The 102,255-nt window shown below is 34.0% G+C and overlaps 3 protein-coding genes across 11 annotated transcripts; all 3 read right to left on the minus strand.

Annotated features, from left to right (window-relative positions):
- Window positions 1-391: 391 nt before the first annotated feature.
- Window positions 392-47,982, minus strand: LOC143244735 (serine/threonine-protein phosphatase 4 catalytic subunit-like). 9 transcript variants are annotated; one of them, XM_076489928.1, is made up of 9 exons: window positions 47,418-47,607; window positions 45,374-45,459; window positions 37,248-37,440; window positions 36,201-36,353; window positions 31,260-31,433; window positions 30,140-30,266; window positions 18,900-19,089; window positions 4,757-4,835; window positions 392-826 (listed from the first exon to the last, which is right to left on the minus strand). In XM_076489928.1, exons 3-9 carry the CDS (start codon window positions 37,395-37,397, stop codon window positions 776-778), a joined length of 924 nt encoding a protein of 307 aa, XP_076346043.1. In that variant the 5' UTR covers window positions 37,398-37,440; window positions 45,374-45,459; window positions 47,418-47,607; the 3' UTR covers window positions 392-775. The 9 variants fall into 9 exon arrangements, with proteins under 9 accessions (XP_076346043.1, XP_076346042.1, XP_076346039.1 ...); XM_076489927.1 differs by having other exon boundaries at window positions 47,334-47,607; XM_076489924.1 differs by having other exon boundaries at window positions 45,368-45,459; window positions 47,334-47,606.
- A 10,589-nt stretch (window positions 47,983-58,571) lies between these two features.
- Window positions 58,572-75,135, minus strand: LOC143244731 (leucine-rich repeat-containing protein 47-like). Its single transcript, XM_076489921.1, has 6 exons — window positions 74,299-75,135; window positions 73,887-74,054; window positions 72,680-72,796; window positions 68,207-68,325; window positions 63,112-63,214; window positions 58,572-61,072 (listed from the first exon to the last, which is right to left on the minus strand). Exons 1-6 carry the CDS (start codon window positions 75,106-75,108, stop codon window positions 60,782-60,784), a joined length of 1,608 nt encoding a protein of 535 aa, XP_076346036.1. The 5' UTR covers window positions 75,109-75,135; the 3' UTR covers window positions 58,572-60,781.
- On the minus strand, window positions 70,265-71,254 carry LOC143244734 (uncharacterized). The gene is made up of 2 exons (XM_076489922.1): window positions 70,997-71,254; window positions 70,265-70,782 (listed from the first exon to the last, which is right to left on the minus strand). Exons 1-2 carry the CDS (start codon window positions 71,091-71,093, stop codon window positions 70,397-70,399), a joined length of 483 nt encoding a protein of 160 aa, XP_076346037.1. The 5' UTR covers window positions 71,094-71,254; the 3' UTR covers window positions 70,265-70,396.
- Window positions 75,136-102,255: the final 27,120 nt, after the last annotated feature.

Consider the following 102,255-nt stretch of genomic DNA (forward strand, 5'->3'; position numbering starts at 1 on the left):
AACTTTTGACATTATCAATATAAATAACACTTATATCTAAGATTATTCAGTCACAGATTATATTTTCTCAAAATGTTCTGAACTGCACAAGAAACATTTGTTTTAAATACTTAATCTAAAGAACGACAAACCCCAACTTGATGTTCTAGTTTAAATTAATATCTTTGCAACTGATGTGAAGAGTTTTGAGATGGTTGGTCTACATAACTCCTTTTTACTATTACAGATCTACCATTAGGAATAATAAATTTTAAAGGATATACATTCGATTACTAACTCGACTTTGAAAACAGCCTTTCCTTAGAACATATACTAGTTTAATAAACTGAGTTTCAAGTTCTACTCTAAATGCTCATAAGATTAACTAAGGAACTATTTTCAACACACACAAGTACAGGAAACTTTAGTTTATTTCCAGACTATACATTTAAAAGTTTACATCTGCCTAGTTTGACAAGAGATCAAGAATGAGTTTTAGACATGTTCAGTTTTTTTGACATACTGAACTACAATCCAATTTGACACAGTATGAAATGGTAGACAATGAACGTGAACAGTCTGGAAGTCAACCCCTTCTGACTCATTAAAAAAACTTTCTGATTTATCCTAGTTGTTAAGCTTTTTCTCAGAAGTGGATCAGGTGACCTTAGTAAAACATATGTGGTAAGGCATCAAGACAGTTTCCATTTGGCAGATCTTTCACTATGATCAGAAGTACACTAAGAGAACAATGCCATGATTCATTTACTACACCACCATTTTTTTCATGTTTAAATTAAAGAAAATAATCAGGTTGTGGCTTTTTTGTTGGAATTCCTCGACTTTCCTACAAAAAAGAAAGGTCAAATTAATGAAACATGATTTAACATACTACTCATTATATTTAAAGTAGAAGATGAGAATTCAATGCTAATATTTTTTCTATTTGTTACAAACTATCATATATCTACTAAATAACTAAGAAAATATTTTGAAGCATCTCCAAAGAATTGTGAAATTATAACACTTGAAAAAAAACAGTATTATGATAAATAAATGTAGTTTTTAATTTTGAAACTGATAAATCTGTTTCAGGATTTTCCGTCTTTTATTTCAACATCTTTTGTGATTTACTTAAATTCATAATTTTTTGCAAGCCTACAAAAGAACTACTTTTACATAGCTATATCCCAGTTTGAACTGAGAGGTTAAATGGAAGACAACTAATCAATAACAACTCTTGCCTGACTGAATAATGACATGAAGTGTGGAGCAAAACGTTTTCTTTTTTGCTGTAACATGAACAATAGACCCACAAGCTGACCAAAGTGGTCATGCATACTTTTTTTTTTTTGAGACAGTGGTATGTATAACTGCATACAAATAATGCATTTTGTAGTTCAATTGTTGTTAACTGGCACTTGTATTTTTGCATCATGCTATGGAACCCTTTACTTTTTCTCATTTTGTTTAAGTGTTATTACATGATAACATCTTGTTTTGTGTGGAATATTCTTGGCCTCTTTTAGGCTATATACACCCTTGTGCAAATTAATTGAAAGCAAAACGGAAAATCAAGTTTTTTTCAATTGTTTGCATTTTATTTCTGAGAATCCAAAAATTACTCGCAAATTAATACACGATATGACCACCTTTATTTTTCAGAAGATCATTAATCCTCTTTGGCATCGAGTCCACAAGCAATCTTTACTAATTTTTGGATTGCAGTACCACACCTCAATTAGCTTATCTTTCATAGTACAGTCTTTTCCCTGAAGTCTTTCTTTACGAATCGCCAAAAATTTTCAATAGGATTTAAGTCCAGAGAGTGTCCAGGCCAGTCCATCACCTTTATTCGCGTTGTAGTCATAAAATTCTTCACAAGTTTTGATGAGTGGCACAGAGCCAGATCTTGCTGAAAAATGCCAAATCCGTCTGGAAATCTCTTTTTCAATTTTGGAATGACTCTTCTCTGCAAAACATCAATGTACTGTGGTCCTCGCATCATACCTTCTACAACATGTAAGCCTCTGTCGCCATAGTAGCTGAAAAAGCTCCAAAACATCTTCTTCAAGGGATGTTTTACGAAATGATTGATGTGAGATTCTCGAAGTTTCTCACCTGGAGATCTGCAAACATGCAGACTTCTTTGACCCTGTATGAAGAAATGAGTCTTGTCACTGAATAACACCTTCCTCCATTGTTCTTGCATTCAGTTCTTGTATTTCAGACCCTACTGATACAGTTTTTTCTTCAATGAGTTGGTAAAAGTTTTTGATTGGTCTCCTTGCCCTTCTAATGCAATTTCGAATGATGTAATATTCCTCAAAATTTCTTCATTTATCCAAAAAATAGATCGACTGTACTGCAAAACACAGCTAATGATGCCATCTGTGTGAAAAAATGACTATTAAAAGAAATCAGCGGGTCCTGCAAGCCTGCACAGGCCACCATGCTGAAAATATTGTAAAATGACCATTTGTTTCAATTAATTTGCACAAGGGTGTATACATGTCCAAAATGTAGTTCAACTTAGTTATATAGTTATAGAGACTGATCTAGATTGTGTGATTGGGAGTTTAGCCATAAAGATCATATAATTGGCAATCCAAGAATAACCAGTCAAAGTCAAAACTATGGATGGCAAGATGCCACCAAGGGTGACAAGAAGTCAACAGATAAAAGGAAGAAGTGATGCTACGCTTGTTACAAAATGATGCACATTTCACATAAATGCAAGTATGTCAACGACAAGCAACAGCAGAAATTTCAATATTATGTAGTTGGAGTTACCTACAAAAATAGTGTTAACATGAAAAACAGTGATTGTTACCATGGATAATTTTATGAGAAGAGAAAAATAGATACAACTTGTTTTACTCACCACAAGAAATGCTATCACCATGATTAAACAGTGCATAATTGATGGTCAGCTCAAGTTAGCAAATGAGTCAACAGTACCAGTGAAGATCAGAGTATATGACATACATATCAAGGTGCTAACAAACCCACACAGTGCCAGGAGGTGATGGTATTTAACACTCCTACGAAAAGTGGGGCCTAATAGGCCCCAGAGCAACTTGAGAGGTTATTAATATTAGGCTAATAATTTTGTATTTAAATGAAATTGCCATTTAAATCCATTAATGAATGGATTAACAAGATTCCCACTGTCCCTATCTACTATCTAGCGAAACCACAGCCAGGGGAACGGGCTTGGAGAAATCAGGACTAGAAACGTCTTTTCGTAGGAGTGTTAAGGGAAAAAAGTGAAAGCCATATGAGACACTGAGTGCAGCATTGGGAAGCAGTCTAACATCTGATGAACAGAAGACAGGCAAGGCACATCTGTGTGTACTAATTGATGGGACAGTGAGGAAGTTTTCTATAGCAAGAATAAAAGACAGACACTCATACAACATGGGAGACCTTGCAGCCACATGTATGAAGGCATTCATTTATAACTTGGTTATTGGCAACATACCAAGCAGTAGAAGCTTGGATGAATCAGACTAAAAGGAGATTGATGAAGCATCTGCAGTCACTACAAGAGCTCAAGAAAAGAAAAGCATGCAAGACATCAAAGCTCCTGAAAGTCTCAAAAAAGTGACATTCTGAATGTAAGTTTATGGGAACTGAAGGAAGCACAGACAAGACTCTTTGCTGCAGAAACTTTCAGACAGTGCATGGAAGAAAGTCAAGCATAAGAACATGGGAAAAGGGACTTCTAGAACAGAGAGCCACAGAAGGAAGTGCTGTATTGAATCTATCAAGGCAATTCTCTGGGGAAAGTCAAACAGATCATAGGAATAACAGAATACCAGACTCAACTATGATCTATCTCAGAAGTCAATTGTGGGAGGGCACGTAGGAGTGAAGATAGTGGCAGACAGAATCACCAACAACTTTGAGTGGCTGGGAGTTATTGGAGATATGACCAGATTCTGTATATCATGTGACATCTGCCAAAGGACAGTACCGAGAGGGAAGGTAGCTAAAGTGCTACTAGATAAACACTTTTCATAGAAGAGTCATTCAGCACAGTAACTGTGGATGCAATTGAACCACTAATACCTATATTTGACAAGAGTAATTAGTATGCACTGACAATAGTTGGCTATGTGACACATTATCCAGGAGCCATAGAAGTGGGCCAAATTCTTTTCCTATGATTAACCTCAGTAAAGGTTATTGCCAGGTTCTGACAAAGACAGAATCTAAAGAGAAGACATTTCTTTGTGACACCCGATGGATGCTAACAGTTCAAGAGAATGCTGTTTGGGTTAGTCAACTCAGCCACAATATTCAACTGCATAATGAGAAAGATGTTTCATAAAACCATCAAATATCAAGAATTATGTGGACAGCATTCCGACTCACATAGCAAGACTGGAAGACGTTTCGAAGAAACTTAGAGCTGCAAATGAGGGCAGCAAGTCTGACCATCTTAGTGCTACATCAATTATTCTGTGTTGGACTTTGTTGGACACAAGATGGGCAACCAACATATAGCCATTGGAAGAGGAGAAACTAACCTGTAAGCAGCCATTGGAAGAATTCAGTTCATACTAATGAAGTGTACATTCAGCCATCACAAGAATGTATTTCATACCAATAAAAAAGTACATCCTTCTATCACAAGAATATGTTTCATACTATTAAAAAGTAATCCAACCATTGTAGACTGGTACAGTGATTTTTGAGTTCTTTATTTCTACAAGTAAAGTAAAACATCCTTTATCTTAAAACAAATTTAATTTTTATATAACTAAATTACCTGAGGTGCTGCTTCAAATATTGTAAATTCCCTTTGAAGATTTTCATCTAATTCTAAAATTGCTGCAACATTTCCACACCTAAAATAAAAAAACTTTATTCTAAGACAAAAGTTAACAGTTTTATAAAGAAAATCTGACCTTACCTTCATATATATTATACTTACACTTAATATCTCTTCTGTAAACACATAATTAAAATTTAAATCATTTTGTGTTAATTTTTTCCAAACAGTTTTTGCTTACACCCTATAAATCAGATGTGTGTTGTCTAAAATTAATTTGATGTTTATGTCCATTTTAAAATAGATTTTACCTGTTCTACTGTTTTAAAAGTAAAAACAAGTTTATCAAAATTAAATAAGTTTCTGAAAGGTATGCTTCTATATTATTAGTTATTTAATAGCAAAATATATTATAAATTTAATTTCTTGTAGAACACAAAGATACACAATGCACCACCTGTTCTCTCCCCATTATGGGTATCAAAATGCACTTTTTAGCATTATAAACCCACTAATCCACAAGATATTTAACCAATATAAACCTAAGAATATTAAAAACCACCTATAAGACAAATCTTGACTTGTTAATAACATTATTGAGGTAATGGTATATAATGAGTCCTAGTTTTAAAAAGAACAACTACATATATATTACACTTTGATGTGCCTATAAAAATAATCAGGTAATGATAATAAGTATTCTAGATTTAAAAATAATAAACAGAATGAAACTGTCAAAAGAAAAAACATTGATAAACTAATAACAATAAATAGAAAGTAATAATAAAAGTTTTAACAATATCAGAGTAAGAAAACCTGTCCACAGAACAAAGTTTAATGTGCCAATAAATAAATAAATATATATCAACAAAACACTGTATACACTCCTAATAGAACAATACAAGTAATGAAATTCGAGCTGAGTGGGTCCCAACACAAGTGGTTAATTTCACTCATACACAAATAGCGTACCTGAAGATTTTTAATATAGTAATCATTTACTCCTAAAACAATATATTGATATTTGCAAAGAGACATTCATTTTTTGTGTGTATAGTCAACATACCTACATGATTCAATGTAGACCAGTTTGTTCCATTCTTTGGCATACAAATGGTTCATTCAATAAAATCTTCTGTAAAATTAATACAGTGCAATTACCAAGGAAAGTATTGTATTTTCTGGTATCAAAGATGCTACTTTTTCCCCAGAATAAGTCTAAAAAATTCACCCTGCATATTCCAGGCCAAAGGTTATGTTGCTCATAGGTCTAAACCTAAGTTTAGAGGAAGTGTTTCAATACTAGACAGTAATCCAACCCCTCTATACAACCCAGAATGAAAATGTACAAGTTATTTAGTATTAAATAACAAATAAATAAACAAGAACAGGAGGTCACCGTACATATGGTGCTGTAATACCAGCACTATTTTTAACTCCTCAGGTTTAAAATAATGTTATTACTGATAATAACACAGATATTCTAATGGTAATACAAGGTATACACTTTCAAAGGTAGATATGACAAGCATATAGCTCACAAAAAATGAGAAGTGGGCAAGAGGATTTATGTACCACATGTTACTAAACAATCCATAAGACATCTTGGTAAGACTGGTGGAAGTGTTGTGACCTTATTCTTATGTTTATCTTTTTTTTTCAAAATTTAGGTAATCAAAATGGGGATGAGTCTTCTGAAAACAAATGGAATTAAACAAATTTTCCAACTGTTACAATTTCGAAAGATAGGTTTGCTTTGAAAATGTTTAGAAGTTTGATAGGTACTTGCCTCTTCTCACAAATGCCATCTTATATTGTTGATTGCCCTTTAGCTTTGCTAAATAATTTTTGTAATCAACTAACTAGTGTTGATACCTCATCAGTTTTGCTCCATTTCTAAATATAATGCAACTACTTTCCATCATTAGTATTGCACCACCTATAACAGCATGATTAGCTTCCTCTGCTATTTTTATTCAATTCTAGCTTTTAAGAATTGCCAGTTAATAGAATAAAAACATCAGCTTTAGTTAGTGTGTGCATGCACGCACAAGTGGGAGGAGGTAACTGTCCATCAGAAATATATGTTTTCAGTGTATGAAAATGTTAAATTCTAAAACATACTTATTTCACAGAAAGGGTAGAATCCCACATTACAAAAGTGGAGGAATAGAATATGTGCAAGTCAAGGGGAATATAACCACCCAGAATGAATGGGTGTGCTTAGACAAAAATGAAGCACACCTATGAGGTACTGCAATACTTCTGGAACAGGTATGCATTTCACCTAGGTAAGTAACATAAAATGAGCAGAAAAGGTAATGCTTACAAAACTGTAAGAGCATTAAGAAGGTGCAAACCATATCAACATATAATGAAAAACAAATGTAATAACAACAGATGGCTAGGGCATGTGGACCATGTTATCAGTACTCAACAACCACAACTCTGTAATTTACAGAAGCAAGCAACAAGAACTGTGAAGAGGAAGTGATCAAATAGTCATAACTAATCAAACTCCCTAAACCATCATGGGAGAAAGAAGTACGACAAACCAAACCCACCATTAAGGGATCTTAGCATTGCCTTGACTCGTTTGTAAGAACAGGAAAAGCTGTAACTGGTATTATGGGCTAAATCATACCTCAGTCAACAATAAATGCAGGGTAGATATATTATATTCAGAATTATGAAGAGGACAAACAGCATTTGCTCAACTATAAGAATAGAGTATTAATATTACACAACAGATGAAGTCTTTTGAACCCAACTGTAGAAGCAGCAAAAAAGCTTTTGCAACCAGAATTAACCAGAAGAAAGGCATCTACTTCACACAACCACATGAACAGGGCATTGTCATCCTGAACTCAGGATTACAAGGAGGATCCCCACATAGGCTGGCTTCAAATAATATTTCATCTTTAGTTTTGTTGAGTGCAGTCTGACCAGTCAGAAAACATCCAGGGAATATGCTAGTAGGGAACCAGCTTTGCCTGCTTCACGAGTGGATAAATAAGCATAAGTATAGTAACATCCAGGTCCACCACACCAGCAACTGGGAACAGAGTGGTTAGGACTCTCATGCCACACACGAAAAAGTGTTCAGGGAGGCAGCAAGAAACAGCACAATGGGTTAATGCATTTCTCCATTTTGAAAAACCAGATGAAACCCAAGGGTCAAAAAGGATAAGCAGAACTCCCCTTCAGCTATACTCATGAAGTCCCTGAGTGATGGCCCACTAAAAATATAATTACATTACATATACATACACCACTAGGAAAGTACTCAATGGTCTTACATACACACCCAACCAACCTGCAAGCATTATATAATTATTTAGTGTAGATTTTATACACAGCATACCTGACCAAACAACACCCCCTACTAGGTGATATTTGTAAAGAAGCTTAGGGAAGCTGAAAACATAAAAGAAAGGAAATTAGCAGACTTACCCCAGTTAAAAGTGAATGGGCATATGCAGAATCATCATGGGATGAAAACAGTATTCACCAGAGAAGAAGAAGAAGAAGAAAAAAAAAAAAAAAAAAAAAACCAGCCAGATTGTGCAGATAATGAGTGAAGGTACTGAAAGTTGTCCACATACTAGCCTGGACGATTTGTTTCAAGGGGAGGCAAAGACAACCAGCTAAACAGGATAATATGATGAATTTTGTATAACAAGACACTGTAGTGATAGTGACCTTCCACAGACAAGTCCAAATACACTATCTTGAAAAATTGATGAGCTAAACCCAATGAGAGTTATTGGACACAGATGATGTGTAACAGAAGGGTCCCAAGGAATTAACAGTTGGGATCATGAGCCCCAACAAAAGGCAGTATGAGCCTCATAACACCACAAGGATCAAACCAGATAAAGAAGCCTACTTGGAAGAGAACAGGAGTAAAAGTGGATAATTGAAGGTTAGGAAAGGAGTGCAAAAGAATTTTCCCAGTGTGCAAGTCTTAGTTAGGAAGAACCAATCAGGTTAGAGAATTATGCAAGAAGAATGGAAAAGGATAAGAGAAACATTATTGGCATAACTGTTGGAATGAAGAGATGGAACTAGATCTTAAGGGGCATATGGTACAAGGAACACATAGCAAGTAATTCTGAGAAAAGAATAATGAAGTGCATAAAGCACCACATTAAGATGCCAGTCTTGTATAACAAAGGAACATGCAATACAAAAAAAACTGAAGAGGAGGAAAATGACAAGTGGGAGGGAAGAGAAAGAAAATGTTATGGAACTGAGAAAACAGAAGGTGTTTGATAGAGCCACCAAATAATGAAAAAGTTGAAATGAACAAGTCCTGGACAAGTAACCACTTGAACAACTGGAAAAGCTGAGGAACATACGAACAGGAGGAAAGGAACCAATAGCAAAGTGATCAATTTTGTTGGTAAATGGTTAAGGAAGGTCTGATGGTTTGGAAAAGAAAAGATGCTACAAGTAGCCAGTCTCTAGACTGAGACATGGAGTCGACCACCCAAATGTGAAGTTTGGTGATGTTGGTTTGAATTATGTTTGATCAAGGTTGATGAAAGAGACACTGCGATAAAGGTAAAGGCAAAGAATGTTGCACAAGTGAAAGCCAAAGAAGAAAGAACCAAGGCTATGCAGGCCAGTGTGGAACAACCAGCAGGATGAGACAAGAAGCATCCTGGATGAGGTATAAAACTAAGGATAGAAGTTGGATTAAAAGATAAACATAAATGTGAAGACACATTCATTTCTGACTGAATGTGTTTACATCCAGAGCTCATAAGTATTTCTGGAAGACCAAAGGAAACAGGTCAAAGTTTCACTATGTTGATATGGGGTACAGACTCTTCTACAAACCACAGACTCCAACTCTCTCGAGAGTAGAGTTAGGGAAAGCACCACTTCACCAAAGATGAATCCATGAACAAATGTAACTTTGGTGGAGGAAAGGGATAACCCACTGTGGTCTGATAATAGGTTTGTCCTGATCATGAATTAAGGGTAAAAGGATGATTCAATGGATCGAGGGAAAAATTCCATTGATTAAAAATTGTATGCATTTGAACTCCAGAGAAGCCCACTTCCCCAAGAGGGATAAAATCTCTTCAGCTGTGAAAGAAGAAGAGGAAAAGGTCTTTGTAACTACCTACACTATATCCCCTATATGAAAAGGAGAAGGCTGGGCCTGACATAAGTGTGAAAAATAGAGAATCTCAAAATGAACCAGGTATTGAGTGGGGTTAAGAATAGACTTCTCCAACTTCATTAGAAACCCACCCATGCTGCTTGATGTAGATGCAAACATGTGTGATTCACTGATTGCAAAAAATAAATGAGAAGTAGCCAGTCATACACATAATGATGGGTTGGAAGACCCAGAAAGTGAAGGTGATAAGCAAATTGCTCAAGAAAACACATAAGGAGCTGAAGAGTCGAAATGGTACTTTTCTGAACTAGAGCACTTGATTTTCAGGGTTGAACTGAAAAAAAAACAACAGACATGACTCTGGAGTAATGTGAATGTGAAATCAAGGAGAATCAAATCTCTGATTTTAACACTGTAAATCTATAGACTTACTGCTGTATTAGCAGGGGACCCAACTGAAGTGAGAGATAAAAGCTCCACAGTGATGCGAGGGGGGATACAGAAAAATATTCACCTGGGACAGATTTATAATTGGTCTCCAATAACTCATCTTTTTTGGGGATAACAAAGAGAAAGGAATAAACACTCATTGTTGAGAACAACCTGCTAGATATCTCCTTTGGAAGAGGTCTTGAATGGCCTCAGCAAGACCTCTAAGAAAAGAAGGATTCTTAGGAGTAGGAAATTAAATTATGGATAGGGAGTGGGAACTGGAACCAAAAGCAGTTCCCATAAGGGAATCATTCTTCCAATAATCAGTCAACACATGCTTTTTTTACATGTGGCACAAGTGTTGCAACAAAAAGAAGAAAAGAAAGAAGGATTTCCTTCCAAGAAATCTTCCAATTTCTTACTTTGTGAAGTAGAAGGAGTGTTACTTTCACTTTCTTCACAATTCAAAGATTTACAAAACTCATAATATGTTTGTTTCTCACACAATATGACTCATTATACATTGATCAAATATAGCAGTAAAAAATAAGTTAATTTCTTCAGATTCATCTATGAGCCTAAATTGATCTGCGAGTCCAGCATTGTTACTATCAAATGAATGAATAAATGGATTAAAATTGTGACACCTTACCCACTGAGAACCAATTGATTTTAATTCACTTATGGATTTTGATTCATTACCTAAATCACATCCACAACTTGAAAGAGTTGAATCTGATAATGATGAAAAATAACTGGAATAATTATCACTTTGAAGTTTGGCAGAAGATGCAAGCACTGGAAAAACTTGGGAAAGATGTGTGAGAAGAAGGAAGTAGATTTTCATTCAGAAAAATTAAAACTTTCAATATGGTACTCCTCCCTCTTCTCAGAAGACTAGTTTGACTCCCACATTGCAACTGAGGAGAGATGGGTGTGAGGAAAACTCTGGTGTGTTTTCTGTGTTGGACCAGTAAGGAATAATCAGAAGGACCCTGCATGGAGTGGCAAGGGTAAGGGAGACTATCTGATGAAATAACTGAATAGAAGAAGAAACAGATAATCCATCACAAGATTGAATGCACATGGAATACGACATGCCATCAAATAATTGTGATGGAATGGACAAATAGATAATATCTAAAGTGCAAAACACAGATCTCAACCAGGTGTTGCCTTGGTGATTGGTATAAGCTACCACTGTAGAATTTTCAGAATGGATCATAAACAGATAGCAGCTGATGGAAAGAAAATGAAACAATGCCTGATGGACAGTCAGTAGTTCCAGGGCATTAATATGATCAACTCATGCACCCCATTTCTGAAGGAAGGCATCCATGAACAGATGTAACTCTGGCCATGAAGGAGGAAGCAGAACACCTGCTAAAATATGGACCTTGTTCAACTGTGAATGGAAATCATACATCAGTGAGAAGGGAATGTGAATAGAATGTTGCATAATATCATTCATCTTAAATGAGTCTGATTTTTTATGTTATGCATGATAAGAATTATGATTTTTAATAGTTGGAAATTTTAATTTTATCTTAGAAGTTAATTGAATGTCAATAGGTATTAAATTTATGTTATTTGCCAACAAGATTGATACACACGATTTTCTTTCTTAATACAATTATATTTTAATATACAAACAATACAAGTTATAATGATGGTTATTACAAATAATTATTTATTTACAAGAGTTTTATAAACTTACAAACAATACTGAGTCTTATATCTGGTCTGGAACTGAATCTTCTTATTGATGTTAATGGAGCGCAAATTAATTCTTTGTTAATATACCTCTACACTTCTTTCCATAACTAGCTAGCTTGAAGCACACTAGTTTTTCAGATGACAATTATAAAATGTCCTCAGAAATACTACCATCTGAAATTAATCCACTGATGTTAAACGGTTTATAATGTTTGACATCTATAAATGTATCTGGTCAAATATCTGTAGTTTTCCAATTAATAAGCATTTATCACAATTATAGTTTCTAGAGTTTATAGTATACTGACTATAGTGACCAACAATATTCTATTATGGTCTCTCAGTGTGTTGATTTATAAACTTTAAGGGGACATTCTCAAAAGTTCACTTGGCAACAATATTTGAAGATATGTTAGTGCTTTTATAAAACATTGTTGATTCTTACTCTTGAGAATCTTTTACAAAGAACGATACATAATTAACAAAACAAGTTACATACATTTCTAAATATACATTAAACTGAAACAAACATAGATATTAAAATATTAAATCTCTTTCAAGGAGCATCCAAAGGATCCTGTGAAAAGCCCCACTAAAGCAAACATATATGAGCCCTGCAAGAGAAGACCATTTCCCAAAAAGGAATAAAACCTTGCCAGTAGTAAGTAAAGAAGCATACAGAGCTGTCTGAACAGCCAGTTCTATAGAATGGAAGTAAAGATGAGAAAAATGAGCCCAACCAAGATAAATGTTGAACAAAACACTCAGAAGTAAAAGGTATTGAGGAAGACAAAGGAATGACCCCTCCAATGCAATCAACCATCACACTTGCAAAGCTTCAAGAAAGAGCTCATGAGTAGAACAGGCTGACTTGTGTTTTAAATGAGCAAGACACCAGTCATCATTGTACTTGTGGAAACACAAATCCAGTGTATGAATATGTCAAGCAATGGGGTAAACCACTCAATCAAAACATACAACACATAAGGCAGACTGAAGGGCTAGGTGCTAAAAATCAATACCACTCCAACAATGGGCAAACTGGTGGGAGTAAAACATGTGACCGGCAGGGAACAGGTACAAAAAGCTGTTGGGTAAGGAGGTAGAGTATTGCCTTGGATAGAAACTGGTGTAACCAGGGATCCCAAGGAAAAAGGAGGAAATGGCAGAGCAGAAAAAAAGGACAAGATGAAATCTTCTACTAGAACATCATGAACCCAAATTTTGGAGTTGAAAAGGCTGCTCTGATGGCCAAAATTCTTCAAATGAGATACCACCATTCCCAAATTCATTAAATTGTTGCCTGTATACCATGCATCACTACAGGAAACAGTGAACTGTGGTTCACAGGGAAGCTGGGATAAACTGTCAAATGTAAGTTTGGCAGACAAGACTTGAAGCCATGTCCAGCTCTGATGTGGGCCAGCAGATTGAGATGAAATAACAATCTAACAGATTGTTAGAGGATGACCAAAGTGGGAAAATGGGGCATAGGTAAGATGAACAGGAAATTTGGAACCCATCCACCAAAACAGAAAAAACTAAACCCACAACTGGTGTTCCAGAATATTGGAGCCCACTTTAAAAGTTGCAAAGACAGGCCAACTTCAAGTTTATGGTGGACTGGGCATACCAATGCCATCACCCAACAGGAGGCAAAAACAAAGTATAAATCCAAACTTAAGGGGATGGGGAAAAAAAAGGAAGAGAAGTAGATACAATAAGGAAGGTTAAAATAACTATGGTAAGAAATTTAAAACATACATACCTAAAAAGTGATCTCCAAGGAAGCCAATGAGGGCTGAACAGAATCCTCAGGAAAGTATAGAAAGGAACACAAACTTGGGAAGATAAGAATTTTGTAAACCTACACTTGTAAAAGGCTAAAAAAATAATAAATAAAGAGCACAAAGAAGAGACAACATGCATGTCATATAATTCTCTATCTACCACCCAAATAAAGGCCAATAAATCCCAGAAGGGTCACTTGTGCCTGTGGCTGAAAGTTCAGTAAGGGATGAGTAACATGCACCAGAAGTGGTAAAAGCAACTTCATCATTCAGGCTAGATATCAAAACCAGTGAAAAATGAATGTGAGCAATTTTGAAAGAAAAATCCAAAAACATCTGACGCATGAGCAATTTCAAGATGAGAGTGTTGACTGGAAACAATTTTTGTATTCTGCCATATTTGAAATTAAGAAAAGTAAATAAACTGCTTTCAAATAGATCACAGTTCAATTAATTAAGTTTAAACTTTGTAAAATTTGAGCTTGAGATTTTGGGACTGATAGACATCCTACAGACTCATAAAGAAAACAGAATTTTGCAACTTATTGTTTTATTTGCTCTGTTTAACAAAATCCTTATACCAGGAGCGTAGATCATGGGGGGATGGAGGGTATACACCTCCCTTCATTTTAGGTAAGGGGATATATGGTGCATACAATCATCCCCCCCTACAGTTTGGTCTGTTGAATTGTTTTATTGCATCACAGGCCTACAAATTGTGTGTTTGTTCTTGTGATTCTCGTGTTCTTACCAATCGAATTACATTATTAGGCCTAGATATAGCTTTTTCAAAAGCCAAAATTTACATCTTTAATATAGGCATGCTTCTAAGCTTTTTGATCTAAGTTATAGTTCGTAACAGGGGCGTAGATCCTGGGGGATGGGTGGGATACATCCCCCCCTTCATTTCAGGTGGGGGGGGTATGGTGCATACAATCATCCCCCCTACAATGTGGTCTGTTGAATTGTTTTATTGCATCACAGGCCTACAAATTGTGTTGTTCTTGGGATTCTCGTGTTATTACCAATCGAATTACATAATTAGGGCAAGATGTAGGCTTTTTCAGTAGCCGAAATGTACATCTTTAATATAGAGGTGCTTCTAAGCTTTTTGATCTAAGCGATAGTTCGAAAGTATCAGTCAGTAGGCCTAAGTATACATGCAAGGCTTGTAAGCACTATCACAGAATCTACCTACATCTTGTACGTAGTGTAAGATTAAGTAAAATTTTCATCGCAACAGATTGAACAGAGCATGAAATTTGAAAATATTATTCCCAAGCGTAAACTCCTATGATCTAGATCTGGCAGGCCATTTGTACCTTGTAGCTGCATCAATCTTGTGTGTATGTTGTGCAGTTTTCCTACGCCATTTGTTCTTATGCATGTCTAGCTGGTTTTACTGCCAAATGCCTTACTCTCCTTAGCTGCCGAAGCCGCTGACCATAATGTACATTTAGTGTACAGTTAATGACAGGTTTGGGCCGCTCGGATCCAGAACATGCCCTACATCACCCCCCTCCGCTCCCTTTAGTCTGAGCCTTGATTTTACAACAGGGCTCATTAGACCTGTGTTTGTGGCCCTCATTAATCCATGAAATTTCAGATTATCACTGCTCTCTAATAAAGTGCCGGTGTTTTATAGTAAAAGAACAATATATTCTCTTATCATAGATAGGAAAAATATTGTATTTTCTTGTATAATTAGAACACAAAAGGAGTGATTTCAAAATCCTGAAGCCTCCTGATAGACATTATATCACATGTTTGCCTTTTGATGAACTTTAACAAGAATGTAATATATTTGTGATTGTTTAAGCATTTTTTGAGAAACTTGCAATTTCTTGTGTTGTAACTAGCGCACATTATTGTCCTAGCGATGCTCAGGCGGTGAGTCGGCTCGGTAGCCACTGTGAGGTTCGAGCATTCGACTTAAATACATTGTAAGATCAGTCCTACTTCCATTCTGTTCTATCTTCATTCGTTGTACGTTAGTTTTTCAATAAAGACTGTATTTTAGACTGTTGAGTCATCTGGGAAACAGATTCCAATTATGACAAGCAAGTGTCTGAAACTTTCCGATATTAGACAGTTCTGCAAGCCAGTTACTGGTACTACAAGTGACAATGCAGATGCAGATAATCCAACAACCTCAAGCAAAGGAATAGAAACTTGCCATGCAGAGGAAATACCATGTTCATCAGAGGACAAGTCTGAAAATGCTTGTGCAACTATTGCATATCATGAAACACCAGATAGTTGTGAAACAACTTTGTGCAGTAATGAAAAATCTGACACTCCACAGATACAGTGTGGAAAGCCATATCATTCAGATGCACAACTGATACCACGACAGAAAGCAAAATCTCAACTTCCAGGGCAAGTGGTTTCCCACAGCTGCACTTCGACAATCAGACTCAAAAAGTCACATGCTTTCATTGTGCCAAGGTTGATAATTGAGGCCATTTTACAGGGAAATTGGAGAGGCCTGGATTATACCTTTATATCCACCAGTTTTTGGAATTGGAAAAAGGCAAAACAAAAATTCAACAAACACCAATCCTCCTCTCAGCACAGATTCGTTATATCTCCAGAAGGTTCACTTGATGCAACTCCAGTGACTGTCCAGCTACATGATGGAAAAATGAAGCAGCAGGAAGAATGCAAAAGAAGTCTAGCCAAAATATTCAGAAGCTCATGTGTGTTACTGCATCAAGGCTTAGCATCACGTGGACATACTGATATGGAGGGGAACTTCCTGCAGTTAATGAAGCTCCTGGAAGAGGAAGATCCTGATTGACGGCCTACTTGTCAAAGAAAACCACATTCACATCACCCCAGGATCAAAATAAAACAGTGGAGATGTTCAGCCATCAAATAGGGAACATAGCACACAAAGTGCAGCAAAGTAAAATATTTTCATTAATGGTTGATGGCACTCAAGATGTTACAGGTACCAAACAGGAAGCAATATGTGTACGATACATAGATGAGAACCTTGACATCCATGAGACATTTTTTGGTTTGTACAGTGTTTTCAATACAACTGGTGAAACAATATCCTCCACTATACTTGATGTACTGACTAGACTCAATTTACCACTGTCAGGATTAAGAGCACAAACTTATGATGGAGCCGCTAACATGAGTAGTGTGTACAGTGGATGACAGGCAAAAATAAAAGAGAAGCAACCATCACAGTGCACACAAGGCTAATCTAATAATGTAACATGCAGTTGAAGCTTGTGAATGTGTTCAAGATTCTATCCAGTGAGTACATGAACTTGGTATCTTGCTTCAGAGCAAATACAGGCAAATACAAGACAATCTTTAAAAATATTGTATGATCAGACAGCCACAATGGTTGAGTTAAATACATCTGCCCACTATGTCCAATATGCTGGTTGTGCTGTCTATCTACAATTACATGTGCTAATGATCACTACAGTGACATTGTTGATTTTTTGTCTGAATTAGCAAATGTAAAATCAGATGTAGCAGTGAAAGCACGAGGTCTGCTGGACAGATTTGACAAAGACAGTTTTGGGATTGTTGATAGCTCAGCATTCATTAGCTGCATGAGAGGAACTAAACTGTGCATTCCAAGCAAAATCAAAGACAGTACCTGGCATGATTGAAGCATCTGCAATGACAGTTGAACAACTGTGGGTGCTGCAAACAGAGGAAAATTACAAGATATTTGATGAAGGTGAGAAAAAGGTAACTTCCCTAGATCTGGTGCCTATTGAACTACCACGCATTCACAAAACTCCCCAGAAGGATCACAGATGACAGCTAGAGATTACTACAGAAGCCAATATTTTGAATTTGTGGACACAGTCATAGAACATCTGACTAGATTCAATGCAGACAACAATGACTTGAGGCAATATCTGGCACTTGAGAACATGATCACATCTGGCAAGATTGAAAACTCGGTTATAAACTTCTATCCAGAAATCTCTGCACAATGGCTCGAGTTTCAGTTACCCATGTTCAATGGAACAACAAAAGCAGTATCTCTGATAGGTGCGAAGGATGCTTACTGTAAAATGCATGAGACAAGCCAACAGATGTTTTTGAAGTGTTTCTTCTCATGAAAATTTTGCTTGTATGTTCAGTATCCAGCTGCAAATGTGAACGCAGCTTTTCATCATTAAGACGGTTGAAGACGTGGTTAAGGTCAACTATGTCTCAATGCCGCCTCAACCATGTGTAAGTTTGTCACACTCACAAAGATGGGTTCGACAAGATAAATATAGAAGAGCTTATGAAAGAATTCATAAACAGATCATCACAAAGGAGGTCTACGTTTAGGAACACGTAGACTGGATGACTAAATGAATCTTACTTTAATGAAGAGTATGAATAATTGTGTGCTACATTGTATTGATGTGTAATTTTCAAGAGTTCGCAAAGACATTTTAATTATTTTTATCAAACAACATGAACAGTTTTTCAGTAGATATAAACTTATCAAGGGTAATTACTAATTTTATTAATATTTGAAAATGTAATTCATGCAATGAAAGTTATTAGTAACCTTGTCAAGTATAATGGCCATCTTTTATACTGTGCAGTGTGCAGAAATAAATTCATGTGGCAGTTAATTTGTGACACATTTGTCTTTATTCTATTAACATTCTGTTCACAACACCTCACTTATATAAACCTACATGGAAACCTTGAAGTATCGTGGCAACAAGATTACTCTGTGACTGCATTTTTACAGCTTTCAGGTTCATGTAATCAGAGATTACCAATTTGCAAATTGAACAATCCACATAAGTGGTTGCAAAAATCATCCCCCCCATCGGGTGTAAAAAATCTACGCCCCTGCCTTATATGCTTGAGAGTTTCATATGTATACACTGAAGCTACCAAGCCTAATTCACTAAGAATAAATGAATATTACTCATTTATGTTAATTGCATTCTATACAAATCCTCTATGAATTTCGATCTATTCTTCAACATGGATCATTATGGCATAAATGTTTATCCATGTTAACATTTAATATGGTTGCTGCAAATCAACAACAAACAGGCTGAAGAACTGAATAACATACCTGTAGCAATAGTTAGGTGCTGACCAAACAGTAAGGACAGTTTCATTAAAGTGCCATTTATATCCTTCCATTACTAACTGATGCGCCCGACATATCATATCAATGTTGTTGTTGGCATTAAACTGATTAACAACATCACTCCCAAATAAGTAGCCTGCACCTCGAGGACTTACACCCCAGCCCTGTGTATCTGGAAAAAAAAGTTTAATAATTATTATACATGTTGTTAATTTGGACATAAAAACTAATTATTGTAGGTTTCAAAGAAACAGTGATTTTTTCATTGAAAAAACTGAAATTCATTTTTCCACATTTTGAGTTAATGCCAACTTTAAAATATTATGCATAACAGACTTTTTACCATGTTTTATTTAATTGCATTTTACAATTTAATTATTTGTTAGCTGCCCTGGGAAATTAAACTAATATTTGAAAATCTCAATTTGCTAATATAACAGATTAGAAATGTTTAGTTTGTAACTTTGAGTAATAAATATATTAACATTTCAAGTGAAAGATCTTTGTTAAAAAGCTTTTTATTATGCAAATAAAAATTAAACAAAATTGATCCACATGGTCTCAAAGGATTTGTTGTTTAACTGGATCATAATCACAATTTGTTACTGAACTGTAGTTATTGAAGACAAAGGTTACTGAAATAAAGATGTTAAGAGATTACTAATTATAGTTTTTAATCAACTGAGTTTAGCAACATGACAAATTTACAAAAACGAATTGGTGCAGATAGAAGCTTATTGGATAATTACCAGACTATTTTATTAGTCAAATAACAAAATATATACATCTAAAAAAGGGTTAATTTTTCTTATATGCTGAAACCCTTTCAAAGAATCAACACAAAAAGGAATTCAATCACAAACTAGCCTAATGACTTGTTGTTATACTAACACCTTGGTAATTCATCTGTAAAATAATTTTATAATAACCATATTGAGTAGCAATTATGAATAAATGTTGCTTTAAAGTGGATAAACAAGTCAATAAAACAAAATCATTTGAGAAACTCTAGAAAATAATGTTTGTAGTTATCACAGAAATAATACTTGTGGCCAAGAGAAATGTCTTAAGATTACTGTCCATTCACAATGAAACATTATGTACAAAAATATATGACAACAAAAGCAAACCACAGATATGCAATCTGTCCCTCAAGCTTCACAACAGCAAAGTAACAAACTGAATGCATTAAACAACATCCAGTCTTATTTGGGTTTTACTTACTTATCTTAACTTGGCAACATACCTATATTTAACATTACAGAACACTGTTATATGTACTATAATCTGTTTTCAGTAAATGCCAGTTTAACTAGTTGAAAGAATTCTCTGTTTTTATTAAACTCAATATTGTTGCTAAGTGTATAATGTACACTCATCTCATGGTTGTCATATCTTGTGATTACAATGTTTTTTTTGTTGTATAAATTTAGGTAACTTAACTGTTATTTTATACCTGATGATGATCTAAGTAAATAAATTGAAACCTTGTAACAAAGACAAACATATATTAAAATAAATTTTATATTAATTTTGTTTATGCTAAAAGTTAACCTTTTTTTTACTTGAATTTATATTTCAGATAAACTTGTCTCTGTGCACCATTAAGAGATATTACCTTGCATGCTACAAGCCTTAAGCTCCCACACATATGTATCACACCAGCCTGCTGCATAATCTTAATGCTGTAGCCTTTCAACAATAAGAGGCCAACTAGTCCAGGCTGTACAGGACACAAAAAAGTCTGAATGTAGTAATTACCAATTTTTGTACAGACAGGGCCAGAAGAAGCTAGAAAATCACCTAATAAGGGAAATGAAGGCTCCAAAGATGGATATCAAACAAAGAAGCAAATGGTCAGGCTGAAATAACTAATTGAACTGAAAGACATGATCATTGAGGACAAAATATAGAAACAAAGGAACACAGGATAGAGTTGTGAAGTAATGTCCACCTTGATTAAACACAAGGAAGAGAAGGCCCAATATAAAAGGAATCATCCAAGTGAGATTGAGGAATAAAAAAGACTACAAGTCAATGACAGGGCAACAAAAATCTAACTTCATGAAATCAATGAAAAGATGGGAATAAAAGCCCAGAGTGGGGTGGGAGATGAGAGCTACAGCTCATGTCAGCAAAGAGACATCATATCCGAAAAATAATAAAAATGTACAGTATCAATGAGAGAAGGAGAGAAATAATATGAGAAAGACAATGTGAAGTATGAAGGAATAGAAAGAAGTGATGAGAAATAATGTGCAGAACTGACCCAAAAGTCACTGGAGAAGGAAGAATACAAGAAAGTGAAAGAGGTGAGCACTAATGTAATTTGAGCCCAGAATCATTTCCAAAGATAAGTAGATACTGAGAGTTGCATTGGTTAGATGTGAAGGAGTATGGATGACAAAAAAGAAATGAGAAAGTAAGGAACAAGAGAGGGATACCTTGACATGACTTCTGAGGATAGGTGGCAGACAGAGGTGCCTGTGGACCAGCAAGTAAAAAAAAAATAATCAAGGAAAAACAGATGACTACAGGTTAGCAGCCCAAACCAGGGATTCCAGGGAGACAGGAATAGCCCCAGATATAAGGTTCATAAGCAAATGGGTAAGATTAAGGTCCTGGATATAAGAGAAAGATAGGTAGGTAGGTAGGTATTCAATGTTTATTGGCACAAAGCTACAAGGCTATCTGTGCCAGACAAGATGTGGTACAGTATAGGTATAGGGCAATTAAGGTAAAAAGTAAAATATGTAAAATTAGGAACTGCCATAAAGATTGTAGCAAGAAGTACACCCTTGCTGTCAGTCACCTGAAATTGGCCTTTCCAGTCCTGGGTTCAGTTCAAAATAAAAATAAAAACTAAAATGTATAAAATTAAGGCTTGTCAGGAAGACTGAAGCATCAAGATTGAATTTGCAGTCAGTCACCTGAAGTTGGCCTTTCCAGTCCTGGATTCAAGTCAAAATAAAAATTGAAATGTGTAAAGAAATCATGCTAAAACACTATATAGTCCAATAAAAAAACTTAAATTAAGTGAAAAGACCAATGGCTCTCAAAAATGTAAAATCATGAGTGAGATGGGCAGAATCACCTATAACATGGACCAAAGTCAGGGCCAAACCTGCCTTACAAATATCTTTAAAATGGTGTCATCATTCTAGGGTGTAACAACAGCATGATAATAAAATGTGGATGATTGTGACCTGAGTGCCACATAGACCACATACTGGTGCAGCAGTACCAGATAAAAGGAAGTGGTTGGGTTAAAAAAATTTGACCAATGCGTAGTCTTGCCAAAACAACCTCCTCTCTTTGATCCTTACAGAAGCAAGAGGGCGAAAGACCTAGAGAAGGTTTGATTTGAAAAAGCTTGTTATTGTGTTGCTCATTCCAGGTTGCCTGCCATCTGGTGTACAGTCTGGATTTGATAACTGTATGGACCCAGAACATACAGACTTCGCTGCTCTGTCAGCCAGCTCATTCCCACAAATACCAACACGATCTGGTATCCAAAAGAATTGGACGGAGACAGATGAGAGAAAAAGATGGGCCAGTTTCTTTTCGATATTGTTAAGAAGAGGGTGGTGACTAGCATGGAACGATTCCATGGCTAATAGACAGCTAAGTGAGTACGTATATATATTGTACAATTTGTATACTGCATTAGTTCAATATGATTTAGGGCAAGAGAGATGGCATACAATTCGGCAGTGAAAACAAACTGTGGGGGGGGGGAATCTGTGTGCCATAATCTAACTGTCATAAACCATGGCAGAGCCCACTGAGTCACCCGACTTGGAACCATCTGTATATATAGGAACGGATGGATCATATGAAAATGTTCAGCAAAGAAAGAGCGATATTTCCAATCAGGTGTATCTTCTTTCCTCAGATGACTCAAGGATAGGTTACAATTGGGGACAGTAATTTGCCATAGTGAAATAGGCTGATTTGAAGAAACTGCAATGTTAAAGGAGAAATCCAATTCTTCTAATTGCGCCTGGATACGGAGACTAAAAGGAACAATGGCATATTTTCTGTTATTAAAAAGTGTGGTCCATTGTGGTTGGAAAACACAACTCCAGGTAGGATGCTGTGGTAAAGATTGAAGTTTGGAAGCATACATTAGAGACAGTTGCAAACAGCAAATATATAGAGGGGGTTCATGAGATTCCACAGACTTGGGAGAAGTACAAAAAGCTCCAATGCAAAGCCAAAGCCCCTGGTGATGAACAGGATCCAACATTTTCAGTAAAGAGGTTCTGAAAAACCATAAACCACAGACCCATAGTCAAGTTTGGATTGGACGAGGGCACGATAAATTTTGAGCATGGAGTATCGATCTGCTCTCCAAGAAGTAGAAGAGAAGACACGGAGAATGTTCAATGCATTTAGACATTTGATACAAAGTTGCTTGATATGTGATATAAAATTTAATTTTCAATCAAATATAAGACCTAAGAACTTTGTCTCAGGGACTACAGGAAGTATAACATCATCAAGATGGAGTTCTGGATTTTGGCAGAAATGTATATAAACGGTTTTAGAGAGTGAAAGTTTAAAACCATTTGCCGTGGTCCACTTCAGTATCTGATTGATTGCAGTTTGTAGCTGCCGTTCAATAAACCTCATGTTTGATGACTGACATGAGATGTGAAAGTCATCAACAAAAAAACTGTTTGCAACTGTAGTGGGTAGCTGTTCACTGATGGCATTAATCTTTATAATGAAAAGTGTGACACTCAGAATACAGCCCTGAGGTACCCCAAGTTCCTGTAGGAAAAAAATGAGAAAGTGTTGAGCCCACACAGACTTGGAATCTGTGCTTCATTAAGAGTAGCATCGAGTAGCAGCTTGTATAATACTGTTGGTTACTGCTGCTATACAATCATCTATGGATGATTTACATGAGATGGCAGGATCAAGTTCCAAGAGAGTAGTGAAAGAAGGCCAGTTGGCCTGGACCAACTTCCACCGAGGTACATGGGTTGGGTGGTACTGATCATGGCTAATCCCTTGTAAGATGATGGGATAATCATCACTACCTCGTAGATTGATGTCAACCTCCCAGGAAAAGTGAGTGAGTAACGAAATGGAACAGACAGAAAGATCTATAGCTGTAAATGACTGATTAGGTGCATGAAAATATGTGCAAGAGCCAGTATTGAATAGAGCAGGGTTGTGGTTCAGGAGCATATGCTCTATGGTGCACCCTCTCATATCAATATGGGAGCCACTCCAAAGGAGGATTATGTCCACTGAAATCTCACAAGATTAAAAAGGGGGTTGGCAGTTGCTCAATGAGGGTATCGAGGTCTGATTGATTATAATGCATTTCAGGTGTATGGTACAGAGAGCAAATAGTGATGGTACAACCCAAGGAGACAAAGATGGCTACAGCCTCCAAGGGTGTGGTAAATGACAGGGACTGGGTGGGCACATCCTCACCAACCAGCAATGCAACTCCTCCATGTTCCCATCCTACACATAGCCTGTCATTATGGTATAATGGATAGTGTTGGATAGTAACTGTATTTGTAGGATATAGAAATGTTTCCTGCAAAGAAAGACATATGGGACAATAAAAGATCTTAGATGTCAGTCACATTTGATTGGAAACCTTGACAGTTCCATTGGATTAGTGTAGCCATGTGTAATTATTTCAGAGGAGAAGATGGTAAACAGTCCCTTTGCTTATGACTTTTTTTTTCTTTATTGGATGTGGGTCTTTCACATTCTATGGATCCTGCTGTAGCTCGAATGGTCGGGTATGAATTTACCAGTACACGTACTAATGACTGAGCATGGATGAATGGTTTGTTTAATTTTTGGGGTATCAAGAGAGGGAGACCCCATGGAAACATCTTGACTTGAAGAAGGTGAAAATTCAATAATAACTGGAAGATGTGGTCAGGAGAGATAGAAGGAGACACTGATTCATGAACTGTGTTGATTTTGGGAAGTGTTTCATTAAGATTTGCTGGTGAAGACTGTGTAGGGAATAGGGTAATGTAGTAGTAGAACGGGTTACAGCAGCATATGTTCTGGACGGAATAGGTAATAATAATTTTCGAGCCTCTGTGTAAGTGAGATTGTTTATAGTCTTGAGACATTGTACTTCTTTATCTTCTACCCATTTAGGGCATGAGGTAAAATAAGAAGAATGTTTACCATTACAGTTTATACAATGTGGTTCGAGTTGGCAATCGGTGGCATTATGGTCTTTACCACGACAACAGACACAGGTGAAGGAACCACAGCAAGATTGTTTTGAATGACCAAATCGTTGACAATGGAAACATCGTACAGGATTTGGAATATAAGGTCGCACCTTACAATTCAGATATGCTGCTTTTATTGTGGTGGGAGGACGTGGTACTGTAAATGTTAATATTAAAACCTTTTTTGGTTCCAGAATTCCATCTTTTCAAGTGAGGATTCGGCATACTGCTGTGACACCTTGGCTGGTGAGGCCTGTGAGAATCTCCGATTTGGGGACAGTCCTTAAATCTCTTTCATCTATGACTCCTCTGAAACTATTCAAAATGGAATGAGGAGTAACCTCAATGGGTATGTCTCCCAAGTCCTTTGATGTCAGAAGGAGTTTGGAATGCTGTGATGAAGATGTTTCTACTAAGATATCTCCTGAACGTAGCTTTTTTACCAATTTAGGGGAGCCAGCAAGCCCTTCTGAATAAAAAATGGGAACATCTGCCCTAGAGGTTTGTCACTTAATGAATACAAAATTAGGAATCGCAGGATAGATTCAAATGGTGAGATAGACTATACAGATTCATCAATGCATGGTCATTTTCCAGTTGTCGGGTTTTTCTCGATGGTTTCAAGTTGTGTTATTTTTTGTTTTAGGAGTATCCATAATAAACAGAAAATTTTTGGTGCCCACTGACCCCACCCACCATGGAGCCCCCTTCAAGAGAATGCACTAGAGTGCCTTAAGGCCACTGCAGCAACCCCAGGGTTTTGTGAGCACTATACCCAAACACCAGTGTCAGACACAATGTCCACAACACCCGTTGTAGATGTCCTATGCTGGTACTCAGTTGACCCTGGCCTAAATGAACTAGACGATTGGTCCTGGGGGGCCAACCCCAAGACTGCCCATTTACAGGAATTCAAGGCCAAAGTGGTTTGTTAGAGTTGGATCACCCTCAATCACCAGGGTTACCATGCACAGCAAACATGCAGGTGGATGTTTAGATCCCAGAGAAGGTAAACTGTAAGAACAGAACCTTCTCTGGGAGGTCCCCTCACCACGTACAGGAATCCACATTGAGGGGATAAGAGAAAGAGATGCACACAATCAAATAAGGAGATCCTAAAAACAAGGTAACCAGATAAAAATAAAGAGGGGGAAGAAATTGGAATGGCAAAAACAAAAACAAGAATAGGTATCTCTTGAGGTCATAATGAAAAGCCTCACTGAAGATGTGAAAGGCAGTAAGGGAATAAAGGAGTAGGGTAAGGATAGAAATAAAATGAACAGATGGGTAGAAGAAAGAAAAACAAAGAAGGAAAGGAAGGAATATCCCAAGCACAAGAACATAGTTTCAGCAGAGAAAAATTATAACGTGGATATGGTACTTCCTTCTTCCAACATTAGCTAGAACCCCACACTGATCACAAAAAGGAACAAGAGAAAGGGAAGAACAGACCCTACAATGGTGGAAAAAGAATGGCGAACATCCAAGTGTAAGAGAATGTAATAGGAAACAAACCAGAGAAAGATACTGTAATTCAATCCCAAAGAAATGAGTAAACAAAGATGTGCCCTTGGGAATAAAGTGGCTGACCATAAAAGGGTAAGACGAGGATTATATTGTCTTCACCTCAAACCTGAAAACCATGGAATTGAACACCAAACTGATTACTCAGGATAACAAAAGGATTAACTTTGAGCTATGATCTAGGAACTCAACACTAAGTATTGAAAAATAGTTATCATAAGCAATCAACACCCCAAACTGTGAAATAGGCTGGCATCATTCAGATGGCAATAACATGTCCATAAGAATAGAGAAGAAGGAATAGCCAGGGACAGGAATGAAACAATCCCATGTACTGCCACTGTGAACCACAACATAAATGGAGGAAGTTAAGTGAAGAAGAGAGACAATTCAAAACTTCTGTGAGGACTTATGTTGATTGGTTCACTATAAATCCAAAGCTATCCCACAGGGTACTAACATCCATGAAAGGGGAGGATGGAGGCTCCCAATCGTAGGGGTGAACTGCATTCTCGATACTGATTATCTCTACTCACCACTGAATGGTTATAGCAGTTTTTGAGTGGAATTCAATCAGAAGGATGCCTATACAATCAACCATCCCAGCAGCTTGGAGATGGTAAGAACTCTCATGCTCCACTAGGAGGAAAGGGGAGTGAAAATGCTTTGAAGAGTACAGAGGAGTGTCATAACCTGAGATAGTGTAATGGGTGATCACAAAATCGTACTTAGAAAAGTAGACCATAACAATTTATCCAATCAAGGAATGGCAGGTATTGGCAGCTATTTCCTTTTGCTTTACACAGGAAGTCCATGAGTAGTACAAATCGGAATGTGGATATTTATGAAGGAAAGTACTGCAAAGTTATTCACCTACTAGCAATCTTGTGAAACACCCTATTTCAAGAGTAAGTACTGCAGAGCCATGAAAGATAAAGTCTGAGTCAACAACATGGTACAATGCTGGTTTAATGCTAAAAAATACCTGATCAGGCACCATTTGCCACAGAGAAGGATCTATGTGATAAAAATTAGATAAAGACCTCTGAAAAAGAAATGTATAGATAAAATGTTACCAGTTAGAGTTGCATCAAGTTCTAAGCACAGCTACAGGTAGTAAACAAAACCCTGACAAAGAGGAAACCGAGATGTGATAAAGATAGTGGGAGATGAACGTATTGGGAATGGTCCACATGCCAAAATGCAGAATCTTCCCGAATGGACAATGAAGGGAAAAAAGTAAGGCTAAGGATCTGATGGAAGGACAAATGGAATTAAGGCTGGGAAGCATAGGCCAATCAAACCACAAGGCAGACCTCAGCAGTAAGAATAGAATTTGAAAGACCATAATAGGAGAAGGATTACCAAGAGATTAAAGAGTCTTCAACATGTACTACATAAGGAAGCAATACAGACTACATAAGACAAAAGACCACTGATCAGATATAGAACCATATTTAAATTGAGATTAGGGTAAAGAAAATGTGGAGAAAAGAAGAACAGCCCTTCAGTCACCAAGGTATTTGAGAAAAACAAATGATTCAAATAAAGAAGACAAGCAGGGTTAAAAATCTTAAATCAGATGTCAATGGTAAACAAATCTGATCTTTGATGTCCACAAGCAAACAGAAGAAAATACGTTTTCTGGGAAAGATGAACATGGAAAACAAGGAAGTGGTTCAAATGGAGGTGAATCAAAGGAATGTCAGACCATGCATATAGCCCAATCCAGGAGATTAAAATGCTAGAGAAGGGGAAGTATCTGGAAGAAAAACAAGTACAAGGAAAAGGTTAGATTGTTCATTGCAAGAGCAATATGTGAAGTGCTCCTGAAAGACTGGTAAGCCATGGGATCTTGAAGAGGAGGGAAAGAAGAAACAAAAGGTAGGGAAATAAACTGAAATTGGAGGCATATGAGGCTCTGATGGAAACCAAATGGCTACAATATTTAGAAAGGTGGTAAATAGAGGCTCAATGACATCTGGGGTAGTATAAATATATAAAGTCCCAAAATTAGGACCATATATAAATCTCAAACAGAATTTGAGGATAAATGGACCTAAGTGAATATGGTATTATGACTTAGAAGGTCACAACAAGAAACTGTGTAGTAAACACCAGAGCTGAGGATAAGATGCAGGCCGAAGTGGAGGAGAGATGAACAAAGGTACCTCCAGAAATCCTATAGAATTTCTCTGAAGAACCTCAGAGAAAGGTATATGCAAGAAGGACACTGTAAGAAGCAAATAAGGACATTGGGCATGTGGAAGATAGACATATGATTTGGGAGCTGCCCCAAATAAGTAAAAAGTAATCTAAACATACCAATCCACTCATGGAACTGGAAGGTCATTGGCTCAGAAATAAATTGAATATCAAAGGAAGGAGGAAAACCAAAAAGTTGGGAGGATTGTTAATGCAATAATAATAATGACAGGATGAATAAGAAACAGGTGACAAGGATAAAATATCAAAATTTGAAACAAAATCCAGAAAAACCGAATTAAGCCTACGTCTGGAAAGGGAATGATCAACAAACCTCAGTCATAGAAAAGAGGGTTAAAGTCCTCATCAGCCAGCAAAGGCTCAGCAGTTTCAGTAGGACCCTCAACAAAAAAACAGGAGATAAAGGTTGGACCATATAACATTAGGTTTCCTGATGTATAAAAGCAGATAAATTTAGTCATGTCACCCACATCTGAAGCCTGAGAAAAATGCTAGTTGCTGTTTGCTGTTGTAACCCTCAAATTAGCAAGTCTAACTTCAAAATACATTGTACAAAAAGTTTTAACCAAACTTGAGTACAGAATGAAAGCTACTGAAATTAAGGATTTGGTTGAATAAATCAAGTTAATAAATAACCACTTCAGGAGGAAAACAAAGCCAAACATGCCACAATAAACAAACAAAAGGACACATCCAAACTCAAGCACTGTCAAACAATAAGTGAAAGTTCAATAGAGGTGCACAAAGGGTTGCACTTGCATCATACAAGTATATTATGCTCCTATTGGTGGAGAGGTGACAATTTACACCAGACACACATTAGAATCACTCAATTCTAATAAGGGGAAGCAGCAGGCCTGTGGCATGTGTAAGGAAAATAAGTTTATATGTAGAAGGAAGCAATAAACAAGTATAGCTAATCTTGTGAGCAGGTGGGAAGTATCACATCAGAACCACACTATCTCATCTATACAATTATTCTTTCAAGTAAACTACACTCATACTCAACTATATAACTATTTTCTCAAAAAAACAACTTTTCATCTGTAAGTACATTTATCTGGAAATGACACTTATATAATGTCTTTCAAGAAAACAACAATTCCTTTGATTTATATGATTATTTATCTCAGTGGTAAAACACTTTCTTTCATTGTATATTTTTGACAATGAAAATGCATACAATTTTTAGCAACAGTATATCATAAGTGCTTAAAACAAGTATATATACTATCAAACAAATCTTACCTTCAGGATCTGACCACAGGAGATCACACATGGGACCATCATGTGGTACTTCTTGTTTTCGGTCTATTGTTCGAATCTGGTCCAGGGTAGTTATGGAAGGGGAAAGACCTCCATGTACACAGAATATCTGCAGATTGAACAGTTTGAAACTGCAAATGACTACTATTGTATATAATTGACATATATAAATTACATACAACATAACAGAAAAAAACTGATTCACTGATTATATTTAGAAATTTTCTAAGACCTTTTGAATAAGTGCACAGTTTTGAATCTTTGCATTACTTCTACTTTTACCTATAGCTTCTACTTTCTTATTCTCTTACAAACCAAAATATTGTGATGCATACAATATTTACAAGCACAAAGAAAATATAACACTGCATCTGTTACGCTTTTCATAACTCCACTTTCTTTTAAAAAAATACAAATTATCTTACAGGTAAATCTGCAGTACACTTTAAAAAAAAGTATTTAAGAACCTGAGATTATGAAAGAAACACACTAGACTTTATACACTATATTTCCTGTTTCCAAAATGTTACAAATATAGTGTTGGTTAATTCATTGAAACAAAACAGACAATGAGAAAAAAAGGTGGTCACTCTTAAATGTTGTCATTTCTAAACATTTATAACTGTAAGATATTAATTAGAAACTTGTTTTCATAATAGCATGCCATGTATTAATGTATACATACTCAAAGAAACCAGTGGAATATTACTCTTATTTGAACATACAGAAATATTTAGTTTTGGAGAGTCAAAACTAAATCATAATACAGCAGGCTATGAACAACATTTCTAAAATATACTAAAAAAAAAAAAAAGAAATACAAAGTAAAAGCAGCATCCACTTCTTTAAACTAACTAGTAGCTTTGAGGTATTTTGATAAAATAGAGCTCTTTGTAGTACATCCAAACTTGTATATATATGCTGCCTGAAAAATAACTTGATGTTTCAATGCTTAGCTTTTCAAACAAATCTTTTATGTTCAATAATACCGTTTGGATTATTGTAACTTCTTAATGCTTTAGGTGTACTGTGGATATCAGTTGAATGCTAAATAAAAATCTGGAATAATATCATAAACTTCAAACTCAAACTAGTAACTCACTTTCCCATCAATGATGGCAGACAGACTCAAATAATCAAATATTTCAGTACAGTATCTCCAAACTGTGATTGAGCCATACTTTCGTAGACATTCATCATAAAACCCATAGACTTGGGTAATCTGCCGACTTTCATGATTGCCTCTGATCAGTGTAATCCTATCAGGATATCTAACCTAAAATAAATAAATATTTCACTCAACAGATTCTCGTTTTTGTTTGTGTGTACTTACTTGACTCTACAATACAAAAAAGAAACCTAAATGTACTAGCTAACACCATTATAAATGTACAAACGTTAAACATACCTGCCACACACAAACACATCTTCATCCTGCTCCATAACATATAAAACACAAACTAATGTTAGAGAGAACACGCAAACACACTCCTTGCACCAAAAACTAACTTGATGCTTCATTGGTTCTCAAATTTACAATGTAGTCTTATTCCTATATGCTTCTTAAACACTAACATTTCATGGAAGTTTTAAGTATGTTACAACTACTTTTATAGTGCAGTAAGTACTAAGTCAGTGTTATAAGCTGAGGTTATTAGCCACTGAAAAATTATATAACACTATTCAGTTTATATTGTTTTATTAAAACCTGAATTCAACATTAATTTAAAGATAAGTTTTTCTCGAAAGATTTGATACCTTATTTACTAATTTTTGTATGGTTTGTGTATTCATGTCTACCTTGTTTCTGTACTTTCAGGCATTTCCATACCTACACACAATTTTTGCATAATTCTTAACTTGTTCCCCCCTTTTTTAAATTTAATTTGAACAAAGGAGGTTGTTAAGTAAATATTTATTTTATTTAATTAACACAATGATGATATATATAGTTAAAATCATATCAATTTTGTCACTTTCTTTAATTTTGGATTACACTGGGGGTCAGTGAAGCTGGAATGATCCTCCAGAATGGTACAAGTATCCCATACAGCTGGACCAACATTAAAGGGATATTTAAAGAACCCATTCCTTCCAACTGCACCCTAACTCACTGCATTTGCATACAGTCAACACTGCCACATGCTGGGGTCATGCTGATTAAAAGGGAAAACATCAAAAGACTTCAGACTGTGAAGTATGATACTATACACACCCACACAGCTGCCAGGCTCTGCCACACTTAAAACTTGAAGCATATCACTATATAACTTAGTGTTTTCACAATTAAGAAACTGGTGTTTCTAGACTCGGATATTAACACAATGTGCACAGATCTGTAAGTTGCATTAACACTTGATTTCCTTAATATACCAAATATTAAGTTATTTTTTTTACTGAAACTGATTTGGCAGATATCATTTTTGTGAATGGAAAATCACAAACTGTCATTATATGAGAACAATTTGTGTGCTGCATCCAGACCAGAAAGTAAACTGTTACTTATGAAACAGAAATAATACATGTTCATGAACTCAAAATGACAGGATATTTTATGCCATACTCAACCATAACTCATCCACAATGAAATTATCAACACCCACCTTTACTTCCAAACCTAGTAGCAAGGTAAATTATTCTTATCTTTGGAATTATGGGGAGGATGTTAAAAAAATTATGCTCAACCAATGACCTGGGATGGGACCACTAAGCATTTGGAATTACTAGGAGAAAATGAGCCTTCTTCTGTGAACAATGTAATAAACCAATACTGACCAAAATGAAGGGCCACAGCCAACCGAACTGACTAATCATTTGTCAAATCTGAACCAGTATTTCGAGTACACTCCTATGTAGGCTGGTGCCTCTTCTACTGACATCTAGGAAAAATATATAAGGACCCAGGTAGGAGAGACCTAAACTTTTCCCTCTTCTCCAAGATTGGAGAAAGTTCATTTTAGCACCCTCTCTTGTAACCAGATATGGCAAGAACTCCCCAGCTCCACTAGTAGAACCTGTGGGAATAATGCATATTAGGAAGTCCTGAGAAATAGTGCAATATGTAAACCATATTTCCTAAATTTTTAAAAGAAAACTAACCATAATTTATTCAATCCATGAAGTGACAGAGATGAGCAGGATCCCCTTATATTTGACTCATGATAGTGTATGAGTGGCAGTCCAGCATAGAACACCTTCAATGAAAGCCTGAAACATGCAACATGGATCAATATCGTACCTACCTTGTCAAATGTAACTAAGTTACCAAGCTAACAGCCTGAGGGATAGGTAGTGGAAACCAAATTGGCAGTAGATGGGTGTTCCAACAAGTGCCCAAACAACCAATAATCAATTTTTCAAAATGAGAGAATCTACTAGAAAACATCACAATACAGCATATATTCTGTTGGGAGAATCATTCTGGGTTGAGATAATTAATCTGCCATCAAAGACATCAACAATGGAAAATGGCAAGCTAGTAGGATGATATGATAGGAGAGATCTCTCAAAAGTTGATAACATTCAAAAAGAAAGAGCTATAGACCAAGTACCCCATTGATGAGTTTCCCCTTAATGAGCCCAGAACATCATAAATCACCTTTTGAAGAGCAAGAAGGTCTAAAACAATGTGTGGGGAAGCCTCTTTGTTCATGTGTAGACTCTGGAACTCCTGACAGTTGAGATATGTACTTTATCCCTGAAGCAAGGCATTCATGAAAAGATGGATCTCTGAACAAAGTATTGGCAGAAGAATCCATATCTTAGCATTCTCTTGAGCTAACAGCTATTGAGATTGGAGAATAATCATCAATAAGAAAATTGGGAAATGCAGTGAATTTACATTCATGATCCATTGGTTCTATAAAAGACCACTGAAGGGATATCTTGTGTACTCACCCCAAAGGCATAAGGGATTTCAGTGATGCCCACATTCTCAAAAGAGAAAGAACCATCCATGAAATGGGAAAAGGAGAGATGAGTAAGTCAGAATTCCTGTTCAATAGTGTTGAAATGGGAGGGACTCAACTGAACCTGACTGATATATGTGATGGAAAAAATATATCCATAATGGCAATATATGTTGTTGGAACAAGAAAAGATGTCTCAGCTTTGATAATGAAGCTTGCCCAGGTTGTTTCTAAAAGTACAATTTGAATGCAATGTTCAAACAATTGATAAGATGATGCCAGCACTAACTAAGTAACTAACAATCCATGAAATGGTGTGTGCACAAGGCTATGAAATAAAGGTGATGAGAAAAACCATGTACAATTTAATAGACCCTTGTGCACAAAAATGTGCCAAGACACCACCAGTATGGCAATATGCAGATGGAAGTTGATAACATTGAAATTGGACATTCACAATCTTAGTAAAAAAAGCCAACTCAGTGTGAAGAATGAATCCTTTGTAAAATGTGGAGAATCTAGGAATTGTTATAGAAAAGAAAGATTGAGAACTGGACACCAATTCCAATTCTCTTAGGCCTAACAAACAGACATGAATAAAGTCCTGGAAGAACTAACACAACTCTCCCTCTCTATCCCCTTACACAAACTCCAATAGCCCTACAACTATGTTCCAAAATCTGAGGATCTATGGGAAGTAGAAACTATGAAAATCTGGTGGATAATGGTGGTGAAGATGTAAACTGAATGACTGATCTTGATTCAAGGGCCTGTAGTGCCCATGGATTTATAGTTAAGGTTTGCTACATGTCCAGAAATTCTTGGGGCTGAGTCCCCAGACCCCAAAGAGGTAAAATAATCACTGACACCACTAACTGCTTTATGACAGAGCAGCAAAACCTTTGGATATAGACAGAATCTATTCTGGGTATGAATGAAATGGGGAGCTGATGCCAGGAGCAGAATTATGACCCCCTGTAGAAGTTAATGAAAGGTGGGATGCCAACAACAACAGGGATAAATGTAGAAGCCAACAGATAAACCATTGGGTATACTTACAATGATACCAGCTTACAATCAATGAACTTGATGTTCCTGAGAGACTTCCAAAAGTCTTGAAGGATAATAAATAATTCAACACTTTATATACGGTGACACAAAACCTAATTTGTTTGTTTTAGGAAAACACAGACTATCTGCTGCACTCATTGTAGAGAATCAAACATTGGACTGTACAGATATAAATCCAAAGACTTACTGCTGTCCCAAGGGGACATTGCTCTATTCAGGTTAACTACAAATTCCATTCAAACTCACATTTTTCATGAGCAAATGTATTCTTTAAGAGCAAGAATATGTTTCTTCCTGGTAATGGTAGGCTAAATCACATAGTTCCAACAACAGTGACAGATAAGACATAGCTGTCCCTTCAAGTGAACATTGTTTTTAAATTCTTATCAAAACTATTATCATAGCTACCAATTTGCCCACCAATTTAATTTCATTCCTTTACGTTGCATGCTGAATCCTTTATCAGCTGCACCTTTTTTCACACCTAAGGTGTTTCTAACTAGATACATATACACTGCAGATAAGGTGTGGTTAACATGTTATTATAACCTTTTCTTTAATAAACACAATATTTTTCAATTCATAATTTTTATACTTGCTTATGGCTGTATTATCACATATTACAAAATAACGAATGTTTTAAATCAAATTATAGTTTAACTCACAAAAAATGTCACAATAATTAACCAGTCATATATGTTTAGTTGATTGAACTATTTTTGAGTGACAAGCAACCACACGGAGATGACTAAAATGAATATAATTTATTTTTTTCAAATGATTCCATTTCCACATTTTTTAATCTGTCACACCTACTTCTCAAAATATGACTTAATTATCCTTAAACTAACTTAGTAGAAGGGAGAGGCACACAACAAGTACAAACTCATCACTGATAAGAGATTTTAAGGAATTTACTGTAGATCTTCAAAAGTGCATTTCTTTCACTTTGACAACTTTTACTTTTTTTTAAGTAGAATATTCACATAAATTAAAGTTTATAAAATACAATTATAAAATAATGTTTGGGTCACTCTAATCATTTTTACACAAAAAATCATTACCTTAAGAGCTAATAAAAGAAGAAATGTCTCAACACTATAGAATCCCCTGTCAACAAAATCTCCCAAGAAAAGGTAATTTGTTTCAGGAACATCTCCTCCAACTTTGAACAGTTCCTTCAAGTCATAGAATTGCCCATGGATGTCACCACAAACCTTCAAATAAAAAAAATCATTGTGCTAATTTATAACAAGTTATTTTCATAATTTCAAAATATGTTACACAAAACACTGTTAGTGGCCTTTCATGCTTCTAATTGTATTGCAGATTTTTTGGTATGCTATGAATAACAATATTCATTTATAATTATGCTTGTCCATCCAATATTTTTATAGCTCTGTTCATACAGCCAAGGGATACCTTATTACAAACAACTACAAAAACATCTAAACTAAAGACACACCTATATCTTTGGACTCTACTTACCCACAGTACATTGCTTTTTGGTTAAGTTCTTGTTTAATTAGTTTCACATTTTTTCTTAAACTACTGTATCAACAAGCTCATATTTATGTGTATGTAGTGCATGTTATATGACTGTGCATGATACACTTTCTTCCTAACATAGGTCAGAACGACTACAAATTTTTTGTAAAGACAAAATGAGAGTATTATCATGCAAAAATAACATAGGATTCTAACTTAGAGGTAGTAAAAATGATCAAGGTACTTTATCTTACCCAAATATATTAAACTACTTTCTCCTTGTTACTATGAACAACGGTTAACACTAGAAAAGACAGTGATTATACATTCAAAACTATATCAATGTGTAAAAATGGGATAAGAAAGGACTGGAAACAAGCTTGTCAAGTGAGGGATTAAAAAAAGTTGAAAGATGAGTTTATGAAAAGCCAAAATAAAATTATAGTAGTATTATACAAAATGAAAGATTCTCTTGATTCAAATATACAAACTTAAATGTTCTATAGTTTATGTATACACATATATAAGGACACATAAATATATACCTTTTAATTGATTACAATAAATTAAAAAGCAGTTAAAGTTTTACAGAAAGGTAATTTGCTTTAAATATTATATTCTACCGTTACTGGAGAATCAGTCCGTTGAACATTACTTTCTTCTACTAAAATCTCTCTGGCTTTGGTACAAAGGGCTTTTACTTCACTTTCTTTAATGGTTTCACATCGCCGTAATTGTTCAATTTGTCTGTCAAGATCACTACAGTCTCCCATCCTTCAACCTTACTACCACTGAGAAAATTTCCTCCTTTAAAACCTAAAACATTTTCCAATAACACAAGTTATAATCTTCCCTCAATGTCATAATTTTCCTACACTGAAAATAATTTCCAATAGGTATATACCTCTTATCACATTAATAGATATTCTTGTTCAGTGCTGCTTTCTATATGCAAATTCTTTTTCTCTTGACAAGCCTTAAGCTCCCACATACCACATGATCAATGTGGTTCAACATGTAGCAACCCTTCACTAAGAGGAGTAGGATACACAATCCTGAATTATAGCAGAAAATTGGAGCACCAGCTTTCTGTGAGAAGAATAGATGAATGGAGGTAAGTATCTATCAAAAATACAATTTCAGTATTAAGAAAATTATAACTTCCAATATGATACATTACCTCCTCTCACATAAATAGCTAGAACCCAACATTGAATAGGTGAAGGGACTGGTGTGATAGATAGAAAGAAGCATCCACTGAGAACATCAAATGAACACCCTAAAGGTGGGAAATCCTTGCAGTAGAGGATTATATATGGAAGACTGCACCACTTCTGCACCAAGTATACTCTGTCACCTCTTCTTCTACACTGGGCATAGAGTATTCATGGGCAGAAAAAGGGAGGAGTACATTCAAAAGGGAAAAAAAAATAATTGTATAAGGATCCAAAGTACTTGATATCTGAATATTATTCCCATAGATAACAGTAATATGAGACTAAAAAGGAGGTGCCCAAAGGTGAAAAGTGGTTAAGGTGCAATAGACCACACACAAGTGAACTACATCCAAAATTTAGCTATCAGGAAACAGCATCCATGTAGAGATAGGATGAGGGCATACTGCTGATAAATCAACTATGATCTAAAACCCAGCCACTTAGAACCAACATCCAAGTATGGGTATGAAAGAGAATCACATTGGCAGTAAATCAACTGCAATCCAAAATGCAACCATTTAGAAGGAGTAGGAAAGAGGATCCTAGCACCTTCACCTCAAGCTCAACAAAATGGAAGGAAATATACTAACCAATCTCTTAACAGGACAGATGACAGTAGAGTGGTAAAATGTGCAACTGATCTGGGAATCCAACACCTGTGTGCTCAGAATAAAATATATATGATAAAATATATCCCACTCAAAACTAATCAGAAACAAACCACTCCCAGTACAGTAACGTCCTCAGTATATGAAAATATTTGAGTGACAGTGCAAGAGGAATAACTGTAGTAACCTGCATCACCATGATCCACAACGTGGTAGCAGTGAACATGAGTTCAACTGACTGAGAGAACATGTGTAAGGACTTATATTGATTGGTCTAGCTTTAAATATAAAACACAGCCACTGGAAACTGATATTTATATGGGAGCAGGATGAGGGACCCCAAATGAAGGGGCAAAATGTTATTTTGATGGCTCATTCCAAAGCCACATTATTCTCTCTGATAAACCTGTTTAGAGATGGAGTATCAGATTGAAGGATATCTCATCTACAGCAGCAGAATACCCCAACATACTGTCACCTGAATGGATTCATTATTGTTTATATTTTATATTATTATACATTCAGGAGAATCCCTCCATGGCTGCCTAATATCCCAGCAGCTTGAAAGTGGTAAGACTACTTTACTCCACTGGAAGAAATAATGGGGAAAGAAAAGTGCAGTGGAGAGTCTGAAGAAATGTCAATACTGGATGCAGTGCAATGGGCAACAACAAAACCTCTATTTTGTAAAGCAGACCACCCATGGTTTATTCAGTCAAAGGAAATGCAGGGATGGATATCTATTCCCTTTTACTTTATCCATGAAATCTATGAGTTAATACCATCTGGAACAAGCATATAAATGAGAGAAGTACATCATGAGGAAAATGTACAAGTGATCTTGCAGAATACCCCATTTCAACAGTGTGCATTTAGTGAGCATGTAAATTACAATTATTGAGTCACCATGGCCTTAGAGTACAAATTTGGCAAGTCTGAGTATACTTGGATAGGTAGAAGAGATCTTTGCTAGCCAGAAAGGAGCAATCAGAAATGTCTAACATTGAGTGGCAAAGATTAACAAAATAATCATAAAATATGACAAATGGGATGAGAAAAATAAAGGTATAAACAGGTCCCAATCCTGTCTGAATACACTGACAGCCAAGGTAAGTGGATGAGGAACCAGAGGAGAAGACATACAGATTTGAGACAAACTTAAAGGGCAAGGTATGAAATTGGTAGCCAACCCTGTGGTGAACAAACCTAAAACTGCCACTAGGGACAAAAATAAGAGCATGGGCATAAGAATACAGAATGTTCACTTTAGGCATATTCAGTCCTTGAGAAATGGCTCCCAAAATGTGATAAAAGATAATACAGTAAAAAAAGAAAGAACCAAGAAGTGGTTGAGGTAGGATAGATTGATCACAGAACTCCAATCAGTATTGAGAATACATGAATAATGGAAGAACTCTTAGATGTAGAACAGGAAAATGATGGGAAGGTGTCTTGTAGATTCCCCAGTAGAGGATTGAAAAGTCAATTCATAATTAGGTAGAGAAAACTGTTAAAGTAGACATTCTCCCAAATGAGTTCAACAGGCTGAGACAGAAGGCTAGCAATACTGGGAGAAGGTTGAGCAGATCCTGGGCTCAGGGGTCCTCACAAATAAAAGTCATTATATGTTAAAATTAAGCAAGTTTATTTTGACAATAAAAAATTTAATAGTTAGTATTTGTTGAACAAACAATATATTTAGCTTAATTTATGATTAAAAGTAAAATGAACGATTAGTAAGCCTATAATTACATAGATATGTTAAGTCTAATCTAATGTTACAGTACAAAGGACATCATTAAACATTAGTTTAAAACTCCTAACCTAAATAGCAGTATAACAGCTTATTCATCTAAAGTCAGCAGACCATATTCCAAATGTACTGGATCCCAAACTAGAGGTTCAATGAAGATCAATTCATAATGATCAACCTTTCAATGTATTAAAGCTGACAATTCCTCAGCTGAATACTGCAACATGAGGCCTGGATAACTGAGTTGGAAGTAAATTATACCATTTTTAAAGTGGAAACAAGCTCTGGTGAAAAACAAAACAAAAGAGAGAGAAGAATAATGAAGGTAAGCTATCATATAAAACAAACAAACAAAAACCTTTATAATAGCACTGTGCCAAATGAGAAGCAAAAGTTTCATAGAATCAAATAGAAATCACACTCCTATCGATGAAGGGTTGTCACATGATGATTTTCATGCAAGAGGCAGTTGAACTACATTGATCTTGGGAAATATAAGAGCTCAAGACTTGTAGCATGCAAAACATTTTGCATATGGAGAGAGGTCATTTATATTAGAGGGAGTAATATACTATATTGGAAAACAATTTTCAATGTTACAGTCATCTGACTTGCTATTTCTTCTCCTTTTAAGGATAATTCTATAAATTATTTTAACCTTAATTACATATTACTAAAATGTAAATACATCACATCAACAAAATACAAACTGTGTAACCAATACAACATAAATTCATACAGTGATGTTCGAAAAGTAAACTTGACTACATGACCTGCAAGTTACTTGTTCAACACTAGTAAGAACACATAAATAACCTGTGTCATATGTTAACTTATAGGTGACCTGTTCAACATTTGTATAAACAAATGCTAACACGACTCAAGCTTCTTCAGTATTTGTAGGGACACAATATCATCTTAGTGAAACATTAATATCAAACTATGACAAAACATAAGGATACATTTAATAAAACTGTAAGGATTTATATAATAAGTTATTTCCCTGTGTTATTCTCTATTAGTCAATGAAGGTTACTTGTAGTGTAAATAATACCGATTCTTATTTTCAATAACTGAAAAAACTTACACCTGAAGTACTAGATAATGTTTCTAAAAAAATCAATATTTAATGCTAATAGCAGTAAAGAGTACAAATTTAAAGTAAAATTATTTTTTGAAAATGGTCATTTATTTTAATTGCTTAGTAAATACATGGTATAGTTGGTATTTTGATAAAGAATAAGCTTTCCAAATAAATGTTTGGAATACTAACATGAAAAACTTATTCTTCATATGTGTCAGAGAATGCCTTTTGTGTGTGTCACTTGGGGGTAAGTTATTTATATTTAAAATTATTTAAACTGAGTAACATTCACAGCAGTATTAATGTTAAAAGATAAACTGTTATGATTTTTAAACATCCTAAGTGTTTGATGATTTTTCAAACCACTGATATTATGAGAGAAATTTCTCCACATGTCACCCTCTGGTGAGAAGAATGAAGGATCTAAACATTAATAATCAAGCCCTTAAAAAATGTTTTTAAGTATTGCAAAGTGTAAAACCAAATATTTAGATTTTAGAAAACATTAAAAAGAAATAAAAAGAATGAAACTATGCTGTTACATGAAACTTAGATAATGATAAAATAATAACTACTCAAAATTTTAATGTAATCAAAAATTTTATACAAAATTAAATACAGAACCTCTCTTCCTATGTTCATAGATATACATCTAAATCAGTGGTTCCCAACCAGGGGTAATCACACCCCTTGGGGTGCGAGATAGCATTCCAGGGGGTGCAAAATAAAAAATTTGTTTTGGCCACCTTCACCTTTATTCTTAAATAAATAATTACTGTGAGGGGTTCAAGAACATATTAAAATGTTTTTGGGGTGCGAGGCATAAAAAAGGTTGGGAACCACTGATCTAAAAGAATCATAAAAAAATTCAAACCAATAATATAAACCACATAATTACAAAAACCATTCCATAAATTTATAATGTTAACCAGAAAGATATTTTGTCTTACAAATAATATTGCATCTAGATTTCAAAAGCTTAAACCTATAATCTCTAACATTCATGTTCGAACTTTCACTCTTTTCAAACACTAACAACTCTGAAAACCTGAATCATGTTCCCTTCCAATTAACATAACATTAGAGAGCAACAAATGTTTTTGTTTTTTTGGAATTTTGCACAAAGCTACACAAGAGCTATTTGCACTAGCTGTCCCTAATTTAGCAGTGTAAGACTAGAGGGAAGGCAGCTAGTCATCACTACCCACTACCAACTCTTGGGCTACTCTTTTACCAATGAATACTGGGATTGACAGTCAAATTATAATGCCCCCACAGCTGAAAGGGTGAGCATGTTTGGTGTGATGGGGATTCGAACCCGTGACCCTCAGATAATGAGTCAAACACCTTAACCTACCTAGTCATGCCTGGGCCCTAGCTACAAAGGACCTTTTATTCCATGTAAGCTATCCTATCTAATAAATTAAACAATAAAAACTGAAAGCCAGTCTGTATCACTCAAATACGTATTAAGCTTTTCCTTAAACTTTTTTTAAATTAACAGCATCTACTACATCTGAAGGCAACCCATTTCAAAAGCCAACTGCCATTTTATAAAATAAAGCTTAGTTGAAGACGAGTTGTACTATTTAAAAATTTATATTTGTTCCCCCTAGTCTTACCATCCTCACCATTAAATATGAAAAAATAATGGTGCATCAACACCATCTGTCTTTAACCCTTTAACAACAGGTCATGGCTCAAAGGCCATGCCATTGCATTTGTTGACTTGCATTCAGAATTTTATTGAACAATTATTTTATGTCAATAAGTTTGGAATCAAATTGTATATTATACTTCAAACTTTAATGTTATACATGAGCTAATTTCTTAATTTAAAATGAATATTAAAAGAATACATCTAAACATAAATTTTAGTGAGTCATGTGGTATGCTAAATGCAACACTGTTTACAATTAGATGTTAGAAATGTCAAAAAACTAAGTCTACAGTTTCATACAAATTAAGAACTTAAATTATTAATGTTATCAAGCTAAAATATAAAACATCCTTATTTTGCTGAGATATGGTTTATGTACTGAATCAAATATGGTGGCCCTTTCAACTCTTCCATTCTTTAAAATGGTCCCTTGCATGTAAATGACCAATTGACAACTTAGAATGTCCCCAGAGAGGTTTTCTCAGCCATTTTAACTTGCAAAAAGACTACCACACTCTTTTGAACCAAGGTTTTATTAAGGGAGGTTGTGTCTTTAGTCTGCTGAAAATTTCATATTTTTTAGTCTAAATAGATCTTAGTTACTAAGCTTAATAAATTACAATGGAATTTTATGGTATCATTATAATTATTTATGATTTTTTAGTTATTTAACTATATAGATAATGCCTAAAAAAAAGAAAGTTTGATACCCTCCATGTGTGAAATTTTTAAAGTCTTAACCTATTTCAGCAGCAACCAAATTCAAAAGTTGTAGCAAGAACAGATAATTGTTTGCTTTACTTCTAGATTTACTGCTCTATATTTTAAGAAAAACAACTTCAATAATTTAGTAATAGTAATAAGATATATACATATTTAATATATAATAACTGAAATGTGATTATATTACAAAACACTAGTCCACTAAAACACAGCCACACACTGCATCAATGCAAGCTATGTAATGTTAGCTAGACATGACTAGAATGTAAATATAAATATGTATATACACACACACACACACACAGCATTACAAGACTTAAGCTATTTAGACTAAAAAAAATTTGTATTTTTGTTTTAAAATATGTAACCATTCTAGCACAAAAAAAGCATAATTTATATTTATTTCCTAATTTATTTATGATGCTTACAAGGTTAGTCAAGTGAGAGACCTTGCATAGTCAAAGAATAAAAAATAAAGTCTTACTCAAAACATATCTTTGAAATTATTTAAGAGATTTTAGAGATTATGCAAATAATATGATATTTTTGCTCATAACATAAATCACTTTGCATTCAGACTAATAACAAAATAGACTCCACTTTCACAAACAAATCTTTAGTAAAAATATTTCATTAAAAAAACTGTGTGCAAAAGCTTGTAATCTTTACTAAGCCTACCAAATTTTGTAAAGATACACATGCTGTTTCAAAAGTTATAATGCAAATACTTAAGGTGTGCAAATGTGTAGCCAAACTCATGTATATTACACCAAGCCTATAGCAAAAGGGTTAACATTCTTAAATACATGAATCAAATCACATGTAATTCTTATTTTTCTCAATAGAAAGCAAGTTCAAAGATCTTAACCTATCCTCATATGATGATCTTTCCATCTTAGATGTCATCCTAGTAACCCTTCTCTAAACCTTTTCCAACAATTCAATGTCTTTTCTAAAGTATGAGGTCTAAGACTGAACACAGTACTCCAATTGTGGTCTAATTAATGACTTGTACAATTACATAACTTTTCAGATTTGTATTCAGTATTTCTTAAGATACAAGCTAGAATCCTATATGCCATACCACTAGCAACAGCACATTGCTTGGATGTAAGAAGTTACTAATGAACCAGAACATCAAAATCCTTCTCTTTCATACTACTATTATTTCCATCAAAATTATACTCACAATACAAATTGTGATATCACACGTAGATTTTCTTGCATTTATTATAACTGAAAGCCATTTATCTATAAAATTCAACAAACAATCTAAATTCTTATGTAAAGCTAAAGTATGCTCCTTACAATAAGAAGTTCAAAATTTTAATATCATCAGCAAACTTAAATAATCTATTGACCATTCCTTCATATGTCACTTATATCAACATGTTGGAATACTGATTTTGATTTACATCTTTCATGTTGTGATATGACCTACACTGCATATAGTTAAGGTGTGCAAATGTGTAGATAAACTTGTGCATATTATACCACATCCAAAAGGGGTTAACAACCTTAAATACATGAATCAAATCACATCTGATTACTTTTTTCAAGAGAAAGCAAGTTTAAAATGTAAATGAACTTTTATCAAATTTTATGTAAGATTACAATGTACTACCATAGACTGGATGTAAAAAACTGAAACCCAAAAGATAGTATGTATATTATAATAACTGTACAAACAGAACAAACCTTAACCCTTTCATCTTCAGAAATATCCTAGTAGTCCTTTTCTCATTCCTTGCCAATAAGTATATATCCTTCCTTAGTTTAGTAAACTAAAGCTGAAAACAGTATTCCAAGTGAGAGCTAATAAGTGATTTTTATAGGAGAATAACTACCTTTTTTTTCAATTATAAATTTACAGACAAATATATCCTAAAAGTTCTGTTAGTTTTATCAGCAACAAAGAGTGTTACCCACTACTATAGATGCTATATTGCAGCTGAACTGCAGGGCTGAGTTTAGGGTGAAAGAACTTTTCAGCACTAGATATAGCAATAATAGTGTGATTAACATACTATGCACTCTTTTCTTTCATTCAGAAATTATGATTAAACATTATGTTCCTTACAACCACACTGAAATCCAGTTAACAAGTATTTCCCAAAATCTTTTCTTTTTTTGTAGCATCATATCAAAAGCTTAACCAAGACCGAAGTACAGCAAGTTCACATTCTTTATTTTGTCCAAATAAGTATAATTCTTAGAAGATAACAGGTTAGTATTTTTTTTCTAACATCTTATCAAGGTCTGAAGAAAACACCTAGATGATTAACTTGATTAATCAGTATAATTGATTACCTAGGAGCATCAATTAATATCATGTAAAATAATCAAATAATCAGCTTTATGGAGAAACCAGATTCTTTTAAGCCACATTTAGAAATAAAATGTATTCTAAAACATTTTTCTGTTACTTAAAAACAATGCTGATTCATTCCTGTATGAACAAAGGTTTGTCTTTATTTTGTATATTTTTGCTATAAAATGTAGAATATTACTATTCAGTATTCAGATAAACCAAAAATTCCATAATACATGGTGTATACTGTAAATATTAATAGAGGTAAGAAATGGTGGACTGACAATTTCTTTAAAAGTAAAGGGTGGATTTCAACTTTTATTCTGCTCATGAAGAACCATATGTTCCTTTGTTTTACCAATATTATGTTAATTTTGTCTGCTTTCTTTCTGTTATGATTTTTATGTACAATTGTCATGAGTATATTTTTATAATTCTTGTCTTTTCTACTTAAAGAGAACTAAATAGTTCCTACAAGTTAAATAATAATAATAATAAAAAGATCTTGTGTACATATTTTCCAATGTATGGAATGGATTTACAACTCAGTTCATGCAATTTCTTAACACGCAGTGTGCAAGTAATAAAAACTTACTCTACTACTAAAATCAATTCCATTGTTTAGAACTGATGAATTAACCTTGATTATATATATTTAATAAAATTAGTATCAGTTACTTTATTTGCAACTGAAGTAAAATTTTCTGAGAAAAAAATCTCAACTAAAACCTCACAATGTTTTCATTAAATAACATTTTCTAGTATAAGAAGTTTATCTATACCACGTTTTGAACCATGTTTTAGATTGTTAATGATGGAGTTTCATTGCTGTTAAAATATGCCTGTTTTCATAGAACTAAATGTTCGATAAAAATTGTATGTATTAGTGGATACACTATAAGATGCCGAGTTTTACACTAAGTTATGTTCAAGTCACACATATAAAATTATTGATAACAACACGATCGTGTTACAAAAATCACCCTTCCATACACAGCATTTACTATTAGTAACAGTATTACTTATGAGAAACTTAAAAAGTACATTTAACTTTAAATTTAAGATTTATATTGAAAATCTATTGCTCCGTAAGAAGTATGGCTTTAAACGTATTTAAAACTTACAAGCTAAGTAGTTTTAGTAATCCTTTATTAATATTACATTACTGTTAGTTGAATTTGCTAGCCTAAACTTTAATCTTAAATTAAAATACAATTTTTAAAGATACAAGTTACATTTTATACATTATTTATAGACGAACTCCATAAACGTTAAAATGTTAATTTTGCAATATTTGATTTCAACACGTTATCATGCGCTTACAATTTGTTGACTATTTTTAATTTACCTTACCTAAGTTCTCTTTAATTCCAATGTACACTGATATAAAATTAATCACAACATAACAAATTCATGAAAATTTTATTTAACTCGTACCTATCCAGTTCGTCCGAAATGCTACACTGCTCAAACGATCTTTTGACAATCACTCATGACTACGACAGGCTTCAAGGGTTAGCTAAATAATTTAAGTATTTAAATACAATTTTATTTTCTTACAGCATTTTCTTTTCTTTTTTTTGTGATGCTGAAATGTAACATAAAAATGAGTTATTGAAAACAATAACTGACCTCTTAGTTTTGGTGGAATGTAAAAGACTGACTTATCATTAATTACACGAATTTAAAAACAAAAACCAACACACGAAAATATTAGTAGAAGGTAGTTGTGCTCATGTATAAGAATGTAGCATAAAACTTTATAAGCCACTTGCATTTCTACATATGTTAATATACAAGAGTAATTATAACAATTAACAATATTAAAATCATCGGTAATTGGTTCATAGATTTGTTACACAGGCTGCTAAATAAAAACAGTACATACTTTACAATAAAATCTTCAACATGAGAAAGAACAAAATATTCTTGTCGGAAATTTGCCAGTTTCTATTGCAGATTTGATTTTCTGCTGCCATCTCTTCGAAGATTTGTTATACAATTGTCATTTTCCACTATTAGACAGATTGAACAAGCAAATTTATAAATAAATGTGATAACCAGCAAGTTAACAGGATGGCATTTAGATAAACAAAATCTCCTTTCCACCCATCGAAATAGATAAGCAAAGCAATAAAACAAAACGGATATTATTCCTCACATTCAACGAAAGCTTAAACAGATTATACTACGAGCATATATAACAATATCAAGCAAATAATTTACCAGGAAAAACGGCTTTTTTATTTGCGCTTTAAGATGTTATTTGTTACCTTTAATTTGGTTTGTTTTTAATTTCGCGCACAGCTACTCGAGGACTATCTGCGCTAGCCGTCTCTACTTTAGCAGCTAGTCATTACCACCCACTGCCAACTTTTGGTCTACTCTTTTACCAACAAATAGTGGGATTGATTGTCAATTATTATGCCCTCAAGGCTGAAAGGGCGAGCATGTTTGATGTGATGAGAATTCGAACCCACGACTCTCACATTACGAGTCGAGTGCTTTAGCATCTGGCCGTGCTGGGCCTGTTTTATCTTAAACAGCAAAGAAAATAACAATTTGGTAATATACAAAAATCACTAATATTAAAAGAAGTTTCAAAAACACATTTTATTAATTTACATTATTTCTAATTGCATAAACATAGCGAACAGGCCAGGAGTGGGAGAACTGTCCCTTCTCTGAAATCCCGACAGACCATAGATATGGCAAAATAGGAGACAGTACTTCCATTTTCAGAAGTCAAGTATCTTGTATGCTTCCATACCAGTGTAGGTGGAAAATTAAACTTAACAATATAACTGGTGGAGCCCCCCGCTAGTACAGCGGTATGTCCACGGATTTACAACGCTAAAATCAGGCTTTCGATTCCCCTCGGTGGGCTCAGCAGATAGCCCGATGTGGCTTTGCTATAAGAAAAACACGTAACTGGTGGAAATATGATTTTGAATTCAACATTTATTACACTACAAAACTATTAGGTCTCTTTTTTTCTTTAAGCTAGTAATTATCGTCATATAATTCATTGCTGATAACATTTAGAAAACTCATAAAATACTTGCAAAATTGATCTAGCAACATAGAGTGACACATATATTGATGAATATTGTGTATATCTCCTACGTGTTCCAATAAATTGCACGCCTTCATTATAGGGTCACTAACAGCCGCACTTTTAGATTTCATATCCTTGGATTTCACGGTTTCACAAAAATGTGGTCGTCATCCGTCCCAAAAAGTCGCGTAAACTTCCCTAAGGGTAGTGAATTACGTGCAAAGAGTGCTGGAAGGAAATTCTTTCGGACTATAAAGACAAGCGCACGAAAAAATTCACAAAGGCCAGGAAGTCAAGTTCGGTGCAGTCGTTGATTTAAATCGATCACAACTCATCATCAAGATTCTCACCAATTCTAGGGACATGAATAACTTTGAGTGGTTATGGGCTACAGCACAGATCTTCACTAGTCAGATAGAAGAAGGAACTGAACGAACTATATTCACATTCAAGGAGGTAAGAGCACCAAGAAGTGAAACACCCCGCCACTTGCAAATGCTTACTGGATAAATCAACTTATACTATACAAGTAAAAACTTCTTTAAAATTACCACTGTATCAATACACTAATATCAAAGTCTTGGCAAAGTACTATGTGAAACAAATGCATGCTTCAAATTTAATGATCAAGATATTTTATGTGCCTTGGGGGATTCTGTGCTGAATGATTCACCTTCAGATAACAGCTTTGAAGTGGTATAAGATTTTATTTCACTTGGAAAGACCTTCTAGATGTCGAGAAGAACGTATGTATTTATTATTCTATGCCAAAATTCGGGCATGTCTTGTCTTAACTTAAAATTGAAGTAAATGTTTGCTTTCCCTTAAAAAGATTTGGGCTTGTACAACTTTATGCAGTACAATATCAACAACTTTAACTTTTATAATACTTTTCACATTTCGTGTTCTGCCATCATTAATGAATAAAAAGTGATCTTCACTGTGTATTTTGTAAATAATAAATCTAATATAAATTTTTTGTTTGTTTTTGAATTCGCGCAAAGCTACACAAGGGTTATTTGCGCTAGCCGTCCTTAATTTAGCAGTGTGAGACTAGTCATCTCCACCTAACGCCAACTATTGGGCTAATCTTTTACCAACGGATAGTGGGATTGACCGTCACATTATAACGCCCCCACGGCTTAAAGAGCGAGCATGTTTGGTGCGACGGAGATTCGAACCTGCGACCCTCAGATGACGAGTCGAACGCCTTAACCCACCTGGCCACGGCAGGCCAAGCCTTTTAAAAATGTGTATGTTTTAAGCAAACGAAATAATTGTAAGATGTACTTTAATACTTTTAATATTATATATGCCTGTTTCAATAGCAATGTGGAATAAACTTTTCACCATTTAACACTCTGACACTTTCTCTTAAGTCAAAATCGTTACACAGCGCCTGATCACAGTTCCTCAACTGAATAACTTTGTTTTATATACATGTTTAGTTTTTAAAATGTTGGGATTCATATCTTAGGTGTCAGAATTGCAGTTCAACAGTACTACACGTTTGGGGCCTGGCATGGCAAGGTGGTTAAGGCACTGGACTCGTAACCCGAGGGTCTCAGGTTCAAATCCTCGTCACACCAAAATGCTCGCCCTTTCAGCCGTGGGGGCATTATAATGTGACGGACAATCACATTATTTGTTGGTAAAATAGTCCAAGAGATCGACCATGTGCTGGTCGATCAGCAGTGCCATCCCTACATGCACTCGTCCATCACACATCCTGTTATTTGGTATAAAGAAATCTGCCAAAAGGTGATTGCATCGGCAGGTTTTAGAAATATTTCTTGTAAAGAAAGACACATAGGATGATAGGAATAAATAAATGTTTTAATGCCATCTAGACTAAAATGGAAACTTCGTCAATTCCATTGAAAGATGCCATTTTTATTCAAGTGGAGAAGAACTGGGTGGACAACCCTTCAGTTTAAGACCATGTCGTTTTTATTTATTAAAAGAAGGTCTGTCAATATCCATAGACTCTACCCTGGGCCGAGTGGACAGGCATCTGTCAGTGGATGGAGATTCCAGTGGCTGACTATATGATAAAAATAATCATTTTACACCTCAGGGCCATAGAAGGTGGACCTGAGCAGAGACTTGAAGCTGGAACAAAAATGGACCTGGAGAGCCACTGAAAAGAATGGTGGGGACAGAAACAGGAGTAGACATTAACTTGTCAATTTTCTTATCTATGGAGGGCAGAAGAATCTTCCCATGGTTTCAAAATGACTCTGATGGAAACACAGAAAGATCTGTTTGCGCTACCTCTGTAACAATGGTATGTAGTGTAGCAGCGTATGTCCAAGGTGGAGTTGGAAAAATAACTTCTGAGGCTCGGGGTAAGAAATGTTAACGGTTTTCTAAAAGCTGCACCTCTTTCTCTTCCACCAACTTAGGGCTAGAACAAAAGTAAGAGGGGTTGGAACCACTACAGTTAACACAGTGTGGCTCTATTTTACACTCGTAGGCATTGAGATCTTTTGCTACCACAATGAGCACACGTCAAAGAATCACAACATGATGTCTTTAAATGTCCAAACTGCTGGCACTAGAAACATCAGAGAGATCAGGAATGTATGGCTGTACCTTACAGTTCAGATAACTTACCTTGACACAGACAGGTGAAGGTGGTGATGTAAAAGTCAAAATTAAGACATTGATCAGCTGAATAATTCCGCTTTCGCAAGTGTACATATGGCACAAACCAGAAACCTGTTAATTGAAGTAACCAGCGAGGATCTCAATGATTACTTCACCTGAGGAATTCAGAATAGCATGGGGAGTAACCTGAGTGAGTACATATCCAATGGCCTTAGAATTCAAGAATAGTTCAATGTGTTTTGGAGAGATGTTTCCACCAAGATGCCCTCAAAATGTAGCTTTTTGACATACTTGGGAGCAGGGGCGTAGATTTTTTACACCCGATGGGGAGGATGATTTTTGCAACCACTTATGTGAACTGTTCAATCTGCAAATTGATAATCTCTGATTACGTGAACCTTAAAGCTGTAAACATGCAGTCACAGAGTAATTTTGTTGCCACGATACTTCAAGGTTTCCATGTAGGTTTGTATAAGTGAGGTGTTGTGAACAGTTTTCAAAATGTTAACAGAATAAAGACAAATGTGTTACAATTTAACTGCCACATGAATTTATTCCTGCACACCGAACAGTATAAAAGATGGCCATTATACTTGACAAGGTTACTAATACCTTTCATTGCATGAATTACGTTTTCAAATATTAATAAAATTAGTAATTACCCTTGATAAGTTTATATCTACTGAAAAACTGTTCATGTTGTTTGATAAAAATAATTAAAATGTCTTTGCGAACTCTTGAAAATTACATATCAATACAATGTAGCACACAATTATTCATACTCTTCATTAAAGTAAGATTCATTTATTCCTCCAGTCTACGTGTTCCTAAACGTAGACCTCCTTTGTGATGATCTGTTTATGAATTCTTTCATAAGCTCTTCTATATTTATCTTGTCGACCTAATCTTTGTGAGTGTGACAAACTGCCACATGGTTGAGGCGGCATTGAGACATAGTTGACCTTAACCACGTCTTCAACCGTCTTAATGATGAAAAGCTGCGTTCACATTTGCAGCTGGATACTGAACATACAAGCAAAATTTTCATGAGAAGAAACACTTCACTAAACATCTGTTGGCTTGTTTCATGCATTTTACAGTAAGCATCCTTCGCACCTATCAGAGATACTGCTTTTGTTGTTCCATTGAACATGGGTAACTGAAACTCGAGCCGTTGTGCAGAGATTTCTGGATAGAAGTTTATAACCGAGTTTTCAATCTTGCCAGATGTGATCAAGTTCTCAAGTGCCAGATATTGCCTCAAGTCATTGTTGTCTGCATTGAATCTAGTGGTCAGATGTTCTATGACTGTGTCCATAAATTCAAAATATTGGCTTCTGTAGTAATCTCTAGCTGTTGCAGAATGGTGTGCTGAGCCATCACCTGTGATCCTTCTGGGGGGTTTGCGAATGCGTGGTAGTTCAATAGGCACCAGATCTAGGGAAGTTACCTTTTTCTCAGCGTCACCAAATATCTTGTTGTAATTTTCCTCTGTTCACAATACCTGCAGTTGCTCAACTGTCATTGCAGATGCTTCAATCATGCCAGATACTGTCGCTGATTTTGGTTGGAATACACGGTTAAATTCTTCTCATGCAACTAATGGATGCTGAGCCATCAACAATCGTAAAACTGTCTTTGTCAAATCTGTCCAGCAGACCTCGTGCTTTCACTGCTACATCTGATTTATCATTTGCTAATTCAGACAAAGACCTACTAGAACTGTCTATATATAAAGATTGTCTTGTATTTGCCTGACCTCTGAAGCAAGACACCAAGTTCATGTTCCCACTGGATAGAATCTCGAACACATTCACAAGCTTCAACTGCATGTTGCATTATTAGATTAGCCTTGTGTGCTCCACAGTGAAAAAACAAAGCTGATGGTTGCTTCTCTTTCATTTTTGCCTGGCATCCACTGTACGCACTACGCATGTTAGCGGCTCCATCATAAGTTTGTGCTCTTAATCCTAACAGTGGTAAACTGAGTCTAGTCAGTACATCAAGTATAGTGGAGGATATTGTTTCACCAGTTGTATTGAAAACACTGTACAAACCAAAAAATGTCTCACGGACGTCAAGGTTCTCATCTACGTATCTTACATATATTGCTTCCTGTTCGGTACCTGTAACATCTTGAGTGCCATCAACCATTAATGAAAATATTTTACTTTGCTGCACTTTGTGTGCTATGTTCCTCAGTATTTGATGGCTGAACATCTCCAATGTTTCATTTTGAGCCTGGGGTGATGTGAATGTGGTTTTCTTTGACAAGTAGGCCGTCAATCAGGATCTTACTCTTCCAGGAGCTTCATTAACTGCCGGAAGTTCTCCTCCATATCAGTATGTCCACGTAATGTTAAACCTTGACGCAGTAAGAAACGCAAACTTCTGAATATTTTGACTAGACTTCTTTTGCATTCTTCCTGCTGCTTCTTTTTCCCATCATGTAGCTGGATAGTCACTGGAGTTACATCAAGAGAACTTTCTGGAGATATAGCGAATCTATGCTGAGAGGAGGATTGGTGTTCGTTGAATTTCTGTTTTGCTTTTTTCCAGTTGGAAAACTGGTGGATATGAAGGTTTACTCCACTGGCCTCTCCAATTTTCCCGTAAAAACGCCTCTATTTTCCGCCATGGCACAATGAAAGCATATGACTTTTTCAGTCTGATTGTCGAAGTGCAGCCATGGGAACTCATCAAACCACTTGCCCTGGAAGTTGATGTTTTGAGATTTTGCTTTCTGTCGTGGTATTACTTGTGTGTCTGGATGATATGGCTTTTCACACTGTATCTGTGAAGTGTCAGATTTTTCATTATTGCACAAACTTGTTTCACAAATATCTGGTGTTCCATGATGTGCAATAGTTGCACAAGCATTTTCAAATTCGTCCTCTGATGAACATGGTATTTCCTCTGTATGGCAAGTTTCTATTCCTTTGCTTGAGGTTGTTGGATTATCTGCATCTGCGGTGTCACTTGTAGTACCAGTAAATGGCTTGCAGAACTGTCTAATATCGGAAAGTTTCAGACACTTGCTTGTCATAATTCGAATCTGTTTCCCAGATGACTCAACAGTCTAAAATACATTCTTTATTGAAAAACTCTAACGTATAACGAACGAAAATAGAACAGAATGGAAGTAGAACTGAACTTACAATGTATTTAAGTGGAACGCCCGAACCTCACAGTGATTACCGATCCGACTGACTGCCTGGGCATCGCTAGGACAATAATGTGCGCTAGTTACAACACAAGTAATTGCAAGTTTCTCGAAAAATACTTAAACAATCACAAATATATTATATTCCTGTTAAAGTTCATCAAAAGGCAAACACGTTGTGATATAATGTCTATAAGCATGTCTATTATATAAAAACACCTGAACAAAAACTAGAAATACAATTTGAGTGGTGGCTTCAGGCCGTTGAAATCGCTCCTTTTGTGTTCTAATTATACAAGAAAATACAATACTTTTACTATCTATGATAAGAAAATATATTGTTCTTTTACCATAATGCACCAGTACTTTATTAGAGGGCGGTGATAATCTGAAATTTCATGGATGATTGAGGGCCACAAACACAGGTCTAATGAGCCCTGTTGTAAAATCGAGGCTCAGACTAAAGGGAGCGGAGGGGGTGACGTAGGGCGCGTCTGGATCCGAGCGACCCGAACCTGTCGTTAACTGTACACTAAACGTACACTATGGTCAGCAGCTTCGGCAGCTAAGGAGAGTAAAGCATTCGACAACAGAACCAGCTAGACATGCATAAGAACAAATGGCGTAGGAAAACCGCACAATATACACATAAGATTGATGGAGCTACAAGCTACAAATGGACGCCAAATCTAGATCACAGGAGTTTGCGCTTGAAAGTAATATTTTCGAATTTCATGCTCTGTTCAATCTGTTGTGATGAAAATTTTACTTAATCTTACACTACGTACAAGACGTATGTAGATTCTGTGATAGTGCTTGCAAGCCTTGCATGTATACTTAGGCCTATTGACCGATACTTTCGAACTATCGCTTAGATCGAAAAGCTTAGAAGCACGTCTATATTAAAGATGTACATTTCGGCTACTGAAAAAGCCTACATCTAGGCCTAATTATGTAATTCGATTGGTAAGAACACGAGAATCACAAGAACAAACACACAATTTGTAGGCCTGTGATGCAATAAAACAATTCAACAGACCAATCTGTAGGGGGGGTTATTGTATGCCCCATACCCCCCACCTAAAATGAAGGGGAGATGTATACCCTCCATCCCCCTCCCCAGGATCTTCTCTCTTGCTTGGTAGAGCCAGCATGTTCCACTGACCCCTTCTGAATAAAAAAGGGAGGCATTTTCCCAAAGGATTTATAAGACAAAAATAAAGGATTAAAAATCGAGGCACAGATATGGATGGTAATCGTAACTGTGTAACAGTAGTTTACCTATACGAGTAAGCTGTTGTTTTACAATTTCATTGTATGAATTGAGGTATACATAATAAACAAAGAAAAATTCAGTGCTCACTGACCCCACCCACCATGGAGTCCTACAAAGGGATGCGCTACAATGCCAAAGGATACTACAGAAGGTTGGTTAGTTCAAATAAGAATCAATCTCTTAACAAATAATTGCCAGTAAGTCGAGTCACCTGAAGCCTGAGCAAATGTGCTGGTGGAAGGCACAATTTCTGACTTGCTAACATTTATTTCAGAACCCATAATGCAAACCAAATATAACCATGTTAGTGAAAAAGAGAAACATGACAAATTAATTAATGTTTGTGATTAGGCACCAAAAGTGAAATAATATCACTGCAAAATATTAAAATGGAAACTATAGGATGTAAACTCGAAATAAACACTGTGAGAATTCAGATTTGATTTGAGAGAGCACTAAATAAAATGCCTTAACATAAATACCATCAAACCAGAATTTTTAGCTTTAAATAGTGGCATAAAAAGATTGACATGAGTGATGTTTATTGACAAAGTCTTGTTGCATGATACTTCGCATGCAATAACTGGTTAAACAATCTGTACCAAGAGATTATAAAGGAAAAAATGCCTTGTAGTGTGATAAAAAAAAGTTCTTGCAGAGAGGGCAGGGCTTAAAGGATAGCTATGTATGTGAGAGTAAGTGAGGAACCATGTCAGGAGAGACCTTTTGAAGTGCAGGAAATGGTCAACTGAATATATTAGAAAGTGAAAGTGTACAGAAAGTCTAAGATCTATCATGTCGATATGATGCAAAGGTACTACAAGGAGAATATTGAGGCACAGATGAATATTGCAGGTGTGGCAGTCTTAGACACAAAATCAGACGATGACGATTTTGTTGTGCAAGATGAAGGCCCACTAGATGCAAGACTACTGGGTAAAGATGAGACATACAAAGACTACAACATCAGTCGTTAACTAACAGGTAAGCAGAAAAAAAAAGAGCTACAATATCTACTGTGCCACAACAGAGATGTCTCTACTGATAGACTAGACAAGAATTACCTAATGCCACACAAGTTTGAAAGCATGACCAGGAATCTCTACTAGATGCCCTATGTAATGGCAGACTTGATCAAGAAAGAAGTTTAAATAATGTTAGAAGCCATAACCATTGAGCATTCAAATTCATCATACTGTTTATCAACAATGATAATGAAGAGAAGAGATGGTTCATAGATCTTCAGAAGCTGAACCTTGGGATGGAGTTTGACTCCAAACCTATGGTTAACCTTGGGGCTCTCATGGTAAAACCAAATGGATGCTACTAGTTCAAGAGGATTCCTTCTGAGTTAGTCAATTCATCAGCAATATTCAACTGCATGATAAAGAAGATGCTGCACAAAACCACCAATATCAACATTATGTGGATGCCATTGTGACCCACACAACCAGGCAGAAAAAAACCCTGAAAAAACAGAGAGAGCTGTTCAGGTATGTGAAATTAGCAAATCTATCTCTCAGATCATCTCAGTCCTGGGCTTTGTTGTATGTATAGTGGGTGACTGACAGCCATGAAAATGGAGAAGTTAACCTGCATACAAGAAGCACCAGTTCCAATGACTAAGCAGCAAGTAGGATTCTTCCTATGGGTAGCTGGGTGCTATCGGAAATTGATCTCAAACTGTGCTGGCATTTCATTACTGAGGGGCCTAACCAAGACAGGCCAAAATGATGTTGAAAAAAGAGAACTATTCTGTGATCGAACAAGAGTGTCTGGCCATACAGTAGTACCTCTATGTGAAGGAGTTCAGCACTCAGCCTCTTGCTTAAATCCAAAAATGCGATATCAACAATGCAAGAATCATGAGGAATGCATTGCATCTCCAGAACTACTAGTTATATATTAAAGCAACAAAGAGACTGCAAGTGTTGGTACCAACTATTTAAACAGGTTTTTTTATACGAGCTGAAAACAGTCATTGTTTATAATATAAAAGAAATGTGTAAATACCTTTCTTGAAAAAGTTTGTTTGAAATATGGCTTTTTAATTTAATGCAAGTGTTATGATTTAGATGGTTTAAGTGTAGTACGAATGTTAAATTATAAATGAAGTACAGTATTAAGTATACTTATTTTTTGAAGTGATAATTTAACAGGTTTGTGTATGAATTATACATTGTGTAGTTCAATTGTTGTATAACTGTATAATGTTACAATAACCTTCTACATTTCTCTCATTGTTTTGATTGAGTATTATAGCATCATAATATCTTGTAATGTGTAGAATGTTTTAGGTCACTGTCAGACCATAAATGCATATTCAAAACAGTTAGACAAAGTATATAGTTAAATCTAGTCTGGGTGACTGAGAATGGACAGTTTTCAAAATGAAATTATATGTTACTGTAATCAACTGTGTAATGAACATTTGTATGTATGTTTGCCTTATTTAACTAAAATTATTTTAGAATAAGTAGACAGTTTGTTTACTGTTGACATTTATTGCTAATTAGTTACAGACACCTACTGTAAAGAATCCTACTCATACACAAATACCAGAAAAAAGCCAACATATATTGTGCAAAGCATAATCAGCATGTAAAACATGTTAATGCTATGACAGTCTGAGGCATGTCTTCAAAAAATGTGTAAAAATAAGTGCTATAAGATTAAATCTGGAAGTAATTTGGCATGAAGTATAGCTTAAACAATTGCATGGCTGTTCTCATGAAATTCACAATCACAATATGTGAATAAAGAGCATACAGTAGCAATTTTTAAAGTGTAACTACCACAAACTGTATTTTAATAAAATAGCAGAGGAAAATAATTTGCCTTGTTAATTGTGTTCTAAAGTAATTTAACTTGGCTGTGTGGACTTTGATGGAAAAAAAAAGAAAAAAAGAAACTATTATTTAAAGCAATGGATACAACTGTGATAACCAACAGTGTAACAAACTTATTTTAATATATTATTTTAAAACAAGTGGACTTTGTTGAGGTTTTTTTACTGTTGAAATTTATCAACAAACCAAAGACACCTACTTTAAAGAATCTAGCCTACAAAATCTGCAAGTAGTAAAATGGCTTCCAATTACAACTGTTTCAAGCCAAAAAAAATACCAATATTTCATCAGAAGAATTTTGAGTGTGAAGGAAACATAATACCATAAATAGCTTCACTGCAACTATATGAACATAATTCTTTGTTACACCACAAGAATAGTGGGTTCAGCCAAACTTCCCTTCCTTACATGTATGATATGGGATATTCTAATCTTTAGGTACATGAAAGTTTATTTTGAAATAGACAAAATCTTCAGTTTTTCTCTGCAAATGTGTACAGGTGTAATGAGAATTAATTTTTCTTAATGTTTTCATTATAAATTTTCAGGATTACTGACAATGTCTAAAAATGATTTGTTATTATTTGTTATTTATTCTTAAGCCTAAGTTACACAATGGGCTAATTGAACTGTTCCCATTACTAGTATAAAAACCTGGTTATTAGTAGAATCAGCTATCAGCCTTATTTCTGAGCCACTGGGGTACAAAAGACTTGTGTAAAATTAAGTGCTTACAAATATTCAACAAGTATAAAGTTTGCAAGCTTTTTTTTATAAAAGTAAACAATACTAAAAAGCCATTTTTATTTCATTGGGTATGATGATATTTCACAAACTGAAAAGTATTTCATCTTATAGTAAGGTATTATGATTAGATGGATGTTATTAAGAGCTTCCATTTTACACAGGATTATAAAATTCAGTAAATTAAACTTTAAATGCTTAATTTAACCAATGATTTTCACATTTCAAAGTAAACTGATTTTCTTTGACACAAAAGTGTTTCAGATAATGGACCATCAAGTTTTCATTTTTTTACTTTATGGGTAAAAATTAATATTTTATGAATCAGGATGAGGATTATTCTTTTTATGAACTTATTATAAGCATAAGAAACTTTTTAAATAAATTAACTTTTCTCTATCAGGATTGATAACACTTATCTTGACAAGATGTTGTAGTAGATCTTATTTGCATTTAGTGTAAATTATAATCAACCTTCTTGAGAAACAACTCAATAAAAAAAAAATGGATTTTTTTATTATGTGCATGTATTTTATTTACAGGTATACTGCTACTATTTTCCCCAAAATTCAAAGTTCTGCAAAATGGCAGCATATTTAATAAAAATATTATTTAAGCCAATTTGGAAACCCCAAGGGGCAGCTTTAGGCTTGGTGACCAATCATATCACAATCAGAACATGAATTAGGAAGTACAGTGACAAAATAAGTATAATAAAAGGCAAAAAGTAAAGAAGCTTGGATTGGTTCTCTAAAAATAGGAGACAATAGGAAGTACTGAAATAAACCTTTGAGCTTGAGAATTTTTTTGAAAAATAAATAAAATAACTTATAAACAAATTTTTATATGATAAAGAAGAGGACATTAAGTTGTGTTTTTCTTATCTCATACTTTTCTGCAGCTTCTAAGATTATGATGTAATACTTAACCTAATCTTGGATAGATGAAAAGACTGCTAGTTGACAAGGGTAAGTAGTCTCTCTTATTAACAAATTTAATTATTTGTAATCACTGTTGTCACAGAAGACAAAATTTACAAAAAAAAATCACTTAAAATCAACAATGAAGAAAAAATAACGAGAGAAAAAAAATATTTTGTTTTCATTCTCTCAGTACAGTGATCTCATCAAGCTGAAGGTCAGTACGGGAAGGGTAGACAACACGTAACTTGCCCTCTTCATCAACTACTTTCACTTGTTCCACTATTAGCTGACGACCTTTCTTTGAAGATTTATCATTTTCTGTGTCACTGTTATTACTGGTATCTTGACTTCCTGTCTCTCCTATTCCAAGCTGTAGCATGTTCAGTAGCAAAGCATCCATAATTTCTTTACAAGTTGATAGAGAACATCCTGTAACTTCTACAAATATGTCTTTTGTTTCTTCTGTGACCTGAAATGCATACATTTATATAGACAATTTAGTATAGATAGACTACAAAGTCACTTCTAAAACATCTTTATTGACAAAAAATATTGACATGTTGTCATCCACAAATATGATGCAAGTTTATAAAGAAAAAGTTTTGAAATATGTTAGATTTAAAGAAAAAAAATTAAAACTGTTTGGACATCTTATGAGACATCACTTCTCTTTAATCACTAGATAGATGATTAAAATTACAAGTAAAATACACATATTTCAAAAAATATAATGAAAGTAATTCCAGTCCTTCATTTTTTGAATTTTTCAGTTATGCTAAGTTATTGCAGGTGTGTAAAAAATTGTAATTCTTGAAGAATTTGATATTAACTATAAAACTATTATATGTTGCAAACATTTCTAGTAATTTAACTTGGACATAAATATCCTGACACCCATAAATAATGTGGTTTCTATCAAAAGTTTAGTTAGGTTACTACTGTGTAACTGCATTGTCTAATGACATGGTAATAAAAGTTATTGAGAACCCCATTTCCAGTTCAACTATTTACAAAACAATATCACTTTATGTTAACCTATGTGCAAAAAATGATTCAATGGTACAGAAGTTTTAAAGGGTTGTTTTCATGTTATACAAGACTATTAAAACTCTATTTAAAGTACAATATTCAGTTTTGATCTCTTTATAAAGACTGCTGCAAATGGTGTAAAAAATTATGATTAAGTTGTTTTTGAGCTTAAAATAAGAACCTTTTGAATTCATTTCTATTCTTCTCAAGTAGTAAAGTTATAATTGTTTATTTTTGAATCACATTTTTGACTTTTTTCATGAAATTTGAAAGTGTTCAATTGTGAATCATTTCAGGTTTTGCACTCTCAAAATCAGTTCATCTCATATCAGAAAGAAAAAAAGAAAAAGCAATTTGTTGCATGACTGCATGTTGTAAAATTTTCTGGAAGTCTTGGTTTTTATTAGAAATATTTAATATTGAAGAAATTAGCTTGATCATGCAGTCAATGTCAAAGTTCAGGTTCACTCATTCATTTCAAATACTTTGCAAAATCAAATCAACCAATCAATCAAACCATAAAGTTGCTGAGAGAAAACTCAAGTAAAAATTAAGTACAATTTATATTGTATATTTGTATCTTCTTCTTAATTAGTAGCTGTACAAGATAGAGACTGAGGAGGATATTACAATCTTTTGAGCTTCCTTAAAATATTACATTTGATAATACCCACATACACCATTTGTAATTACCATATTCCCAGTGTATCAGACAAAACTTTTTTACCCTTAAAAGCAATGCCTGATTTTAAACCTCATCTTATATACAGGTTTAAAGATAAACTTCCAGAAAGAACTCTCTGGTTAATAGCATATTCAACCAAAACTACGTTCCTTTTACTTTTGTTTGCTTTTTTGACAAAGTGAGTTGACATCACAACAACAAATCTGCAATTGTATCATTTGTCTCTATATTTCATAACTAAGTTATTTATCTCATAAATTAGTTGTAATTAAAGAAGGCATTTGTGCTTTGAAATGTATGGATATCATCTATTATAGTAAAATATTGCTAATGTTATATCAAAAAAGTTTCTGTAACATACACTATATCTTAAGGTTTAGTATTTTTGTACAACAAAAAAGGAGTTTAACAGTGATGAAACTTTGTGAATTTGTTTATTACATATTCGTGACTTAAATTATTATGCAATGAGTTTCTGTAGCATTTGAAGAGCATAAAAAAACATATGTAGTTGTATTGTTTACCTGAGAGTGCAGGGTACCACAGTTAAAAAATAACTTCTAAGAATTTACTTACAAAAGTAACATCTTAGACTTGTTTATAAAATATGGGTGATCCTACACATTAAACCTAAAAAAATGCAAATAATTTATTCAAAACATTCAGGGTTGTCTCATACACAGACAAATAGAGTGAGCAATGTGCTTTTAAAATGTGCACCAGAAAATCCAAAACACTTTAAAAAAGTACCACGCTTTTCCTTAGTCCTTTCTACGTGTAAAATAAATAAACACCTTTGTTCCACTGCTGTTAGTGATTGGTGGAAAAGATATCACTTGACTAGATTCATCAACCAAGCAAGGGTAGTGTGATTTGTCTTTAAGAAGGTACAGATATCTAGAGGAAAAATAAAAACTTAAACACAGCAATAAGTGTTAATAATTTATCAGCTGAATGTAATATGATGTTTTGACCAGTGAAAGTCCTTTTATGACAGAAATCTTCTGTATAAATAATAAAGTAAAAAAGAGAACAATGTTGCTATTCAATACATAAAAATAGACAGTTCTCATGCATCAATGTTTTAATTGCACAATTATTTATTTGTAAATTTTAAAGTTAAAAAACTTTAAAAACTCTACATATTTTGGTGGAATGATTCCACATATTCAGGAAAATAAACAGTTAAGTATGCATGCTTATGTAAAAAGACTGGGGAGGAGGGGCTTTCTGTTTACTTCTGTGTACAGTAGCCATACTGCTGCACTTGAGATAATTTCATCTGTGGTCACAAAAAATGTAATCATTTTTCATCTTTTATTCATAGGACTGTTAATGTTTCATCATATGATGAGGATCTGATGTTAGAATTTATATATTTAAACAGGTAGTAATTGATAGATGGATGTGCTAAACTACAAACAACAAAAATGGAAAGTAAGGAAGGAATATATTTGCCCTGCATTTCACAATGGCAGGAAAAATTAATCAAATTAAAAGATGAATACAATTTGTAAGAGTGAAAGGGGATGGATCACAAATGAAGGATAACTGCCAAGGGATGAATAGATGGAAACAGTCATGGTGGCAAGAATGAGGAATTATACTCCCTACTTTCCAAGGTCTTGGAAAGGAAGAATCAATCCAGGTAAAGAAAAGGAGGAATGATACAGAGTACATGAAACATCAATGGCAAACAAATCCAAATGATAATTTCCACATGCCAAAAGCAGGAGGAAATATACTTTAAGGAATAAATGAGGCATTGAATAAGAAAATGAAGGTTCAGATAGAGGTAAAATAATGCAGTGAAGCACCACATTGACATCCCAATTTAGAAGAGCTACACACCATGTAGACTGTAGAGTGACTAATCCAGAAGTAATGTAACAGAAGAGACAAGATATGGAAGGCAGAAACATCATGGTACCAGGAATAATGAAAGACACTGGATAAGGTCATCAGATAAAGTGCAACTGAGCAAAAACTCCTGATCAAGTGAGGAAATCTGCAATAACAGGAATAGTGTGATGAGCAGAAGAAGGCAGAGCCCTTGCCCAAAGACCAATTGTATAAGATATTCCATTGATGTTGATAAACCTTCTTGGAAAAATGGTGAACAAAATGTATCAACAGTGAAGCTACTTGCCATGATAAACCAGACAGATTTCTTTGCCAAAAACAAGATTAAAAACTAGGCATGAAAACAAAGAGCAGAAATGATGAGATGAACTATGTGGGACTAAGGCTGTTGTAGAAGGGATATTGTTGGGAAGAGACAATGGTGGAACAAATTAGTTCTGAAGCAGCCATAGGAACTATAGTAGATCAAGCTAATATGGGGCAATCAGAAGAAACTGACATGAAATAGAAAACAGAATTCAACTTGGAAAGGAGGATAAACATAAAGAAATTTGTCTGTTCAATCATAACTGAATGCATGTGGATGAGGTACTGGAGACCAAAAGTGAGGTAACTTAGTATTCAGGATAGTGACAGTTGCATTCAGGTGCAGGGTGCCCACCTGAATACACAACTACTAGAACACTGACTGTTTAAGAAAATACCCTGTTGGATAATGTCCGGGCAGGAAAGACAATCTTCAACCAGATTGAAGACACCAAAAATATAACATGCAATGAGACAAATTCCTTGCACATGGGTCCAAAACAAGAGATCAATGTTTGAGAGTAAATGGAACAAGAATGGATACCTGCTGATTGATATATATCATGACTGAAGTAGTGTCTTCATGGATAATAACCAAACAGCTGTGGGAAAGAGAAAGAAAATGATCCAAAACCTGTTAGAGAGCAAGTATCTCCAGGATATTGATATGGTAAGACATTTCTGTCACAGATCACAAACCCAAAGCAACTTGGTGCTCGACTTCTGCCTTCCCCACCACCATAATGAAAAGATATTAATCCAGATGATGAGGAAGGAAGCAGAACCTCCACTGAACCATGAGCCTTGTCTCAACTGATTGTCAAAAGTCCACTAAAAGGATCTCATATGAGCAAAATCCATGGGAATAAGTGATACCATAGAGGACTACATCCACAAAAGCAGCAATAAGAAGTGCACCAGTAAGATAACTGTCAGTTCAATCAAACAAAGTCAAAGAGAAGGTTGGATCCCACTGAGATAAGTGTTGAACAAAACACCCAAACAGATATGATACTGAGTAGAAGCAAAGAAGACTTCTTTTGCTTTATCAACCAACTGACCTGGGCCACTTCTGAAAGGAGCAGAAAGAGGTGTTGGACAATCTCTACTTTGGAATAAACCATAAGAAGCCAATAGTCCATGTAATGGTGAAAGTGCAATCCCCGAGTTTATTCAAGTCCTGCAGAAAGCAACAAAACACATATGATAAAATTGATTCACCATCCTATGATAAACAAACCAAATGTCGTGTCTCAATATAGAGATAAGCATTCGAGATTCAACCTTGGTCATCCATAAGCCTGGAGAAATTACCAACTTTATAATGACAAATGACTCCATGGTAATGTGAGGTAGCATGAAGAAGCAGCTGACACATGATGGATGGATCTATCAAAGACTACAACCTGGAATAATATCCTGGAGAAGGAGAATAACAGGTTTTACAGTATGTTGAGAGAGATGATGGTTAGTTAACAAGTACCATTAAATAAAAGTGAGGGTAAGAAAAAGGTAAGAAAATTGGGCACTGGACAAATAACAGGACAATCAAGATGCATCCACTGAACAATTAAAATGGATTCCAAGTGTTGCAAATCCAGGAATGGAAAATTGGCTTGATGATAGGCCAAAGCAAACTGGTCCACAGTCTGTGATAGGAAAGATGTGCTTGCACCATTACATAACTGAGATATAACATGCTCAGCATAAGCTTCAATATCAGAAGAGAGTGCAAATACAAAATACTGAGAGGAGAGAACATCATATAACAAGGAAGATAGGTAATTATAGGAAATTGGGAAAAGGATTAAAATAGAACACAGCTGTGGAATCATACCTAAAAACACCATATTAGGCCTAATGGAACTCTTAAGAATAACCAGGAAAACCCAGCAAATGCAAGTGGAGAAAAAGGTTGTCAAAATCATCATTGCCCTGAACAGGGTCAGTTTTCAGGAGGAAAGAGGGTAACATCAGAAGATTGGTTGGTTCAAATAAAAATCAAACTCTCAATGAATAATTTCCTATAAGGTACAGCCTTTGAAGTGACAACATTTAATTTAGAACTCGTAAGCCAAGAATAACTATGCAAGCAAAGACAAACAACAGAAAATTAATCAATTTCCATAACTGGGTTCCAAAATATTAAGATAGAAGTTACAGGTTGTAAACTTGAAATAAACACTATGGAAATTCAAATTCAATTTGAGAGAGCACTAAATAAAACATCATAAACACAAGCACTGCAAAACGAAAAGTAATAGAACGGCATGGGAGTTGCAAGAGTTATGCCTATCAATGCACGGCTTGAAGCATGATTATATGCATGCACAAATCAGTTAGTCCATGTTATTTTATATACAGATTCAATGATAAAGCTCCAGTAAGCACTCTGCAGTTACTAACATATTCAACCTAAACTACATTTTTCCCTTTTTTTTTTCTTACTAAGTGCATTGATATCATGCTATCTACTTTATCACAACATACTTGTAATTGTATCATTTGCCTATATTTCACAGCTAGAAGTTATGTATTAAACAACAGACAACAAAAATGGAAAGATGATCAATAAGAAGAGGTAAAGTGTTTAGGAAAAATATGAATTGCCAATGAACATTTACTCCTCAATTAAAATAATATAATTGTTTAAAAGATAGGACTGATTTAAAAGTATATAAATGTGGCACATATAAAATGTCATGTACTTGTGGTCTATGTTATATTGGACAGATAAGTAGAAACTTAAAATTTAGAGTACAAGAATATCAAAATGTGGAAGACAAATTAAAACGTGAATCGGCTGAGGTATAGAACGTGGTGAATTCTATGTTATTGACTGGGATAATATAAAAATACTTAATCAGGTAATTGAAAAAGATGAACTAAGTAAAACAATCTTTAGAAATTGTTAAAAATAAAATGAATAATATAAACAGAGATTTAGACCCAGAAGTTGCAAAAGTAAACGTCTGAAAATCATTGTTGTAAATGTGCCATTGTAACATGAAAATTATACATGTATTAGGATTATAAGTAACTTTATGTATACTTCATGGTTTATTCTCGTGAAGATGGTGTAATTATTTCCACATAAACATGTAGAGTTTTTAAAGTTTTTGCACTTATATTTTCAAAGTTATACAAATAAAAATACATTATTAATTATGTAAATTATTGTGCAGGTGAGAAACAATGTCTAGTTTTATTAATATTATTTAAATTATTGCTATATCACAGAGATAATCTTAATAATGTCTTCCAACTCCATGATTTTAATCAGAAACAGAAATATTCATTCTGAGAACAACCAAGTAATTTGTGAGTGTTACAACAAAGACTGCCTCCACCCACCTCCAACTTTGTATACATCATTATGTATGGAGAAAAACCTAGTAATTGATAATTTAATTTCTTGCAAACACAAAAAGAAGTTACTTCAGTGTTACAAAACATTTAAAAATTAAGGTTTTTTTATGGTTGAGAGAGATATGAAAAATTAAAGAAAGAACAAGTGCCCCTAAAAATAACAATACTGATCAGAAGTTATTACGAAGAAGAAAGGTCCATTTTTCGAAAGTGCTTGGGTTATAGGATTTTTTATTTTATTTCTATCATGACAATAAAGATTTGTTAAAAATAAAAATTTAATTTAATTTCTGTTTGATTGACATCACTTTACAGAAAATAAAACCTTTTAGATAGCTATAATGAGCTTACTTGTGTATTCCAGAGTAGACATTTTTTTTCTTCTCCTTTCTCAAGGTTTCAGCTTCTTTATTAAGTTGGGCACACAGTTCTTCAGCAGTTAACTCAATGTTTTTTCCCAAAGGAAAAAGCTAAAATAGTTTGTTTAGAAATAAGTTAAAAGAATGTCAAAGAAGTAAGATTATTTCATATCTTTTGTGGTTTCTGTTTGTCTTTTTATTTTTCTAGCTGAGAGTAGAAACTAATATTTTGATTGCAACTACAACAATCCACAGTTTGTCATTTCCTAGATGAACAACAACCAGAATATTACAAATATATATGAAAACATGAGCCATTATTTTATTATGCACACACCAACAATTCCATTATAAGTGGTGCATAATGAATAAAATCAAATCATGACTCAGATTTTTTTATATGGTGTTAATATTACTTTAAGGTAATTGTGGTACCATTAAGAATGTAGATGTAATTGTTGTGAAAGGCCTAAAGAAATTGATAGTTACAGCTAAGTTCTGATCTCTAGCAACAGAAATACTAAGTTCAAGAATAAGAAGATTATTTCTACTTTATCTCTAACATTGATTTCCTTATATTTTGGGAAGGATGTATATGAGTTACAAGAACCAGTTTTATATCAAGTTTAGAACTCTGATGTTCCAAAGATTAAACTTGTAACCACTCCATTACAATTTCCTATTTTGAATGTTATTAATTATATTACTAAAACCAGCAATAGGATGAATGTTTAAACTTCTAACAATATCAATACCTGAATCAAATATGTATACTTTTTCTACTATCTACAGAAATTACCTTCAATGTTTCACTTTTCTTTATAGCTGGAAAACATACAGAGAATGGCTATCTATTTAATAACAAATTTTAAGAAATGTGAAATATGAGGAGTATTTTAAATATCACTTTTGTTCTAAGACCACAGAATTAGAAAAATATGAGCACAGAGGATGTCCAAATGTTAGTTGTCATTATAGCATTTGCACTGAACATTAGAAAATGTGTAGATCAGACATCTTCAGACCATATCAATTTGAAAATGTTCATCTGAAGCAGATTCTATAAACATCTATAGTCACTCAGCATATAGCACCTAACTTTTGAGATACCTTATGGTGAAAAATTATATCCAATTTGTTATTTTTAACCCTTTTGCAATGAGCTTGGTATAATATACACAAGTTCATCAACAGACTTGTACCATAACTTTCGATACAGCATGTGTATCTTCATAAAATTTTGTAGACTTTTAGTAAAGATTGCAAGTATTTTGTATCCACACATACAAAAAAAAATTTTTTAATTAAATATTTCTATTAAAGATTTGTTTGTGAAGATACTGAGTCTGTTTTGTTACTAGTCCAAGTGCAAGTTGATTTCATGTTATGATTAAAAACTATTTTTTGTCCCAAAACTCTCCCACTTTATTTGTGCAATTTCTAAAACCTCCTAAATACATTTCAAAAGTTTGTTTACAGTAAGACTTTGTTATTTTCTATACCCTAACTATGTAGGGTCTGTCAAATGACTGATCTAGTAACTATTATGAAAAAAAATTAGAAATATAAATAATGCCTTTTTTCATTATAAAATGACTACGTATTATAACATGAAAATACACATTTTTAGTTTAAGTATCTTAATTCTTATAATGCTATATATTTATTTACTATTTTTTATTACACTGACCTTGTCATGCCAACCTAACATTATGTAGCTTGCACTGATGCAGTGCACATGCACCTGTTACATATCAAATAGTATAAAACTGACTTTAAGTCTTTCCTGTCTTGGCTGTGTTTTAGTGGACTAGTATTTTGTAAGATATAGTCACATTATTATACACTATACATGTACCTAGATTACACTATATTACACAAATTTTGTTCCCGGATAGTATGTGTTATTTCTTAATTGCTTATGTTGTAGAAGTACAGAAAACAGCCATTATTATGTTCAAACTGTCCTTTTGTGATTTGAATAATGAAATTTAGAAATTAACCTATTTTCTATGTAAAAATGGGCAAATTTGCATTCTTCCATTTATATAAGGTCTGAATAAAACAATATAGTATAAATATATGTAAATCTTGATTCATAAAGTTATAAAAAATGAGCAAAAATGTTTAGAAGTGAGTGGTTTTTCAAGATTTGTGACTGTAATGTAAATCACTTTTAGTATCAGCCCCCAAATATAGTCTCAGCATTTGACTTTGTTAGACCAAGATCTCTGACCAAGCCATTGAGGTCTCTTTGATTGGGGTAGTATGGGTTTCTCTCACCAGCTGCACCTCTGAAATTGTAATCTGGATCCTCAATGTCTACCTCCTCTTCTAAGGATGGCTGCTTTCTCTCTGGTGGAGTGGGTACAGGGAGCTCAGGGCAGTGTGGCACTGGGGCAATGGATGATGGAAGGTCCAGATACATGAGAGCAGATGCATTCTTGCCAGCCTGATGTTTGGAAGGGTCCAACATGCAGAGATAGCAATTGCTTGAGTGGTCAGTGGGTTCATACCAAATTCTTGGAATAGAGAACTTCTTGGCTCTCTTTTCCCCTCTGTACCATCCTGCAAAAGAGCAAAATAAAATTGTTATTATGAATAATAAATTTATTTCATACACAACTATTGTGTATGAGGTTCATGCTAAATATTTTATGTGATATTTTTTCTATACTATTGGAAATTAAAAAAAATATTAAAGATATTTAAATTTTAAAGGTCTAAAATTTGTATAATATAAAATCTTACTATTCAAACAAGCAAAAATTGTCCATCTTACCTTCTAGTTTTCTTGCGGTGCTCGCAGATAAAATAAGGTGCCCAGGGTTTGTCTTGATCCCTGAGAGGCATGCTGAAATATGCTTTGTAGGCTTCATACATTTTAGCAGATGCTGTCACAGAGTACTTTTTCACTCTTCTCTTGGTAAATTGGCCACATACATAGCAGAATGCATCTAGAGAATGTTTGCAGCTTCTTGATGCCATCTCTGATAAAATCAGATAGGTCTAGGTGTTCACTTAGGCAGCTAGAACTAAACTGAAGTGGTAAGTGGTGAGCCCCTGCATATATATATTACTATGGAAAGTTCAGAAAATCCTCGTAATTTCTACAGCATTCTACAAAATTCTTTTAAGTTCTACAACATTCTAGAAAGTTCTTGAAAATTCTCTATCAGTTTCTCAGCACTGAATCTACTTGGAATGTTCTGAAAAATGGGTAAATTTGAAAATTTCATTACCCAAGTCACAAAAGCAAAGTTTGAAGAGAAAAATAGGTCCTTTCCATTTACTATAGGCATAAGCAATTGGGAAATAACACTTTCAGCCCAGGAACAAATAAAAGTAAATATTTTGTTACATAGTCTTATTACTACTTAGAAATACATTATTAAATTTATTTTTCTCAAAACATAGAATAATAAATCAAAAGAAGTAAAGCATACAGTTATCTCTTCTCACTATGACTTTTGAACTAAGTTGTTGCTGGACATAGGTTGCTAAGCCTTTTAAAATTTTATACATAGAGGATATCAAAAACATTTGTTTTATGTTTTATACATACAATTGAATAACCAAAAAAAAATCATAAATAGCTATACTGATACTAAAGAATTCCACTATGATTTATTAAGCTTAGTAACTAAGATATACTCAGATTAAAAAAAAAGTAAAACTATTAGCAGACTAAACACGCAACCTACCTTCTTGAAATCTTGATCCCAAAAAACATGGTAGCCTTTTCACAAAGTAAAATGCCTGATAAAACCATTAGGGGGACATTCTAAGCTTTCAATTGATTATTCACATCTTATATTAAAGTAACTGTATATAAGGGACCTTTTTCAAAACTGAAAAAGAGGTGAATGGGGCCATCATATCTGATTCAGTACGTAAGCCATATTTCAGAAAAATAGAGATATGAGGTTCTCATTTTATATTCTAGCTTGTTAATATTAGTAATTTGTGTTCCACACTACAGAGTTAGTGTTTTTGACATAAAAATGTAAATTTAAACAGTGCTACATTCAATATACCATTTGACTCACTAAAATATATATTTAGATGTGTTGTTTTAATATTTACTTTCAAATTAGGAAATTAACCCATATATAATATTATAGTTTTAATTATAATCTGCAATTTGATTTCAAACTTACTGATATAAATTAATAAAATAATAGTTCAATAAAATTTTGAATGCAATTTAACAAACATGATGATGCCCTTTGACCCATGACCTGTCGTGATAGGTTTAAGTGAGATAAAGCATTGAGTATTTTATAAATTAGTATTAAAATGTGTTAAAAAAGGAACATAAAATAAAGAATCCTATGTAAACACTTTAATGTGTGTTTGTTCATAATATTATTTGTTAAATGTTCAATTACTATACCTGGTGACACACAAAATATGAACTTATCGTATGTGTACAAAACCATTTATAAATGTATGTTTCACTCACCTTGATATTAGCTGGAGGTCGGGCATCATAGGTGATTTTACCATTAATTTTGTTTAAGTCATGAGTTGCAATAGTTCCAAGATTTCTTTTCTCACAAATGGTGTCATGAAGTCGAGTCTGAAGAATTTTGACCAGGGAATCAAAATTTTAAGTAAGACTATAGCAATATAACATTTCATTCAAAGACAACACTAAGTATTAATTATTTTTTAACAATATTATGTCTGTAAATGCAATTTAAAATAATACACACTAGCTCATAGATATTGGTATAGGAGGACAGAATTGTTGAAAATGAAACTTTTTTAAATGTGTCTCAGTCTCCCTTATAGTCTCCACACCAATAAAAAAAATTTGAATTTTTTCTAAAGCTTTACTTCTAATCACTAAAGTGTGTTACCAACAAGATGAATGGTGCAGTTCCTTCAATTTGCTGTCTAGAACAAATCAGTCGGCTAACAGGAGGCTAGCACCACCCCTCTTTGAGCTCAGTCCTCTTAAATATATGAATCAATCTCTAAACATTATCTAGTTCATAAATGACAAAGAAAAGTGCTCAAACAAATATAATAATGAAAGAAACCAACAAAAAGAAGTTAAAATACATGTATTACAAATATATCATACATGAATTGAGTATCTTGTGAATTTTTTACTACTATAGATTGGAAACAATCAAGGAATAAAGTTATAAAGTCTGTTTATTAATATAATAATTAAGTGTTAAAAACTGTTAACTGCAAAATGGTTGAAATGACTAACTGTTATGTAAAGGTGCCTTTTAAGGGCAGTTTCCCATAGTTTTGAGTTTAGTTTTACAAAAAATATGCAAGCATAAAAACTATGTTAAAGGAATTAGGCCTCATCATATGTATTATATTTTTCTCTTAGTATCTTCCATTTAAAATTTTACCTTTATTCATCTTACGTTAAACTTGCTTAGCAACCAAAACAGTCAAATAAGTAGAATTTCACCATTTGACAAACTGCTAATCATATAATTATACAAGTTTTCATAATTTTATTAGCTTTTGGTCTAAGGTTGAAAGTTTTCAATAACATACAAGTCTCTAGTCAAAAAAGGTAGGAACCTGTTACTATCTGAAAACTCAATAGTCAAATTTTAAAATTTCTTGTACTTTAATAGGTTATAAGGAAATAGCCTCAGTCATTAATAATTATAAACAGTTTAACTTTTATTTGTTACCTGCATTGCAATAAATTTCTCGAGTTTTTCTCCATCCTGAAAGTTCACTTGATGAACAATGCAAGCAGTGATGTAAGGACGCACATCTCGTACAGCAGCAGTAACAACTACAGAGAGGGTTGTATCACCTGCATGAAGTATCTTCACTTTGTCCACTATTTCATCAGTCTTTAAAAACAATTATTGTAACAAATATAGTAATACTGACAAAGAAAATATAAATCTAAGTATTACAATATTTCTTGCTTACTTTCATTATTACCATTAGTGTACATGTAAAACCAACTTCCTACACTAATTTTTGTTTCTGCATTTTGACATGAATATTACTGAACACTCTTAAATTAAGAATTATCATACAAATCACACAAAACTATTTTTAGACCATGAGGACTGTTAAAACAAAAATTACCTTACTAGACTCCACTCCTTTGTTTCCTTTTTTGCTAAGTTTTCCTTTACCAGCGTTTTTATTATCCACTAATACCATTTTGGGACAGTGACTGCGCACATAATCAAGTATTTGTTTTGATCGGCACTGTTCTACTAACTTTTGCAATCGTTTGTCTGTCAATTTATTTCCTTTTAGAAAAATATCTTTTAATTTAGGGCAATCTCCTAACTCTCCTGGTACACTCACAAGTGCATTATCATTCAAATCCAAAATTTTCAATGCCAAAAGCTTCTTTATATTTCCAGGAATACTGGATATCTTGTTGTTATTTCCCCTAATTTCAGATAGTTGGGTGAACTTCTCATCCAAAATGCTCTCTGGGAAAGAGGAACAATTATTGTTTGCAAAGTTTAAATATATCAAATGAAAGAGCCCACACAAATTAGGTAAAGAAGATAATTTATTTAAGCTGATGTTTAGAGATTGGAGTGCAGTTACTTTATGAAGTACATCAGGAATAGCTTCTAGTTGATTTCCTGATAAATCTAGAAATTTAAGTTTGGAAAGTTTCCCAATGTGACTCGAAACTGTATGCAATTTATTGTTTCTTAAACTTAATTGATTCAAATTGACCAGTTGACCAATGTTATCTGCAAGAACATCTAAGCATGTGTTACTAATCTCAAGAAAATTCAAATGAGTCAATTCAAAAACAGAAACTTGTAAACCATCTTTATCAATTTTGTTTGATACTGACTGACCAGTCAACGTCAATTCACGCTTATTTGCACGTTTAGCTTCAACTACTTCTTCCCACATATTCGCCATTATTCATAAACGTGTAATGCATTGTGGCGGCATCTTCTGGCACATCCAACTATATTATCTATTTGTTACGTAAAGTAAGAAAACAATTAATCACAAACATACTCATATTTTAGGCTTATTCATTGTGGTACGTGTGACAGTTTTATCTCAGATACCTTTTCTATCACTTACATTTTACCTTTAGGGCCTTGGGTTTTAATTTTCTACCCTAAATATATCACCGCTTGCAAAGAACTGTACTAGCACATCCTAAAAATCTACCGTATGCTTAACAGATAGAATAATAATAACAATAAAACTGTATGTTGTACGAACTGAGACAAAATGCTAACCTTTTCGCTGTTATCAATAATGTGCCTTTATATGCCCATAAAATAAATTAAGAGATATATTAGAGTTAAAGATCATTCTTAGTTGAATTTGAGTGTAATATCTATTTTACAATTTAGTGATTTCGTTCTTTTTAATTAAATAAGATAACTTCAAATATAGGGGACAATAACTGGTTTTGAATAAGAGACTAATATCAGAGGCTGAGGCAATATGCTTTAATATCATTTATAGCCCCAGCTCTCTACAAGTAATACTTACTGTTAAAGTTGGTTCTCCTTCTAATTACTGCAGTACGAGTACCCAAAAGGTAGCCCATAACTACCGCTCTTTTTTATTGTTTGAAGAACAAAGTGGTTACTTCTACCATAATTATTGTTTGTTTGTATTGAATTTTCACAAAGCTACTTGATGGGGCTATCTGAGCTAGTCATCCACAATTTCGAAGTGATAGACTAGGGGAAAGCAACTAATCAACACTATTGATTAGTCGAATCTTGACTAACAAATAGTGGGACTGACTAAAACATTATACCGTTTTCATGGCTGAAAGGATGAACATGTTTGGGGATGGGATTTGTCCTCGCGACCCTCAGATTGCGAGTCAAAAACCGCAACCACCAGCCAAGTACTGTCTTTTAAAGTGTCTTGAATCAATTATATTTGTGCAACTGGGAAATTTACGCTTGTAAATGTGGTAAAGATATATAACAAAGAAAATACAAAGGCCAATAAAACTTTCTTGAGGTAATTTTACTGAAGTTATTATGATACACGAAATGAAGATTAAAATTTACACAGTTCAACATTTTCGAATAATTACTTAAACTTGTCCTTTAGGATAATCACTTGTCTTCAATGATCAAATATATGACCAAATAGATGGTGCGACAATGGGGCCACCTATAGGGCCGATTGTACCTAGTATATTTTTTGTCAGTTACAAATAGTCACCATGAGCGTTTTTAGTTAAACACCTTTCCTGATGAATACCAACCGACTTTATGTAGAAGATATATTGATGATACATTTTTACTCTTTCGAAGCTCTAGTGATATCAAATAGTTCTTGAATTATTTAATTTCGAAACAACCCGGCGTTAATTTTACATGTAAAACTGGAAAAAAAAAGTATATTGCTCTTTCTTGATATTCAAATCATAGTGTTGTGAGTTTCAAGACTACTCTTCGAAATATCTTGGAACATTTGTGTTTCGATGTTTTAGAGGTCTCTTCGTCCCCCGCTGGTACAGCGGTAAGTCTACGGATTTACAATGTTAAAATTAGGGGTTCGATTCCCTTCGGTGGACTCAGCAGATAACCTGAGGTGACTCTGCTTTAGAAAAACACATATACACCAACTTACAAAATATTCGAATAAACAACACTTATCCCTTGTATTTTATTCAAGTCATAACACGTGTTACTTCCTCGCAAAATTGAACCTCCAGAAGACTACACACTGTTGATAAATACACATTAAGGCTGAGTGTTCACTTTTTAGACGAACACCTTTTTTTAGTGAAGCCACACATTTTAATAATAAGTAAATATTTTAATCTACAATTTAAACTACACATTACATTTAAATTACCTTTCAACTAATTGGACCTAAAGACTAGTTAACTATGCGTCCCAGGATCGTGTATAAGCGCATTTGTGGTAACCATAAGGACACTTAGAGTGGCAAAAACTACACTCTAGTTATACATATTAACATATGTGAGCATCAAGCGGAACTGGTAAAAAATATCAAATCCTCTTGACTACAAAATTTGCACACATAGAAAAAACAACAACCAATTTCAAAGTAATCTCAACTGGACCATCCTATATTGTATTTTTAATTAAAGAAAGTTAGAATGTTACAAATAAATTCCCAATTTTAAATAACAGTGCTTCAATACAATTAAGTCTGTTCTGAATAAGTTGTATAACATTGTTTGTTTATTTGTTTTTTTAATTAAGCACAAAGCTACACAATGAGCTATCTGTTCTCTGCCCACCACGGGTATCGAAACCCGAATTTTAGCGTTGTAAGTCCGCAGACATACCGCTGAGTTACTGGGGGGGGCTGTATAACATTGTTAAAGTTGTTGCACTTTTTTATATATTTTTTGTCTATTCAGTAGAATGTGACTTTTATTGCAAATGTTAGGCTTATATCATTTATTGTTTAAACCACAGAAAGGTACAAAATTATAAAAACACCATAAACATGAAAATGTAACTTTATTAACAAAAAGGTACATACGTAAAAGTAATGAAAACATAAATGTTAACTCAAGTAATACACACATTCCATAATTTAATAACAATATGATAGAAAGCAAATGTCTATTTTTTAAAAATACGAAGAAAAGATAAAACTTTTACTTAATTGGAGAAACACTTTTTGGTTTCATATCAACATTAAAATTATTTGATTTATTTCTTATACGATGAATACTGATTGCAGAATTACTCTTCTCTAATTTCCTTATATTCTTTATGTCACTACGAGACACAATACACTGTTATCATTTTTAAAATATTTTGAATTTGAAAACATAAAGCTACACCTAACAAGTTGTAAGTAAACCTAAAATAAGTTAGGCCTAGTTTATGCTTTTTGTTTTTTTTTCGTTCTATTTTAGCAGCATGTCAATAAATAAGGCATTTCGCTTATAATTCATTAGTGATAAACAGAAAAGCCTGGCAGGGCTAAGTTGTTAAGACACGCGAGGAGACGGTGGGAGCGTTATAATGTGACACTCAATCCCATTATTCGTTGGTAAAATAGTAGCCCAAGAGTTGACTACTATCTGATTTCTCTACAGCCTCATACTGCTAAATTAAGGACAGCTAGTGCAAATAGTCCTTGTTTGCGCGAGATTGAAAAACAAACGATAAGCACAGGCTTACATTCTTCCTTTTGGTAATATTACTGCATAAATAAATTCCAATGATTTACAGTTTCCAAAGTTATACTTAAAAAAATTTAAATTATTGACTTTTATATCATGTTCGTAAACTGTTTGAATTGAAACTGTTTTCGAATTTGTTTTCAGTATAAACAACACCGTTAAATACAACACAATACAATCCTTTTGATCAAATTATGCAAAACAAGTAATTCCGTAGTTTTGGCTTTAAATCTTTTACAAAATTCATCTGCTAAGCGTTCAGAGTATGTTGAAATTTGCTTTTCAAAAATGTATATAAAAACATCTAAGCGCAAAATAAACCAGCCTAAACTTACAGAAAATTTCCTTTTACTCAAGTTTATAATGAATAAAATGATACAAATTGTTGAATATTTACTAAGTTTGTAATTTAATATAAATGTATTATAATATCTTTTTCGGTACATACGAGATAGGTCAAGAAACGGGGTTTTAGAAAAGGGTTCAAGTTTGAAGTACTAAAAAGCTAATTCGAAAAAAAAAGTTATAAAATCAAACACACCATGCAAAATAATAAACCTTTGATACTATAATACAAATTGCACACAGTGGTACAAAATTATATACAATCTCATACTAAACAAATTTGATATCTGAAAATATTGAGGATTAAAAGTGTTTTTACCTACACGAAAATTTGAGAAAAAATTTTAGCTTGTCATAGTTAAAAATATTTAAACGTGATTTAGGCTCCTTTGCACAAATTCAGTCGCTCCCTGCTAATAAAGCGGTAAGTCTACGGATTTACAACGCTAAAATCAGGAGTTCGATTTCCCTCGGTGGACTCGGCAGACAGCCTGATGTGGTTTTGTTATAAGAAAAACACACACACAAATTCAGTAATTTAGTTTCAAGTAAACACATTCTGAAAACTAATGAAAATTTGAGTGGCTTATTATCAATATGAAAGTCTTATTAGTTGTAGAATAAAACATACGTTTTTATTATTCTCATGTTTATAACAAATTAATGACTTTATAGGTTATATTGATAGTGATCCATGTCGTAATATGAAAGTATTTTGTTATAAAACGTAATATTAAACGGCTAATTTTAATTTATTTAAGTTATTTTTATTTTCGGAAAATATAATTTTTCCAATGAAAGTTCACAAAATTGAGATAAAAAAAAAAAAAAAGAGTTCCAATTCCATAATGCCCAATCAGATGAAAGTAAAACCTACGAGGTTGCGTTATTGTTTTTAAGTGATTAATTTTATACTTGGCAAAATATTTTAAACTAAAAGTATAAGAAAGTCACAATACAATTATTGGTTTCAGAGCTTTCTTGGAAAATCTGTGTATGAACGCAACTAAAGGCAACTAATAATTTTCTACTGGTACTTTTGTTGTAAATAATTTTCTTTAAATGGGGGTGGGTCATAACATTGTAATTGTAATTGTAAATTACAAATTGTAATTTCGCTTAAATTGTAAGCGAAAGTAAATTGACCAAAAGTGAAAATAATAAAATTATAAAACAGAATTTTAAAAGAATGTAATAAATAGTAAGAAACAATTTTCAGTTTTAGGATTTGAAAGTATCTTATCTTGAACGCATAGGCAAGTTTACATTTATCTTGATTGTGTTTTAAAAGCCATCATTGTTGAATTCAGGGGATTTGTAGTAGAATTTCTCTCTGTGTTAAAAGCTCTCCGCCCCAAAGTACATTATTTTCCGTTTTGTCGAATTTTAATTCATACTCCCCTTCATCAGGAGGGTTTTTTAGTGTGCAGTTAATCACAAATTATGAGTCCCACAGCGGTATGTCTGTGGACTTAAAACGCTATAAAACAGGTTTGGACATAGCATAAATAGCCCATAGTTTAGCCTTGTGCTTAATTACAAAACGCTCAGCCCCTAGTGGCACAGCGGTATGTCTGTGAACTCACACCGCGAAAAACAGGGTTTCGATAACCGTGGTGAGCAGAGATCGGATAGCTCATCGTGTAGCTTTTTGCTTAATTCTAAACAAACAAACAAAAACAATCACGTCCTCTGGTTGAACAGCGGTAAGTTACCGGCTTTACAACACTAAAATCAGGGGTTCGATTCCCCTTGATGGATACAGCAAATAGCCCAGTATAGCTTTGAAATATTCTTAAACAATATTTAAGAAAAACACACATAACAACAATTAGAAAAATTATTTGTGCAATTACAAATTTATGTATATAAGTACGTTCCATTGGATAAGTATTAAATTACATGTATTTAAGATTATAAAACTCTTGGGCTACTTTTTTACCAACGAATATTGGGATTGACCGTCACATTATAACGCCCCACGGCTGTAAGAGCGAGCATGTTTGGTGGGACCGGGATTCGAACCCGCGACCTTCGGATTACGAGTCGAACGCCTTAACTCACTTGGCTATGCCGGCCGAGAGGAGAAAGAGTTAGTCGTTTAGCAGAGAAACCGGGCATTTAATTTTTTTTTTTTTCATTACAGCGTCTTAAACACTTGTTTAGTATATTCAGACACTCGAAAACTTTGTGCGCTAGTCACCTACAACTTAAAAGTGGTAAACTACAAGGGAGATAACTAATGAACACCTCCCGCCACTAGCACACAGGCAATTTTACACTAAAGTGAAGCGGGAATGACCCTCACATTATAATGTCCCCACGGTTGAAAGGGCAAGCATATTAAATATAGGGAGTCAGTCGGAAGATTTGAGACCGTTCCCGACAGCCGCCCTAATCACTAGGTGATCCAAGGCCATTTCTAGACACAGATAAATTAAAATATTTGAATATTTTATTTTCAAAACTTTTATAAAAGCAGATTATTTCAAGTTAATCCACTGAACACCAGACGATTACTTGTGAAATAGTGCAGTAAAAGTTTCAATATAATTTTCACGTATTTGCATAACACGCATTCTTTATTTTATTTTGTGACGTGTCTAGAGATTATCATAGTATTATCAGGTAAATTACAACATTTACAAATAATTGAATGCAAACAAGCTAAAGATGTCAAAATCTGGTTGAGCGTCTCGAAATAAAGAAATAAATAGAACTTTCTCAATAAATAATTAAAATAGTATTGAAGATTATTCATAACAGATTTTTTTCTAATTTTTAGTGTGGTGGTGTATAATTACTTTAATTTATCAGAAAATTATAAAACGGTATTATTTCTAGGTTTTATTTTACACCAAAGGGAAGAATATGTTTAAGTGTTATTTAGATAAATTATAAAGAAAGTGTATATACATTTCAAGTTACAGTTTTGAACGAAAAAAAGACAGTGGTGGGGAGGGATCACTTGAACCCATTATTACCTAAAATAAAAAAAAGCTATAATAAATTATATTCATCAGTGAGACTAATTTTGATATTTACCGATTTAAATTCTATAACTCGGTTATAGACAACAGTATAACAATTTAGATTAAATTTTGTTTTTTAAAAACAAACAAAGCAAAAATAGCATGCATTACCATTCGATGGAGCAACGACTAGTTCTAAGCCTACTTTTACATATAGATTTTATCATGACTTAGATAATGATTGATTTTTAAGTGATCCAAATAAAAATAAAACTCACAACTAAAAGCTGTACCGAAATCCTTAGAAATGGAGAAGTAAGCGTTTTTTCAAATATAGTTGTTTTATTTGTTTCCTTTCTGGCTGAAATCTAGTACTTCATGATTACGTTTTCGTTACGTTGATTTGTTTTAGGATAAAGCCGTATTTGGTTATCTTCTGTATCTCTTTCGAGTAATCGAACTGTATATCTTGGAGTTGTAAGTCCCTCAAACTTACTGCTGTTCCTCTCTCTCTTTGTTAACCTAAAGATTAGCTAAGAAGGACGAAACGTTGTTCTCTACTTTATTTTGATAAAAGTTTTAATAACCAAACCAGCCGTCTTGAGATACATTTTTACTGCTGTTTCACTGGAGACCCTTACGTTGATCAACTCCCAATGCTATTCACAGAGCTTTATCTTTCATTAGTGAGCACACAGTAAATCATTTTAAAACATAGAGATATTGCCAGAAAAATCTTTATTTTTGAGTAATATATATTAAAGTGAGTGTATGTGAATGTACATATATATATATATAAGTTTTGTTGGACAAAGGATTTTTCTGCTTGTTTTAAAGTAATATATTCAAAACAAGCTAAACGTACAAAAATTTATTTACACTGTGTATGTCATAGTTGTATCTTAAATACAGTGTAGTTTTTCTTGTTGTGTGTATGTTTTTCTTATAGTAAAGCCACATTGGGTTATCTGCCGAGTCCACCGAAGGGAATCGAGCCCCTGATTTTAGCGTTGTAAATTTGTAGATTTACCGTTGTATCAGCGGGGTACTTACTGTTGTCAAAAGTCCACTTAGATCAATTCAACTGCTTTAGAACTTATTTAACAAGCCGAAATATTTTTCTTCATTTTTGTCTTAAACACCATAATTTATTCTGCTTTGTAAGTTACCGCAGTTGTATCATAAACTTCCGATACTTGTCTGCTTTTTCTTATTTAGGTCTACTTCCAGTAAACGTTTGCTTTTTGCATATAAATATATTTTCAAATAATCGTCTGCTTTTTCTCAAAGTACACACAGGCAGGCTTAATTTCTTTAGAACACCCTTTGATGAGACACATTATTCTTCTAAAATGTCAGTAAACAGTTAATCTCATTTTAACTTATCACTCCTGTGACAGTTAACATTACGCTTTCTAATATTTGTCTGACCGAAACTCTCTTTCACTCGGCTTTACTTGTGGCTCTCTTTTTCGTCTGCTTAATGTTATTTGTACGTCTATCACTTAAGACTTATAGAAATCTCTATATCCTTGAGATCAATGGATTTCAAGCGACATCGATAACCTCGACATCAATAAGTTACAAACAGAACTTCCAACAATCATCTGCTTTTAACTCTTTTCTTATGCAAAAACTAAAAAAATAGCGAGCGTTTAACCCACAAAATATATTTATTAATACTTCCTACACTAAACAGTATTTTATATATAACAAATATAACTAACAAAGTAAAGATCTTTATAAGTGTTTTAATTATTTTTTATTTCTGCAACTCTATTTATATTCCTGTTAAAGGTTGAGAATAAAAATAATAAATCTAAATAATAGGGGCTAAAATTGAAAACAATATAAATAATGTTATGTTTTTAATTCTTATTGTAAAATTCTGGTTGGAAAATTATTTAAATGCAATGAATAATAATTATAATTTACTTATTTAACCTGGTTCACACCATAATAGTTGTTGTTTATTCACGAGAATTGATGATAAAGACTATTATCAAGTTAATCTTTATGGTATCTCAGCTGGCTTGGTGAGCCCTGGCATTGACAAAAAGACCTCAGCGGCATTTTATTACGATAGATGACGAGTGATTTATATATTATAACACATTCTACTTTGCTTTCGTTCTTGGGCTCTTAGAATTGTTTAACTAATCAGTTTTTACTTTGCTCAATACAAAGGAACCGAAAAATAAGACGAATGAGCGTTAACCCACTAGTTGATTTCTACTCAGTAATAAAACTAAATATAGATGTTGAAAGCGGATGAAAAGATAAGTAATAAGTTTATTTTGTAATGGATTGATGAGAAAGGTTTTATTAAGTAACTGTATGCTTGTAATTAAGCACAAAGCTACGCATTAGGCTATTTGTGACTCCAGCAGCTTTTTATTATTAGCTAAGTAATTTCTGCATAGGTTGGATGAATGTTTGGACACATGATCTTCTTGGTAGTAGAATCCTTTACCAACGATACGTAAACCACTGGATATACCATGATAAATATATCAAACTTGGACTCATTCCTCAATAACACCCTTTTCCAAGTATCGTCAGTCCAATATATTTTTTCTTCTTAACAAATTTCAATTTCTTTGCAGTATTTGAAGATCGAAGTAAAGGTTTATTTTGTAACTGCTACACAACCAAATATTTCATTCCTGTTGAGCCTTTTATATGCTGAAGATTTGGACACTTTTCTGTCATTTGGTTTATGGTGTTTTATCTCATGCTTGAGATGAGTGGTAGTCTTCCTTCTGTCCCGAAGGCTGAATAAACGAAAATAATTAACATAAGTATCATTGAGGTTAAGTGTTCTACCTCCTCTTTTTCTATTTTTATATTTAACTGTTTCGGTTTGACGAAGTGGAATGTACTTTACACTGTTTGAGGAGCAATTCAAGTGCGCAGTAATTTGTTGAAGAGTCCAATCAGTATCATGTAAAGCCTTTATGTAAACTCTCTTCTCTACTGACAATTCCCTACGCTTTTAGAGTCGTAACATGACAACAGAACATAATATAGTATTAAACACTGTTTTCATCAACGTTTATTTGGAGAGTGCTATTAAATTGATTTCTTCTAGTATATACCGGTACACATGGATCCCTGTTAGATTCTTTCTACACAGTTAAGACAATGCAGGGGGTAGCATGACAATTATTTTAGATTCTAAATTTTATTATTATGTTCATTCAAGCAGAACCATTATGACATGTCCTTGATGTAACGAATCCACATCACACCAAACATGCTCGCCCTTTCAGCCGTGGGGGCGTTATAATGTGCAGTCAATTCCACTATTCATTAATAAAAGAGTATCCCAAGAGTTGGTGATGATTAGCTGCCTTCCCTCTGGTGTTACACTGCTAAATTAGAAACGGCTAGCGCATATATCCCTCGTGCAGCTTTGTGCAAAATTCAAAACAAACCAAAACCTTGATACAAATATAGGAGAATTCTAAATAATGATAAGTATTCTCACCTTGGCTCATTCATTTGTCAATAGAGATCAGTAAATTATTACAATAGTGCTTAAATTTACATTCTGTAATGGTAAGGAAGAATTAGCCTCATAAAAAAGGAAATAATGTGAAAATCTTTTCTTGTTCTAACATTTCTGCACAGTACTGTACAAGTAACAAAATGTTTAAAAATATGAGTTATGTAGGTATGGCAATGCCAAAAAGTACAAAAATAAGGTAGGGATAAGTACACAAATCATTCAAAAATCTTTACATAAGTAGCCATATTTTTCAACGAAAAACTTTTACCTACAGCTAAATGTTGAGTTTCTTTCCTGTGCATAAATTCAGGGACGAAAATGTAGTTAAATTGAATGATGATATAAAGTTTTACAATGGTTAATTTCCATAAGCTTGTAACGTTGACTCAATGACTAATTTCCATAAGCTTGTAACATTGACTCAATGGCTACCTATGTAAAGATTGTTGTACGGTTTTGTGTGCTCATCCCTAACTTGTTCTTGTAATTTTTGGCATTATCATCACTAAAGCATCCTTATTTCTTTTCAAAACGTTTTTATCATTTGTTTGTCTCTCCATTTTTTAAACGAATGACAGCCATTATGAAGGCAACAGTTTTAGATTAGTGTGATGAGTTGTCTTGATGGGCATCATGTGTTGAAGTTAATGAAACACTATACTGCTTTAGCACTCTCCAAGTTAAAATATAATATTTTGTTGTTCATATAATCGCAATAAGCATTGGCAAGCTAATCCTTCTGACACCAGAATCAGAACAATCAGCAAAACATCTGGCTGTTACGATACTCGAAGGTTTTCTCGCTCATCGATATTTTTCGTCTAAACTGATGGTCTTAACTACTTTTAAAAACCTCAGAAACCTAAGTTAGATGTTTGTAAAAGCTAGTTATTTTGTTATAAGAGAGACTTGCAGCCCCACAGTAGCAGAGCGGTATATCTGCAGACACACACTGTTAAAAACCGGGGCTCGATACTCGTGGTGGGCAGAGTACAGATAATTTAATGGGTAGGTAATTTTGTGCTTAACTACAAACAAACAAAAGAGAAATTTGCTATTCTGATGACCAATACAAAATATATGGCGACCATTTTTCCCGGTCCATCTCTAGGTACTAAGTACTATTGTGCTTAGTGATATATATATGAATATATCTTAGTCTATTGGAAAGAAAAAATGATGCTGATCTTAATAAAATGGAGAAAAAATAACAACAAACAAATCCAGCTGTCAAGAAGAATAAGTAAAACTGTAAAAATTACAGTTAGATTCCTCTGCTATTATACAAGGTGAAGAAATATCTGATTCATTTCATTCCTATCCTATTAGGAACGATTGTTACATCACTTTATTCATTTGAATATTTATATTCGACAGTTTATAAACCTTGGAAGCGAAAGGTTACACCCAATCAAGGAAGGTATTACTTTTTCTTCAACAGAACAGGAGGAATTAAAACAACGGATCCCAATCAATAGCGTAGTTGTCCAGAGTACAACTGAACATGACCTTCTCTTAAAAGGACGAATCGTGTAAATCGTGGTGTTTGTGTTAATATCATCCCCTCTATTTAGTTTTTATATCAGTTAGATTATCATGGTATTGATATGATATCTGATAAGACTCTCTTTCTTTTATCAAAATCAGAATGGCAGAATTTATGTGCACAATTTGTCATTTTGATACTTAAATAAATACTATAGTTGATGTTCATATTGAAAATAAATTCAATAATCACATTAAATCAGTTTTTGTTGATATACGTACTGAACAAGTTTGGTTTGTTTTTGAATTTCGCACAAAGCTACTCGAGGGCTATCTGCGCTAGCCGTTCCTAATTTAGTAGTGTAAGACAAGAGGGAAGGCAGCTAGTCATCACCGCCCACCGCCACCTCTGGTCTACTCTTTTACCAACGAATAGTGGAATTGACCGTAACATTATAACGCCCCTAAAGCTGAAAGAGCAAGCATATCTGGTGTGATGGATATTCGTACCCGCGACCCTCGGATTACGAGTCGAGTGCCTTAACTACTTCGCCATGCTGGCCCTTCCCTAGATGGAGGTTATGTAAATTCATGATTAATAAAAGGTTATCTTAAGATATCCAAAAGTTACATTACTTATATGTAATTGAAAAAAACAACGCAAAAACTGCAAAACACAATATGTGAAATTGCAAATTTTCATGTATCTCGTACGGACCCAAATCTTCATGCCAAATTTGATGAAGATTCATCAACAAGGATCGAGGTTGTAGCAAAAAACACCCCAACGTCCATAAAAATTATAAAACCGAAAATAAAAAAAATAAAATTTGTACCTTCTCATAGAGCTAATGAACCTCTATACTAATTTTGGTGAAGATTCATCAACACTCTGCTTTCTTTACATGTAATTGACAAAACGTAAAATGACCATAAAAGCTGCAAATAGAAAATCCAAAATTGAAAAATTTTGTGTATTTTCCAATCTACCCAATGAACTTCCGTATCAAATTTGGTGAATATCCATCCACAGGAGGTGAGGTAGTGGTAGAATATGAAAAGAAGCCCATAAAAATGGCAAAATAGAAAATGTGAAATGGTGAAGATTCATTAACAGGGCACGACGTTGTAGCATAAATAGCAAAATCGCTCATACAACCATAAAATGCAAAACTGAAAATTTGTATGTTTCCCCACGTGGATCTAATGGACGTCTACAAACGTAGTTGACATAGTTATCATTTATAGTAGTACTATATGTATGATACGTATGATGATAGTGGTTAACATACCACGTGCTATGTGTATGCTTGTAGAATGTATATAGTTACTATGTTTATACCCTGTAACTGTATGGGAAGTCACTAGTGTAAATACTAGATCGGAGAGACTATTTAGCTATACTGGAATGCTGCATGGACCTGAATTTGTAACCGCATCATTTTTATCCATACACGCAGACGAAATGCATGTTAGTTGGTATTTATACTTATACCAACTGGTGTAATCATATGATCTATATATATATTTATTTTAAATTGTAAAGCTGTATATATATATATATATATATAAGTTAATTTTTTTTATAGATACATGCATATATATAAGTAACTCAAATGTAATACAATATGTCATAATGTAAAACCATATGTATACAAGTAACCATTTTAGATATTTATTACAGTTATATTTTTACCCTTCCTCTTCCTCCTCTCCGCTGGCGGCCATATAGTAAGGCCAGTCACTGTTTAGCTACATCTGGCCATATAGTAAGGCCAGTTACTGTTTAGCTACAGCTGGCCATATAGTAAGGCCAATCACTGTTTAGTTACATCTGGCCATGTAGTAAAGCCAATCACTGTTTAGCTACAGCTAAATTAGTATATTTTTTTCTTTCTGATGTAGTTTGGGCAGTAACATTTTTACGACCTCTTCCGCTGTAACGACCTTAAACACTGATGGGCTGTTGCTGCAACATACTTTATCTGAAAGTGAATATTTTCTATATAAAATATATAGAAAATATATTTGCCTTACTTTTGCCTAGAATTGCCATCATTTTCACCATTTGCACGATTGTTATTCTATTTGCAATATCTATAAAATTCGCTATGACGTAGTGTTGGTTATAATTCGACACTTACCATCACCAGTTACTGTCATTTCCGATTTGATGCTTGAAATTGAGCTTGGCGCTATCTATGAAACTACAGCTTAGACATTTCTATAATTTTTTAGGCATTTAATATGGCCGAAATAGACCATGCAATGACAAAATAAAACAAAAACTATGACCCTGTCAGCAGAGTCATGTCCGATAGGCAAGAATTCTATAAATTGTTTGTTTGTTTTTTTGAATTTCGTGCAAAGCTACTCGAAGGCTGTCTGCGCTAGGCGTCCCTAATTTAGCAGTGTGAGACTAGAGGAAAGGCAGATAGTTATCACCATCCACCGCTAACTCTTGGGCTACTCTTTTACCAACGAATAGTGAGATTGACCGTAACATTACAACGCCCCCACGGCTGAGAGGACGAGCTTATTTGGTGCGAGCGGGATTCGAACCCGCAACCCTCGCATTTCAAGTCGAACGCCTTAACACACTTGGCCATGCCGGGCCAATTCTATAAATAAACAAATAATACGCAATATCAGTAGGTTGTAACAATAAGTTGATAACTGCTATGGTTCATATGTCGTGTCTGTCATATAAATATTAAATTACAAATACACGGTTTGGTCTCAACTATATATGTATGTATGTAGCATATTATGAGGCTCCATATGGACCATAGATTGCACTAAAACGATTGGGTGTCGATGCTTATTCAAGAGGTACTCAAGTAAACGTAAAAATTACCCATACACAATACAAATTATGAATTTAGTAATATTGTCAAGATTTTATTACAATGCACACGGCTATTTTTACTGCTTAGTGCTCTAGCGTATACACCTGAATTTATTCTAGATTAAAATAAAAATGAGGATAATTAGAAAGACATTTGTTTGTTTTTAGTGTGTTCTTTTGTCCTACCGCTATCGTTAGTTTGTTTGTTTGGGAATTTCGCACAAAGCTACACGAGGGCTATCTGTGCTAGCCGTCCCTAATTTAGCAGTGTAAGACTAGAGGGAAGGCAGCTAGTCATCACCACCCACCGCCAACTCTTGGGCTACTCTTTTACCAACGAATAGTGGGATTGACCGTCACATTATACACCCCCACGGCTGGGAGGGCGAGCATGTTTAGCGCGACGCGGGCGCGGACCCGCGACCCTCGGATTACGAGTCGCACGCCTTACGCGCTAGGCCATGCCGGGCCACTATCGTTAGAACAAAGAAAAAAATCAAAGTAATACACTAGAAATAGATAAATATTTTTCTTATTCTTCTTATCATGACTAGTCCGAGTCTAGTTCACGAAATAAATATAAAAATAGAACTGGACAGGTCATCTATTAAAAATGTTCAGGTACGAATATAACTTCAGTAGTCTTAAATGCTAAGTTACAATTCGTACTAGATGATGATTAAAGACCAAAGCTTTGGTTTATAGAGTGGTAATTTTACTAAGTGTTATTTATACTCACTAGATGGCAAAACAATAGGCGTTTTACTGTGCTTTTTCAGGAGACAGATGGAGAATAATGGTGTATATGCCACTTATCGTACTAGCCATAGCATTTATACAGAGACCCCTTGTGTCATCACATGGCGGGCACACACATACATGTATACATATTGCTTAAATCATAGCTTTCTAAATTACCTTATTGATAAAAGAATATTAAATTTTAAATAACAAGGAAAAAAATGGTGCCTTTCTTTGCCATGAAGCTATTCATGCCATTGCAGAATACATTTTACAAAGCCTCAAATTATAATATAATAGTTTATAATATAATAGTTTATAATATAATATTATTAATTAAATAACATATATCTCATGGAAGTTGGCCATGTTTCTAATTTTAGATTATGTTAATCAATTTGCACAAAATGTGTCAAAACTAGAGAAAATACAATGAATAGCGTTAAATGACGTCAATCAAGGTTCGTCACAGTGCATCAAATCACGAATTAGTCACGTGAATGTATATGGACCTAAACGCTAGTTTCTTGGCAAAAAGTTGTATTTTCCAGATATTTTTCTGTAGATAATCATTTTGCAATCATATAACAGACTATCACTGTTATTTTGCTTTTATTCAGAGCTATCAAATGACATCAGATTTGTTGAAATTACCTTTTGAGTCAGGTTCGAAAAAAGATCAGAATACTGTACCGTCTAGTTAACAGATATTTTGGATCGTTTATTATTTTCTTTCCTGTACTGAATTACTTTAGCCAGGGTGTGGCCGAGAGTTATGGGGGTCAGACCCCCATTTTATAACTCTGCTCCCAGCAGTCTCTACATGAGATATAGTCTTTAAGGATTTTTTCATTTCCTACATTGTAATTCTGAACGACAAGAAACTGATATCATTCTTCTGCTCTCCGAAACCGAATTTTTCCTTTTCGCTAAAAGAATGAAAAGAGAAAAGATATTGACTCTAATTATAAATTATTCTGTTAAACAACATGTGCTTGTTTCTAGATAAGACGTACTTATAAAATTGTGATGCTTGAATAAAATGTTCCAAAATCTGCTACTATCGTGTCATAATATCATAACAAACAGACCCGAGGTTTTGAAAAACGTTAACCAGTCTAACCTACATTTTTGTTACACTGCTTATCAAGATATTGTAATTTTGAAACATTTTAGTTGTTAACACCAACACAGGATTTGCTTAAGACTCGAAAACCTACCTATATTTCATTCACAACTTCCCATTGGCACAACGGTATGTCTGCGGGACTTATAACACTAGAAACTGAGTTTTTATACCTACGATGGGCAGAGCACAGATAACTCATTGTGTAGCTTTGTGCTTAACTATAAACAAACAAATCAAACCACAAGATGATAAAGACAAGGCGATTGGTTAGCTAGGCCGAATTTCAGAAGCGGAGAGCATTAAGAGAGAAATAACTCATTAAAAAAGGCACTTTTCAAGCAAAATAGAGCAAGCCATTTTGTATAAAACTATAAGAAGGAAACAAATACCCTTTCATCAACTATTTTAAAATCTAAAATTAAACATTGAATTATTGCACTTTAACACTTAATATCATATAACACTTTAACACTTGATATAACAGTTTATTTTAACTGTAAAAACCTACAACTTCCTGTATTTTATTGATTTTAAAGCTGAAGTATTTTTTTCTGTCTAATAATTTTCAGCAAAAAAGGTGTGAGATCAGACGTATATTTTAGTAGTTGTTGAAAATTTTTTGTAACTAGAAAAAATTATTATTTTTGGCATGATGGTAAAAGCTTAAGCCACTGTTCAAAGACGAGTCTAATGGAGAATCGCTCACCTTCTCCACCACCAACATTAGGACCTAACGTAGATTGGTGGTTAGGGCATTCGATTCGCAATTTGAGGCGACAAGCTCAAATTTAGTTACCAAGCATGCTCGCCCTTCACCTGTAGGTGCGTAATAATTTGACGATCAATCCCAGTTTTTGTTGGTAAAAGAGTAGAAGGATAGCTGGTGCAGTCCTCGATCAGTTTGCACAAAAGTAAAAAAAACAACAAAAACCCATAAGAAAACCGATATATATTTAGTCAGTCCACGATCACTCGACTCGTAATCCGAAGGTTGCGGATACGAATACCCATCACACCAAACAAGCTCGCCCTTTTAGTCTTTTGAACAATTATAAATTGGTTTTAATCACATAATTTTAAACTAAACGAATTACCATCTAAATATCTACCAGATTAGTTAGTTATCAGGTCAAACATAGCTTTAAGTGTGCCAGCTATAAAATATAGTGCCATGAAAATATGGCAAAAAAAAGTCTTATACTTTCCTCATTGAGAATAAAAAATCATAAGCAATGTTCAGTTTGATTAAAGTATTACTAAAATATCATTTCTGTTTATATAAACAGGATCTGGTTCACAATTTGAAGTGTTTATTTTTGTTTCATAATCCCTTGTAACATAGTTTTGTTCTTGCTTCTAGATGGCTATAATTAGAGTCACCAGCGTCCTCTTCACTGCGTATTATGCGTTCAAGGATTTAGATGAACATACATGGTTTCCGAGCTACACTGTGGAATTTCTGTAGTATCAACACTGGTATGATAAACAATTTAGAGAAAACTGCCGTGGGAAACAAACAACGTCAGTGCGGTGACCATGTTCCGAGTGATTGACCACCAAATGTTGACAAGAAATATTAAACGCCGTGGAGGAATTTAAACTAAACGACCACGGATTGGTAAGAACTATAAACTGTTTTGACAGGTAGTTAAGTGATAAATTTGCTACTCACGTACAGCTCAGCTCTTCAGTAAACTGTTCAGATTTTGAATAGAAGGCATAAGCGGACGACCCTATACTCCTAAACAAGTATTTATTAACCCTGGTCCAGAACCCATCGTGCTACTGGGAATTATAAAGGGGCCTGTGATTATAAACTTCGAGTTTCCAAATTTCATTTACAAAAAGAATAAACAATACTATGTTATATCAATGTTTATTTCAAACTTTCAATACCTTACCTACTTATTTTTATCAATGACGAATTTATACACGGTAAGATCAGTTTCTATAAAGTAAGTGGACCAGTGATGTTAATTTGGCTCGTGAAGGTCCAATATGAAAAAAGAAATTGAGAACCATTACACATTAATAGTCCACGGTATAGTTTTGTATTTAACAATAAACAAAACAACTAGTTAATGACAGCCCATTGTGTAACTTTGTGCTTAAGAACAAGAAGAAAATAAAACCACTTGATAACTGAATCAGTCACACATAATATGTGTGTTAGAAAAACAGTAGTCACAGATAGCCCACTATATAGCTTTGTGGTTAGCAACAAAAGGAAACTCTAGCCAACTATGCAACTTAACCCTGAACAACAAGTAGAATCACAAGCCACAGATAGTCCATTTTGTAGATTTTACTTAACAAGAAAATAATTACAAATCACATATCACATTGTGTTGCTTTGTGCTTAACGACAAAGAGAATGACTAGGCATACACAGTTTATTGTGGAGCTTCTTGCTTAACAATAAACACAATCACTAGCACAAAAAAAAAGAAACACTACACACAAATATCCAATCGTACAACTTTACACTTAAAAACAAATAAAACCTCTAGTAACACAAAGAATACTAGTAACAAGTAGCCCATTCTTTACCCTTGTGCTTAAAAGTAAGTGCAACTACTAGTCATAAATAGGTTATTTTGCAGATTTGTGCTCGAAAACACACAGAAACAAGAGTGAAAATAGTCGTTTGTTTAGCTTTGTGCTGAACATCAAACAAAATCAAAAGTCACAAACAGTTCATTGTATGGTTTAGTGCTTGATAACAAAGAGAAGAACTAGCCACAGATAATCAATTATGTGGCTTCGTGCTTGATATAAAGAGAACAAATAGTCACAAATAACTCAGCGAAAAAACGAGACGTAAACAGTGCAATGATCAGCTTTATGGATAGAAACAAAACAAATCACTAATCACAGACAGTTCATTGTGCTTAACAACATACAAAAGTACTCTTTACAGATAGTTTATTGTGTAGCTCTGGACTTTAAAACAAAGATAGCCATCAGTCACAGATAGCTTACTTTACCTCTATTCACATATTGGCAACTGTATAATGTTGGACTCAAGAAGAAAGAAACCAATTATTACAGATAGCGCATTTGGTAGTCTTGTACTTAACAGGAAAAGAGTCAGTAGTAACAGATAACCTAATGTGTAGCTTTATCTTTAAGATCAGACAGAATCAAGAATCTTAGACAGCCCATTGTACAGCTTTGTTCTTAACAAAAATATCACTAGTTTCAGATAGTATATTGAGTGGATTTGTGCTCAACAGCTGAAATAACGACTACTTGCAGATAGCTCACAACGTAACTCTGTACTTAAGTCACTATGTAACTATATACTTAACTCGCTATGTAACTATATACTTACAAAGAGAAAGAAGCACTAGTTAAAACTCGTTAGTTGTGTACGGTCAACAAAACAACTAGTCCACTGTTTAGTTTCGTACTTCAAAAAAAAAAAAAAGAAAAGAAAAGAAGAGATTATCATTAGTCATATATAATCCATTGAATACATAAAACTTTTAGTCACGGATAGAATTGTGCAATTTCGCACTTAGCAACGAACAAAATTTGTTGTCTCAAATAGCTCTTTATGTACACTTGTGCTGAAGAACAATGAAAATTCTTAGTGACAGACTCTGTGAAGTAGGTTTGTTCTTAACTAGCAGTAACATTAGTCGTATATAATCCGCTTTTTAGCTTTGTGATTAAAAACAGGTAGAAACCTAATAACAGAGTTAACAGATAGTCTATTGTCCAGCTTTAAGTTTTACAGCTAATAGAACTACTGGCCACGGATAGTTACTTTGTAGCTTTGTGCTTAGTAACAAAGAGAAAAACTAGTCACAGATAATCCATTGTATATATTTGTGAGGCCTAGCATGGCCAGGTAGTTAGGGCGCTCGACTCGTAATCTGAGGGTCGCGGGTTCGTTGGTAAAAAAGTAGCCCAAGAATTGGCGGCGGGTGGTGATGCCTAGTCTTACACTGCTAATTTAGGGACGGCTAGCGCAGATAGTCCTCGTGTAGTTTTGAGCGAAAGCGGAAACAAACAAACAAATATATTTGTGCTTAACATTAAAAATAATCATTAGTCTCAGATAGCCCATTCTTTAGTTTGGTACTTTAAAACAAACAGAACCAGCAGTCAGAGATACCACATTGTGTAGCTTTGTACTCAGCAACGAACAAAAACTCTGTTTACTAGCAGCAAGTTCTCTAATTTTCTACTTAACAACAAACAGAAAGGGTAGACTCAAATAGTGCACTGTATAACGTTGTGTTTAACAACGAATAAAACCACTTCTTACAGATAACTCATTGCATACCTTGTGCTTATCTCGGTTTAGGAGTCGTAAGGCTTTAGCACATTTGAGTTTGTGTTTGGTCGTTCAGTGTGTGTGATCATTTGAAGTTACTGAAGAAACAGTGGTTGGAAGATGACCCGAAAGAAATCACTTACTGGATTACGTTTTGGTATTTCGGTCCAGACTTACTCGCTTTGAACTGGCTCGAGAAAATTTGAAGTTATCTCAAAATAAAATGAAATAAAACGTTTATGACCGCAAGGCTGAAAATAATAAATTCAGTCTATCCACTCAAAGCTAGGTACCAATGGTCCTTGTTCGGACTACGTCGTTAAAAGACCTGATCCTAAAAAGGCTACCCAGTTGTTGTGTCATATGAACATGGTTGAAGGCCTATCGCATCAGAATTGCATCCAAAAATATTTTAGCCATTATTGACAGTTGCTTTGACTTAGACATCCGTAAATTTGACAACATCGGAGATGAATGCAACATCGAACTGATTAATTCTGACGGTGAAGCTAAAGTTTATTGTATTGTGAATTATCAAGCTCCTAGTAACAAGGAAAGTTTGATGAGATTTTAGGGAATGGCTAGTTATTACAGGAAGTTTTGTGACAATCTTTTTGACATCATTGTGCCATTAACAAACCTTCAGAAGGAAAATTTTAAGTGATCTGAAACATACTAGTCTGCTTTTGAGAAAGTCATATCTTTATTGCGCATTTACCCTATATTGATGACACCAGACATTAGTAAACTTTTTGCATTAGCTGTTGACGCCAGCGATTGTGAAACAGTTGCTATTCTATTATAACCAATCAACAAAAGTATTGAATACCCTGTTTGTAATTTTTTCAAAAAAAATTAATTGTCATCAAAATAATTATTCTACTGTGGAAGAAGAAATATTGGCTTCAGTGTTAGCTTTAGAACATTTTAGTGCGGTGAAACACGTCAACAGATTATAGTCAGTGTAAATGAAAAACAGTTTGTTGTAATGTAGATATTTTTGAACCAAATAAAGAACAGAAACGGAAGACTAATAAACTGGAGTTTATCATTAGAAGATCATGATTTGAAGATAATTCATGACAAAGAGGCTGATAACACTTGTGCTGCTGTACTTTCACGTGTTATGTAATTTTATGATAATAAGTTTATTTGTATTAATTGTGTTACATACTGTCATGAGTACTGAAGTTGTATGAAGTGTTATATTTAATGCATTGTTGCCAACGTATATATATCTTAGTTAAAAATTATTTAATGTCAATTTTAAATTGTCTAAGGAGGTATGTGTGATAGACTTACTATTATATATATATATATATGAATATCAGTTTTTGTTTAAGTTATATTAATAATGAGAAATGTATATGCCCCCCGCTAGTACAGCGGTATGTATACGGATTTACAACGCTATAATCAGCGGTTCGATTCCCCTCGGTGGGCTCAACAGATAGCCCGATGTGGCTTTGCTATAAGTAAACATACACAGAAATGTGTATATATATACCTTATACTGTTAAATCTATTTTGCGAAACTCCCTCCTATTCACTGAAGTTGTAGAAAATTCTCGAGTGTAAGAATCAACAACATATGTGTGTACGTAAACATTGGTGTATCGTCTATATTGTTGTGCAAGCTGAAATTTCTTGAAACTCTCCTCACGCCTATAAATATACCCAACACGACGTGCCAAGAGACATTGGTTTATTATAGCTAGTGTGCTACAAACCTCGGATACTATAACTGTGATTAATACTTATTTATCGGAAACTTCAGATATTTAACCAGGAACATTTATAGATCTTCAACATTATAAACCATTTAACCTCAGCAGATTCACTTCCGACATTAATTATTTTATGAAAATATTACATAACTTCACCGGTGGAATAACTCAATGTGTGATCGATGTACAAGAAGAATTCAGAGCTAGCTAGCTTACTGTTTAGTGAATTGCATCTATATCTATATCTATAATCAAGATTAATTTGTTAATCGTTTAACAGAGCAAGCTTATTTCGTGCCAACCAGAGTCCTTTGCAAAGTATTTCCAGTCAGAGTAATTGTTGCAAGTAAAGAAATTTCCATTGTTGTCGAAAATAATTTGCATATATTCCAGATGTTTCCCTCCATAATAAGTAGCAGAGCTATTCTCTTTTTATCCTTTGTTCAATTCAGTTGCTGAAGATTAAAAAAAAAGTCTTTGAGCAATAATGTTTATGCTTGTCACTGTGAGTATGATGAGGTTGATAGTCATCGAAGTCCAGAGATTTAATGTCTATGTTGTTGTTTGCACTGTCTTCGCTGGCGAGGTTTTCAGCACAAAAAGACGAAATCTATAAATACATTAGCTTCCTAGTTTTAGTTATTACGTTCTCTAACTTTTTTCTCTCTCTTTGTTTGACTTCAGCTGTTCGCAATCCTTCTTGTTTTTGTACATCTATATATAGATAAGATGATCATTTAATGAGTAATATATTGGTGCACATGTAAGCATACTTGGATATGTGTGTGTTTGTGCTTTTGTATGTATATGTGTGAGAGAGATGTCAGAACAAGCTATATAATAGTTTTGTAAAAAAATATCACATCATTTTCTGTACTTAATTTAAAAATTTCAAATTTTATACTTGAATGACTTGTATCATATACCCTTTAGTTAATGATGCTCATCACGTTGTCAACAAATTACTTATAGCTGAGAAGGTCTCCATTGGCACAATGTTATGTCCATGGACTTAAAATGTTAGAAACGGGGTTTCGATATCCGCAGTGAGAATAGTACATATAGCCCTTTGTGCAGTTTTGTGTTTAACTGCAAGCAAACAGCTGATAACTAGGCTAATGTAGGTCCACAAGTAATTAAGGATTTTTGTATGGGATAAAATTTTGTATATTCTGATCAAGAAACACAAACAATTAATACAAAATATCCTAAAAATCTAAAATACTGTTACTTATCTATTAGTGATGACTGAACCCTTTTCTTGAACAAAATCCGAAGCCTTTGAGAATGAACAATAGAATGATACGGATACCTTCAATTTATCACAGCAGCTTATGTCTAGCCATATTTTAGGCCTATCGCTTGATCATATGATAAGAAACGATCTGTCGGGAACAAGTCGCGAGGGAGAACTCCAGCTAATGACTATTGTAGACAAATTTTTGGAGCTACGGATAAGTTACTGCTACATTGATATACTCTTTTGTGATGACGAGAAAACCCACTTGTAGAGAAAATTATATATGTAAAAAACGGCTGGTATGGGTAGAGAAAGCACTATGAAGAGAAGCGAACAACGATTCGACCTTCTTCGGTCATCGTCAGGTCATCAAAGAGCAAATGAAAACTATGCCATTAATTTCGTTTCAAGCATGTTTTCTTAACAGTTAAGTGCAAGAGTTATAACGTAACTGTTAACATTCAGAAGTACCGGAGATATATGTAGCAACAGCTTTTAACAATCAGTATATAGAGATTTCTTACTTTGAACTTGTAACCATTGTTAACACTTAAGACACCAAAGTACTCGAGATGTATGTTATAACAGCTGCTAATTTTTAACATACAAAGATACTCGAATTATATTTTTGTAACAACTATCAGCAATTAAGATGTTTTACTTTGTCAAATCCTAAAGCACCCTTTAGATTCAGCTATACTCTATCTATTCATACACACACGACACGTTTTTGCGAAGACGTGTTAGTTAATTAAACAATGAAATATTAAGTTTATTGAACTTTAAAGCTTCAAAGACATATTTAACATCTGGATTATCAATGAGTACGCTGTTTTGATACTACGAATATTAAGACATAAAAGTGGTTAAGTGTTCTAGTCTCACGTATCAGTTACTTTAGAGCTCTACTCAATCGTTGGAAAATGTTATCCTTTGTCAGATGGTTAAACTAGACCTGGACTGGTATGTATGTTTATTTGTGTGCGTGTGTGTATACTCTAGTATTTTATCACTCATGGCTTTTAAACCCATCGAAATGGTTTTGAACAGGCTAGATATATCGGTAGTGAGGAATCTGCAAGAATTATTTAAGGGTTAGATCAAAAGCCAACGTCAGCAAGGTGTTCCAATTTTGTTTTGTTTCTTTTCTTGCCTCACTTTAAATGTTTTTGAAAACAATACAGACCCAACTACGTTCAAATAATTCCCAAAGACTGCACTCTGAATTTTAGAATATGGCAGGGTTAAAAGTTAGAGTTAGTGCAAGTGTCTGTTAACTGTCGCATTTCATTTATTTGCTGTTTTGATCTTTTTCTAACAGTCTCCGGCGGCTCAAAGAAAAATATGGAGGCTAAAAACGCTAGACGTTGTTTCAATACATGTCACAACAAAGACATATTACCATCTAGTACTTTTGCGCTTAGCAACAAAACAAAACAAACGTTTTCTGTCTAATTTTAATATGTGTTTGAGATATGTGAAGTGTATCTAGACCAAAAGGTAAATTAAATATTTTTTAAAATTCCCCTACTTAGTAAAAATATTAGTAAATTAGAATCGTCATAAGTATGTTATAACTCGATCGAAGAAATTTAGAACTTTAAAAAGGTTCCATTTTATTCAATACCAACCTTCTCTCTCATCTATCCTTTTTTATGTGTGAAGAATAAAAAATACTTATTTGTGAACACTCTTAAAATATAAATTATTACGTTCTCACGAGTATAACGTATACTAAATTATCTCAGGCGAGTCTCCAGCTTATTATGTTACATATTATGATTTCAATTTTAATGTAGAAGTTAATTGAATGTCAATATGTATCAAATTTATGATATTCGCCAACAAGATCAATACACAGTTTTTTTCTTAACACAAATGAATTTTAGTATACAAATAATAATACAATTGATAATAACGGTTATTACAAATAATGTTTTCTATAGGATCTTTTGTTGACGCTTCACGGAGTGTGAATTAATCCTATGTTGATACACATGTACAATTCACTTGACAGCGAAGCTAGCTAGCTTCTTTACAGGCATATGCAAGTTTTTCACCGCCGAAGTTATACAATATCTTCGTAGAAATACTAACATTCGAAGTTAATTATCTGAAGTTGAATGGTTCGTAATGTTTAACATCTATAAACGTTCCTAGTCAAATATCTGTAATATTTTAAAAATAAGAAGCGTTTCTCACAATCATAGCTTTCAAGGTTTTTAATATACTGACTGTAGCAACCCAACAACCAGTGAGAAAACCCACTTGTAGAAAAAAATATATGTAAAAACGGCTCGTTTGGGTTGAGAAAATGTTTTACGTAGAGGAGCGAACAACATTTCGACCTTCTTTGGTCATCGTGAACCTCTACGCAAAAATTTTTCTCAACCCAAACGAGCCGTTTTTACATATATATTTTTCTCAACCCAACAATATATTACTGTCGATTTATAAACTTTAAGACGAAATTATAGAAAGTTCATTTGGCAATTCGTACATTGTTGATTCTTAGACTCGAGAATCTTCTAGCAATTTGGAAAATAGGCGGGATTTTTGGAACACACTTAACAAAATAAGTTACATACATTTATAAATATATATATTTAATTAAAATATACATTAATATTAAAATAAATATCAATTAGTAAATTCGTTACATGAACATCGCAGCATGAAATATTTTCAGTAATTCCACTATTTATCATCAGATGTCAAGCTGGACATCTGATGATAAATCGTGAAGTTACTGTAAAAGCTTAGTGGAGTTATTTGTAGAAGCTTGGATTTTCCCAGGTAAATCAGGCCACGTGTTCACATATGTACAACGCTAAAATTCGGGGTTCAATATCTCGCAGTGGACGGTGCCCCGACAATCCATTGTGTAGCTTCGTATAAAGAGGAAACTTAGATTTAATGATTATTATTAGTGAAACTCTTCATTCAAACTATAACTGTCATATAGTTATATTACTTCAGCTAGGAAAAACAGACATTTTGCAATTATGAAGGGAGTAAACACAGTAAACACAGTAAAACAACTTTTTTAATTTTATAAATGAAATTAATTAACCCCAACTGAAGTGCATAGAAGTAAGTATCAAAACTTACTTCTACCACTATACTTCGCCGATTGTGACCAAGTAGTCAATATGCTGGGCTGCAGTTCAAAAGGTCAAAGTTCCAGCAGTAATATGTCACTTAATACACTTTACCTTTGCAGCTGTGAGTTAAGGACCTTATGACTGTGACGATCAATCCCACTATTCAACTAAGAGTAGCGGTGGAGGCAAGTGAAGTGATGCTGACTGGTTGGTTTTGTCTCTGGTCAGCAGTTGTTCTAAATTAAGGATAACTGTGCTTTATACTTGTTTTTTTCTAGAAGGTTAACCTGTATGTTGTTTAAACGTGTTTTTCAGGTTGAAAATGCGAAATATACCAATGCTTAGTTTTAAAAACTTGTTCGGCAAATATTTTTTTATTTAGTTCAAAATGTCTGATTTAGATACAATACCTTGTGAACTTAAAGATACTAACTGAGATTTAAAAAATTAGCATTTGTATCTCAGAGCGGCTGGTATGGGAAGTATTAAGACTTTTTTTGATAAGGAGAGAACAGCGTTTCGACC

The sequence above is a fragment of the Tachypleus tridentatus genome, chromosome 2 (assembly GCF_004210375.1).
Source record: "Tachypleus tridentatus isolate NWPU-2018 chromosome 2, ASM421037v1, whole genome shotgun sequence".
Classification (NCBI taxonomy): Eukaryota; Metazoa; Arthropoda; class Merostomata; order Xiphosura; family Limulidae; genus Tachypleus; species Tachypleus tridentatus.

Excerpts from the sequence above, each read along its gene's own strand:
- LOC143244734 (XM_076489922.1), bottom strand. The coding sequence starts at position 71,093 with ATGAAGCCTACAAAGCATATTTCAGCATGCCTCTCAGGGATCAAGACA. Across the intron at positions 70,783-70,996 it reads CACCGCAAGAAAACTAGAAG|GATGGTACAGAGGGGAAAAG; the intron begins GTAAGATGGACA and ends GCTCTTTTGCAG.
- LOC143244735 (XM_076489930.1), bottom strand. The coding sequence starts at position 37,397 with ATGGGAGACTGTAGTGATCTTGACAGACAAATTGAACAATTACGGCGA. Across the intron at positions 36,354-37,247 it reads GGACTGATTCTCCAGTAACG|GTTTGTGGTGACATCCATGG; the intron begins GTAGAATATAAT and ends TTTTATTTGAAG. Across the intron at positions 30,267-31,259 it reads CTGCCATCATTGATGGGAAA|ATATTCTGTGTACATGGAGG; the intron begins GTGAGTTACTAG and ends TTCAATCTGCAG.
- LOC143244731 (XM_076489921.1), bottom strand. The coding sequence starts at position 75,108 with ATGGCGAATATGTGGGAAGAAGTAGTTGAAGCTAAACGTGCAAATAAG. Across the intron at positions 72,797-73,886 it reads AGAAATTTATTGCAATGCAG|ACTCGACTTCATGACACCAT; the intron begins GTAACAAATAAA and ends AAAATTCTTCAG. Across the intron at positions 61,073-63,111 it reads CTAACAGCAGTGGAACAAAG|GTCACAGAAGAAACAAAAGA; the intron begins GTGTTTATTTAT and ends TATGCATTTCAG.